The sequence below is a fragment of the Trichosurus vulpecula genome, chromosome 6 (assembly GCF_011100635.1).
Source record: "Trichosurus vulpecula isolate mTriVul1 chromosome 6, mTriVul1.pri, whole genome shotgun sequence".
NCBI classification, from domain to species: domain Eukaryota; kingdom Metazoa; phylum Chordata; class Mammalia; order Diprotodontia; family Phalangeridae; genus Trichosurus; species Trichosurus vulpecula.
The window spans coordinates 97,615,234-97,759,412 of record NC_050578.1 but is presented as its reverse complement, the minus strand read 5'-3'; the positions used below and the strand labels follow the sequence as shown (position 1 = coordinate 97,759,412).

Sequence of the window (144,179 nt, the reverse complement as noted above, 5' to 3'; positions counted from 1 at the left end):
AGAGGGAAGCAGAAGATTGGGAAAGGAATTTTACAACCAGTGTCCCTGATGAAGGCTTCATTTCCAAAATATACTGAGTGAAATGTATAAGAAAATAAGTCATTCCCCAACTGATAAATGGTCAAAGGATATGACCAGGTAGTTTACAGAGGAAGAAATTAAAAATATCTATAGTCATATGAAAAAATCCTCTAAATCACTATTGATTAGTAAAACACAAATCAAAACAACTCTGAGGTACCACATATCACCTGTCAGATTGACTAACATGACAAAAGAGGAAAATGATAAATGCTGGAGAAGATGTGGGAAAATTGGAACACTATTGCATTGTTAGTAGAGTTGTGAATTGATCCAACCATTCTGGAGAGAAACTTGGAACTATGCCCATAGGGCTATAAAAATGTGCATACCCTTTGACCCAGCAATACCACTTCTAGGGCTGAATCCCAAAGAGATCATACAAGTGGGAAAAGGACCCATATGTACAAAAATATTAACAAAGCTCTTTTTGTGGTGGCAAAGTATTGGAAATCAAGGGGATGCCCATCAATTGGGGAATGGATAAACAAATTGTGGTATATGAATGTACTGGAATAATATTGTGCTATAAAAAATGAGGAGCAGATGGACTTCATAATAACCTGGAAAGACTTATATGATCTCGTGGTGAGTGAGGGGAGCAGAACCAGGAGAATATTATACACAATTACAGACACATTGTATTTGTGATGACTAACTTTGATAGACTTGGCTCTTCTCAGCAATGTAAGGTTCTAAGACAACTCCAAAAGACTCATGATGGGAAAAAGCTATCCACATCCAGAGAAAGAATTATGGAGTCTGAATGCAGATTGAAGCAAACTATTTGCTCTCTCTTTTTTTTTTGTTTCTTCTTTCTCGTAGTTCATTCCTCTTTACAACTTGACTGTTGTGAAAATATGTTTAATGTGAAGATATACGTAAAACCTGTATTATATTAATTCTGTCTTTGAGGGGGGGCAAAAAGGGAGGGGTAAAATTTGGAACTCAAAAACTTGTGGAACTGAGTGTTGTAAACTAAAAATAAATAATTTAAAAGGAAAAAAAAGAAAAAAATGTCTTAATGAAGTTTGCAAGAAAATTAAATACCCCAAATGGGATGTTTTTAATAAATGGCTACTCAAAACTACCAAGCAAGAAGCCTTCTGTAACTTGGATAAAAGCTTAGATCCAATCATCTTGTACATGTGTCTATCTTATCATTTTTTTGTGTCTGTGTCTTTGCAAAAAGTAAAATGTCGGTGTCATGTTTGTGTTGCTTGTATATCCTGTTACCTTAAAAGATTTCCAAAAAATAAAATATAGCCAGCCAGAAAAACTACAAAGGGCTGTAGCTGAAGAGTTTAGAACAACTGGGAAAGGTTGATGAACTTAAATACTTGAAGCAATTGTCCCAGTGAGCAGGGCCAACTCCCATTTTAGGTTTTCTGTGGGAGAATGGGTTATTTAAAAAAAAAACTGCAAAAATGCAAAACCCTTTATTTTTCTGTCATTTCAGCTTTGGCCATGTTGGAATTACAGAAATAAAATCATATAATCAAAGTTTGGAGATTTAAGGAGATTATTATCAAGCAGTTTATTTTAAGGGAAAATAAGAATTAAATTCTATAAAATTTCAAATGGCATTTGAACTTCCTCTGAAGATTGATAGCTTCATTGTTTTACAGCAATGAAGGAAGGTAGCTAGTTTGAAAGTAATCCCAGAGTGAAGAAAAAAAAAATAGGTATTCGTTTTGCATCTTATAGTCGCCTCTTCTTAGATCTTCCTTGACCATGAAAAGAGAAAAGCTTGTTTAAACCAAAGACCTTCTGTAACCCTCCCCCAATTCAGAGACCTTCTCCCTCTTGTCCTCTTAACACTAATCATCTCAGATGAGGTTCCCAAATACTGGTGTTTAAAAAGTGCTGGAAAAAATGTAGGGACCGTTGAATTATGATGCAGTTACAGAAGTTTATTAGCTGTGTAATTTCAAGCAAGTTTTCTTATTTCTGTTTGCCCCAGTTTCCTAATCTGTAAAGAGAAAAACAATAAATGGTTGTTGTAAGGCTCAAAATGACATAGAAATTATAATGTGCTTAAAACAGTGACTGGCATATCCAAGCACTATATTATAATTATTTCTTTAATTGGATGTAATTGTTGTGAATCTAAATGGATATTAAAATGCCAAAGGTAGTAAGATTAATGATTTTTATATGGCATAATTTGGAAATGTAATTAACGGAATTCATGTCATCTGAAGTTTGTTTCATGTTCTAAATACATGATTTTTTTGTGTTATTATTGTACTTCTAAATTCTCATATTGTGAAACTTCAAGAGAATTGTAGAGAAATATTATTAGAAACACCTTCCCTTTTAATCTGGATGCTGTTACACATAAATTGGCTTTTTAAAAGGATGTGATAAAAATAGATATTTGAAAACTGTTAAATACTTAGTGAGATATATTTTGTTATAAGACAGATAATAATAAAAAGTTTACTAAGATAGCAAATTTTCATTTGAAAAATGTTGGCTATTATGAAAACATATACAGTGATTTTAAAATGTAGCTTCAATGTATTAATGAACTATTAACTATTAGGAAAACATCAAGAAAGATATTCAAGCCCTAAGTCAGTGAAATTTTGCTATTTAAGATAAAAATTCTTGGGACTGTGATTTATCATTTGTATCAGTAATTAAGGTGGGCTTTTAGCACTTATTTAATCAAGTGCCCTTGAAGAGTTTGGCCTTTGTTTCTTTGATTAAATTAGAAGTCTTTGATGACCTCCTTGCCTCAAGTGAAAGCCTAGTTTACATGGGTTTGAGCCATCAGGAGCTTTTAGGCCACGTGGGTTTAAGTCGCATGTTTGTGACGCTTCTAGGTCATGTGGGTGAGTCTCATGTTTATGACTCACCTTTGACCCTAAACAAGATATATAAACCCAGAGGTTGGTGGTCTCCCTTGGGGGTTCTCAGTCACTGGAAGAGTGGCATGTGACTCTGGGCAAGCCACTGCTAAGAGCTCCCTGGCTCGCAAACCGAGATGTTGATGCTTTCCTGGTAACTATGAATTGCGATTTGGTCTATTTATATTGTGTATGTTTGTAATTTGTTTGTATTTACTCTGAAGTTCAGGTTGCTAGCTTTTCCTCCTGAACTAAGTGAATATATTTCTATGTTGGATTAAGGTAAGATTGTTAACCCCTTAACATTGCTTTCCTTAGTAAAGCAGATCAAAGAACCTGTGCTGGAAGCTCTTGTTGCCGGTCTTGCTGGGTCTTATACCTCAACAGCTGCTGCTAGCCAAATTATTACTACACCATTGTTTTGAGTTTTGATTACAGATATAGTTGTCTGAATTGTCGTGAAATCAATAATAGAAAATGGCATGTGATGCAGTCTGGGAACTGTTAGAGGTGGATGTCTGTGCCTGGGAAATGGGAATGACCTTGGCATAGCCTAAGGTAGGATCCTCCTTTCTCTATTTAACTGTTATGCTATTTTCTTTCTGAAAAGGAAAATTCTCCACCTGGTTGATCTTGAGCCTTGCTGTTATAACTCTGGGACTATATGATTGGCTATCAGACATGGCTCATGCCTGGAACTGAATAGAGGTAAGGGAGTTTTTTCTCTTGCTAAGATATATTACACTATTATAATTATGTCCCTCCTTTTCCTTTTATACCAAATTTCTATAATCAAGAAGTAATAATTTTAAATCTATTAGATAATAGATTGATACTGGAATATCTCTGAATTACTAAAATAGGATGCAAGTATGAACATCTCAGAACTTGTGGTCAAATTATAATACAGGGATGATATTCTTCTAAGGGGGAAATGTTCGAACAAAGTAGTAAGACAAAGAAGTAATATAAAATTTTTCTAAATAAACAATAGTAAATTTTGAGAAAAGCAACAGGATTAGACTGTTTTCTCTAAGAACTATATGTATGTGTGTATGATTGGCTTCCAAACTTATCTATCATGAAAATTGAGGCTTTGAGTATTTTTTGGTAATAAGTTCTCAAAATTGGATTAAGGATTTTACACATAAATCATATTGATAATAGTATATAAAGTAAAATTCTTTTCTCATTTTTAAAAATATCAATCTGATAATTTCATAGTTACAGAAGAGGTTTATAGAAAAGCTCACTTTATGATTGGACCCTCATAAATTTTTAAAAGATTCTTATACAGGATTTAGGTAAAGATAGAGACAGCAAATGGTATATAAATTGAAATTCTCTAAAGTTTCAAGATTGGAGAACCAAATTTACCAAGTTGCACTAATTCTTGTTACCAGCAGAAGTATCCAGAAACCTCTAGGTTTGGAATCAGAGAAGCAGAGCACCCCTCAGTGCTGTTCTAAGAATAAAACCTATTGTCCAAGAAAAGATATCTAGGGACCAGACAACTACATGAGACATCTGAGACTCAAAATGTGCTGGTTAAATGGACATTGAGAATAGGTTACTAGAATACAAGGAGACTTGATGTTAGTTAACATTGGTTATACCTACCGTAATTCTCTGGTCTTCTGTCTCTAGTCTCAGCTTTTGAGACTCTAGTTTCTGATCTCAGTCTTGAGATCCTGGTTTATGTTTAAATTTTCTTGGTTACCTTGATGACATGTAAATCTCCCTTCTCAAAACCAGTCCATTGTGGGCCCTCTAAGTGGTTTTACCTGTAACTTGACTAATGAAATTATGATTAAGAATTTATGAAAAGTCTTATAGATTTGGCTCATAGTGGATTGAGGGGATTAAGACAGTGAGTGGTTAATAGTGAGAATTGAGTGAACCACATGCTGACTCCATCTTGTGACTCAATCCTGGAACTAACTTAGTACATATTCAATTATTGGTTTACTCCAACTTTTGTCTTGTGAGAAAACCTTATTGATTGTGGGAACCGGGAATAAAACTTATTGCATTGTTTAAACCTAGCCCTACATGACTGGGAAATTATACCATCTCCATGTGCTACTTAGCGACTCTTAACCAAGGACCTATGCTATGCTGAGTGGAAACTCAGACCCAAAGACTGGTGCAAAGAGTTTTCTCATAATTATGCATCTCAAGCAATCCATGGGTCTTATCAGAAAACTGACCCTGTACTTATCAATCAATCATTGTTTCTAAGGGCCCCTACCAGGTCCTTCTGACTACTTCCACCGTTGCCAAATTTGTGGGTATGTATTCCTGGATCATCCAAAGAAAGCCTTTGCTCCTGAGGGAATAGCAGAACCTTTGGGGACCTCAAGGTTCATTTAGTATGGACCTAGAAGCAGAAGACACCCAGACAAGACAGTTGTCCCAAGATTCCAAATGAGGGTTGAGTATATTGTCCTGGTTTTCTTTTTCATCCTTCCATTTATTATGTGCCCAACTACCAAGGCTCTGATTCACTATTGGGACTCTCTCAATGATATCTGGGACACTTCTCCAGTACAACCCCTCAAGGCCATCCCATCATTGCTAATGGGGAGGGGCTAATAAATTGTTAGATTTGCTACCTTAAGCCCTAAGCTCATTAATCTAAGCTCACAGCCATCTCTCAATTCAATATTTTGTCCTGGCCCAACTGGCCTCTCATGGCATCTTGGCTTATACCTGCCTCTCCTTTATTGGCCTGAAAGCAGGGGGTGGTGGTTCTTTCAGACCCCCTCTCTTTGGTCAAAAGGAGGAAATGTCAGGATCCAAGACCACCCCTTTATTTACTATTAGAAGACACCCTGTTTTCCAGAGCTAAGGCCCAGCAAGCAAGCTGTGCCCTCAGCTTGGTATAACAACAATCCTTTGCGCTCACCCTCTGGAGGAACAATGTGGCAACTAAATCACAGAACTGATGCTCCCTGAGCTCGGGCATGTACCAACAGGACCAGACACAAAGTCCTGCTATGAATGAAGTTTTTGTCACTAGATAATCTTGCCTCACTCTTACTGCTATGTCTCACTACTGTTGCTACACTGGACTGTTTGATTCTCTGTCTAGCCACAAATATGTAAATCAAGGTTTAGCTCCACTGCCTCAGGTCTCCTGTTAGAGCAGGCCCTGACACTTGTGTCTAATTTCTTTCCCCCAATGGAATAAAGCTTTTTGCTTATAAATGGTGTGAGCTCTTTGGTATTTTTGGAGTTAACAGTGGTTGCAGAACCTCTGTGACATTTGTTACTGGAGCTGACATCACCAAAGTAGAAATTCCTGGTCAGCCTCAGCAAATAACCCCCAAATGGGAGAGGTATGTTGCAGTGGATAGAACACTGGGCTTGGAGTCAGGAAGATCGGATTTCCAGTCTGGCCTTGGATGCTTACTAGCTTTCTAACCCCAGCAAGTCACAAAACCTCAGTTTCCTCATCTGTAAAATGGGGATAACAATGGCACCTATCTTCCAGGGCTGTCGTGAGGATTGAATCAAATGGAATAATAGTTGTATGTAAAGTGCTTAACACGGTCCTTGGCACCTAGCAAGCACTATATGAATGCTAGCTATTACTATTATTCCTTGCATGGCAAAGGCACCAAATTTATTGAAGTAGGAGAATTCAAGGGTCACCCTCAACACTCAGTTTCTTTTCGTCTTGTTAAGTCAATCTCCCAGGGTGATTTGCACGGATCATAAAGGACATGATTGGGGCAAAAAAGAATTTTCTCACATCAAGTCAAAGAGTAAGTAGACTTGTATTAGGGAGTGATAGCCAGGCAGGAGCAAAGAAGGTGCAAAGACAGACCTGATCTAAGCTTCTACTGGGTTTTGCAGACTAGCTTGCTAGTCACTTTTCTGGGGCTTTTTCTTTTTGGATTATTTTTTTTGGAGGGGGAAAGGCAGGGCAATTTTGGTTAAGTGACTTGCCTAAGGTCACACAGCTGGTAAGTGTGTCAAGCGTCTGAGGTCAGATTTGAACTCAGTTCTTCTTGATTCCAGAGCTGGTGCTCTACTCACTTTACCACCTAGCTGCCCCTCTGGGCTTGTTCTAAATAAGATGTGATAGCTGAAGTCTATGGCTAAAAGCCAAAGGATTCTTTCTGAGGGGAAAAGGCAAACTAGCAGTTTCAAATAGGTAGGGTTATAGGGCAGAGTCTCAGAGGAAATAATCCCAAAAACAATATCTCCCTGGAACTTTCATTTTGGGGAGGAACCCAGGCTGACCAACCTTCATTTGATTCCTGGCTTAACTTTTGACTTCTTGGACTTTGATGCCATGCCCCAACATGGATATCTTCTAACCCTCCGCTCCCACCGCACCCCCAACCTTCATCTCCCTTTTGTACATGATATTCAGCCATTAGATTGCTAGGAAGGTCCTTGAAAGCAGGCACTGTCTTTTTGCTTGTATTTGTATCCCACTTAGCACAGAGCCTGGAACAAAAGTAAGGGCTTAATAAATACTTCTTGCCTGCCTGTCTATTGTCTCAGAAAAAAAAAACTATCATAATAGACACTGCTTGAGAGGAAAGCAATCAGGATGATGAAGGGCCTCTCGATGCTATGTAAGGAATAGATGGAGGAACTGGAAATGCTAAGCCTCGCGAAGAGGAGACTTGATGGGATGCATAATATATCTGTCTCCAAGTATGTGAAGGGCTGTCTTATGGAAGTGCGCTTAGACTCTATTTGGCCCAATGGGTCAACTAGGAACAATAGATGTAAGTGGCAAGGGAGAGAATTAGGTTTGATGTAAGGAAAAGTTGTAAGCCATAGTTAATTACTAGAGAAAATTTGAGCAAGGCAGATAGCCCAGATTCATATAATATTCAGTAAGTCTGACAAATAAATGGATTATTCCAACAAGGTAGGTAAATACTGTCATTCCCTAGTGGGAGGCTTCTGTACAAAAAGCCCAGAGAAAATGCTCATGGCATTTGGGAAATATTAGTGTCTACAGATGGGAGGAACAGTCTATTGGCAATAGAATTTCAGTCTTATGTTTTTAATAAGTCAACTGTCAGCTGCAGAGAAGGGACTATGTACATTTTCATAACTGTTCACTCTGAAATAGATGTTTTCCTTTGTGACAAAAATGACTTTTTATGAAATTTTTGTTTCCTGCCACTTTCTGCATATGTTTTCTTCCATATCTTCCCTTTTATTTGTTCAGAAGTTTCTCAATTCAATAAGAGAGAATAAATCTTTTTTGCATTTAAATTCACTAAGTAAATTTTGAGTTTTACAGGAAGAGATCTGAGTCTTCCCAGCGCATGCCCAATCTGGCTCTGATGTTTTTGTTTTCATACCTTTATAGAAATCATAGGTAGTTAGGTGGCAGAGTGGATAGAGTGCGTGGCCTGGAGTCAGGAAGATATCTTTGTAAGTTCAAATCTGCTTCACACACTTACCAGCTGTGTGACCCTAGACAAGTCACTTAACCTTGGTGGCCTCAGTTCCCTCAACTATAAAATAAGCTAGAGAAGGAAATGGCAAACCACTCTAGTATTTTTGCCAAGAAAACCCCAAATGTGGTCACAAAGTGTTGGAAGTGACTAAAAGCTACTGAACAACAACAAAGATTGAAATCTGGAAGAAGAATCTAGTCTACGTTTTTTAACATGAAGAAAGTGAGGTCAAGAAATGGAGTGACTTATCCAAGGTCACATAAATAGTATCAGAGCCAGAATTTCAAAACACCCAAGTCCTCTGGCTTCCCATAGAGTGCTGTTTCTACTTTGCCATAATCCTTTCATCAGACTTCATTCAGCAAACATTTTTTCTATTAGCACATAAGGTACGGTAAGCTCACTCTTCCACCAAACTCAATTGCTTTTTTACAAATTTTACTTCAGCATTGATGTGGAATTTCCATGTTCTAATCTCATTCACCAAAAAAAAAATATTCCCCATTCCATCCTTAAAGGTATTAAATATTGAGAGGGTTAATGTCAACATCTGTTCATTGAATTTGTTCATATGTAATCTTTTAGGCAGCTTGGTGATGCAGTGGGTAGAGAGCTAGATCTGCAGTGAGGAAGATCTGAGTTCATATTGGGCCTCAAACTCTACTTGTTATATGACCCTGGGTAAGCCACTTAACTTTTGCCTGCTTCAGTGACCTCATTTGCAAAATTGGGATAAAAATACCACTCACCCCTTGGATTATTGTGAAAATATAAAGACAATATTTGTAAAGCATCTTGCAAAGCTTAAACCACTATAGAAATACCAATGTAAACAAAATTAGAAGGAAAGCAGAAAGCTGGGAAACAATCTTTACAGCAAGTGTCTCTGATGAAGGCTCATTGCTCAAATATATAGAAAAGTGAGTCAAATTTATAAGAAAACAATCCATTCCCCGATTGATAAAGGGTCAAAGGATATGAACAAGCTGTTTTCAGATGAAGAAATCAAAGCTATCTATAATTGTATGATAAAATGCTCTAAATCACTTTTGTTTTGAGAAATACAAATTAAAACAACTCTGAGGTACCGCTTCACACTTATCTGATTGGCTAATATGACAAAAAAGGAAAATGATAAATGCAGAGAGGATATGGGAAAATTGAGACATGAATGCACTGTTGGTGGAGTTGTGAACTGATCCAACTATTCTGGAGAGCAATTTGGAACTATGACCAAAGGGCAACAAAATTGTGCATATACTTTGATCTAGCAATAGCACTACTAAGTCTATATCCCAAAGAGATCATAAAAAGGGAAAAAGGACCCACATGTGCAAAAACATTTACAGCAACCCTTCTTGTCGTGGCAAAATATTGGAAATTGAGGGGATGTCCATCAATTGGGGAATGGCTGAACAAGCTGTGGAATATGAACATAATGGTATACTACTGTACAATAAGAAATGATGAACAGGCAGATTTCTTAAAATGGTGCTGTTACACCAGTACCAGATAGTTTTGATGATTACTGCGTTATAATATAGTTTGAGATTTGGTTTTGCTAGGCGACCTTTCTTTGTATTTTCCCTATTAATTCCCTTGATATTCTTGGCCTTTTGTTCCCCAGATGAATTTTGTTATTTTTTCTAGCTCTACAAAATGATCCTTTGATAGATATGGCACTGAATAAATAAATTAGTTCAGGTTAGAATTGCCACTTTTATGATATTGGCTTGGCCCACCCATGGGAAATTGTTATTTTTCCAACTGTTTAGAGCTGACTTAATTGTGTGAAAAGTGTTTTGTAATTGTGTTCATCTAGTTCCTGAGTTTCTCTTGGCAGGTACACTCCTAAGTATTTTATATTGTTTACAATTATTTTAAATGGAAATTCTCTTTCTACTCCCTGCTTCTGAGCTTTATTGGTCATATAAAGAAATACTGATGGTTTATGTGGGTTTATCTTATATCCTGAAACTTTGCTAAAGTTGTTAATTATTTTCTAGTTGACTCTCTAGGGTTCTGTAAGTATACCATCGTATCATCTGCAAAGAGTGATTGTTTTGTTTCCTCTTTGCCTATCCTAATTCCTTAGATTTCTTTTTCCTCTCTTAGTGTGATAGCTAACATTTCTAGTACTGTAGTGAATAATAGTGGTCATAATAGGCATCTTTGCTTCACTCCTGATCTTATTGTGAAGGGTTTTAGCTTATCCCCATTAGAGGTAATGCTTGCTGATGGTTTCGGATAGATACTGCTTACCATTTATTCCTATGCTCTCTAATGTTTTTTTTTAATAGGAATGGGTGCTGTACTTTGTATGTAACTGCTTTATGAAGTTTCCTCACATCAACCCCATGAATGGTATGTAGTGCATATATTATCCTCATTTGATGTGTGAGAAAATTGAGTCTAAGGACATTAAGTCACAAGGTCATACATACTGAATAAAAGAGTCAGAATACATACAAGATATTCTAACTCCAGTCCTGTACTGTCATCTTTACTATAAGGTCTCATGTAGTGAGGGAGATGGAATCTAATGGTTGAAATTGAGTTTTTTTCCTTTCTATCTCTTTTCCCCATTAGTGTGTATTGATCAAGAGTGGGCTGAAACACAAATGTAGGCAGGGTGGTGGCTTGAGTAGGGGTAGGGCAGTGGGAACAGCTGCATTTCCTTTCTTGTACTAAATCTCTAGAGCAACATAATGCTATGCTACATTCTGGAAGCAAAAAATAGCAATTTTATAACACAATACAACTTACGTTAGTGATCAGTCCTGTACAGTGTCAGTCTTTTTAGGAAGCTCAGGTGTATTTTCACTTATACATGGAAACACACAGAGGGTACATATTCCATCATATGGGGAGACCTATTCTGACCCTTCACTCTGGGAGAGTCACCATTGACCTGGTATGGATTATGTAGGACACTGATGAATCACAAAATCATAGCATTTAAGAGCTAAATGCTACATTAGCAATTAGGTAATGGAAACGTCTATTTTTTTATAGATGAGTATCCTAAGAACCATAAACTAAAATGACCCAAAATTACTTATTAATAACAGCTGCTATTTATATAAGACTTTAAGTTTTGTAAAGCACTTTGACATAGAGAGAAGGCAATTACCTCTGTATTACAGAGAAAGAAACTGGAGTGATACAAATAATAAATGTCAGAGGCAAGATGTAACTTTGATCTCCTGACTCTAAATCCAGGGCTCAATCTCCTCTGTCACTCTGCAAAGTCAAGAGGCAAGGCTAAGATCCCAGATCTCCTGGTTTCCAGATCAGTGAGATCTGTAGATTTCTTTACTTGGCATGGATGAAAATCATATTTTTCAACCATGGCCTCATGTTCAAAGAAACTCTATGATTTGAATCATTTAGAATGTAAATCATCCGCAGATATACTTTCTTATTTCTTTTTTTAATTTTAATATTTTTCCTTTTTAAATTTTGAGTTCCAAAATCTCTCTTTCCCTCCCACCCCTTCCCCACCCACTGAGAAGTCAATCAGTATGATATCAATTATACATGTGAAATCATGCAAAACATATTTCTGCATTAGCCATATTTTTTAAAAAAGCAAGAAGGATAAAGAGAAAATTATACTTCAATTTGCATTGAGAGTTCATCAGTTCTCTCTCAAGAGTTCTTCATGAGTCCTTTGGAATTGTTTTGGACCATTGTATTGATCAGAGTAGCCAATTCTTTCGCAATTGATCATCATTACAAAATTGCTGTTACAATGCACAATAATCTCCTAGTCTTTCTCACTTCATTTTGCATCCGTTCATATAGGAGTTACTAAGCATCCCCATCATCATTTCCTATAGCACAGTAGCATTCCCTCACAATCACATGCCACAATTTATTTAGCCTTTCCCCTACTGATTAGCATCCCCTTGATTTACAGTTCTTAGCCACCACAAAAAGAGCTGCTATAAATATTTTTACACATTAAAATTTTTTCCCTCTTCCTTTGATTTTTTTGAGATACAGACCTAGTAATGGTATTGTTGGGTCAAAGGGCATACACAATTTTATAGCTCTTTGGGCATAGTTCCAAATCACTCTCCAGAATGGTTGGACCAGTTCACTAGTCTACCAGAAGTTCTTTAGTGTAACTATTATTTCCTCATTCCCTCCAGAATTTATTGTTTTGGTAGGTTGAGGTGGTACCTCAGGATTCTTTTAAGTTGCATTTCTCTAGTCAATAGTGATCTAGAGCATTTTTATATGACTATAGAAAGCTTTGATTTTTTCTCCTGAAAACTGCCTGTTTATATCCTTTGATCATTTATCAATTAAGGAATGACTCTTTTTTAAACAATCAATTTGACTCAGTTCTACATTCAATATATATTTGAGAAATAAAGTCTTCATCAGAGAAACTTGCTGTAAATTTTTTTAATATTACTTCATTGTCTATGGTACCTTTTAGCAAAATGTAGTTTCCCTGATTATGTCTTTTAATTAGGTCTATTTTTGTTTTTGCTTTTGTCTGACATGATTGCTACTCCTACCTTTTTTAAATTTCAGCTGAAGCATATAAGATTCTGCTCCAGCCCTTTGTTTTGACTCTTTGTGTGCCTTTCTATTTTAAGTGTTTCCCTTGTAAATGACATATTGTTGGATTCTGAATTCCAATCCATTTTTCTATCTGCTTCTATTTTATGAGTAAGTTCATCTGATTCCCAATCATAGTTATGATTTCTAATTGTGTTTCCCTTCATCCCTGTTTCTTCTTCTCTTCCTCCTCTTCCTTCTCTTCTTCTTCCTCTTCCTCCTCCTTCTCCTCTTCCTCCTTCTCCTTCTTCTCCTCCTTCTTTTTCTCCTTCTCCTTCTCCTCCTTCTCCTTGTCCTCCTCCTCATTCTCCTCCTCCTCCTTCTCTGTCTCTTTTTATCCTGTCCTTACTCAAGTCTACTTTGCTTCTAACCACTGTCTCCCTTAATCTGCCCTCACTTTTATCATCCTCTTGCCTTTCTCTTATTACCTTCCCTTCTTATTTCCCTATTGATTAAGTTACATTTCTATATATGACTGAATGTGTGTGTATGCATGTATACATATATATGTATATATGTACATATATATGTGTATATATATGTATATATATATATGTGTATGTATATATATATTATATATATATGTATATAGTCCTCCTTCTTTAAACCAATTCTGACGAGTGAGGTTCAAGTGTTGCTCATCACCTCCCCGATTTTCCTCTCCATTGTAAAAGCTCTTCCTTGTGCTCCTCTTTTATGTGAGAAAATTTTCCCCATTTGTAGCCAGAATGGCCTTTGTTTCTTTGAATGACTCAGCTTACCTCATTGAGCCTCTGGACACTGTGGCTTGCTCTTCCGGGGCAGGAAGCCCAAAGAGCATTCCAGGAAGCAGACAACTTCCTGTGTGATGAGTCATGGGGCTGGCTGAGGGGAGGTGTTAACGGCTACGCTAGGGGGAGGGGCCAAGTCAAGAACCAATCGGCCCTGGTCGTGCAGGCGGTGCTTGATGATGTCAAAAACTCTATAAGAGGGGAGAGGACAGCTTGAAGATCCTCTTTTCCTTTTCCGGTTGGAGCCAGAGACAGTTACAGCGACAGTTACAGCGACAGTTACAGCTACAGTTACAGCCACAGCCACACCTGAAGCAGGAGCTGCCAGTAGCAGAGCTGACCTACGGGAGGAAGCTGAACAAAGACTTCAGGCCAGTGGGTAAGCTTATTACCATAGAGGGGGAAGCATGATTTTGCTTTACGCAATCATGCTTCTCTGTAGCCTCCTGGTTACTCTTTCAAGGCGTACTTATTGGGCCTGGAAGCTTTTGATTAATATATCAAAATGGGGTTGCTGGTTCATGGGTTGGTTACTGTGGAGCCTAAATAAATGTTTTGATTCTTCTGCCTTCTACTTTGAGAGTTTCTTATATCCGGCGGTTCCGAACCTTTCAGACATGTTTATGATCCTCTTTGAGATTATAAACTCTGCCCTCCTAATACACCATTCTATCTTTCCCCTTCTCCCAGTGCATCCCTCTTTCTTACCCTGTCAGTTTTCTTCTTTCTGTTTTTGAGATCATCCCAACATAATTGACTCACATGCATGCCCTCTGTCTGTGTATGCTCCTTTAAACTGTCCTAATAATGTTTAGGAATTACATATATCATTTTCTGATATAGGAATGTAAACAGCCTAACTTTATTGAGCCCCTTATGATTACTCTTTTATGTTTACCTTTTTAGGCTTCTCTTTAGTTTATGTTTGGATGTCAAGTTGTTTATTCAACTGTTTTCATCACCTGGTATTTTTACCAGAAATGTTTGAAAGTTGTCTGTTTAAATATCCATTTTCCCCCTTGAAGGATTACTCTCAGTTTTCTGAGTCAGTTATTCTTGGTTGTAATCCTAATTCCTTTGCCTTCTAGAATACCATATTCCAATCTATTGCAACCCCTCTACTCCTTTCACATTGATGTGGCTAAATCTTTTGTGATCCTGACTGTAATTCCATGATACTTGAATTGTTTCTTTCTGCCTGCTTGAAGTATTTTTCTCTTTGATCTCAGAGCTCTGGAATTTGGCTAAAATATTCCTGGGAGTTTTCATTTTGGGATCTTTTTCAGCAGATGATCAGTCAATGTCTATTTTCCCCCTCTGAATAAAAGCTATGTGGGCAGTTTTCCTTGATAATTTCTTGAAGTATGATGTCTAGGGTCCTTCTTAGATCATGACTTTCAGTTAGTCCAATAATTATTAAATTATCTCTCAACCTATTCTCCAGATCAGATATTTTCTCATACCCTATGAGATATTTCACATTTTCTTTTCTTTTTTTTTTCATTCCTTTGACTTTGTTTTATTTCTTTTTGATGTCTCATGGAGTCATTAATTTCCATTTACCTACTTCTAATTTTTAAGGAATTATTTTCTTAAATGAGATTTTCTACCTATTTTTCCATTTGGCCAATTCTACTTCTTAAGTACTTTCTCCAATGAATTGCTGTGTCTCTTTTACAACTAGTCCAATTTGGTTTTTTAAGGTGTTATTTTCTTCAATATTTTTGTGCCTCTTTTACCAAACTGTTAATTCTCTTTTCATAATTTTCTTATGTCACTCATTTCTTTTCCCAATTTTTCCTCTACCACTCTTATCTCTTTCTTTAACTCTTCCAGCAATTCCTTTGGGTTAGGGTCCAATTATAATTTTCTTTGAGGCTTTTTTGGTAGCTGTCTTCACATTGTTGTCTTCTTCTGAGTTTGTCTTACTCTTCTTCCACCATAGTAGCTTTCAAGGGCCAAATTAATTTTTTTGTCTGCTCATTTTTCCAGTCTATTTTTTACTTGGAACTCTACATTAAAACTAGGCGCTGCTCACCTCAGGGTAGGGAGGCACTTGTCCCAATTTTTTTCATGCAGCTCTGTTCAGAGTTAGCTCTGGGGGTCTGCAAGTTTTTGGTGCTTCCAAAGTGGTATGATTCTGGGAAAGATATGATCACTGCTCTTCTGGTCTGTGCTCTCATTTTTACCCAGGTAGCAACTCTCCTATGTATTTCACAATAAAAATTAAACCAGAGGTTAATTGGTAATTTCTAAAATTATTTATATTAAGAAAACAGTCCACATGAAATACTGATTTTTGGTGCCAAGAGCTTAGAAACTTGGCTCTTTCTCCCAAGGCACTGATTCATGCTAAACAGTAGCAATTACTAACTGGTGGAGGAAGAATTGTTTTCCAATGACAATGGGAAATATTTCAATTTCACGCTGTTTCACATTCATTATTTTAATCCTTTCAGCAATTCACAATTGCTGAACTTTTTAAAAATAAAAATTATCATTTTTTCCTGCAGAAAAATACCAAGTAACAAAGGCTAGAAAAGATTCTGAAAACAGAAAGAAGCAGGGTACCTAAATTCCATTTGGATAATGGCTTAGACCTTCTAACTCAGAGATTCTGTGATCCTGGATTAGGTTAGTTTCTTATGAGGATTTGCCCTATGGTAATCCTTCTTGTCCACAAATTGCTATTCCTAAAGCATAGATTTGACTCTGCCACTCCCCAGTTTAAAACTCCTAAATGACCCCTTCTAGCATAAAATGCAAAATCCTTGGCCCAGTATTTAAATCCGCAATCTGCCTCCCACTGATCTTTCCAGTCTTATTTCAGATATTTCTCTTTCATATGTTTCTTGTTCTACTCAAACTGCTATACTAGCTATTCCTTTTATAAGACATTCCATCTCTGACCTTTGTGTTTTTGTGTAGGCTGTCTGCTCCTTGCCCCTCCCCTCCCCTCCCCCTGCCCCATGTTTGGAATATACTCTCTTTTTACCTTGGTCTGTTAGAGTCCTTCCTTTCTTTCAAAGCACAAGTGACCTGAACCAACCTTTTATTGAGTGACCCCATCTGTGCTCATTTTACTTACATTTGACTCATTCCCTCAACTTCTCCACCTCCTCATCAGGTGCCTTCCTACTAGCTGGTAGGCAGTTGGATAGTGCAATTGATAGAGGCCTGGAGTCAGGAAGATCTGAATTCAAATTTTTCCTCAGACCCTAATTAGCTGTGTGACCTTGGACAAGTTGCTTAATCTCTGTTTGCCTCAGTTTCTTCATCTATAAAGTGGAGACCCTATGTCCCAGGGTTGTTGTATCAAATGAGATAAAACTTATAAAGCATTTAAAAATATTTGGAATATAGTTGATGTTATTTAAGTGCTATTATTCATATTTCTACAGAGAAACCTCCACACTGGGACCCCCTCTCCTGATTGATGAGTTCTTTGCTTGGACCATTATTTCAGGAGGGGCTCAAGGCATGCACACCTTTGTCTTGTCTAGACTCACTCTCAAGACTTCTCTGTCTCCTCTCCAATAACTTTGCCCCCATAGGCATACCATCTCCTGAACTTTCCAGATCCCCTCAATGTGTTGTTTTTCGTTTTAGATTATAAACTCCCTGAGAGTAGGGACTATCTTGCTTTCTAACATAATGGTGCATTGGCATTGGCCAATGAGAGCCTTGTCCTTACAACCATGTTCAAACTGTTGGCCTAATGCTATACTCCCAAGGACTCCAGAGTATTTCTACTCAATCCCCATGTGGACTTCCAAGCATGTGTTGTTATTATTTCTCTACTGGTTACCATGTGAAGGAGAGGAGCCTTTCAACCAACTGCTGAGTCAGAACTGAGAATGCTTACAAAAAGCCAGAACCAGATGATTTGAGGTCTTTTTTGCTCTGCAATCCAATGAGATTTGTTGGGGTTCTACCTCCTTCCCCTGAGCCCAGATTACCACCATTATCACATGGCCCTGCTCTTGCTTCTTTGTTGTGTCAGTTTGCTATTCTTAAGTGAAGGAAAATTGGACTAGATTGCAACCTTATGGGCTTTGAAAGGTCAGGAAAATGAAGCACTAGAGGTCTGTAAACTGGGATCCATGCCAGATTTGGCAGACACCTGAGTTTACAGAGAAATGAAGTCCCCATAATCCAGCTTGAGCTAGAACAGAAGTGTATTGAAGGCAGTCAAGAGGATATGATAGCAACTTGGCTATGTTACATTTGACAGTGACTTTGGTAGAATGAAGGCTTTGTCAAAGTGCTGTAAGTTTTATTACTCTCAATATCAATAAACATTTATTAAGCACCTACTATGTGCCCAGGCTGAGGATACAAAAAAAAAGCAAAAGACAATCCCTACCCTCGAGAAGCTCACTAAGGTGAAGACAACATGTGAACAAATATGTAACAAACAAGCTATATACAGGATAAATGGGAAATAATTAACAGAGAGAAGGTACTTAGAATTCAGAGAGGTTGAAAAAGGCTTACTGTAGAAGGCGGGATTTTAGTTGGGACTTAAAGGAAAGCAGGGAGGTCAGCAGTCAGAGCAGAAGAGGGAGAGTGTTCCAGGTACGAGGGACAGCCAGAGAGAATGCCCACAGCCAAGAGATGTGGTGTCTCGTTTGTGGAAAAGCCAGGGCATCAGTGTCACTGGATCATGGAGTATGTAGTATAGAATGAGGTATAAGAAGACTGGAAAAGTAAGAGTGGGCTAGGTTATAAGAGCTTTGAATGCTAGACAGAGCATTTTGTATTAGCTCCTGGAGTGTATAGGAAGCTACTGGAATTTACTAAGTAAGGGGTTCAGGGTGACATGATCTGTCCTGTATTTTAGGAAAATCACTTTAGTGACTGGAGAGTTTCAGCCCACTTTCCAGGTGTAACTTGGGTATGAGAAGAATACTAGTAGGTGTTGGGGAAGAAATGTTTGCATTTCCATTCTTGCTTTATGTTCGCAGTAAATATCCCTTCATTAATTCATGCTAATGGTTAAATGATTGTTCGGTCATTTTCAGTAATGTCTGACTTGTTACTCCATTTTTTTTAGCAAAGATACTAGAGGGAGTTTGCCACTGGCAGCCATTACTCTCTGTTTGGCAAATAAGTATTTGCTGACCAAGGTACTTATAGGCTTTTTTTTGTCTTCTTGTTAAGACAATTGATTTACATTTTAAACTTTTGTATGAAATTCTTGCAACTTGTCTTATGTGTTTTTTCTTCATCCATATTTTATAGAAAATGATAAAAATTACTCAGTGATAAGCATTTGATGGAAGACATAAAGGCTATGTCGTGAAGGAAATTGCTATGCTAAAATAATCTGCAGTAATTGTTATTTATATAATAATGATGATGACAGCTGGCATTTATGTTAGAATAATAGTTGACATTTGTAGAGAATTTCAAGTTCTGTATAAGAACTTTACAAAGTACTTTTCACATACTATAGCATTTGTTCTGTACTACAATCCTTCAAGACAGGTGCCACAACTATCATTTCCCTCATTTTAGAGATGAGGGAGCTACTGCTCGGAGAGCTTACAGGGCTTGATCACATGGCTAGTAAGTACTGGATAAGGGCTTTGAACTTAGGTCTCTCTTGACTCCAAGTAGAATGAGCCATAACTAGGTATTTTTGTACCCACTGCTAACCACACAGGAGGCAAATCGCATGCAACTTACCCTCAGGGGAGGGGGAGCTAGGACATTGTCCTATAAGAGAGAAATAGAAAACCCAAGATTCCAGTGCAAGACCACTGGTAAAGAGGCTTCTACTATATATGAAGGAAAGCCACTCCTTTATATGGTGGGATATGGGAAGGACTTAGTCTTACCATATTCTATTTTAATTGATTATTTTAAAGTAGGTGCCAAGCTCAAAATAAAAACTCCATCAGTTGAAAAAAAATTAAAAAAGAGTATCATTTGGTGGATCAGGTGTTTAGCCTCACCATATACTACTGTCCTTCATGCATGCTGTACTTCAGCCACTGTCGATTAATATCACTAGATCAATTCAGAAGACCTGAGCCCTAAAGTGGCTCTATAACCACAACTATGACAAATATATACTACTTATCCTGAGGTATTGCCTCCTCCAAAGACACCCTGCACAAGAGCACTTCAGGGAGGATATCACCATGTAAGACAGTGATAAAATCCTCAGCCAGAATCACTAGGCTTGGTTTTACTCTGCTATCACTCTACTTGGCAAATTCCCTGTTCAGTGAAAAAAGGCACATGTGTGATACTGTGGTACTTTTCCTCTTAGTTTCTGAGGGCTATTAAGCCATTTTTCAATATGTAGACCTAATGCAAGGATAGATTTCCTCTGTAGAATACATAGAATAGATGGGGTTTCCCAATGACTGTTAACTATTGCACAACTCTATATTAGAGGCAGAAAAGTAGGTTGATAGGGCTATCAGTTGAGGACCCAGAGTTATTATATTACTGATGGAAATTTGGGAGTTGGGTTGGGAATGGATATATTTCTGCTTATTCTTCTGATAAACATTACTTTTGTCCGTAATCACAAATCACTGATGTAATTCACTCCTAGACCACATAACTTAAGTACTCATTGATAAGTTCTGCAGATTAACATAATGCCCCCCCGCTTTTCCACCTTCTTACCTTTGCCCTATGCCTGGAACTCATTAACTCTAATCCCATTGCCCTGTTGAATTTCTATCAAATTAAAAGCCCAATTCAAGAATTCTGGGAGTCTTCCTGAATTCTCACCATTGATAATGACCTTTCCTTACTTAACTGTTATGTAGGATGTTGTACCTCTCATTTTCTATTCTAGTTATTCTGTTATACTGTTGAATTTAATTAGGTTGAAGGCTATGTTTTTTCTCAATTTTTATATCCTGAAGTACCAAACACAGGGTCCTACACCCTATAGAGAGTTATTACTTTTTTAAAAATATAAATTTATTTTCAGTTTGCAACATTCGTTTCCACAAGATTTTGAATTCCAAATTTTCTTCCCATCTCTCCCCTCCCCCCACACCAGGACAGCATGCATTTTGAGTTCCCCTTCCTCCAATCTGCCATCCCATCTATTACCTCCCTCCCACTTTTTATCTCCTTCCCTTCTATTTTCCTGTAGGGCAAGATAGATTTCTATATCACATTTCCTGTATATCTTATTTCCCAGTTGCATGTAAAAAAATTTTAACATTCATTTTTAAAGCCTTGAGTTCCACATTCCTTCCCTTCCTCCCTCCCCACCTGCCCTCATTGAGAAAGCAAGCAATTCAGTATAGGTTATACATGTGTAGTCATGCAAAACCCTTCCATAACAGTTATATTGTAAAAGACTAATTATATTACCCTCTATCTTGTCCCACCCTCCACTTAATCTATTCTCTCCTTTGACCTGTCCCTCCACAAGAGTATTAGCTTCTGATTGCCCCTTCTCCCAATCTGCCATTCCTTCTATTATCTCCCATCTCTTATCCTCTCCCGCGCCCCCCTCCCCTGCTTTCCTGTAGGGTAAGATAGATTTCCATACCCAATTGAGTGTGTATGTTATTGCCTCCTTAAGCCAAATCTGATGAGAGTAATGCTTACTTATTCCCTTTCACATCCCCCCTCTTCCTCTCTATTGTAAAAGCTCTTTCTTGCCTTTTTTATGTGAGATGGTTTACTACATTCTACCTCTCCCTTTCTCTTTTTCCCAGAACATTCCTTTCAACTCTTAATTTTATTTTGTAGGTATCATCCCTTCATATTCAGCTCACCCTGTGCCCTCTGTCTACATACACACACACACACACACACACACACACACACACACATATATATATATATATATATATACACATGTATACATACATACACATACACATACATATGCACACACACACATATTCCCTCTAACTGCCCTAATACTGAGAAAGGTCTCTTGAGTTATAATTATCATCTTTCCAAGTAGGAATGTACACAGTTCAACTTTAATAAGTCCCTTATGGCTTCTCTTTCCTGTTTACCTTTTCATGCTTCTCTTGATTCTTGTAATTGAAAGTCAAATTTTCTATTCTATTTCTATCCTTTTCAACAAGAATGCTTGGAAGTCATCTATTTCATCAAAATTCCATTTTCCCCCTGAAATATTGTACTTAGTTTTGCTGGGCAGGTGATTCTTGTTTTCAATCCTATCTCCTTTGACCTCTGAAATATCATATTCCAAGCCCTTGGATCCCTTACTGTAGAAGCTACTAAATCTTGAGTTATCCTGATTATGTTTCCACAATCATTGAATTGTTTCTTTTTGGCCTCTTGTAACATTTTCCCCTTGACCTGAGAACTCTGGAATTTGCCTACAATACTCTTAGGAGTTTTCCTTTTGGGATCTCTTTCAGGTGATAGATGGATTCTTTCCATTTCTATTTTACACTCTGGTTCTACACTATCGGGGCAGTTTTCCTTGATAATTTCTTGAAAGGTGATGTCTAGGCTCTTTTTTTCATCATGGTTTTCAGATAGTCCAGTAAGTTTTAAATAATCTCTCCTGGATTTATTTTCCAGGTCAGTTGTTTTTCCAATGAGATATTTCACATTGTCTTCTATTTTTTTCATTCTTTTGGTTTTGTTGTATAATTTCTTGATTTCTCATAAAGTCATTAGCTTCCATTTGCTCCATTCTAATTTTTAAGGAATTATTTTCATCAGTGAGCTTTTGGACCTCCTTTTGCATTTGGCCAATTCTGCTTTTCAAGGCATTCTTCTCCTCAGTGGTTTTTTGGACCTTTTTTGTCATTTGGGTTAGTCTATTTTTGAAGGTGTTATTCTCTTCAGCATTTGGGGGGGGGTCTCCTTTAGCACGCTGTTGACTCTTTTTTCATGATTTTCTTGTATCACTCTCATTTCTCTTCCCAATTTTCCCTCCACTTCTCTTATTTGATTTTAAAAATCCTTTTTGAGCTCTTCCATGGCCTGCTGCCATTTCATATTTTTTCTTGGAGGCTTTTGATATAGCAGCCTTGATCTTTTTGTCTTCCTCTGGCTGCATGCCTTGATCTTCCTCATCACTAAGTGTAAGAAAACATTTTTTCAACAAGAAAATAACCTTCTAGTCTGATTCTTTTCCCCCTGCTTGCTCATTTTCCAAGCCAATTATCTGCCTTTTGATCTCTTTGTTAAGTTGAGGGCATACTGCCCCAAGTTTCAGGTGTTTTGTGCAGCTGTTTTCAGAGGTATCTATAGGGACCTGTAAATTCTCAGTTCCTCCAAAGTGGTATGATCAAAAGAGAAGTGTCTACTCCTCTCCTCGCCTTCACTCTGGTCTGTGAGCAACCAGAAGCACTCTTTTCTGCCCTGGAACTGTGAGGAGGGTTCACTCTCCACAGCTGCTGCCAGCTCTGCCATGCCAGTGCTCCTCCTCACCCCAGGACCACCACCCAGGACTACAACCCAGATCAGCCTCTCTGTTCTCCCACCATCTGTAGGCCTAGAGTTCCAGAAGCAGCTGCAACTGCAGCAATGGCTGCCACTGCCTTGGGGCTGGAGCTGGGGCTGGACCACACTCTCCTCTCACACAGGTGAGAGAGTTTTCTCACTGACCTTCAAAGCTGTCTTTGGCATTTGAGGGTTGAGAAATCTGGAAACCACTGCAGCTGCCAGTGATTCAGTACTCTGAGGCCTGCTCCAATCTCGTCTGCACTGGCATAGCCCAGGCTGGGCTGAGCTCTGCTCTGAGCACAGTGCAATAGACCCTTCTTGTTGGCCTTCCAGATTGTCTTGGGCTGGAAATATGCTTCATTCTGTCATTTGTGGCTTTTGTTGCTCTAGAATTTGTTTAGTCATTTTTTACAAGTATTTCCAGGGGTTTGATGGGAGAGCTCAATCAGGTCCCTGCTTCTACTCCACCATCTTCGACTTACTAATTTTTTAAAAAAATTTAACTGTATGAGGATGAAATCTCAATGCCATTCCTTCTATTTGTTATTTCATATGCCATCTTTTAGTATATCAGCCCCATCTTTCTAAAAAAAAATTAAGGCAATAATTTATTTTTCTCTTAGACATCAGAGGGAGAGTTAGACTTTAGATTGGGCAAGTCACAGAGAATATCTAGGTCAACCCCTTTATTTTACCAAAAACTTTTATATGATTACTATTTTGTAGAATAGTTTGAAATAGGATGCTGGTTTTCCTCCTTCCTTCCCTCTTTTTTTCTATTATTTCCCTTAAGATTCTCAACTTGCAGATGAATTTTACTATTTTATCTAGTTCTATGTAGTAATCTCTTTATTAGTTTATTGGTATGGTACTGAATCTATGAATTAATTTATGTGGTATTGGTATTTTTGTTATATTTGTATAGCTTAACATGAGTAACTAGTTCCTCTCCAATTACTGAAGTATTTATTTTATTTATGAAGTATTTAGTGTTTATAGTTGTATTCATAAAACATCTGTGTGTCTTAATAAATACACTCTCAGATATTTTATACGCTCTGTAATTATTTAAATTGGATTTTTTTGTTTCTTCATGCTTGCTTTGTTGTTAATATAAAGACTAATGATTTATGTGGGCATATTTTATATGTGTCACTTCACCAAAGTTAAAACATTAGTATTCTATAGTTAAAAGTATTCATTCCCACTCTTTGCTTCCTCTTCTTTTCATTGAGTCTAGATATTGATCAATCGTTCTTGTATTTTCTCTCCTTTTGCTCCCCTTTTATACTCTAAACTCTGAAGATAAAATTTATTTAGTTTATATATTGAAGGAAGAATGAAGAACGATTTTTTCCCTGCCACCTCCCTCTTTTTTCTTTTTAATATTTAATTTATTTATGTTCAGTTTTCAACATTCATTTCCATTAGTTTTAACTTTTCTCCCTCTCCATCTTACCTCCCTCCCCAAGACAGCATGCAATTCGATATGGGCTCTACACATACATTCATATTAAACACATTCTTACATTAGTCATGTTGCATAGAAAAATTATAATGAATTATAAATATTATAATTATATTATATATTATAGTATATATTTTATATTTAATTTTAGTATTATTAAATTATAATGAATCATACATAATATAATGAATATAATGAATTATAATGAAACCATGAGAAAGAAAACAATTCAAATATCGTGGAACTATAGTCAGGATCATGCAGGATCTCTCAGCTTCTACATTAAATGACAGGAGAAATTGGAATATGATATTCCAAAGGGCAAAGGAGATGGGACTACAACCAAGGATCAACTACCCAGCAAGACTGAGCATAATTTTTCATGCAAAGAGATGGACATTCAACGAAATAAGGGAATTCCAGACCTTCCTGATGAAAAGGCCAGAACTCAACAGAAAATTCGATCTTCAAACACAAAACTCAAGAGAGACATAAAAAGGTAAACCGGGGGGAAACCCCCACAAACCTTACTAATCAATAAGGGCAAATTATTTATATCTTTATATAGGATTATATTATCTTATGTATGCTTCATATATATATGAAGCATACATATATGACATATATTTACACATATGTAAATATATGTCAATCTTGAGAATAGTACAGTTATTATGATAACTGAAAGGGATACACATAGATTGTGGATGTCTGTATAAAATAACTGATATAAGAATGAAAAACATAATTAAGAGATGTAAAGGGAGGGTTCTGGGAGAAGAGGTAAGGAGGTAGTAGAAAAGGGTAAATTACATCAAATGAAGAGGCACAAAAACACATTATAGTAGAGGGAAAGAAGGGAGGGAGAAGAGCAGTATTTGAGCTTTACTCTCATCAGATTTGGTTCAAGAAGGGAATAACATACCCTTATAAGTATAGAAATCTAACTTGTCCTACAGGCAATAGGAGGGGAAAGGGGGAAAAAGGGAGGGGGGTGGTCAGGAGGGAGGGAAGAAGTAGCAAGTGGAAAATGGAAAGATACAGGAGGGGAATCAAGAGGGAGGGGAAACTGAGGAAGGTGGTGGTCAAAAGCAAAACCTTGTAGAGGAGTGGAAGGGGAAAGAGAGAAAAAAAAGCATAAATGGGGGAAATAGGATGGAGAAAAAGACACAGATAGTAATCATAACTGTGAATGTGAATGGGATGAACTCTCCCATAAAACAGAAGCAGACAGCAGAATGGATTAAAAACCATAATCCTACAATACACTGTTTACAAGAAACACATTTGAAACAGGGGGATACACACAGGATAAGGGTAAAAGGATGGGGAAAAATATATTGCACTTCAGCTAAAGTAAAAAAGCAGGGGTAGCAATCCTAATCTCAGACAAAGCAAAAGTAAAGATAAATCTAATTAAAAGAATAAGGAAGGACACTACATCCTGCTAAAGGGCACCATAAACAATGAAGTAATATCATTATTTAACATATACACACCAAGTGGTATGGCATACAAATTCTTAGAGGAGAGGTTATGGGAGTTACAGGAAGAAATAGACAGCAAAACTATAATAATGGGAGACCTCAACCTCTCCCTCTCCGAACTAGATAAATCTAACCTCGAAATAAACAAGAAAGAAGCTAAGGAGGTGAACAGAATTTTAGAAAAGGTAGATATGATAGACCTCTGGAGAAAATTGAATGGGGATAAAAAGGAATATACTTTTTTCTCAGTGGTACATGGCACATACTCAAAATTTGACTATGTACTAGGGCATAAAAACCTCACAATGCAGTGCAGAAAGGCAGAAGTAGTCAAAGCATCCTTTTCAGATCATAATGCAATAAAAATTAGTTGTAATAAAGAACCACGGAAAAATGAGCTAAAATTAATTAGAAACTAAATAATCTAATTCTAAAGAATGAGTGGGCCAAAGAACGCATCATAGAAACAATTAATAACTACATTCAAGAAAATGACAATAATGAGACAACATACCAAAACTTATGGGATGCAGCAAAAGCAGTTCTTAGAGGAAGTTTTATATCTCTAAATGCTTACAGGAATAAAATAGAGAAAAAGGAGATCAATGAATTGGGAATGCAACTGAAAAAGCTAGAAAAAGAACAAATTGAAAATCCCCAATTAAATACCAAATTAGAAATACTGAAAATCAAAGGAGAGATTAATAAAATTGAAATTAAGAAATCTATTGAATTAATAAATAAAACAAAGAGCTGGTTTTATGAAAAAACCAATAAAATTGATAAAACTTTGGCCAATTTTATTTAAAAAAAGAAGAAAATCAAATAATCAAATTACCAGTATCAAAAATGAAAAGGATGAATTCTCCTCCAATGAAGAGGAAATTAAAACAATAATTAGGAATTATTTTGCCCAATTGTATGTCCATATATTTGACAACCTTAGGGATATGGATATCTACAAAAATACAAATTGCCCAGGTTAACAGAAGAGGAAGTAACATTCCTAAATAACCCTATCTCAGAAAAAGAATTGAGCAAGCCATCAATGAACTCCCTAGGAAAAAAATCTCCAGGGCCAGATGGTTTTACATGTGAATTTTATCAAACATTTAAAGAACAATTAATTCCTATACTTTATAGACTATTTGCGAAAATAGTTGAAGAAGGAGTCCTACCAAATTCTTTTTATGACACAAATATGGTACTAATACATAAGCCAGGAAGAGTCAAAACAGAGAAAGAAAATTATAGACCAATTTCCCTGATGAATATTGATGCAAAACTTTTAAATAAAATACTAGCAAAAAGATTGCAGCAACTTATCATGAGAATAATACACTACAACCAGGTAGGATTTATTCCAGGAATGTAAGGCTGGTTTAATACCAGAAAAACTATCAGCAGAATTGATCATATCAACAACAAAACTAAGCAGAAACCATATGATCATCTCAATAGATGCAGAAAAAGCCTTTGACAAAATACAACACCCAGTCCTATTAAAAACACTAGAAAGCATAGGAATAAATGGAGCCTTCCTTAAAATTATAAATAGCATCTATATAAAACCATCAAAAAGCATTATTTGTAATGGGGATAAGCTAGATGCATTCCCAATAAGATAAGGGGTGAAACAAGGATGTCTGTTATCACCCCTACTATTCAATTTGGTGCTAGAAATGTTAACTGCAGCAATAAGAGAAGAAAAAGAAATTGAAGGAATTAGAATAGGCAAGGAAGAAACTAAATTATCACTTTTGCAGATGATATGATGATTTACTTAGAGAATGCTAGAGAATCAAGTAAAAAACTACTTGAAATAATAAACAACTTTAGCAAAAGTTGCAGGATATAATATAAACCCACATAAATCCTTGGCATTCCTATACATTATTAGCAAAGCCCAACAGCAAGAGATAGAAAGAGAAATTCCATTCAAAGTGACTGCAGACACTATAAAATATTTGGGAGTCTACCTGCCAAGACAAACCCAGGACCCATGTGAACATAATTATGAAACACTTTTCATGCAAATAAAGTCAGATCTAAATAGATGGAAAAATATCAGTTGCTCATGGTTAGGCTGAGCTAATATAATAAAAATAACAATTTTACTTAAATTAATTTATCTATTAAGTGGCATACCAATCGAACTACCAAAAAATTATTTTACAGAGCTGGATAAAATAATAACAAAATTCACCTGGAAGAACAAGAGGTCTAGAATATCTAGGATATTAATGAAAAGAAATTCTAGGGAAGGTGGCCTAGCCATACCAGATATTAAACTGCACTATAAAGCAGCAGTCATCAAAACTACCTGGTACTGGCTAAGAAACAGAATGGTGGATCAGTTGAATAGGATAGGTTCACAAGATGCAGTGGTCAACAACTATAGCAATCGACTCTTTGATAAACCCAAAGAATCCAGCTTCTGGGCTAAGAATTCACTATTTCACAAAAACTGCTAGGAATATTGGAAAATGGTGGGGTAGAAACTGGGCATAGACCAATATCTTACACCATATACCAAAATAAAGTCAAAGTGGGTTCACAATTTAGGAATAAAGACTGATACTACAAGCAATTTGGGAGAGCAAGGAACAGTTTACCTATCAGATTTATGGAAAAGCAAAGAATTCATGACACAACAAGAGATAGAGAGCATTACAAAATGCAAAATAGATAATGTTGATTATGTTAAATTGAAATGTTTTGTATAAAAAAGCCAATGCAACAAAGATTAGGAGGGAAGCAGAAAATTGGGACAAAATCTTTACAACTATTGTCTCTGATAAAGGTCTCATCTCTAAAATATACAGGGAACTGAGCCAAATTTATAGGAATATAAGTCATTCTCCAATTGAGAAATGGTCAAAGGATTTGAATAGGCAGTTTTCAAAGGAAGAAATTAAAGATATCTACGGTCATATGAAGAAATGCTCTAAATCACTAGTGATTAGAGAAATGCAAATCAAAAGAACTCTTAGGTACCACATCTTTCCTGTCATATTGGCTAACATGACAAAACAGGAAAATGATAAATGCTGGAAAGGATGTGGGAAAATTGAAACATTGCTACATTGTTGGTGGAGTTGTGAACTGATTCAGCCATTCTGGAGAGCAATTTGGAACTATGCCCAAAGGGCTATAAAAACATTCATACCCTTTGACCCAGCAATACCACTTCTAGGGTTCTATCCCAAAGAGATCACACAAGCGGGAAAATGACCCATATGTACAAAAATATTTATAGAGGCTCTTTTTGTAGTAGCAAAGAATTGGAAATCAAGGGGATGCCCATCAATTGGGGAATGGCTGAACAAGTTGTGGTATATGAAGGTAATGGAATACTACTGTGTTATAATAAATGGTGATGATACGGACTTCATAATGACCTGGAAAAACCTACATGATATAATGCTGAGTGAGGGGAGCAGAACCAGGAGAACATTATACACAACCACAGATACATGGATTCTGTAATGACTAACTGTGACAGACTTCGCTCTTCTCAGCAGTACAAGGTACAAAGACAACTCCAAAGGACTCATGATGAGAAGAGCTATCTACATCCAGAGAAAGAACTATGGAGTCTGAATGCAGATTGAGGCACACTTTACCGTCACCTTTTTTTCCTGTTTTTTTCTCTTTCGTTTTGATCTTTGTTTTTTTTTTTTTTTTTAGGTTTTGTTTCTTCTTTCTCCTGATTCATTCCACTGGTGATAATTCCTCTTTACAACTTGACTATTGTGTAAATAAGTTCAATGTGAAGTTATACGTAGAAGATATATCAGATTCCATACCGTCTTGGAAGGGGTGGGGGCGGGGAAGAAAATCTGGAACTCAAAGTTATGTGGAACTGAGCATTGTAAACTAAAAATAAAAAAAAGAATCAAGCAAAAAAAAAAAGCAGATGCTCAAAAAAAAAGTTGTTTTTGCATGCAACTGAGAAATAAGGTATATAGGAAATGGGGCATAGAAATCTATCCTGCCCTACAAGAAAGTAAGGGGAAAGGGGATGGGAGGGAGTGGGGGTGTTAGAAGGGAGGGCTGACTGGGGAATGGGGCAATCAGAATATATGCCATCTTGGAGCTGGGGGGAGGGTAGTAATGGGGAGAAAATTTGTAACTCAAAATCTTGTGGAAATCAATGTTGAAAACTAAAATATTAAATAATAAAATAATTGTTTAAAAAACTTGGAGAGAAAGAATCCTATTGTCTTTCTATCACCTTACTTTGCACCAGAAGAGAGGTATGAGAGTAAAGATGAGGGAAAAATTAAGAATTGGTAGAAAGGTCTGTCAGCTCTCTTTTATGCCAGTACAAAGAGGTGATTTCTTTGACAAGCGTATCCTCTCTAGAGTTTTGTTCAACCAAATCATCTTGGAGAAAGCTCCAGGTATTGGGACCTATCCCTACAAGGTGGCTCCAAACCAGCTAACTCAGTTTGTGTTTATCTCAGAGACCTAATCAGGAGTAATGTTTGTCCTCTGAAATAAAAGCTATGAATATGCTTCTCTTCTATGGGGAGAAGTGCTTTCTAAAATTCCAGAGGTATTCATCCCATGCTCTAAGCTTATCATACCAAACTCATTAAGGGAATTCCCTTGATCCTCCTAGCAAGAGCTAGACTTCTCTTGTCCAAAATAGTTCCCTTTAATTAGATAAAACAGAATCTTTCTTTGTTGATTTCAGAATCATGGAATCTCAGACTTAGAGAGGACCTCAGAAATCGTTTATTCCAATCCTTATCTGAAGGGAGACACCTCTAAGCATCCCTAAAACGAGGTCATATAAGCTTTCTCTTGCATGTCTCTAGAGAAGACATCCTAAGGTTGCAGAAACATTTCTAACAGATGGATGGAGCTTTCTAATACAACAAAATCAATTGTGTAACTATTTAAGATCTTTTTAAAATCTCGTTTAGCCCTAGTGTACAAGATTGATGATATAAACAGAAGTATCAATCCTCAGTAGCATGAAGCTAAACAGAGAAATTAATAAAATTATTATGATATATAGACCAATGAAAAGCAAAATGAATTTATGTACTTGAGAACAGAAATCATGACTAGACCCCTATTTAGGATTTGATTTCTCCTAAGACTATTAGAAAACATTTTCAAAATGTCATTTAAATGGATGAGCTAACTTTAAACTCTGATGGAAAGAAATAAAGTGCAAATGTATTTATGATTAAGGACATTATTCCTAGTTAAATTTTTATCATTATATATTCTACATCCACAATTGAATTTAAGTACAGATTTAATTTACATAGCTTTCAACATGGAGAAAGTAGAAAATACTTCAAATAAATGTGAAGGCAAAATGAAAACTCTAGCTCATTTATGACAGATTATATTATGATAAGCAGTGTGTAACAGTGACTAAGTAGCTGGCTTTGGAGCCAGAGAGACCTTGGATAATGTCCAATCTCTAACAGAAAAAGATCAAAAATGAATATTTTTTAAAAGTATAAAAGTCAAACATAAAGAGATATGAGGACACCACCAACCAACCTTTCCATGGATGTGGGAGATCCACAGAAGTTGCACACCACACACATATTTAGATTTTTTCAATGCATTGATCTGTTGGGTTGTTTTTTTTTCCTTTTCCCCCTTTTTTGATCTTTAAAAAATACTAATTGTCATGGGATGGCTCTCAAGGAGGGGAATGGGGGAAAGGTAGTGGCAAAAACTATGATGGAGTGAAAAACAAAAGGTATCAATAAAAAATTTATTTTAAAAAAAGTTATGTCTCCCCAGGCATAAAAGAGGTTATAAATTGCTAGAAATAGTAGGTGGGTCAAAAGATCATCTCTAACAGTGTTGCTTGGTGGGATAGGCAACAATAAAATGGGACTGTAGAAGATAGGTTAAAACTGTTCATCTAGCTAGACACTCCTGGTATAAGTACCATAGAAGGTACTTCTAGTAGGCAAGCTCCCTATTCTTGGAGGTCAAAGACTTGGTAAACATTGTGATGAAGAGTGGGTTGCTGGGAGAATAATTGCTGATCCTTGTATACAGGCTGTTTGAAACTCACTAATTGTATGACTTTAATAAAGATTTTTTTTCATCTTTAAGGGGTAGGGGAGATGGGCATGTCTGAAAGAAGTTGGGAAACATTCAGTGTATAGGGAGAGACTGAATATTAGAAATAGATAAAAGATAATAGGGAATGGGACCAAGGGTACATGTGGAGGGGGTGGTTTTGGAAAAGAAAGTGGCCACCTCATTAGTATAGACTGGAGGAAAGGAGCAGTGAATGGCAGAAGCCAAGGGGTTTTGAAACAAAGAGGAGAGAAGAGGGATGCCAATTGATTCTATTTTCTTTGTAAAGAGACAAGTTCCTCATCTGAGGAGTTAAAGGAGGGGAAAGGTATGAGAAAATTGAGGGAAGAAGAAATTTAGAATCTGGAGTGAGATAGGGAATTGATTAGGGAATAATAAAAAGATTGCTTTACTGCAATGAAAGCTCAGTTGAGATTTGCTGTTATTCAGTATCCGACTCTTTGTAACCCCATTTGGGGTTTCTTGGCAAAGATACAGGAGTGGTTTGCCATTTCCTTCTCCAGCTCATTTTACAGACAAGGAATTGAAGCAAACAGGGTTAAGAGACTCGCACAGGGTCACACAGCTAGCAAGTGTCTGAGGCTGGATTTGAACTCAGGATGATGTCTTCCTGACTCCAGGCCCATCACTGTAGCCACTGCACCACCTAGCTGCCCCAGTTGAGATGAGATAATATAAATTTGTATTGTAGTAAATGAAGTCAGTTGAATGACTTTCTCTAGTTCCTTTTAGTAACATAGGAGTAGGAGCTGTGTAGGTAGATCGTGGGAGTAACCCAGACGTGGGATTTGGCAAGAGATGAGCAGAGATAGGAAAAGAAAGCAATAGACTTGAATGTAAACAATAGTGCAGAGCTGAGTTACTTAACCATAGTGTCATGATTAGGAGATGGAGAACAAGAAAAACATGAACAAAGTAGATGTGATGGCCTGAGTTAATGCTGAGGGTTAGAAGGATTAAAAGCCTTAATGAGGGCAAAGAATATTTTTGGGAGGAGTGAGACATATGAGAGTTGAAATGATGGGATTTAATAGTCAGATGGAGAAATGCCAATTTTTGATATTGATATCCAAAGTGTGGCCATCACTGTCCATGACTGCAGTAGAATGGAGGAGTAGTTGAGGGGACTGGGGACAGGGGACTGGGTGGGTAGAGTATTGGATGGGGCATCATTGTGAATGTTGAATAAATATGACCATATTACACAATTTGGTTAATACACATGATTAAAAAGATAATATCATGTCCTCAGGTGAAGTCTGTAAGACCTCATTATGTTATAGCACTGACTGTGGGCTCTCAAAGCTCATGGCAACTGAGTATGATCTCTGGAAGATCCCATCAAGGCATAAAGGCTCTCTGTCTCTTCTCTGTGGTCTGACCTAGCTAAATTCAGCGAGGCTTATCACCAAGTTAGCCTCTGGGTAAAGCTATTTTCACATAATCCTCAAGGACAATGTACTAGGTTAGGGAGAGGAATCTGTGTCGATGGTGGAGGCAAGAGCATAACAAAGGAATCACAACTCCTTCAAAGATGGAAATGAAATTAATAATTACACTGTTATATTCAACATAAGGGAAACTACAGCTCAATGGAGACTCTCAGAAACCAAAATTCCACCCCCACCAAAAAAATACTGGAAAGCTTAATGGTACTTATTCATATACCTTAAATTGGTCTTGGAGCCATTTCAATTGACTTTTTAAATAAATTCTTGGCAAGGAAGTCACCATCTTTGAATTATAATGGCATTTAATTTTTTCCTTTCTTTGAAAGGATAGCTAATGCTTATGCAAAATGTTCAGCCAAGTTACACATTTCAAAGACCTTGTCCCACCTGAGCATGTGTCACTCTCACTGATAATCGCTTAGAATCTCAGAGAGGCACATTAACAATCTCAGACTCATGGAGTCTGCACAAAATGATCCCTTGGTGGCCTGGCTCTAAATGCTTGCTCATCTCAAGAGGATTTCAGGGCTGGTAATAATCTAGTTCTGGGCATTTTCCACAATAAAAGGTACAAGGTACCCCTCATGCTCACCCACCCACACAAATACAAGACTTATTGGTTAAATAAAGCTCTGAGTCTGGGATTTTATTGGCATGGATCACTGCATACTTTCAGGGGTCATCACTCAAGCCCAAGAACAGATACCCAGAGGCAGTTGTTCTGACTACTAGTGTTGTTGTTCATTTTAGAGACCTTATCTATTTCCATTGACAAATGTAAAGGTAAGTGAACTAACTTCAAAACTTCAAGGTGAAACTTGGATTTGGAGTCTAAAGATCTGGCTTTGAACCTAGCTCCGCCATTCACTTCCTGTGTAACCTTGAGTGATTGACTTCAGTTTCCTCATCTGTAGAATAAGAGGTTTGGAATAGATTCACTTTGAGGCTCACATCTCCTCTAAATTTATATGACTCTCTTAAAGGGTTACAGTCATCACCAGTTTGCATACTTCTTCACTAGACACATTAAGACACCTTTATAAAAAAAATCCATCTTGAAGATGGCAGATGGAAAGCAAGGACTTGCCTAAAGCTCTCTCCCAGGACCCTCCAAACACCTATAAAAATGGCTCTGAACAAATTCTAGAACTGTAGAACCCACAAAATAGCAGAGGGAAGCAGGACTCCAGCCCAAGACAGCCGGGATGGTTGGTGGGTAAAATCTATCGCACCAGGCTGGAACTGGAGTGGAGCAGAGCCCAGCATGCATTGCACCTGGACCAACCAAACAGGGAGCTGGGCAGAACAGGCCTTAGCACCCTGAATCAGTGAGCTGTGGCACTTACCAGACCTCTCAACACACAAACACCAAAGACAACAGAGAAGGTTGGTGGGAAAAAACTGCTGGGACAGAGTGAAAGGAGTTCACGGTTCAGCCACCACCCCAAAGGCTGCAGAGGTGGTGCAGCTCTGAGGCTGCTTACAGAGCTACAGCTGTAGTTGCTTCCAGCCTCAAGCCCACCTGGTGGGAGGAATTAAGTGACAGATCAGAGCAAGACTGCCAAACCTGCGTAGATCTGAGTCCCAGTCCAGGTTGGCGGTTCTTGGTGGAGGAGGAGTGCTGGTGTGGCAGAGCTTGCTATGTAGAAATAGTTCTGAAAACAACAGGGCAGCCTCTCAAGCTTGGGACAAACTACTTTCTATTCTACAAGCATTCATATCCCGAAGAAAAGTTCAAGGGTCAAGTGGTTCCTTGGGAACATGGTCAAGCAATGAAAATGGACTCACATTCAGACTCAGACTTTGGAAACTTTCTTTGGTGACAAAGAAGACCAAAACATACAGCCAGAAGAAGTCAACAAAGTCAAAGAGCCTATATCAAAAGCCTCCAAGAAAAACATGAACTGGTCCCAGGCCATGGAAGAGCTCAAAAAGGATTTGGAAAAGCAAGTTAGAGAAGTAGAGGAAAAATTGGGAAGAGAAATGAGAAGGATGTGAGAAAACCATGAAAAACAAGTCAATGACTGGCTAAAGGAGACCCAAAAAATACTGAAGGAAATAACACCTTAAAAAATAGACTAACATAAATGGCAAAAGAGCTCCAAAAAGCCAATGAGGAGAAGAATGCCTTGAAAGGCAGAATTAGCCAGATGGAAAAGGAGGTCCAAAAGACCACTGAAGAAAATACTACCTTAAAAATTAGATTGGGGCAAGTGGAAGCTAGTGACTTTATGAGAAATCAAGATATTATAAAACAGAACCAAAGGAATGAAAAAGTGGAAGACAATGTGAAATATCTCATTGGAAAAACCACTGACCTGGAAAATAGATCGAGGAGAGATAATTTAAAAAGTATTGGACTACCTGAAAGCCATGATTAAAAAAAGAGCCTAGATATCATCTTTCAAGAAATTATCAAGGAGAACTGCCCTGATATTCTAGAGCCAGAGGGTAAAATAGAAATGGAAAGAATCCACTGATTGCCTCCTCAAAAAGACCCCCCAAAAAAAACTCCTAGGAATATTGTTGCCAAATTCCAGAGCTCCCAGATCAAGGAGACAAACTGCAAGCAGCCAGAAAGAAACAATTTGAGTATTGTGGGAACACAATCAGGATAACACAAGATCTAGCAGCTTCTCCATTAAGGGATCGAAGGGCTTGGAATATGATATTCTGGAGGTCAATGGAGCTAGGATTAAAACCAAGAATCAACTACCCAGCAAAACTGAATATCATGCTCCAAGGCAAAATATAGATTTTCGACAAAATAGAGGACTTTCAAGCTTTCTCAGTGAAAAGATCAGAGCTGAATAGAAAATTTGGCTGTCAAACACAAGAATCAAGAGAAGCATGAAAAGGTAAACAAGAAAGAGAAATCATAAGGTACTTACTAAAGTTGTACTGTTTTGTTTACATTCCTACATGGAAAGATGATGTGTGTAATTCATGACACCTCAGTATTCGGATAGCTGAAGGGAATATATATATATATATATATATATATATATACATATATATATATATATATATACACACACACACACATATATATTCACACACACACACACACACACACACACATATATATATATATATATATAGTTTAATTGAGTTTAGCATGAAGGGATGATATCCAAAAAAATAAAATAAAATTAAGGGATAAGAGAGGAACGTATTGAGAGAGGAAGAAAGGGAGAGATAGAATGGGGTGAATTATCTCACATAAAAGTGGCAAGAAAAAGCAGTTCTGTGGGAAGGGAAGAGGGGGCAGGTGAGGGGGAATAAGTGAATCTTGCTCTCATCAGAATTGACCTGAGGAGGGAATAACATACTCCCTCAATTGGGTATCTTACCCCACAGGAAAGAAGGAGGAATGAGATAAAAAATGGGGGATGATAGAAGGGAGGGCAGATAGGGGGAGGAGGTAATCAAAAGCAAACACTTTCAAAAAGGGACAGGGTCAAGAGAGAAAATTGAATAAAGGGGGATAGGATAGGAAGAAGCAAAATATAATTAGTCTTTCACAACATGAGTATTGTGGAAGGGTTTTACATAATGATACACATGTGGCCTATGTTGAATTGCTTGCCTACTTATGGAGGGTGGGTGGGGAGGGAAGAGAGGAGAGAATTTGGAACTCAAAGTTTTAAAAGCAGATTTTCAAAAAAAAGTTTTTGCATGCTACTAGGAAATAAGATATACAGGCAAAGGGGAATAGAAATCTATCTTGCCTTACAAGAAAGTAAGGGAAAAGGGGATGGGGGGAGTGTGATGACAGAAGGGAGGGCTGACGGGAACGGGGCAATAAGAATATATGCCATCTTGGAGTGGGGGGGGAGGGCAGTAATGGGGAGAAAATTTGTAATTCAAACTCTTGTGGAAATCAATGCGGAAAACTAAAAATATTTTTTAAAAAAATCCATCTTCTTGTGGTCTTCCTTCTGGTGATAAGCCTCTCCAACCTTACCTTTAATAAGTGACAGACATACAACAGGTTGTCCACTCTGTTCTCAAAGGTGGTTCAGCTTTCTAAAACCTGTGTAACCTGTGCTCCACTGCTGAAAAAAACTTCACAGGGTCCACATCCATGATTTATGGAAATATAGAAAAGATCTGTGATTTCTTCAGAGTGGGGTGTCCCCCTTCCTGGCAGATCACAACCTGTTTTCGACTTAATAGATTAGTCTAGAGGCAGCATGGTACTCACCGACTCTGGAGTCAAGGAACCTGGGTTCAAATCCCCCACACTACCTGTGTGACCTTCAGCAGTCACTTCATCTCCCTGGGGCTCATTTCCCCCATCTGCAAAATGAACGGGTTGGACTAAATGGTTTCTTAAGGTACTTCAAGCTCGAATTTGATGATCCAGTAAGTCCTTGGGAGTTGCCTGAGGCACATGGTGATTGTGGAGTGTTTCAACAATCCCGCTAGCAGCTGCTGTGGGGGTGAAAAACCAACACAAACCCAACAACAAGAACGCTGCTAGCATAGGTTCTTTTGATCTGCTTCACTAAGGAAAGCAATGTTAAGGGGCTGACAAGTTTACTTTAATCCAGTATACAAATACCATTCACTTAGTTCAGGTGAAAAAGCCAGCACCCTGAATTTCAGAGCAGATACAAATTACAAGGATCAACAGACAGACTTTGTCTGATTCAAATCCCAATACATAGTTACCAGAGTTTAACAAAGTCACAACATCTGGTTTACAAGCTGGAGGGCTCCTAGCTACAGCTGCCCAGAATCTCCACGTCAGCGAGTCACCGAGAGTGAGAGCCTTAAGCAAATGGCTCTGTCTTCCCTTTTTTATACAGTTTCAGATGTTATCAAACATCATCTGAGTGACCAGAACTTAGGCTCCTATGATTGGCTCTGGATTAGCACCTCCCCTTAGTACCCTGGGAGCTTCATACCCACATAGGCTCAGCACCTAGTGAAATACACTAAATTAATCAAAGGAAACAAAGGTCAAACTCTTCAAGGATCCCCAATACATGGAGTATCCGAGTTCACACAAGTGGTGGAGTCACAATTCAATCCCAGGTTGTCTGACTACATTTCCAGGGATCTTTCTCCTTCACACTGCTTCCTTTGATGTGAATATCGATTAAGATAATGCATATTTAGCACTCTTTAACCCTAAAATACTATATTGTAACCACTTCTGTAGTTTAGCTGTATCATCAAAGTTCTTACCAATTATGCATCTTATGTTAGGATCATAGGATTCAGAGATGGAAAAGATTTTTGAAATCATTCTAGTCCAATATTCTGTTTTTACAGATGAGGGAAATGAGGCTCAGAAAGATAAAGACACTTCAATTAAATAAGCATTTATTTATCCCTTCTCACCCCACACACAAACACACACAAACACACACACACACACACACACACACACACACACACACCCCTTCAAAAAGATCTAGAAAACATACTTGCTAGACTCCTAATTGGGACATGTGCGGGGAGCATTTACTGAGCATCTACTCTATGCCAGGCACTAAGGATACAAAGACAAAAGAAAAACATTACCTGATCCCATGGAGCTCACATTCCGCAGGAAGGATATGATATATACAAGTAAATACAAGGTAGTCTGAAGAGTGAGAAATCACTAACACCTCACGTGGCAAGCAGCATCTGAGTTGGACTTTGATGAAAATAAGAGAGTTAAGAAGAAAACTAAGACAGTTAAGGAAGAAATACAAACTAGGTATGACAAATACTTCATAAAATTTTGGAGATGGGTGATCGATTATTAATTTCAGGGAACAGAAAGGGGATAAATTTAACTGGAAGATAGAATTATGAAAGGGAATCACATGAAATAAGTCTGGAAAAGCAGCAGGAACTCAGATTGTGGGGGGCTTTAAATTGGACACGTTGTATTTTATCCTAAAGACAATATGGAAACATTGGAACTTCTAGATCAGGGGAGTGATGGGGTCATAGTTATCCAAGGTCCCACAGCTAGGAAGCTGGGTTCTCTAACTCCAAGTTCTCTCCAGTCTTTATTAAATAAAAATAAGTATTGATATCTTTTTTTGCTCATTGCCTTCATTTCTGAATGTCTTCTCTCCCTTCCTTAGACAGGGAGCAAAGAGTAAAAAAGGGAGATTAAAAAACAGTTCAGCAAAATTAATAAACACACTGATGAGTCTGACAGTAGGTATGTTTTAGACCCATAGTCCCCCATCTTTGCATGAAAGGCTTCTCACATATTTTGAAAACTTATTTACCCAGTCAGACCTACTTCAGGTGAGTGAGTGAATAAATGAATAAAAAAGCATTCATTAAGTGCATATTATGTACATAGCACTGTGCCAACCACTAAGGATACAAATAAAAATGTGAAGAAAGTTCTTATTCTCAAGGAGCTTACATTCAAATTGGGGAGAAAATACACGAAAAAAGGTTAGGCTGCAAGTGAAAGCAAAGGTCTCCTGGTCTTTTGGGTGCAGAGTAAAATAGATAGTAAAGTACCACCTTCGATGTCACGTCCACTGATAAAATCCTATTAGTTTCAAATGTTGAACCACTTGACCATGTCAAAGACTTTGGTGGTGCCAACTTTCTGCAGCACCCACAGAAGCATTTTCCAGGGCTCATATCAATGAGGATTCCTTTTCTGTTGAGTTCTTTGCTAATTAATTGGCTATATCCATGATTCAGGTTTCCTTGTTGAGACTAACCATTTAATGGTTACTTCTGTCACGGTATAAAACAGGCTTTGCTGTCTATAGGGTGCTTGTATGTGTGTGTGTGTGTGTGTGTGTGTGTGTGTGTGTGTGTGTGTGTGTGAGAGAGAGAGAGAGACAGAGAGAGACAGAGAGAGAGAGAGACAGAGACAGACAGAGAGACAGAGAGACAGAGACAGAGAGAGGAAGAGAGAGAGAGAGAGAGAGAGAGAGAGAGAGAGAGAGAGAGAGAGAGAGAGAGAGAGATTGAGAGAGAGAGATGCTGAGGCAGACAGTTTATTGCATCCAAGTGTGGAGGTTAAATGGTTCCAATAGTTCCTTGGTTTGCACTGGTGGTATGGACTCTTTTGTGTTAATTGGTGTGATTGAACTCATAATGAAAATTGGTCTTGTCAATTAACCATCCTTCCCTTAGTCACCTAAAGCAACTGGGACCTCTGCAGAGTAGAAAAAAGAGGTTATGGTGAGGAAAGAATTTAATGAAACCCACTATCATGCAAACTTCTTGCCTTTCAAAAACTACAAATTTTTTATTTTATTTTTTTAAATATATATATTTGATGCAGGCCATTACAATTTCCTAGACTCCTTGACAACCTTGATTTAAGGAAGAAAGTGAACTCCATGAGAGTTATTTACTTTTGTTAACTGATCTAGTTTGGTGAGGGCATTGGAGCATGTGAGCTCAGTATACCAAGGATGGAGCCACACTGTATTCACCCCTTATGCAGAGCATCCATTCCCCATCAAATATAGATTACGTGAAAGAATGGATTGTGTCAGTTTTCCCCCTTATCACGTACACATGAGTTTGGAATCCCACTAAGTTTTTTCAGCACGCCACATTTGACAAGAGGGACGATAGATTTAATGTTCACTTCAGTCTATAGGCTTTCCCAGAAAATAATGGTCCTCTTCTTCTACCTTTCATATATTTACATTAAAAATGAGGGTGTAGCTATTCAGAAAGTCCCAGGCAAATCTTTAACAAAACTGAAGTAGGCAGTTTATAATTGGCAAAAATTATACTATTAGCATCAGCTGATTGAGAAAAATACACAAAAATGAAAGGCTATTACGAATTGAGTAATTCTTTTAAACAAATTTGTATTTTATTTATCACAACAATATAGACTCTTTAATAAAAAATGATGCATAGTAGCACAGCTAATTCAATAAACCTGTTTGGATTGAAATCGATTAGAAATAATCTATCTCATTACTTTCTTAAACTATGTTCCGTAAAATCTGGCTATTTCATAGGCTGTAAATGAAGATACCACGAGAAAAGGTCTGTGCTGATAAAATTTCCCTCTCTTCAATTACTTAACTACATAAAAGAGAGATAGTGTATTGCATTGGATCTTGGGCCACCGTTGGAGTCAGAAAGACCAAGGTTCAAGTCTCTCCTCCAACATATTGACTATGTAACCCTGGGAATGTTATTTAATCTTAGAGTACACTGGCAGCACTCTAAAACTGTAGGTTGTAGATGAGGGGCAGATTTATTTGGTGGAAAGAATTTTCACACCAAGAATTCCCTTTGCTGACAAAAATCACAAATCTAAACTCTCTCACTCCATGACGTCACAGCTCCTGCCCCATACACCTTTCTTCTCAATGGTAAACTGACATCAGTGAGGGGTATGTCATCCTTCAGTACAAATCATCAATTCGTTATTTTTTATTCTGTACAATTCTCACCCATGGCTTTTGTATCAGTAAGGCGATAAACACAACATGAACGATAATTGTGAATATGCCTATGCAGTTCTGTATCGCAAAGTATACAAGACTTTCTGCATAGAAGGTAGAAGAAGTAAACCATTTATTCAGACACCAGAGAACCATATCCCATAACCAAATGTTTAACTCCCACAGCCAGTTAGTCCACTTCATCATAACAGCAAGGAACCCAAAACAGTCAAAACAGAATATCACAACATGGAGCCTCAACATACCAAAACCTCTCTGATCACCTGCCGGGGTCTTCTCCAAACAAACTCACAGTACAGCTAAGTCAACCTGTTCAGTTCTAACAATCATGAGGGCAGCCATTAGCATCCATAACATCTTTCTCTCTCTCTCTCTCTCTCTCTCTCTCTCTCTCTCTCTCTCTCTCTCTGCATTTTCTGTGACATAATTTCCTTTTCCTATCAGGAAGCTCCTCCCACCATGTAACTTAGGCTTCCTGTGACGTAAGCAGGTCACAGGAAGATCTTCAAATCTAATTGCCACTACAGCTTTTCATAAATCTCTCCAGAGAATGTATCAAACTTACTGGAGAGCTTCCTTTGGTTCCTTCATAGTTTGTGGATATTTTCTTTGTTTATAATTCTTTGGCCCTGCAAAATTACTATCATAAATATTTTTGTATATATGGGTTTTTACCTATTTTTTAATCTCCTTGGAGTATAGTCCTAGGAGTAGTATTGCTGGTCAAAGACTATGTAGAGTTCAATGACTTTGGGGCCACAGTTTCAAAGTGCTTTCCATAAGGGAGAGAGAAATCCACAGATCCACCAGCAGTGTACTGACATGTTTGCTTCCCCGCAAACCCTCCAACATTTGTCTTTTTTTCCCTTTATCAATCTGATGGATATGAGATATGAACACATTGTTATACATAAATTAATGGATTTTTATCAGTTTTTCCTTTATGACATGTCCCTCAAATATTTCCCCTTCTCTCCTCTGACACTGCCATCACCCTGGTACGGGCCCTCTTTGCCTCATACCTGATCTATTCCAATGGCCTGCTGGTTGGTCTTTCTGTGACAAGTACCTCCACACCCAAGTCCATTGTCCTGCATACCACTGTCAAAATGATCTTCCAGAAGTGGTAATGCTAGGTCAAAGGATATGAACATTTTGATAGCCCTTTGGGCAGAGCTCCAAATTGCTCTCCAGAATGGCTGGATCAGTTCACAACTCCACCAGCAATGCAACAGTGTTCCAATTTTCCCACATCCTCTCCAGCATTTATCATTTTCCTGTTTCATCATTTTAACTAGTCTGACAAGAGAGATGTACCTAAGAATTGTTCTGATTTGCATTTCTCTAATCAGTAGTGATTTAGAGCATTTTTTCGTATGCCTATAGATATCTTTAATTTTTTCCCTGAAAACTGCCTGTTCATATCCTTTGCCCATTTCTCAACTGAGGAATGACTTGTATTCCTATAAATTTGGCTCAGTTCCCTGTATATTTTAGATATGAGGCCTTTATCAGAGACACTGGTTGTAAAGGTTTTCTCCCAGTTTTCTGCTTTCCTTCTAATCTTTGTTGCATTGGCTTTTTTATACAAAAACTTTTCAATTTAACATAATCAAAATCATCCATTTTGCATTTTGTAATGCCGAGATCACACAGGTGGGAAAGGGACCCGTATATACAAAAAATATTTATAGCTGCTCTTTTTGTAGTAGCAAAGAATTGGAAATCAAGGGGATGCCCTTCAATTGGGGAATGGCTGAACAAATTGTGGTATATGAATGTAATGGAATACTATTGTGCTATAAGAAATGGGGAAGATACGCACTTTGTAATAACCTGGAAAAACCTACACGATATAATGCTGAGTGAACAGAGCAGAACCAGGACAACATTATACACAACCACAGATATATGGATTCTGTGATGACAAACTTTGATTGACTTGGCTCTTCTCAGCAATACAAGGTTCAAAGACAACTCCAAAGGACTCATGAGGGAGAAAGCTATCTACATCCAGAGAAAGAACTATGGAATCTGAATGCAGATTGAGGCAAACTATTTGCTCTCTTTTTTTCTTTTGTTTTTTTTTCTCTTTTGTTTTGGGGTTTTTTTTTTGGTTTTGCTTCTTCTTTCTCATAATTCATTCCATTGGTCATGGGGGAGGAGGCGGGAGGGAGAGGGAGAAAATCTGAAACTCAAAATCATGCGGAAATGAGTGTTGTAAACTAAAAATAAAAACCTTAATTAAAAAAATGATCTTCCAGAAGTGCAGGTCTATAGAGCAGTTAGGTGGATAGACTGCTTGGCTTGAGTCAGGAAGACCCGAGTTCAAATCTGACCGCAAATGCTTACTAGCTGTGTGATCCTGAGCAAGTCACTTAACTACTATATGTCTCAGTTTGCTCATCTGTAAAATGGGGATAATAATAGTGCTTACCTCTCAGGTTTTTGTGAGGATCAGATGAGACAATATTCGTAAAGTGCTCGGCACAGAGTAGACACGATATAAATAAAACTATCATCATCATCATCGCCTGACCATGTCACCTCCATATTCAATAAAGTAACTCCACCTCCAAGATGAAATATAAAATACTGTCTCACACACACACACACACACACACACACACACACACACGTACACACACACCTCTTACTCAATAGAGTGGCTCCCTATCACCTCCAAGATCAAATATAAAATCCTCCGGTTGGCATTCAAATCCCTTCATAACCTGGCCCTCCCTTAACTTTTCAGTCTCCTTACACTGTATAGCCCTATAATAGCTTCCTGTACCACTCCCCATTCTGCACCACATTAACACTGGACTCCGTGATTCATCAAACAAGAAACTCTATCTTCTTACTCCGGGCATTTTTACTGACTGTCCCTCATGCCAAGAATGTTCACTCTTCTTCTCTCTCCCTCCTGACTTCCTTGATTTCATTCAAGTGCCAGCTAAAATCTCACTTTTGTAACAACAGTGGGACTAGCGGCTGCTGTGAGGGCTTAAGAACAATAACACCAGCACACAGGAGGGCTGCTAGCCCAGGTTCTTTGATTTGCTTCTCTGAAAAAGGCTATACATACACAGATACCAGAGAGAGAAGCACCAACATCTGGGTTTGCAAAGCCAGGGGGCTCCTTAACAGCTACCCAGAGTCTCCGCACCAACACTCTTCCAACAAGTGAGCCCCAAACAAAATTCTAACCTCAGAGTATATACACAATTCTTCAGGAGCAGAACGCTTCACACCTCTTGAGGGTTTCACATCTCTTGTGTGGGCCTTCCTATGAACAAAGGCAAGACTCAATCAAAGGCACTTGGTTGCTTAAGTGCTGAGAAGCACTCCAAAAAAAAGTCCCCTTTGTTTGCCATTACGACCTTCTACAGGAAGTCTTTATAGATCCTCTTTCATCATAGGGTCCTCTGTTCATTATTTCCAATTTCTTCTGTGTATAGCTTATTATGCACATAGTTGTTTGCATGCTCTTTCCCCCTCGGAGTTCCTGGTGAGCAGGGACCATCTTTTTACCTTTCTTTATATTCCTAGCACTTAGTATATATTTCCTGACATATAGGTGGGCATTTAATAAATGGCTATTGGCTGATTGCATGAAGTGATAAAAGGGATGGTTTTAGAAAAATATGGGATGATTTATGTGAACTGATACAGAATAAAGTCAGCAGAACCAGAACACTTTACATAATAACATTATAAAGACAACTCTGAAATAATAATAATAATAATAATAATAATAAACAAGGAATGCTAGATAATTGACTTTGTATATTTATTACAATATTTTTGTTCTTTTTTCAATTAGGGTGGAGGAAGTAGGTGGGAGAGAAAATAAATGCTTGTTAGTGTTTTTAAAAAATGCTTCATATACATCAACCAGTGTTTCAGACAAGTTATTTTTCTGTTGTCTCCCATTCTTGCTACATGGCTGACCTATCTTCTATTCTAGTAATATGTGCCCTTGAGGGCACAGCTCACCTGTAGGTCATCATTGGTAACATGTTGCAGCCTCCTTAAACCAGTCCTGTATGTCTTCACATTGCCTTTTGGGTCACTCAGAGAGCTAAGATGGTGAAGGGGCTCACAGATTATGCTTGGCTGCAAAAGGAAGAACTAAGAGTAATTGGTAGAATTTACAAAGAGATACATTTTGACTTGAAGAATAGAAATATTTACTAATTAGAGTAATCCAAGAACTGGAGTTATTTTGGTCTTGGGAAGCAGTGGGTTTCTCCTGACTGGGATCTTCAAGCATAGGCTAGATCATCACTAATCAGGAATGTAATAGAGAGAATTTCTATTCAACTGTGGAATTGATTACAAGATTGCTGAGCTCCCTTCTAATTGAGAATCTGTGATTGCCAAGCTGATGGATTAGGACAGAAACTTTATTTAATTAGGACTTTCTGATCAAGGTCTTTGTTTTATTTACCTTTTTATCTCTCCCACAGCCTATCACACTGTGTAGCATACAGTAGGCACTTAATAGCTAAGAAGAATAAAAGAACTTGAAGTTTAAAAGAATCTCAGAGTCATTTGATCTAGTCCAATTTCTATTTGAAGCATGAACTAACGAAATTACCAAACAGCGGCCATCTTACCTTTTTTTTAATAAACTTCCAGCAGCAGGGAATACACTGCCTAAGATTTTTAATTGCTGAAGTTTCTCCTTATAGTTACCCTGATTAGTTTCCTTATGGTTTCCATACTCTGGGGATAATCAGAACAAGCTCAGGCCCTCTTGTAAATAAAATAGTCCCTCAGACACTTGAAAATGTTCTCTCTAAGCCTTTATCCAGAAACTCAACATACTCTGATTTTTCACCTTATTCTCCCATGTCATGTTTTCAAATGTTCACACTGTCTCAGTTAGCCTCCTCTTAATGTCTTTATTTGCCATTGGACCTCTTAGATTAAGATATCTAAAGTGAAATTTAGTGTTCCAGATCTGATCTGACAACCACCATATAGCAAAATTAACATGGTCTATGTTGCTATTAATGCAACCTAAGACTGGATTTAGTGAAAGTAAATGCAACTAAATTGTTTCTTCTACTAATATCCTCCTTTGATGGCTTACTATGGCATAGAGCTAGCCATTTGTTCTTGAAGGGTATTTAGCAGAGCACAGACTTTTACAGGATCTACTAAGCAAGGAAAATGTCAGATATTAATTTAATGATACACTATATGTCTACTACCCAAGAAATATCCACACTAATATAATAAATGTGAATCATTTCTTGGTTCACACTTCCAACCCCAACTTACAGTAGTAGATAGATTCCCCAGAGGACAGCTTGACTACGAACTCTCACAGCTCTTCTGACCTTTTTAAGCTCATAGAGTCATATCTTGGTCCATGCCATCTCCAGATGCTCACTCATCTAACATCATGAAAGAATAAATGCAAAACAATTTGTCATCATACATTCAGGGACATATGGCAGTTGAGTAGGGAGATAAAGCATTCAAAGCCTACCTCCCCACCTGGTGGCCCATAGTAACATTTTTGCTCACTTGAAAGCAGATAGTGCTAAAAGGTACCATAGACAATGGATTAATATCAATGCTAAACATGTATACATACACCAAATGGGACAGCATCTAAATTCTTAAAATATTAAATGAATTAAAGGGAGAAACAGGGAGTAAAACAATGGGGGAATTCAGTTTATCCCATTTCAGATCTAGATAAATGAAACCAAAAATTAGGAGAATAAATTTTAGGACCTGAATACAATTTTAGAAAAGTTAGATATGATAGATCTCTGGAAATTACTGAATAGGAATAGAAGGGAATGTATATATACATACATATATATACCATACATATATATATATATATATATATATATATATATATATATGTATATGTATGTATTTCTCACCTGTGCATGGCACGGTCATCAAATTTGACCAGGTATTAGAGTATAAAAGCTTCAGAAATTAATGAAGAAAAGCAGTATTAGATGAATCTTTTATAGACAATAATAAAATATGTGATAAAAGACCTTTAAAGCTAAGATTAAAAATTAATTTGAGACTAAATGACTTAATCTTTAAGAAGTGGGTCATAGAACGGTTGATATTGCCATTGACCAATTAGGAAGCATGATGCATGCTCATACTTGAATCACATCACCATGTGAAGTACTAAAGCACACATTTGAAATAGAACTTGATACATTAATTCAAGATTGGGGAAGATTAATAATAATAATAATATCAGATGGTCCATCTAGCCTCAATTTTCTGGCTCTGACAAGGGTAACAAATGTATATCTTAATGAAGAACGCATCCCCTTACCAATGGCCGGGTCTGTAAACTGTCCTCAGGTATTCTTCCACGAGCTATTGAGTATTCTGGAGGAGGAAGGTAGAATAAATGTGTGAGAGTCTAAAAGGACTCCTTCCCTTCAGATTCTTTGTCTCCTCCTCCTGCCCTCAGGCCCCTTCAGGGGGCTTGTGGTTATTATGATTTTCCAAATAAAAAATTGGGACAGTGATCTGACAATAGGTCCTCCACCCCCAGCTGATGAAGAGGATAGAATATTTTAAATTGGAACTTTTCACAGAAAATCAGTTCAATATGGAGGCCATACCTATGAGAAGCTTAATATTGAACAGTAGCATTAGCCAAAATAAAGATACTGTGAGGAGGTGGTGGGTTTCCAGGCACTGACTATCATGGCTCCTGTCTCGTTATATCCACGCCTCTCCCAAAGTGGAACAGCAAACAAATAACATACAGGTTCTTACTCCTACAGGTTATTACAGATCACTTCCTGTTCCTTAGGGTGATTGCACTGAAGCTCTTTGGTGTCAGTCACTGAGTCATGGCGGGAAAAATACTTAATTAGTGCTTTAGAGGCAGTTTGGCATGATGGATATAGATTGCGCTTCAAAGCCAAGAAGACGTGGGTTCAAGTGATCCTGGGAAAATCACTTAACTTCTCATTGCTCTAGAAAGTGCTCTTCTCTTACAGAGAAGGTGACACCCTACACTGGGAAGGAGGTATTTCCTCATATTTTCTTTACCGGTGAAATCCTGGGCCATGTCCGGTTGTCCTGATCTGTATCTGGCCACTGGACCCAGATGACTCCAGAGGAGAAAGTGCAGCTGGTGACCTTGCACAGCCCTCCCACACTTAAATCTAATTCCCTTGCAAGTCATAGCATCACCTTCCTGGTGTCATGGTCCTCTTTGAGAACAAAGGACAAACCAGAATTGAACTATTTATATGCCTGGATTCTCTTTTCTTGTTATTGCCCATGGACAGAGGGAGCCCTGTTATCACTTCTTTCCTCTGCGTGTGTGTGTGTGTTGTGTATAAAATGTTTATGCATTAGGTGTGCAATATAAGATAGACAGAGGAGGTATAGTCTTCTCTTTTCAAATAAGGAAACTAGGAGTCAGAGATGAGTAATGACTCACATTTATACTTTAAATTTTGTAGAGTATCAGGTGATTTGTGCTAGCGAGTTTCGGACCTGGCCTCAGGTTCTCTGACTTTAAGACCAGTATTCTTTTCACTAGGGTCCCCTAACTGCCCTTAAGCTACTGCCCATGACCTTGTAGCTTCACCTAGGCTAGACTGATTTCTCCTTTAAGCAACAGGAACTATCTCCAAGACCTGATTGGTCTGTAGGACCAATCCTACAGAGTGCAGGGGGCTCCACAGGCTTGACAAAATCTCTATTGCTACAGGAGTCAACAGATCTTTTAAACTGGCACGGTCACTGTGACAGATATGAAAGGAGGGGAAAGGAGAACTGTGTCCATCTCAATCAGTTACTGTATCCTAAATTAAATCTTTCAATCATTAGGTAAACCTTTAAAAATTAAAAACAACAATAATAACAAAAACCGGGGAAAAATGAAACTCTGAAAGGGACGAAGAAGGGTCACACTGATCTTTCTGTATGTGAATTCAGTCCTGACTTTGAAGCCAGTTAATTAGAATTTCTCCACAACCACATAGCACCAGACCCTCAATTACTCCTGCCCAAAAGCTGACTCCCTAAAGTGCCACATTTTGAATTACAATCATCAGGGAATATTGTGCATGCTCTGAGGACTAAGCCCTCATTGGCACCATCATACTTTTCTCAGCTGGGGTGTATTTTAAATATATCATCCATATCCAAAATTCCCCAGAAAAACCCTGTACAGTACCATGGAGGATCAAGCATTGTCTTTTCACATTCTCCCCCCTGCTCCCCCAAAGCTGCACAGGAAAGAGTTGAAACATTCGACATGGCATAAATTGTGGACGGTCTCACACGAACAGGTAGAAATCACTATTGCTCGCAAATAAAGTTACAGAGATTCAACAAACAAAGGACATTTCATAATGTTTATAAGAGATTATAGCTTGCCTAAAAGTTACAGAATGATGGTCCTGATGATTTCTAAGATCTTGCCTAACTCAACCTCAGTATAGAAAAGAAAAAAAAAGTCAAAGAAAATTAAGCTTTCTATTTGAGGAGGAAATCTGGTCCCTACAGAGCTTCCCAGAACATGTGGGTATCTCTCTATAGCAATTTAGGACATGAGGCCAATTAGAAGACAGCCCCTCACCATTACATAAGAAACTAAACTAGGGGTAGGGAGCCTGCAGTCTTGAGGCTACGTGTGGCTTCAAGGTTGCAGGTTCCCCACTCCAGAAGTAAACCAATTTGAGTTGGTGCACGTGAAGCAAGTTGGGTATCATGTGTTAAAATAGACTGGCACAAGATGGCCGGCTGGAAAGCAGGGACTTGTGTGAGCTCCCTGCCAGGACCCTCCAAACACCTATAAAAATGGCTCTGAACAAATTCCAGAACTGCAGAACCCACGAAATAGCAGAGGGAAGCAGGGCTCCAGCCCAGGACAGCCTGGATGTTTGCAGGGTAAGGTCTATCGCACAGACCAGGGAGTAGAGCAGAGCAGAGCCCAGAGTGGGCTGCATGGACCAACCAGATAGGGAGACAGGCAGAACCTAGCGCCCTGAATCAGTGAGCTGCAGCAGTTACCAGACTTCTCAACCCACAAACACCAAAGACAACAGAGAACGTTAGTGGGAAAAGCTGTGGGGACAGAGAGAAAGGAGTTCGTTTGGTCACCACCCCAGGGGCAGTGAAGGTGGTGCAGCTCTAACGACAAAACTACAGCTGCAGTTGCTTCCGCCCCAGGCTCACCTGGTGGGAGGAATTAAGCCGCGAATCTGAGCGAGAGTGCAGAGCCAGCTTAAGATCTGAGTCAGTTCCGAGTTGGCGGTTCTTGGGGGAGGAGTAGCACTGGTGTGGAAGAGCTTGCTGTGTAGAAATAGCTCTGAAAACAACAGCGCAGCCCCTCAAGCTTGGCACAAAGTACTCTGTACTCTACAAGCAGTCATACCCTGACAAAAAACTCAAGGGTCAAGTAAGTTGGCTGGGAACATGGCCAGGCAGTGAAAATGGACTCAGATTCAGACACAGACTTTGGAATCTTTCTTTGATGACAAAGAAGACCAAACCATATAGCCAGAAGAAGTCAACAAAGTCAAAGAGCCTACATCAAAAGCCTCTAAGTAAAACATGAACTGGTCTCAGGCCATGAAAGAGCTCAAAAAGGATTTGGAAAAGCAAGTTAGAGAAGTAGAGGAAAAATTGGGAAGAGAAATGAGAAGGATGTGAGAAAACCATGAAAAACAAGTCAATGACTGGCTAAAGGAGACCCAAAAAAATACTGAAGAAAATAACACCTTAAAAAACAGACTAACTCAAATGGCAAAAGAGCTCCAAAAAGCCAACGAGGAGAAGAATACCTTGAAAGGCAGAATTAGCCAAATGGAAAAGGAGGTCCAAAAGACTACTGAAGAAAAACTACCTTAAAAATTAGATTGGAGCAAGTGGACGCTAGTGACTTTATGAGAAATCAAGATATTATAAAACAGAACCAAAGGAATGTAAAAGTGGAAGACAATGTGAAATATCTCATTGGAAAAATCACTGACCTGGAAAATAGATCCAGCAGAAATAATTTAAAAATTATTGGACCACTTAAAAGCCATTATCAGAGCCTAGATATCATCTTTCAAGAAATTATCAAGGAGAACTGCCCTGATATTCTAGAGCCAGAGGATAAAATAGAAATTGAAAGAATCCACAGATCACCTCCTGAAAAAGACCCCCAAAAGAAAACTCCTAGAAATATTGTTGCCAAATCCCAGAGCTCCCAGATTAAGGAGAAAATACTGCAAGGAACCAGAAAGAAATAATTTGAGTATTGTGGAAACACAATCAGGATAACACAAAATCTAGCAGCTTCTCCATTAAGGGATCGAAGGGCTTAGAATATGATATTCCAGAGGTCAATGGAGCTAGGATTAAAACCAAGAATCACCTACCCAGCAAAACTGAGTATCATTCTCCAAGGCAAAATATGGATTTTCAATGAAATAGAGGACTTTCAAGCTTTCTCAGTGAAAAGACCAGAGCTGAATAGAAAATTTGACTTTCAAACACAAGAATCAAGAGAAGCATGAAAAGGTAATCAAGAAACAGAAATTGCAAGGGACTTACTAAAGTTGAACTGTTTTGTTTACATTCCTACATGGAAAGATGATGTGTATGATTCATGAGACTTCAGTATTAGGGTAACTGAAGGGAATATATGTATATATATAGTAGATATATGGATATACATATATATATATGTACACACACACACATATATATATATATATACATACATAGACAGAGGGCACAGGGTAACTTGAATATGAAGGGATGATATCTAAAAAAATAAAGTCAAATTAAGGGATGAAAGAGGAATATATTGAGAGAGGGAGAAAGGGAAAGATAGAATGGGGTAAATTATCTCACATAAAAGTGGCAAGAAAAAGCAGTTCTGTGAGAAGGGAAGAGGGGGCAGGTGAGGGGGAATGAGTGAATCTTGCTCTCATCAGAATTGACCTGAGGAGGGAATAACATACTCCCTCAATTGGGTATCTTACCCCACAGGAAAGAAGGAGGAATGAGATAAAAAATGGGGGATGATAGAAGGGAGGGCAGATAGGGGGAGGAGGTAATCAAAAGCAAACACTTTCAAAAAGGGACAGGGTCAGGGGAGAAAATTGAATAAAGGGGGATAGGATAGGAAGAAGCAAAATATAGTTAGTCTTTCACAACATGAGTATTGTGGAAGGGTTTTACATAATGATATGCATGTGGCCTATGTTGAATTGCTTGCCTTCTTAGGGAGGGTGGGTGGGGAGGGAAGAGGGAAGAGAATTTGGAACTCAAAGTTTTAAAAAGAGATGTTCAAAAAAAAGTTTTTGCATGCAACTAGGAAATAAGATGTACAGACAATGGGGCACAGAAATCTATCTTGCCCTACAAGAAAGTAAGGGAAAAGGGGATGGGGGAAGTGGGGTGACAGAAGTGAGGGCTGACTGGAGAATGTGGCAACCAGAATATATGCCATCTTGAGTGGGGGGAGGGTAGAAAGGGGGAGAAAATTTGTAATTCAAACTCTTGTGAAAAATCAGTGCTGAAAACTAAAAATATTAAATAAATAAAGAAAGAAATAATCCAGAAAAAAAAAAACCAACACATTGGCATCAAGGAATGATGATGATCCAGGAGTGTAGTGGGTCCTCTGCCTGTCTCAGTTTCTTTATCAGTAAAATGGGGATATAACAGCAGCTACCTCCCAGGGTTGTTATGAAGATAAAATATCTTATTTGTAAAGTGCTCTGCAAACTCTGAAGCTCTATAGAAATGTTATTTCTTATTATCATTATCATGATGTTGCTTCAATGATCATCTGGAGTCATAGAAGGTTTGAGCCATCAGACACTCAACAAACACTTATTAAGTGCTTACAATATACCAGCACTGTGCTAAGCAGGAACAAAGGGTTACCCTCAAGGAGATTACATTCTCATAGGGGAGACAGCATGTAAATAACTAGGTAGGTACCAGATAAATACAGAGTGGATGGAGGGCAATCTGAAGGGAAAGGCTTTAGCAGCTGCCAGGACCAGGAAATATATTTCCTGTAGTAAGTGAGATTTGAGCTGAATTCTGAAGGAAGCCAGAAAAACTAAGAGGCACAGGTGAGGGCATAGAACATTCTAGGCCAGGGAGAGCAGAAGAGAATATGAAATGATCATAGAAGAGCAAGTCATCCACTTTGCCAAGAATAGAAATTATGCATGCGAGAAGTGGTGCTGTAAAATAAGGCTAAAATGCATGGATTTTCTAAATGGTTCCTCCTTCCCCATCACCCTTTGCTTGGCCATTAGCAAGTTTGGTCTTTAGCTAGAGTATATGTGAAGACACACACGCTTTGTCCATGTGTGTGCTCATTATTATTTGAGGCTAATTCAGAGTTGTAACTGGGCCAAGGTTATCAGAACTCAGCTCCATTGACAGCACTTGCAATCCTTCAGCTATAACTCCATTTAGCAAGAATAAATAGTTAAACCATGAAGGTTGCCAGATCCTTCCTTCCTTCCTTCCTCCAGCCAGTGGTGGCTCAGGCCCACGTCTTCCCCAACAGGTTACATCTTTGAGGAAGTCCTGCCCAGTCCATTCTGTGCATAAAAATGCTTGGTGATAGATTCAGGCTTCTTTGTTTAGTTACTAAGTTTCTGAGAAATATGTTACATTTTGAAGATGAACAGATCAAAGAGGAAGAAACAATTGCTTGGCTAGGGAGTTTACGGAAGAGAGAGCTCTCTTCTTATCTACCATTTAGGCCTAAAAAGTAAACAAGGTCTGTGGATCAGTTGACAATGTTTTCCTCTGCCCTGCCCCAAAGGAAATTAAGTAGTCTCTTTTAATGATGTGCCAAGGGTGATTAATGAAGCTCTCTTTCCTCCTTCCACATAATTGCCTTAGGAAAAAAAAATCTCCCTTCGTATAATTTAAACATCTTTTCCCCCCAGCATTGCTGCTGGTTTCCTTAATCTCTTTTTGCATTTTGTTGTAATTTTCCATATCACACTGACATGTTCAGCTCAGGTTAAGTCCTTTGCTCTTCCCAGCCTCAGTCCTACCTTTACAAGTGCCTTTAGGACATTTTGAACTGGATATTCCATAGGCATTCCAAACTCAACGTATCCTAAAGAGGACTCATTATCTTATGCCCCAAATCCACTTACATTTCCAACTTCCTTATTTCTGTTTGAGGGCACCTCCACATTTCTAGTCTCTGAGGGAAGTATGGGAACGGAGTGAGCCACACTGACTCAATTTTGTGATTCAATTCTGGATCTGGCTTAGTGACCTTTCTATTCAATTATGGGTCTAGTCTAATTTCCGTCCTGTGAGAAAACTTTCTTCTCTTTAGTTAAGGGTGTCTAAGCAGCAGGACCTAGGTTATGCTGACCAGAAACACAATCAGATTCAAAGATTGATGCAAGGAGTTTTCTCACAACCTATATAGCTTATCCGAAAACTGGCCTAATACTAGTCAATCAGTTACTGTTTCCTTGTTTCTTTGATTGAATATAGACACTTGGGTGGCGGGGGTAATGGAACACCTCTCTTTTTGATTGCGGGGAATTGCACCTGTTTGCTCTCTTCCTCCCAACTCAGAAAGCCCCTAATCTTTCTTCCAATTAGAAGTGATTCCCTAAGCTTGTAGACTAGTTTAGATCTTGTTAATTATTTTTTTAATGCATAAAAATCTGTCTCCCCCTGTATTCGGGGTTTAGTGCCATGCTGAGGGGGCCTGGTCCCAATTTGTTATGCAATTGGCACACTTTGCTTAATAAATGAATATGCTTGGAAGCTTGAGCCTTTGTTTCCTCAGTTATTTCCTATTTTACTCATCACATCTCTCAGGTTTGCTATCTCATCGTCATCTTCAACTCCTCACCCAGCATGTACAATCAGTTGCCAAACCATATTCTGTTTCTATATCTCTTGCATCCACCCTCTTCTCAGGCCCTCATTACCTCTTACTAGACTATTGTTAGAACCTTTTCAATGGTCTCCTTTCCTGCTTTTCTCAACACTCAAATCCGTCTTCCACACAGGTACCAAAGCAATTGTTCTGAAGTACAGTTTGACCACACCAGTTATCTGGCCCAAGCTCCAGATGCACCTCCAGCAACAACTGCAAGCTCCTCTGATATCTAAATCTCTTTCCAAACTGGAGAGCTTCTAGCCTACCTGTGCAGTCTTATTGCACATCGTTGTCCTTCGCATAGAACTTGGGAAGATTCAAGCTATTCTCTTTGTTTCTCACATTTGGCATTCCATTTCCTGCCTCTGTGACTTTGCCCAGGCTATTACTCAAACAATATTTATTGAACACCTACTATTAGCCAGGAACTTTGCTAAGAGCTGTTGATATAAAAAGAGACAAAAGATAGCCCCTACCCCCAGGGAGCGTACAATCGAATGGGGAAGACAACATGCAAACAAATATATACAAAGAAGCTATACACAGGATAAATTAGAGATAATTAACAAAGAGAAAGCACTGGAATTAAGAGAAGTTGGGGAAGGCTTCCTATAGAAAGTGGGATTTTTTTGTTGGGACTTAAAGGAAGCCAGGAAGATCAGTAATCAGAGCAGAGGAGGGAGAGCATTCCAGGAATAGTAGACAGAATGTCTGGAGCCAAGAGATGAGGTGTCTTATTTGTGCAACAGCCAGGAGAAAAGTATCACTGATTCAAAGAGGGAGTAAGGTGTAAGAAGACTGGAAAGGTAAGAGGTGGTAGGTTATGAAGGGCTTTGAATGCCAAATAGAGCATTCTATATTTGCCTCTGTAGGCAATAGGAAGATACTGGAGTTTACTGAGCAGGGGTAGGGAGGGTGACATGATCTGACCTGTATTTTAGGAAAATCACATTAGTGGCTGAACAGACAACGGATTGGAGTGAGAAAAGACTTGTAGTGGGCAGACCCACCAAGCAGCTATTGCAACAACCTAGGCATGAACTTATGGGGGCTTGTAGCATAGTGGTGGCAGTGTCAGAAAGGAGAAGAGATGTTGCAATGGTGAAATCAGTAGGCCTCGGCAACAGCTTAGATATGGGGTAGGGGGTCAGGGTGGGGAGGAATGATAAGAGATAGTGAGGAATCCAGGATGAATCCTAGCTTGTAAGCCTGAGAGACTAGGAGGATGATATCCTCTGCTTTATCCTTCATTCTCTAAGAGGACCAAAATGACATCACAATGCTTGAGTCAAGATTCAGTGTGTCCAACTGTGGCTGATCAGGCTAATATGAGCTCAGAATGCTCTACCACAGGTCACGCAGAAATAGTCTGGGTAAACATTTGGGGTGGATACTCCAAACTTGTGCATCCTGCATTTCCTTAGAGCTGTGTCAGTTCTGCTTTGCTCATACGGCACAGCACCTTCTCTGATGTGGGCATGCCATGTTTAGTAGGCCTGTGCCAATGTCTCCCATGTCACACAGTCAATTCCAAAGTTCTTGAGGGAGACCTTGAGAGTGTTCTTGTATTGCTTCTTCTGACCTCCATGTGAACACTTGCCCTGTGTGAGTTCTCCATAAAAATAGTCTTTTTGGCAAGGGGACCTTTTGCATGTGAACAACATGGCCAGCCCATAAGAGTTGGGCTCTCTGAAGTAGGGTTTGAATGCTTGGCAGTTTAGTTCGAGTAAGGACCCTAGTGTCTGGTCCCTTATCCATCCAGGTGATATTCAGAATCTTCCCAAGACAATTCAAATGGAAGCGATTCAGTTTCCTGGCATGGCACTGGTAGGCTGTCCATGTTTCACAGGCCTACAACAATAAGTTCAGCACCACAGCTCTGAAGACCTTCAGTTGGGTAGTCAGTCTAATACCTCGTCTCTCCTATACTTTCGTCTGCAATGATGGGGAAGGTAGGAGGTGGGGAGGGGTTAGGAGAAAAAATAAGGAGTTCTGTTTCAGTGGAGATGTGAAATTGGAGATCAGCAGAGAGATTGTGGCATTAAGGCAAATTTGAGAATCATCAACATAGAGATGCTAATTAAATCTATGGGAGACAATGAGGTCATAAAGTGAAGTAGTATAGATGAGAAAGAGAAGAGGACCCAGGACAGATCCTTGAGGGTCACCCACAGTTAGAAAGTTGGCTTTGTAGAAGGATCAAGCAAAGGAGACAGAGAAGGAGTGGTCAGATAAGTGGGAAGAAAACCAAGACAGAGCAGGGTCCTGAAAACCTGAAGAGAAGAGAGTATCAAGGAGGAGAGAGTGATCCACAATGTCAAAGGCTCCAGAGAGGTCAAAGAGAATGAGGATTGAGAAAAGGCCATTGGATTTGGCAAGTAACAGGGTCATTAGTAACTTTGGAGAGAAGTGTTAGGGGAATCACAAGGTTGAGAGTCAGATTGTAAGGGATTAAGAACAGAGTGAGAGGAGAGACAATGGAAGCACCTATTCTAGATAACCATTTAGAGGAGTTTAGCTACAAAGAGCAGAAGAAATATAGGGTGATAATTCACTGGGGTGGAAGGATCAAGTGAGGGTTTTTTTTCAGGATGAGGGAGATGTGGGTAACAGGAAATGAGCCAGTAGAGAGGGAGAGATTGACAATAAAGGACAGGGTGGGAGATAACAGAAGGGCAACCCGTTGGAGGAGACCAGATGGAATGGAATCATTTGAACAAATAAAGGGGCTTAGCTTTGGTAAAGAATAAGGCCATTTAATTATATGAAACAGAGGTGAAGGAGGAGAAAGTGCAGTTTTGGTTTTCTTAATCAGTTCAAGCCTCACCTTCTACACAAAGTCTTTCCAATCCTCCTCCATTGCTAGTATCCCATCTATTTATATCCATTACAGATGTATTTGGCACGCACCCTTTGCCTTTTCTCATTTAACTACAAACTCCTTAGGGGACGAGGATTCTTTCATTTGTTCTTTGTATCCCCCATGTCTGGCACATAGTATGCAAAATAAATGCTTGTTGGTGGATGCATTGAAATGTCACATCTTACAAGACTTCTTCATGTCACCCAATTACTTCGCATTTATTTTGCAAATTTTTGCATCTACTTGTTTGTGTAAACTCTGTATAGATCCCTTACCTTCCCCCCACCACCCAACAAACCCTTCTGAGGTCAGGGCCTGTCTGGTTGTTGACTTTATATCCCAACATCCTATTGAACGATTAGCACTTCAGACTATAGCTGTTTAATAAATGCTGGTTGAATTGGATTACATTCTAGTTGGAAGTGTTCCAGCTATTCCATTGGAACATTTTGGTTTATTGGGAAGACCTCAGTGGTATATTGGGAACAGAGGTTCAATTTTAAAGTACTTAAGTTTAAATGTACCCTCAAACAAACATGTTTTCCTAGTAATCATGAAATTAAATTCTAGGTTCTGGAAAAAAAATTAGATAAAGCTCTTTTATCCTTTTTCCCTCCCTTCCTCTTTCCCTTTCTCTTTTTTCCTCCCTTTCCCCTCCCCTTCCCTTCCCTCCCCTCCCCCTTCCCCTCCCCTCTCTTTCCTCTCCCCTCTTCTCCCCTTCCCCTCCCCTCCCTTTCCCCTCCCCTCTTCTCCCCTTCCCCTCCCCTCCCCTCCACTCCCTCCCTTTCCTTTCTTCCCTTCCTGTAACAACCTCCCGACCCCACCAAGCAGCTGGGGAAACCCCAAACCCTTTAGGCACCCAGTCAGAGTAACAATTGGAGTAATATAAAGCCCCTTTCCAATTATCGGGGAGTTTTAATATCAATTAATTCACCCAGCCCTCTTCACCCCACCTCCCCCATGAATTAGCAGCAGTTCCTGTCCAGTCTTTTTGCTCCCTTCCCCTAATGCCTGGTCCTGCTGAGCCCAGATAAAACCCCACTTTGCTTTACTTTGGGATACCCCATTCTCTCTGGGGCCCCAGGGAGCTCAATCCCACCTGTTTCCACCATCTTGCATGACTGCCTTTCATATTGCAAATATATTCCCTCAATAGAGACTGCTTGGCTCACTGTCTGATGTGCTTTGTGTTTCCTTACACTGGGACTTTGGCATCATGAATCTTCCTATCTCTTTGACACCACCCTCCCTCCTTCCCTCCTTCTTTCATTTAATAATGTGTGTCAGATACTTCCTCTCTGTTGAGAACTACGCTAGACACTAGGGCATGTGCAAACTTTGGGTAAGAAATTACTTCTACCCTCACAGAGCTTATAGTCTGGTAGACAAACACAGATGGCTGTAACAGACAACATAACATGCTAAGTGTTTCAGAGTGAGAGAGGGACAAAGCAGAGGTGTGAGGTCCAAGAGGGCAAGGCATTACTTGGATCAGGAAGTTTAATATGTGGTATTTGGATTTGACTTTAAAGGATATTCAGCAATTTAGGTGAGGAAAAAAGTAGAGGAAAGGGAGGAGAAAGGTCATTCCAAGTATAGGGGACTGTAATGTGTTCCCAGCTCCAGTGTGAACCAAGGCATGGGGATAGAATAGGCAACTCAGGAATAAAGGGTAGGCCAGTATTCTATTAGTAGTGTGAATATGCTGGAGTTGGTCTCAGTCAACCACACCGACTTAGTAAAGATGTAGACTGGGTCTGAATATGCCAGAACCAAGGGGTTTACTTTCTTGATAACACCCATGACTTTCTAAGGAAACTTCAAAGGCGCGTGTATGTGGCCCAAGTATATGTAGTCCTTAGCCTACAGAGTCCTAGCCTTTGCTATGGAAATATTTTTTTCTAATGTTTCCTTTACTATGACTGGAATACATTGATTACTTGGGATTCATTGACCCATTACAGTAGGAAATGCTACATTGTCAGTCCTCTTAGTCACTTCTGCATGAGGACCCATTAGTCCATGGGGAAAAGTCTGAGGCATGATTACTGATGAGGTCAGGTTTAGGTATTTTTAGGTCTTCAGTGACTTTTTCCTGACCCCATATACTTTTCTTAAATATAGTCGTTTCATTTGATTTCTTATACACTGCACCAGATCTGCCCTTCTCTCTTGAGGATATACCACCTTTATGTGTTCATCTGCTCAATAATTATAACAGAACACCATTCGACTTTCTCAGGCTGTCCAGTGCTAGGGTATTTCTTACATTGGGCTTTTGTGTGACCTTTGGTTCTATGATCCTTTGTTTCCAGGAATGGAGTGGTTTAAGCCACCATTTCTATTTCCCATCAGGATTTCAGTGAGCTCCTCTCTCAGAATCTGGGTTGAACACTGATACTCTCTCATCTTGCTTTCATGTGTTATATATGGAGACACCCTGGAACCAATCAAATTTGTTTACTTTGAGGCATACCTCAGTCTTTATGATTTGCGTATATCTCTCTCTGCAATAGCTGGTTGTATCCAGTTCATGTCTGGCCCCTACAATGACAGGTGCATCTTTAATCACATGGTGTCCATTGAACCAATGGTCACTTATAAACTTGATACAGACAGCCTCCACTTCTGTCCTTCACTATTCTTTTGAGTATATAAAGCAGTCTGTTCACATGATGACAAAGCACAAAGGGTCCAAACACAGGCTTACTGAGGTCTTTGCTCTGTTGAATGGAGTCTTTAATTTTGGCAAATATCTCAGCACAATAACCTTATGCTCTGTTGACTTCAGAGAGTATGAGAACAAGTGTTGGGCCTCTTAAAACTTTTCCATCGGCTGCTGTATTTTGTGACTTAGTCCTCAGCCACTACTACATCCTTCAGTATGGCTGATGCAGGACTCTCAGATGGATATGGGTCCTCACATGAGAAGCTTCCTAGCTTGGAATAGTGAGGTCCACTCACCGAGACTTCTGGAGATCTGTTAGCAGCTTTGGTTGCTCCTGATCCAGCAGATGTCTCTCCAGTAAGGCCCAGTGATGTTGGTTGTCTTTAATCCACCTCTGACAAAAAAGATTTTGACTCTAGTGAGCTATCTCCTTGTCCTCAAATGGAGGCCTGGTGATTAATTTTCGGGTATTCACCCTCAATGTTATCTCATTAGGAAATTTAGAATAATTTAGAATAATCTATTTCTTCAGCTAGAAGGAGTAACTAGGTGACACAGGTGGATAGAGCACCAGGCCTAGATTCAAGAAGACTCATCTTTGTAGGTTCAAATCTGGCTTCAGACATTTACTAGTTGTGTGACCCTGGGCAAGTCACTTAACCCTGTTTTCTCAGTTCCCTCATTTGTAAATGGACAGGAGAAGGAAATGGCACACTTGCTAAGAAAACCCCAAATGGGGTCACAAAGAGTCAGACATGACTGACACGACAGAAAAACGACAACAAAAACTTACAGAAAGCAAACACAGTTTAATCTGATTCTTTGTATCATTTCTAATCACTTCGCCTCAAATACATATGGTATTGTAAACTCTCAGCTCTAAAAGTGCAAGGGCCATCTAGCCCAACCTCATCCAGTTTTACATATGGGGAAACTGAGGTCCAGGGACTTCCCCAAGGCCATACGAATAGTAACAAGTAGGATTTGAACCCAGATGCAAAGCTAGTGTTCTTTCCCTCATACTGCTAGCCAAGGTGGTTTCTATGTCCTCTAAATTGCATCATGAAGGACTCTATTTACTAACTTATTTATGTGGCTGCAGGTGAATTGCTATGCACCATGGTTGTATAGGCTTCATATCTGTTTTACTTTTTTTACCCACTGCTCAAACATTATAACAATAAATATTTCAGGGATACCTTGACACACCGTGGCCCAACAGTTTTTTAAAAATAACCTTTCCTTAAACCATACGCTCATCAGAAAATCTCCATGTCCCCTCTGCTACATATAACTTACGGTCTTATTCTGAGGAGAGTAACCAAATCGATGCTATCATTGCTCCTGGAAAGAGTCTGAGGCAGGAGGGGGAGTGAGAATTTATATAACGCCTCCTATGTGCCAGGTACTGTGTTAAACACAAGTTTGATCACCAACAACCCTGAAAGCTAGGTGGTATTATTATTATCTAATCACAGCCTGAAAACAAACAAAATAAACACTCAAGGAAAATTTCTCCAATGGATCTAAGTAGGGTATCCAAATGGTGACGCTCAGATAAGTTCTGCAATATAGCATCCTTCTGTGTGACACTCCTCTCACCCGGGAATCCCCAGAAAACACCCCCAGGTTCTAGGCATTTGAGAGGTCACAACCTTCTCTAAAGCATAGCTCATAAACCCTCACCAACGTGTACATTTTTTTTTGCTATTTAGCCAAAGGGCCAAGTTTAAATCAAATACATTTAATGAAATCATATGACTATAATCATATATCATAAAACTAGCAACAGAAAATCTCTCCCCATCACCTACATCCAACCTCCTAATCTTGCGCTCCCTGACAAACAAGTACATAATGTCGGGGCACATGTATACAGATCAAACATAGGGCATACTTAGGGAAGACGTGCAAGGTTTTAAAGTAGCCTGAATAGGGTGTGAGACCCAGGACCACTCTTGTTAGGAAGGGAATCTGAGTTACCCTAGCATACTTCTATGTTTGTTAACATCTCTGACTACCCCTTCTGTTAGTCATCTTGTCTCTGGGCTGGTTTTAGTTCTCTGGGTAAAGTAAGCATTTACATCTTTAAGTTATAATATTATTTTAGTACGTACCATCATTGGTGACAAAATTACACCCCCAGTTAGTGCCTGCTTTGCCAAGTCTTGGACCTTACGTACTTATAATGTTAGTTGGCTTTTTAATTTCCTCAATGATAAAATGAAGGGGTTGAATGAGATGATTCTAAAAGTCAATTGTAAATTTTTGAGCAGACAAATAAAGACCACTCCCCTCTCAGGTACTGCACAGCATTTTGTGGGATGTCATTTGGCCGGTTCTGAGGATGATCCCACAGAATTAATGCAGTCATCCACCAGGAAAATAGACCCTGCCCAGAGGGTGCATGAAGCCCTCTGCCCTGCTGCAAGCCTCCCCTCTCCCCCATGTCTCCTCCACTACATATAGCTTATGCTCCCATTTGGAGGACCATAATCAAATTAATAAATGCTACTATTGTTACTGGAAAGGGTATGAGTGAGGAAAGGGAGGGAGTAGGAATTTATGTGGTGCCAACTATATGCCAATCACTATACTAAACACTACAAATATCTCATTTGATTCTCAACAACCCTGAGAACCAGGTGCTATTATTTCCATTTTGCATACGAGGAAACTGAGGCACATAGAGGTTAAGGGACTTGTCCATCACACAGCTAATAAGCTTCTGAGGCTGGATTTGAACTTGGGTCTTCCTGACTCCAGCATCTGCTCCCCATCCACTTCACCACCAGCCCCTGGGTCTGAGGCATATCTCACATCATGAGTTATGACACATTACTTAGGCTCCAGTACCTGTGATTTCTCATAAAAGTTCTACATTATGGCCACCATTCCCCAAACGTGTTGTGTCTCAGTATTAGAATGAAAGCTCCTTCAAGGAAGGGACTGTCTCAATTTTATCTTTATTATCTTCAGTAGATGCTGAATAAATGCTTTTCCATTTGTTCATTCACTCACTTGTTCCCCTCCCCCTTTCTTCTTTTCCCATGTGGAAATTATGCTCCTTCTAGGTCACTGCCACACAATGTTTTGAGGGTTTGTTCATTTGATCTATAACAGACTGCACGGAGCAGTGGATGGAGTGGTGGATATGGACTCAGGAAGACCCGTATTCAAATCTTTCCCTTGCCACTTCCTAACTAGGTGATCCAGGTCGAGTCACTTAACCACTGAATCTTAGTTCCTTTATCTATAAAATGGGGGGTTGTGAAGAAAATACTTCAAAAACTTTAAAGCACCATAAACATGTGAATTTATCATTAATAACAACTAGACCCAATTAGGGAGGAAGGTTTGGGATTTTGCCCAGAGGGCTTCAAAAATAGGATAAGTGTATGCTTTGAATGTGGGTTTTAGATGCACAGAAAGTCCGAGACCCTTTTCCTCCTTATGTTCTTTCATCTAATCATAACACTCTGGGTAAAACCTAAATGAAGAAACTTGGCAGGGAAGGACTCTCTGAACCTATTTTTTTTCTAGACTCTCGAAACATTCTAATCCCTTTGGTATCTAAGGATTATGGTGTAACTGTCTTTGGGCTCCTGCAGGCACTCCATAGCTGTCGATATCTTTAGGGAAGTGGAAAAGGACATGGGAAGAAAGGCATGTCCCCAAGAAAGCTTCCCCAACTTTAATGAATGTAGCAACTGAAAATACTCGATTCACTATATTCCATACCCCTCCCCAACTTTTTGACTGAAGAAAACTGAGAGATGGAAGACACCTTTCATAGTTCAATAATTCATAGTCCCAATCAAGAGGAAATGGAAAAAGAAATCTTTCCTCCCATTTTGAGGATAATGAACTTAGCCTAATGTGTCTATACCAGTGCTTAAATACCACAATAACAGGCGCCATGTAAATAGAATGATATCCAGAAACAGAGATCAGTTTGTGTTAGCAATCTGATTACTCCCCAGACTAGCCAAGGTTAACAGCTCATTTATGAATATTAGGATCTACAGTTTCAGTGAGGGCTGTTGTTGCAATGATAAAGGTTTCTAGATATTGGGATTTAGCATCCTTCAGTGCTGGAGGAATAGCTCAAAGTTCTTTGTTTCATGCTGTGAATTTCATACTAAGCGCAGCAGATAGGCAGGCAGTGCTAGGCTGAAGTCACCTGAGCCCAAGGCTTTCGTCGATTCTTGTCCTTTACCTGCTTTCATGATCTGCCCTGGGCTCATTGCTTTGGGGTTGCTTGTCTCCTCTATAAGAGAACTGAGCTCCTCATGGCTTTCATTCCTCCCCCACCTCATATTCCTGAGGAACATTTCTTCTGGCTTTTAACTTCTGGCTTTTCCCCAGTAAGGGAGGTGGAGAAACCAGAAGAAAAGGTTCTCAATACAAATTTGAATCAGGCGTGGAATAGGTAGTTTTATTCTCATTCAGAGAAGAGAATCATAAAATGATTACAATCGGTTCATAGGCTAATATTCAAGAAATTGACAAACAGCTTCTTGGGAAGAGTTGTGCTTTGGGTAGTTTATATTTCACCTTCACTGAATACAGTGAGTGCCTTAAGTGGGCTCTTTCTTTCCAGTCTTCTTTATCTCCCTGAGGCTACTCTTTCCCTCTCAGATGGTCCTTCCTAATCATATATCTCTCCAATGAGAACCACTATGATGCTTCTCTTGAACAGTCATCCACTGGAAACATTGCATCCTACTCATGCAAACCATGAGCCTCTTCACTGATCCATTTGGGTGGCTGACAGTTTTAATTCTTTGGAGACAGTGGTACTCCATGACTCATGGCAATGGAAGAAGACTGATGGAAAAGGGGCCGGGTTTGAAGTCAAATGGCCCGGGTTCAGATGCCAGTTTTGCTACTTATTGCCTGCATGACCATAGCCAAGTCACTTCTCTGGGTCTCAGTTTCCTATAAAATGAGATTACATTAGATGGTCCAGTGTAGCCTATGATCTCAAAATGAAGAGTGTTTTAGGGAGAGACTTGGGCAGTAAACAATTTCTAGAGGTAATCCGGTTCATACATCTTCTCTTTAATTATAGATATATATGAGCATACATAGTATGAAAAATATATGTATATACACACATATATGCATATGCTGATAGACATGCTATATAGGTTAGTAATGCAACTGCATGCAGTAGTCCAGAAAATGCACGTTCTTTATCTGTTTGAATAGTTGGCACAAATTCTTTTGGAGTGGTTACGGGTGTTCGGAGTAAGTAGTAGTATTACGCAGTATTCTGATACTCAATGCAATGAGCATGATAGCATCCACATACAGGAAGATCTAGAGAACTGCACCAGTCTTTTGAATACTAGAAGAGATTTTTTTGCTCCTTCTCCAGGTCTAGTTTTTCTTCAGATGATCCTTATTATATGCCATGATCCTAGTTCTTGTAGGATCCACTTCAATTTGTTTAGATCCTTCCTAAAACATGATGCTCAGAACTGAATGTGATACTTAATATACTCCTTAATCAGGGCAGAATACAATGGGATGATCACCTTTTTCATTCTAGATATTATTCCTGTATGAATACAGTCTAAGCTTGCATTCATGAAAGAGTCTTCTTTATCAACATGTTGATCTATATTGAGTATGAAATCCATGAATACAACTGAATCATTTCTCCTTAGAGAAAGGGGGCAGTTGAAGCATGATGTCAAAGTCTAGAGAATGAGTAATGACTGGTTTGAGCTATTCCCCAAAACAGAGGTTCTAGGAAGAACTCATCAATGGGAGAAGCCTCCAGTGTAGGGAGGTGACAGCTGGCGTGTAGTGGTAAAGTCTGGAAAATGAGAATATTTCTCCAAAATGTCGGATTTGGAAAGAATTCATTAGTGGGTAAAAGGGACAGAGAGGGGAGGAAGCTGGGTAATGGTGGTAAATTCCAGAGAATGAGGGATGGCTGGGCTGGGCTCTACCTCAAAATGGAGGTTCAAGAAAAGACCTCATCAATGAACAAAAGGGTCTACGGGGGTCAGAGAAAGAGGCAGATGGGTAATGGTGACAGAATCCAGGGAAAGAAGTATCTAATACCCCCTAGGTATGGTGAGAAAGGCTTCCTATATTATTAAATAACCTCTTCCTTCATTGGATCTGCAAATCTATATTCTCATGCCTTGGAACACAACTACTAGACTTCTCTTGAAGATCTATCTCCTCTTTTGACAGGAAGAGCTTCATAACAATTATATGGTTACAGGGAATCAAGGCTTAAGATGAAATTATTTTGACTATTTTGAGGAATACAACAGTCCATAGGTAATGAATTCTGAAAACATATCCACTGTGCTTTGGATCTTGCCTCTTGTACCAAGAATTATACTGGTTCTGTTGCTTCTAGTAGTATGTACCTGTTGTTGTTCAGTCGTGTCCAACTCTATGACCCCATTTGGGATTTTATTCACAAAGATATCAGAGTGCTTTGCCACTTCCTTCACCAGATCATTTTACAGATGAGGAAACTGAGGCAAACAGGGTTAAGTGACTTACATAAGCTTGTAAGTGTCTGAGGCTGGATTTGAACTCAGCACAATGAGACTTCCTGATTCTAGGCCCAGTGCTCTATACACTGTGACACCTAGCTGCCCTTGGATCTGTGTATGGGGTTTTCTTGGCAAAGACATGGAGTGGTTTGGCATTTCCTTCTCCAGTGGATTAAGGCAAACAGAGCTTAAATGACTTGTTCAAGGTCACAAAGTTAGTGTCTAAGGCTGGATTTGAACTTGGGTCTTTCTGACTCTAGGTCTAGTGCTCTATCCATCAAGTCACCTCACTTCCTGATATGTATTAGATACATGAAGGTGCGCACGTTATGTAAACCCTATATGGAAAAAAATTATACACAATTAGGCAATGAAGGACCACTTTAAATAAGTATTCACAATAGGATTACTTTAAATATCAAGGTCCTCTAGGACATTTAAAATTACACAATATGCAGGTAAATTTTCAGGGACACATTTATTACACAAAGAGTTTATTTACCTAAAGAAGTTAAATATAAACCTTAATTCTAAACATTTCTTTAAAGAAGAATTTTTTTGCATGTAGTACATGTATAGTCAATATTATTACACAATGTAGTAAAATATCCTTTGGTGATTGCTTTTAATAAATTAAGCATCAGAGTAAATCAATAACACTAAAATAAGATGCATTTTTTAACACCCATCTTCCACTAAAAACCCATCAATATACCTTAACATCTCTCCTAAACACTAGGGGGAGGGGAGAACTAATCAATATGATAATTCTACAGCTTTTGTCTAATTCATATACATTTTAATAACTGAATCGTAGAACTTCAGACCTGGAAGAGACCACAAGAAAAATCTTCAAATATTAGCATATGAATAACCTTCTACATTCTTTTCTCTTTAATATAACATCTATAAAAAGATGGGTTTAAAACATTATATTTGTGGAAAATTGAAGCAAAAAATAGGTCATGACCTCTGTACATATTCATGCTAGGGTTATAGCAAGGGGTTCTGGGGTTCTAATTTAGGGGTCATTTCTATGAACCGCCATGCTTTCCATTCCCCTCACAACAAACCCCCTTTGACATTTTCTATCCCAGGACAAATCCTTCCCTGTCCTCCAAAAGGAAGCAAAACCTCAGTCCTTGGCCTCCTACTCTAAATGGTAGTGAAAACCAAGTAAAGGAAAGTTAATTTAATTCTAGAGTAGGAATCTGCACACCTAGGTACAAGTATGAGTCAGGTAACTGTTGAAGGGAAAAAGCCGTCACTAGTAATACTGCACTGAACAGCACCTACATGGAACTGGAGGTCCATATAAAATATTATTGAAAAGATGGCAGAAATCTGGATCCTTAGCTTCATGTTTTGCCGTATCTTTGGCTAGGGGAAAAATAGGCTCAATGTAATTCAAGTGTCTGGGGAAAATACCTTATATTTTAGAAATGAAATAAAAATATGGCCCCAAACTTTTAAGATATCAGGAGGTTTTTTTTTCCCTGTCACAGTTATTTTCCTGAAGGAAAGCTCATTAAAACCCAAAGTGTCATATTGAGATGCTTTATGTATGTATGCATTCGTTATCCCTCTATTGGTGCTTATGGAACCCTGGAAATGTTTGATAGTTTATGTAGTTTCTCAGTATTAATGTTTCCATTCATCCATTATTATGCCTTCTGTGTTAATGTATAGCTTCTAGTAATTTTGTCATAACCCTTTTATTAAAAGTTACTTTAGTAATTTATTTTCAAGGTAAGCAGTCTTATGATAAAAATAAGCTTTTAGAAACATACATGTTTAACTGGAATATTTGAACAAAAACTTGCCTCATTAGTGAGAGAAGATTCATCAAATGCCACTCATTTCCATGAAGCCTTTCCTGATCACCCCAGTTAGAAGGGGGCTCAAAGACCTGACCTGAACTGATAGCATTATTTATTCACCTCTTACAGCAAATATACATTTTCATTTTAAGTTCCTTGGAGATAGGGGCCACATCTCATTTATCTTTGTATCCCCCATAGAATCTAGGCAACTGCCTTACCCATAGTAGACACTCAAGTGCTTGCAGCTTGTTGGAGAAAAAAATCTAATAAGCAAATTGTTTCTATAGCTGAGTTTTCAAAAAGAACTGTCACTTCATAAATAACGTGAAAAGGTCCTAAGGCTAAAAAATAAAATTTTAGATTTTATTTTCTTTTGGGGATTCGAGAGAAAATACTAGCTCTGTGTGTTTTTCCCCAAACTTGGCTTACTTCTAACTGTGGGGAAGAATGCTGCTCTACTACCTGTATACTTCAAGCACAGGTTACTTTTAAATGAGAATGAGTTGTCAGCTACATAATGGAAGTGAGTTCTAAGGGTATAGACTCCCCTGTTCCCCCCACACATAAGATTTCCTCTAATCACAGAAAAATACTTAAGAAAAATGAACTTTTCCTTCTATAAAGTTAAGCCCTGTCCCCCATAGGCTGTCAGCTTCTGGGCAGTATAGCCTTTACAGATGGGAAGGGAAAGTGGCAATTCTCTATTCCAGATGTGCAGTGATACCGCAGTATCTATCTTTAGAGCCCTTTATGATTGTGTCTTCCTCATAGAAAAAGTGGTCAAAAGAGGTTCATTCAAATCAGTTCAACTTAATTCAAAAGTCCATTTAAGCACTTATGTGCAAAGCACTATGCTAGGTGCTGGGGGTATAAATATAAAAAACCATTTCTGCTCTCAAGGAGCTTATATTGTACTTAGGGAATACAAAATACAGCTAAGTAAATAGAAAAGAATTTCTCCAGGGAGGGAATAAAGCACTAACAACTGGGGAAGAGGAAGGGTTTAGCAAAGTCCTAGGTAGGTGGCAGAGTTAGGCCTAAAAGGAACTAAGGTTTCCAGGAGGTGGAGCTGGGGAACAGAAACCATTCCGCATGTGTATCAAAAAGCAAGGAAGAGGTGGAACATCATGGGGGAAGAGCAGTCAGATCAGTCTGTCCGGAATAGACAATGTGTGAATGGGGAATATGAAACCAGTTTGGAAAGAGTGACACCTAATGTTCCCCTTCTCAGTCCGGCTCTAGCCTAACCAGGGGGCCTTCTATTTCATCCTACACATGCTAGAAAGCTGCTGAAGTGACTGTGGCAGGGAAGTGAACTGTGCTTCAGGAGTATCAATTTGGAAGTTCTATAGAGGATGGATTGAAAAGGGAAGAGATGGGATGCAGGAAGGCCAATTGGGAGGCTATCTGCAGTAATTTAGGTGGGAGTTGGTGAGGGCCGGAATTAGGACAGAGAACAGATGAGAAAGGCTGTGGAGGTAGAATTGACATTTTGCAAATGAGGGAGAGTGAAAAACTTGAGGATGATTTTCAGCCTAAAAACCTGGGTAACTGGAGGGATGGTGGTACCCTTGACAGAAAAAGGGAAGTTAATAAATAATGAGGCCAAGCAACTGAAAATATACACATTTAATATTAAGTACGGGGAGTTCACAAAACTCTGAGGAAGATTATGCAAATCTTTAATGTTAACTCCACAATGTCACTGCAATCATGAAATCTCACAGACAAAAAGAAAGCCTTACAGCCCCAAACAGAACATACTGCTAGCACTGAAACCAAATCACACTGGCACCATTGAACAACTTGCTAGGTTCTGGTTACTTGTTGATCTTTTCACAATTCAGTGATATCCTTCAGATGATATATTGATAAAGCACTTTCACCAGATGCAGGATTACTCTAGTTTAGAGTTAAAAAGAAGTTTTCCTCCTTAAAACATACTGTTGATTCCCGTAACAGTGCTACTGACTTTGCAAACATTTCACAGGTTCTGTGGAATGAATTAAATCATTAGTGTAGCCATAAACTCCTAGATGACAGTCTGAAGGATGAATAATGTTTTTAATCTGCAGTGTTAATCTGCAGAAGGCTAGCCCGAGAGCAACTTTTAGCCTACTATGTTGTGAAACACTGTTGTGTAAAAGTCTGAATAAAATTGATACTATTTGAAATCCTAACTTCATTCAACTAATGATAACAACTACATTGGATGGGTACAACATCACCTTAAAAACCACCAATTTCTTCATGGCGAATTTCTTTGGACAGCTAAACCTGCTCTTTGGCTGTGAGAGTCCAAATACTTTCTATAAGGCTGATTCAATACCAAAATCTTGCCATACTTCACAATTTTCCTATTACTTTTCTATGTTGGTGAATGTCTTTGGACAGCTAAACCTGCTCTTTGGCTGTGAGAGTCCAAATACTTTTTATAAGGCTGTTTCAATACCAAAATCTTGCCATACTTTACAATTTTCCTATTACTTTCTATGTATTCCATTCTGAGTACACATATTTCATCTGTTTCATCTGTAGCTCAGTTAGTAAAAAAAGACCAAAACAAAACAAAAAAACCCCATGGTGCTGATGAATCCAAAGGGTTGTATGCAGGGGAGGATGGTTCTATTGCCAACTCCCGCACACTTGTCCTTGGCCACTTAGCTTTCAAATGTATGCCCTCAGTCACAAGGAGGACCAGGCAAGGTGGCACAAGAACTGCCACTGTCAAATTACTGCCTTCTTGGAAAATATTAATGGCGCTGTCTTTGAACTCCTGTGGAATTTTTTGACAAATGAATAAAGACAATACTATAGTATTATTGAGCACTTAGTCCCTCTGGGGTAATTATGGAACAAGAAGGAAAGTGAGTTTGGAAGGAAGAAGAGGGGTTTTAAAAAACTGCTTGTGAGTGTCACTTGAACCCAGAACAGAGGTGATAAAGTGCACTTATTTTTAAAAACTGCAAGTTTGTTTTGGGGTAATAAGTGGAAATAGCAAGATGATTCTTTAAAGAGAAGATCTGAGGATTATTAGTAGTTTGATAGAGCAACAGTCTCCACTTACCAAAAAGTGACTTGGCATACTTCCAAAATTCTTCAGTGCAACTATAATAGCTTTAAGATAAAAGAAATGCTACACATATTTTCCAGTGAACAAATATGAAAAAATATACCTGAAAGTACTATCAATTCACATATTTAAAAAGCACCTTGATAATCATAGTACCTTGAGGGTTTGCAAAATAAAATGATTATGTTTCATAAAGGGATCAGAGATATACATATTCACCAACACTAAAGTCATCTAATTGTGGAGAATTTAAAGGGCATGATAGAAATTTTTTTTGTCTAAATGGGAATAATCTACAGCTTGGCTTTTGAGGCAACCTGCTTATCTATAGCCTATATAGTGCTTTCATCATTAAACTCCAAACAACTTTTTATATTACAGCAGTCTTCTGGAATTGCAATTTAAATAGAATTTCCATCCTAAAAATAAAATATACAAAGTGTGTTCACAAAGCTTTTTTTTTAAATTGGTTACTGTTAAATAAGGACTGGACAGGATTGGAAGTAGAATTCTTAAATATTTGCTGGTGCAAGTTTTCTTGGAGAACTCCACTGAGGAAATGATTCAGATGCATAAAGAACAAGATGTTTCTTTTGTTTTTTCTCATGTTTTTGTTTTTTTTCTTTCTTCTCCTAAAAATAAAACAGAAGGCTGTAACTATTCTATAATGCTAATAGTAATAATAATCACACTTATAAAGTGCTTTACAATTTCAAATTACTTTATCCATGTTAATCTCTGTTGACCTACACAACAACTTTGGGAGGTACATAATGCGGGTATTAATATTTTCGTTTTAAGATGAGGAAGCAGAGGCTCAGAGATGTTCAATGATGTGCAAGTCCTTCCAACTAATAAGCAGTAGAGCCAGGACGCAAACTCAGGTTGGCAAAATACATGGAAGTGATGAATACAATGAATACATGAATACTGATGAACTGTGAAGCTTAGTTTACTGCTCTATACACTAACAAAATGGAATATCACTAATTAGCAGGGATTTGGGATATATAATATGTGTAGGTAATTTTTTGTCAATAAAGTTTACCAACTAATAAAAGTTTTAAATTTACCTTTTATTCCAGGTAGGGAGGAAGGAAAGGTCAAAAAGAAAAACTACATTATAATTCTGGACCTAGAAGTCCAGTCGCATGGGGACATGGTGGTAACAATTTTGTCAAATAAAACTATATACAAGACACACAATAAGATATCTGAATGAAGAAAAAACATCAAGTGGGTAAATATCATAGATTGCCATTTGATACATATACAAAAGAGCATTTTTTCAGAAGAAATCAAATTTTAAAAAGAAATCTTTATGTAATATAAGATATATAGGTATGAAAAATAAATGTTTTTATTTTGATTTTCCCTATATCCTTATGTCCACATATCCTCTAAAACTTCTATTTTTCTTTTTCATTTGATTAAATTATATATATATATACACATATATAAAACTATATAGTAACATATATTATATATCTATACCAATATATATTTTTCCCTATCCTTTTATTTCTATATTTGATTTCATTTAGACAAAATGCTGTTGCCTGCCTATTTGTTTATGATGTGAAAAAATTCTTATTATCCAAACATGCTGCCAATGCCAATCAAATTAACTATCCTTTTAACTATAATGTGATTCTAAAACAACGATCTCACCAGTACTTGGTAAGCTAGATAGTACCCTAGTGTTTGAAAGAGCTAATCTACTTCCTTAGGCACCTAATTTATTATCAAGAAATGACAGATTCAGGAGAGGAAACAAGTCTGCTACACAGCTGGAACCAGACAGAACAAAACTGTGTATATACATTAAAAGGTGGTTATGAAGATTAAATATATGATTTTAAAATGCTAATTAATTACAGTTCCCTGAGGACATCTGTGACACAGTCTGTCAGCCAATTCAACTCAACCAATATTTTTGATGTGCCTGCTACAGGGCAGAGCACTTGTCACTTGTTAAGAAAGCAGTTTCAGCAGGGAAGTGGGATCAAAGGCCCAACTGTAAAGAAATGATAAACAGGCTGTGTGAAAATAGAGGCGGGGAGGGTAAATAACTATGTACTGGGCAATGAAATAGAGGGTGGATGTTGAATGATAGCTTGGCAGGGTCAACACAGGTTTTAAAATTATTATGAACAATAACCCAAACATTTTTGAAGGCAGTGGGGACGCAGAGAAGAAATACACAGAAGAGCAGTGAGTTATGGTATAGCGAAGAGCCTAGAACATAGGGAAACAGACCGATGAGGCTAAAGAATAACAGCAAGGTGAAACAAATAGGCAGATCTCATTAGATTATGTCATCTGCCCTTGTGTCCTGTGTGCTGTCTGCTAAATAAATTAAATCTTGTCTTCCTGTGAGGCCAGCAAGCCTCATGCACTGGAGAGCAGAAGCAAGTACCCTGTATAAAAGGTTATGTGTTGTGAGTGCTTTCCTTTTCTATATTTTATCTCTCAAAAGGGCTTTACACCATCCCCAATTATTTCTTCCTCTGCTGGAGTCTCTGACAAAAGGATGACCCTTCTTTCCACGGCCAGCCCCTCTAATTGTGTCCCTGGTTCTGTGTTCCCTCGGAAGCTGCCCTTTTGATTATCTATTTGCTCTCTCCTCTTCAATCTCTTACTCCTAGGGAGTGCAGCATAATAGACCACTGGACCTGGATTGAAGGAAACCTTAGTCTGTTCTTAGGAAGACCTCAGCGCAGATACCTATCAGCAGTGTAACTAACCAAGTGAATTAACTTCTATGAGCATTAGTTTCTTCATCTGAAAAATGGTGATAATACAGCACCTACTTAAGATAATGCATACAAAACTTTCCCAAATTTCCAAGAGTTATGTAAATAGCTAATAATATTAATTATCATTATTTCATTCTCATCTTTTTTGCTGAGGTTCAAATTGAAATGGTCCTTACACAAGTTACCATCCTGATATTTCTTTATATTCAGTGTTCTGCAGAGTACTGACCCGGGTGGATGAAATAAATGCTGTCTGTAACTGCATTAGGATGCAATAGCTTATCTTCTCTACGCTCACTGCAAGCATCCTCGGTGCTGATCCAGTAGCAGACAGGACAAGGATAACCACATCCTTAAAACATTTCATTCCATGTAGTTTGAACATTTAGTATGGCAGAATCTATTAACCTTTTTTTACGAATCAATTATTAAGTCCAGTACAACAGTTAGGTAAATGATAATAGTTTAGTACCTGTACACTTTATTGGTTGTATGTACAGAATATTCTCACTTGTATAATGGAGATTTATCATCTAACCATCCATAAAAGAATTTCTGATGCATAAATCTAGACACCAGGTCATGTCTTGCTGGTATTTATTTGGTAGGTGCAAAGATTTTATAGTTTTCAGTGATTGTGTTACAGGATTTCCCACTGTTTCCTTAGATAATTTACTGGGCTGTAAGCTCATCTTCTGGATACTCAGTGATGGCATCACAAGAACTACCTTGGTTGCAGACAGAATAACCACAATGATATATACCTTGTCTTCTTCATACATAGTTTTGACTTCTCCTACTAGTCTCTATATTTTCTCAGCTTTTCATTTACTGTCATTTGAATATTATGAACATTCTGCATAGTGACATCTATTAAAAACCACTTTTAAGCTTTTATCAATGCTATCTCTGAGTGGTTGTGGTCAATGGTCTTGTCTATAATATTTCAGATCAAGTTGTTTACTAGTTGAGTTCTCAATGACGTAGTCAGGTTGACATGGTTTCTGCATTTCCTTGCATAGTTTGCATTAAGTACAGGCAAACTTTCCATAATTCCTGGTGGTAATGGCCTAGTCCTGAATTGCTATCACAAACTTCTGTTTATGTAAACAAAAATGAATAATCGAGTCAACTGAAATGCTGGAGTAGGTCAGAAAATACCAGGCTCTCCAAATTTCCCCCCAAAACAAGACAGAACATTACGTCAAAGAGAATGCAGAGTGGCAGAAATAAATAAAAGCTGAGTGTAAGGCAGTTTTCCTTCTAGGACAACATGAGAGTATCTTAGGAAAGAGTGAAGGGCAAACACCTCTAGGAAGACTCTGTTGAATCAACAAACAACAAGCCTCAGGGGCAGCCTCACAGCAGAAATTTTCACCTTACAGATAGTGTGGGGGTCAGACAACTGAGTAGAAGAAGAGTGAAGGACCCTATGGTATCTTGTGATGCCACACCCAGCAGCAGTAATCAGACGTGGTCCTGGGCTGTTGCTGTGAGTGAGGAAGAAGAGTGAGTACATGTCCAGGAGCAGAGGAGAAGGGACCTTGCTGCTTGTGGGCACTTGCAGGAGAGCAGACTCCCTGGTTTCAGTTCAAGGGCAGAGGAATGAACTGAGGTTTGCAGCCAGGAGGGACTGCAGGGAACAATAACATTTGTGGAACATCATGGTTGGAGCCCTAGCCAAGTTAGGGGTGGAGAGGAATGCCCAAAATGGCCTGGATAGAGCTCAGAAAATAACAGTAAGCAGGAAAATAATAATAAATAATAAAATGCACTTGGAAGAACAAAAGGTCAAGAATTTCAAAGAAACTAATGAAAAAAATGTAAAGGAAGGAGATTTAGCAGTACGAGATCTTAAACTATATTATAAGGTAGTAATTATCAAAATTATCTGGTACTGGTTAAGAAATAGAAAGGTAGATCAGTGGAACAGAGTAGACATAATACAAAGCAGTAAATGATTATAGTAAGCTTCTTTTTCACAAATGTAAAGGTTCACATTTTTGGGATAAGAATTCACTATTTGGTAAAAATTGTTGGGAAAGCTGCAAAGCAGTCTGGCAGAAACTGGGCATACAGCAATTATCTTAAACCATTTACCAAGACAAGGTCAAAATGGATACATGACCTAGAAATAAAGGAAGGATATCACAAGCAAAAGAGAACATATTGCTTATTAGACAGGGATGGAAAATAACTTATGTATAAACAAGAGAAAGAGAGTATGTGAGATGTGAAAATAGATAATTTTTCATTCATTAAAAAGTTGTACAAAAAAAACAATGCAGACAAGATTCTCAGGAAAGCAGCAAATCCAGAAAAAAAATTTAGACAGTCTCTCAGATAAAGGTCTGATTTCTCAAATACGTAAAGGACTTTGTCAATTTCATAAGAATGTGAGTCATTCTCCAATTGATAAATGGTCAAAGGCTATGAACAAGCAGTTTTTTGATGAAGAAATCAAAACTACATATAGTCATATAAAAATGCTAAATCATTATTATTAGAGAAATGTAAATTAAAACAACTTTGAGATATTATCTTACACCTATTAGAGTGGCTAAAATGACAGCTGCTCTTCAATTGGGGCATGGCTAAACAAGTTGTGGTATATGATTATGATGGAATATTACTGTGCTATAAGAAACAATGAGCCGGTTGGGTTTAGAAAAACATAAAAAGACTTGTGTGAAATAACGAAAAGTGACAAGAGCAGTAACAAGTGAATGACGTACAAAGTAAAAGACATTTTGTCCAAAGAACGACTGTGAATGACTGGTTCATCTTGAGTATCATAAATTTACTCAAACCAACTACAAAGGACCTATGAAGGAAGATGCTATCCACCTCCAGAAAAAGAACTGATAAATGGAAGTATTTAAGGATAAGAGTAAAAAAAATAAAAACTCCACAGCAGAGAACAAAAGAAAACTTAGAAGGAAGCATCGAGAAGCAGGGTAGCTTTGAGAACAATGTGTAATATTTATTACATAGTTTAAAAAAAAGGAAACAGTCTGAAATGGAAATCCATGGTTTTATATTGAATCCTCTCTTTATGGTGTGCTGTGTACAAGGTAATGCTTTTTTTCTTTTTGTATTTAAGTTCAAAATGAATAAAAAATCAAAAGGAAAACAAAATAACCCAGCCACTTGTTTGACAGATGTCAGGCTACTGGCTGAGTTTATGTGGATATTATAAGAAGGGGACTTTCTGACTCTGCACTTTGTTTCACAAGCTCTGCCTGAGGTTCAACAACTTTCAGTGATAGTTAACAAATACAGTGTGGCATATACGGTATTGTCAGTTTTCATTATTGTTTGGAAAAGTAATATATGCTCATTCCAAAAGTATTTCTGTAAGATTTTAACTTTTTTATCATGTGCTCTCAGAAATTCTATTAATCTTTTTCTTCCATTTTGACAAAGAAGTGTTAGTCTTTCTATGGCTGGCTTGAAGGTGATGAGTGCCGTGTTTTGGTGACATTGTATGTGTTTTTGTGTTGATACTTTTTAGATCTCTTGTCCATTTTACTGTTCTTGACTACTTACTACCTGTGTGATCCTGAATAAACTACTTCATCTTTTACTTCTATATGCAGCAAGGTGGTGGCAGCAGAGCGCAGGGTCTGGAGTCAGGAAGACCTGAATTCAAATGTGCCCTAAAATACTTCCTAGCCATGCAACTCTGGGCAAGTCAGCTAACTTCTGCCTGTCTATGAAACAGGAATAATAATGATAGCATCCACCCCTCAGGGTTGTTGTGAGGATAAAATGGGATCTCTGCAAAACAAAGTGCTACATGTGAAAATGGTAGCTATTATTATTGTTATATTGATACAACCTAATGCTTTTCTACAGGTCAATACCTTCCTCAAGACACTTCTGCCATGTAGGCATTTGCCACCTGTCCTAAAGAGCATTACTTGATAGTTCTACCCACCTCCTGTCATGTTACAGTGATGACAACTGTAGCATATGCTGCTGTGTACAAGAGCTGAAATACTTTTTACATTTATTGAAGTTTGTTCTAAGTGAAGAGTTTTCAAAAGATATCTCTTCTTAACATTAAAAACAAAAAACTATCTTCCCAAAATACCCTGATATATCATCCCCAAATGAAAATAAGTATTTAAACTCCCTACATTTTTATTGCATAGTGATATCTCCAGCTGCTTTTATGCAAGATTTGGCATAATACAGCACAATAAAAAAGTATTTGCTTCCACCATCTGGTCATTTTCAAGAGAACAATGAGTGATGAAAATAGCAAGAGTATATAATTACAAATAGATCTTTTGAAGGTGATGGATGAACTAATCAAACGGTTACCTAAGAAAAACAATATAGTAGAGTAGAAAAGGTAAGGGATTAGCATTCCAAAGGTCTGTATCTGCATCTCAGCTCTAGTTACTTTCAGCATAACCCTGGGAAAGTTACTAATCTCTTCTGGATCTCATCCACAAAACAAGATGCTGTCTACAGTCCCTTTCATATGCTATTATCAAATTACTCAATAATCTTTCGAGGACTACTGATTCTGGATTTCATCTACATTTCTATAATAACTTCTATACATTTACTGGTACCTTCTCATATTCTCTACCTTCTAACTGGGAACATTCCCCAAAACTCTGCCATTGGTCCTCTGCTCTGTTTTCTACACCACAGATTTCCTGAGGTGAATTCCTGAATTCTCACAGTTGCTATCATCTTATGCAGATGACTCCTAAATCCATCAATCAACAAACATTTAATAAACACCTACTACTTACCAGGTACTGTGCTAAGCACTGGTGATAACAAAGAGAGGCAAAAGAGAACCCTTGCCCTCAAGGAGCTCAAAATCTAATAGGGGAGACAACAAACAAATACATACAAACAAGCTATATACAGGATAAATAGGAAGTAATCGAGAAAAGGAAAGCACTAGAATTAAGATAGCTGGGGAAGGCTTCTTATAGAGAAGGTAGGATTTTAGCTGGGATGTAAAGGAAGCCAGAGAGGTCAGAGTGGAGGACAGTGAATGTTCCAGGCATGGGGGCAACCAGAGAAAATACCTGGAGCCAAGGGTTGGAGTGTTTTGTTTGTGGAAGCAGCCTGGAGGCTGGTGTCATAGGTTCAAATACTACATGATGGGGAGTAAGGTATAAGACCGGAAAGATAGGAGGACAGGCTCTGAATCTCAAATACAGCATTTTGTACTAGATTCTGGAAATGATGGGGAACGACTGAAGTGTATTGAGTGGGGATGGGAAGTGACATGGTTGGACCTGTGCTTCAGGAAAATCACTTTAGCAGCTGAATGGAGGGTGGACCGGAGAAAGGAGAGACTCGAGGCAGGCAGATCCACCAGCAAGCTCTTGCAATAATCTAAGTATGAGGTGATAGGGCCTGAACCAGAGTGCCAGCAGTGTCAGAAGAGAGAAAGAAGTGTACACGAGAGATACTGCAAAGGTGAAATGGACAGGCCTTGATAACACAATAGATATGGAGGGTGAGAGATAGTGAGGAGTCCAGAACGATTCCTAAGTTCTTGGGATGGTGTGATCTCGATAAGGATTCAGCAAAGGAAATTGAGGAATGGTCAGGAGGATAACCCAGGAGTGAGGTCCTAAAAACCTAGAGGGGAGAGAGTGATTAGCAGGGTCAAGGCTGCAGAGAGGCTGAGAAGAATGAAGACTGGATGCAACAACTAAGAGGTCTGGTAACTTTGGAGGAAGCACTTTTGGTGGAATGGCAAGGCCAGAAGCCAGGAAGAAAGGGGTTAAGAACAGAGTGAGAGAAGAAGCAGTGGAGGCACCTACTGTAGATAGCCTTTGCAAGGAGTTTAGTTACAGAGGGGAGAAGAGATAGAGGATACTAGTTAGCAGAAATGGAAGGATCAAATGAAAGTTCTTTTGGGTGGGAGGGAATGGGCATATTTATAGGCAGCAGGGAATGAGCTAGTATACAGGAAAAGCCTAAAATAACCAACAGAGGGAGCAATATGTTGGAAGAGATGGGATGAAATGAGATCACTTGAGCAGGCAGAGGGGCTGACCTTGGTAAAGAGTAAGGCCAACTCATCATGTGAGACAGGGGTGATGGAGGAGATAGTGGTAGAAGGTGTAGGGATAATATGAGGTGGGGAAGAGGGGAGGAGAGGGGTTTCATGGAAAATGGCCTCAATTTTTTCTGAGGCAGGATTCTCAGCTTGGGTGCAGGGATGGGAAGCCATAAGAGATTTGAAAAGGGATGAAAAGGTTTGGTAGAGCTCCTGTGGATAAATGGGGTAGTGATTAATAAAGCAGATATAAAAGAACTACTTACATTCTCTATTCACAAATTCTTATGTGCAGTCTATATGAATGTATAAATGTAATTGATTTTAAGGGAAGGAAGGCACCAGCACTGTGGGGATGAGGAAAGGCCTACTGAATATGGCAGCTCTTAACTGAAGTAAGCTAGGGAGTGCATTCAGTTGGTCCATGTAAGCAAGATGAGCATGGCATGTTAGGAACACTAAGAAGGTCAGTTTTCCTGGGCAATATAAAGCATGAAAAGAGAGGAAAATTTAGGAAGGCTAGAAAGATAGATGTGGGGCCGATTATGAAGCTCTTTAAGTGTCAAACCGAGGAATTCATATTTAATCCTCAAGGGAGCAGTTGGACTTTAGTGAGTAAGGAATGGCTTTAGATCTGTGCTTTAGAAAAAAAACTACTTTGGAAACTGTATGAAGCACGTATGGAATGGGGAGATATTTGAGGCAGGGAGACCAATTAGGAGAAATAGAATTTGGAATATAAACTGAAATAAAATTTGGGTGAGCCTGAGTAAGAGTGGTAGCTGAGTGAGAAGAGAGTAGGGGACAAATGCAAGACATGTAAAGAAATAAGATTAGGCAACTGCCTGGGTACATGGTAGGAATGAGACTGGGGAACTGAGGGAGGACAGCCTCGGTGGTGTGATCCTGGCACCTGGAGGGATGGTGACATCCTGGACCCTTCCTTCAATACCATCTCTCCTTTTCCAGCACAATCCCCTCACAAACACAACAGCAGCTGCTGCCTTTGTCCTTGCGCTCCTGCCATTCGCTAAATCTACTGTTTCCTTTTCTTTCCTCCAAGCTTACCCCAATCCTATCTATCACTCAAGGGCCAGTTTAAATCCCCACTATTCTGTGAAGACTTTTTCTAACTATCTGATGCAGGAATGCAAAGATGAACAGGAAATAAGACTTGCCCTGCAGGAGCTTACAATCTAGTAATTAACTCAACAGCTATACATGAGATATCTACTAGGTATAAGGCACTGTGCTCAGTGCTAATAGGGACATGGTCATCTATGGTATGAGTGCTAAAAGCTTCAGGAATTCAGAAGGAATAAACATCTCTGGTTAGGACAGGGCAGCTAGGTGGCACAGTAGATCGAGTACCCCGCCTGGTGTCAGGAGGACTTGTCTTTCGGAGTTCAAATCTGGTCTCAGGCACTTCCTCGCTGTGTGACCCTGGGAAAGTCACTTCACCCTGTTTGCCTCAGCTTCCTCAACTGTAAAATGAGCTGGAGGAGGAAATGTATCTTTGCCACGAAAACCCTAAAGTGACCACGAAGAGTCAGATATGATTGAAAAATGACTCAACAACAACAACAATGGTTGGGATGATGAGAGACAACAGCTTCACAAAAGAGGACACAACGGCTGTACGGAAATCTGATCAGGAGGGGCGGTGGGAGTCCTGAAGGGAGCACGGACAAGGGCACCCACCGGCAGAGTGAGGCACAAAGGAGGCTGGAGGGACAGTGGACAGACCGGTTCAGCAGGAATATAGGGATCTTTGATCAGAGCAGTGGGAGATTCACCTCAAAAGGGTTTATTTTTCTGGAGTACACAAAGGGCTTTGAATCCTAAACTAAGCAGTTTATGATTTATACCTCAAAGACAAACGGGAAGCCACTGCAGATTTTGAGCAGGGTAGTATCAGTTACCTTTTTGGAATATGCATTTAAAGGTTTAGATAAAAAATTGACAGAGGAAGAACATTTAGGTGAAGAATGAGGAAACTGTTGATGGGATTTTAAAACTGATTAGATTTAGCAATAAGCAATTTTGCATTAAATTTTACAATGACTCTGTGGTCTTGAAGCTAAGTGACTGAGAAGATGGTTGCTACTATTCAAGGAAATAGAAAAGATGTTTCATTTTAGACATATTTAGACTGACGTGATGGGAAATCCAGGAAGAAACGGGGACTAAAGCACCCTACTCTATTAATTATTCTTACCTTCCCACAAATCTTCAATCTTCTCTCTATAGGTTCTTTCCCCCCTACATACAACTATGCAAAAGTGTTGTTTATCCTAAAACATTCTTCCCTAAATTCATCAAGCTAACATCATCTTCCTTCACACTGAACTGCCTTACAGCATTCTAGGTACAATTCCTCACAGCCCAGTCACTTGTCAATCCCTTGCAATTTGGCTTCTATCATTAACACTCCTATTCTAGCACTCAACTGGAATTGCTGTCTTCAAGGTTAACAAACTTCCAAGTCGAAAATCCAATGGCTTTTTCTCTATATTTATCCATCACCATGCACCACCTGATACACCAAATCCATGCACCATGTGATGCTACAGATCACAATTTTTACTTGAAACTGTTTCATTGGTTTCAGTTCCCATGAACTTTCCTGCTCTAACTCCAGATGAGAAGATTTAATGTTCCATTAGGGTTAATATTATTGCTAATAGTAAAAGGAATCAAAGATTGGATTTGCAGTCAAATAAGCTGAATTCAAATCCTGCCTTTGGTTTACTTTTATGTGCCCATGAGCATGGCACTTCCCTACTCTTACCTTATAAAATAACAGACAGTCTCTAAGATCTCTTCCAGCTCTAAATATTCTTTACTACTACTATTTTTTGAATAATCTCTTTCTCTTTTTCCTATCTCCTCAACGTAAGTTTTTTATGTTGCTATTATTGGTGGTTCTTTTTTTCACATTCACTCCTTATGCCACTAAAAAAAACCCTCTCTCCTATTCCTTCGGTTTCAACATTTGTGTCGATTACTCCAAAATCCGTATCCTTAGCTCCAACCTCTTTTTCTGAGCTTGTCTAACATCTACTTTTGCTTCCTGGATATCTTGTGTCCTTGACTCAACATATGCTAGGCTTGGACATACCTTTCCCCTCAGTCTCTCCACTTCAGATTTCCTGAGTTTCTCTTAATATTATTACCACTGCCATCATCTTGATCACTCAGGCTCAAAACCTTGGAGTAGTCTTTGACTTGTTGTTCTAGCTTCTCGATTACCAAATGGTACAAGTTCCTTAGGCTGGTACACAAAGAAGGCCTTCATCTGTCTCCTTTCGTACCTTTCCTACTTTCCAAACAAAATGGACTCCCTTTGTGGACTTTACCTTTGCTCATTCTAGTCTTTCAACCTGAATTCAGTTCTCTCTATTTATGTCCAAAGCCTACTTATCTTTTAAGCCCTAGCTCAAGTGTAAGCTCTCTATGATCATGCCTGTCCTGGGTCCAAAAACCATAACATACCTTATTCATCTTTGTACTCCCCATGGGACCTAAGATAACTGCTTGTATGTTTTAACATAATCCACATGGGTTTCTTTTCTCCTTCTCAAATTTTTTGAGAATATTTACCCTGGATGGCTGTTTTTGGCTCCAATACCCTCTAGCCTATAATCATATTATCTTTGTAGATATCTCAGTCCCTACCCTCCCTCCTAGGTAGAATGTAAGTTCATGTAAGGCAGACAGCATATCATATGAAACCATACACCCACCCCACCCTAGAACTGTGCACAAACATAGTTAAGTGCTTAATAAATGTAGAAATGAAGAGGGAAATACTTGTTAAGTAAAACTGCATATTCCAAAATACCAATTACGATGCTATAAAAACATAAGACCTATTAATAAATTCACTTGCTTATTAACTTGACATGATACATGCTCATTACAAATGATAAGCTGAAAAATGTGCTTATTAAAAAAACAAAACAGAAGTGCATTAAAGAATACATACCAACCACCTTTCATATTCATTAATAGCCAATTTATCTTTATCTTCTTTTTCAACTCTTTTTATTTCTTGCTTTTTTCTTTCATTTATTTTCTCTTTCATCTTCTGCCTGATGAGAAAGTCTTTTTGCTCATGCCTATTATTACAGAATAAAAGAATGAAATATTACAAGAATACAAGAATTTCCAAAGTACATTTTCCCTTGCTTTTTTTTACCTTGTCATATATTTGCAGAGTACATATATGTGTGTGTGTGTGTGTGTGTGTGTGTGTGTGTGCATATACATATGTATACATACAAACATATCTGTATATATACATACCCATATGCATATATAGACATACGTTTAATGAAGTTGTTTGAAATCAAGAATTTATAACAAAACCTATTAAATTTTGAAATGGTAATAACTCATCATTTTAATTATGCTTTAAGAGTTATAAAATGTTTTCTTCAAAACGCCACTCTGGGCATTAGGTACTACAAGAATAACTAAAAGCTTCAGCTTACAGATGGAAAAATGTAAGCCTATGAGAGATTAACTAGTTTGACCAAAACCAGACAGAGAGCAAACCTCTCAGCCAGGATTCATACCAAGTGTGCCTAATTCTAAATGTAGTGCTCTTGTCACAGGATGATACTATGTCTATTTATTTCCTAGAAGTTTTAAAACAATCTTTTCATCGACTGCTTTAAAAATTAGTGCTGGGGGGCAGAGCCAAGATGGCAGCTGGAAAGCAGCCCTGGGAATGGCTGGAAAGCAGCTGTGGGGACAGAGGAGGTGGCGTGGTGGTGGCTGCTTCCAGAGTCCCTGGCCCAAACAGTGGGAGGAATCAAAGGGCAGATCAGACTGGGAGTGCAGGGAGCATTTTGCTGGCACAGAGGCAGGTTTTCTTGCTTTGCCCTGCTTGGATCTGGGACGTGGTCCTGATTGGTGGTTCTTGGGGGAGGAAGAAAACTACTGTGGCAGACCTTGTGGTGATGGTGGAGTAGAAGTAGCTCTGAAAACAGCAGCGCAGCCCCTAAAGCTAGGGACAAAGTACTCACTACTCCACAAGCAGTCATACCATGACAAAAAGCTCAAAGGTCAAGTAGTTATCTCGGAACATGAACAGGCAGCAAAAACGGACTCAGATTCAGATTCACTTTGGAATCTTTCTTTGCTGACAAAGAAGACCACAAAATACAGCCAGAAGAAGTCAACCAAGTCAAAGAGCCTATATCAAAAGCCTCTAAGAAAAATATGAATTGGTCTCAGGCCATGCAAGAGCTCAAAAAGGATTTGGAAAAGCAAGTAAGAGAAGTAGAGGAAAAACTGGGAAGAGAAATGAGAATGATGCAAGAAAATCATGAAAAACAAGTCAATGACTTGCTAAAGGAGACCCTAAAAAATACTGAAGAAAATAACACCTTAAAAAATAGGCTGGGGCGGGGTGGAGCCAAGATGGCAGCTGGAAAGCAGGGACTTGCCTAGGGGTCTCCCCCAGGCCCCTCCAAACGCTGATAAAAAATGGCTCTGAACAAATTCTAGAACTGCAGAAACCATGAAATAGCAGAGGGAAGCCAGGCTCCAGCCCAGGATAGCCCAGATGGTTGCTGGGTGAGGCCTATCATGCACATAGCTGGGAGCGGAGTGGAGAAGAGTCCAGCATGGGCTGTGCCCAGCCCAACCAGACCGGGAGCCAAGTGGAACAGGCCCTAGCACTCTGAGTAAGTGAGCTGTGGTGGTTACCAGACTTCTCAACCCACAAACACCAAGGACAACAGAGAAGGTTGGTAGGGAAAAGCGGTGGGGACAGACTGAAAGGAGTTCACGGTTTGGCCACCCTCCCGGGGGCAGCAGGGGTGGTGCACCTACAGAACTACAGCTGCAGTTGCTTCTGGCCCCAGGCCCACTTGGTGGGAGGAATTAAATGGTAGATGTGAGCAGAAGTACAGAGCCAGCTTAAGATATGAGGCAGGTCCGGGTTGCTGGTTCTTGGGGGGGGAGGAGCGCTGGTGTGGCAGAGCTTGCTGTATAGAAATAGCTCTGAAAACAACAACACATCACCTCAAGCTTGGAACAAAGGACTCTTTACTCTGCAAGCAGTCACACCCCGTCGAAAAACTCAAGAGTCAAGTAGTTGGTTGGGCACATGGCCAGGCAGCGAAAACAGACTCAGATTCAGACTCAGACTTTGGAATCTTTCTTTGGTGACAAAGAAGACCAAAATATATAGCCAGAAGAAATCAACAAAGTCAAAGAGCCTACATCAAAAGCCTCCAAGAAAAGTATTAATTAGTCTCAGGCCATGGAAGAGCTCAAAAAGGATTTGGAAAATCAAGTTAGAGAAGTAGAGGAAAAACTGGGAAGAGAAATGAGAGTGATATGAGAAAAACATGAAAAACATGTCAATGACTTGCTAAAGGAGACCCCCCAAAATACTGAAGGAAACAATACCTTAAAAAATAGACTAACTCGAATGGCAAAAGAGTTCCAAAAAGCCAATGAGGGGAAGAATGCCTTGAAAGGCAGAATTAGACAAATGGAAAAGGAGGTCCAAAAGACCACTGAAGAAAATACTACCTTAAAAATTAGATTAGAGCAAGTGGAAGCTAGTGACTTGATGAGAAATCAAGATATTATAAAACAGAACCAAAGGAATGAAAAAGTGGAAGACAATGTGAAATATCTCATTGGAAAAACCACTGACCTGGAAAATAGATCCAGGAGAGATAATTTAAAAATTATTGGACCACTTAAAAACCATGATCAAAAAAAAATCCTAGATATCATCTTTGAAGAAATTATCAAGGAAAACTGCCCTGATATTCTAGAACCAGAGAGTCAAAGAGAAATTAAAGAATCCACCAATCGCCTGCTGAAAAAGATTCCAAAAAGAAAACTCCTAGGAATATTGTCGCTAAATTCCAGAGCTCCCAGATCAAGGAGAAAATACTGCAAGCAGCCAGATAGAAACAATTTGAGTATTGTGGAAACACAATCAGGATAACACAAGATCTAGCAGCTTCTACATTAAGGGATCAAAGGGCTTGGAATATGATATTCCAGAGGTCAATGGAGCTAGGATTAAAACCAAGAATCACTCAGCAAAACTGAGTATCATGCTCCAGGGCAAAATATGGATTTTCAATAAAATAGAGGACTTTCAAGCTTTCTCAATGAAAAGACCAGAGCTGAATAGAAAATCTTACTTTCAAATACAAGAATCAAGAGAAGCATTAAAAGGTAAATAAGAAAGAGAAATCACAAGGGACTTACTAAAGTTGAACTGTTTTGTTTACATTCTTACCAGGAAAGATGATGTTTGTAATTCATGAGACCTTTCTCAGTAGTAGGGTAGTTGAAGGGAATATATACATATGTGTGTGTGTGTGTGTGTGTGTGTGTATGATTATATACACACATACACACACACATATATATATATATATATATACACACAAAAAAGACAGAGGGCACAAGGTGAGTTGAATATGAAAGGATGATATCTAAAAAATAAAATAAAATTAAGGGGAGAGAGAGGAATATATTGAGAGATGGAGAAAGGGAGAGATAGAATTGGGTAAATTATTTCACATAAAAATGGCAAGAAAAAGCAGTTCTGTTGGAAGGGAAGAAGGGGCAGAATATGGGGAATGAATGAATCTTGCTCTCTTCGGATCTGACTTGAGGAGGGACTAACTTACACACTCAATGGGGTATCTTACCCAAAGTAGGGGAAAGGTGATAAGAAAGGGGGGAGGATAGAAGTGAGTGCAGATTGGGGGAGGAGGTAATCAAAAGCAAACACTTTTGAAAAGGGACATGGTCAAGGGAGAATACTGAATAAAGGGTGACAGCATAGGATGGAGGGAAATATAGTTAGTCTTTCACAACATGATTACTGTGGAAGTGTTTTGCATATCATGCATATGATACACGTGTGGCCTATGTTGAACTGCTTGCCTTCTTAGGGAGGGTGGGTGGAGAGGGAAGAGGGGAGAGAATTTGTAACTGAAAGTTCTAAAAGCGGATGCTCAAAAAAAAAGTTGCTTTTGCATGTAACTAGGAAATAAGATACACAGACAAGGGGGTATAGAAATCTATCTTGCCCTACAAGTAAGTAAGGGGAAAGGGGAGAAGTGGGGTGACAGAAGGGAGGGCTGACTGGGGAACAGGGCAATCAGAACATAGGCCATCTTGGAGTCGGGTGAGAGGGAAGAAATGGGGAGAAAACTTGTTAACTCAAAATCTTGTGGAAATCAATGTTGAAAACAATTCCTTTGATTAAAAAACAATAAATAAATACATGAATAAATAAATAAAATGAAAAAAACTATCTTTTCATCAATGAGCCCCTCTGATGACACACTGTGGCATGGGGATAGCACAAATTCTTGAAAGCTACAACAGAAGGGAAGGTCTTTTATATGAGCAGTACAGAAGAAAGACCCTGTAGAAGTCAGAGGACTTGAGTTTGAATTTCAGCTCTGCTACTTGTTACCTGTTTGACTTGAGGTAAGTCACTTGACCAAATTTCCTCCTCCTTTATCAAATGAAAGGGCTGTAATTAAAAGATCCCAGAGTTCCCTTGCAACTCTCTGTATGGTTTTATGTATATGATCTTTGAGAAGTGCAATGTAAGAAGATTCTTACTAGACAGGCTTTAGTGTGATTCATTTTTTGGTGCTGGTTACCCTTGTAGGTCATCTACCAAGTGATAAAGAGGGGCTGGAATCCACATCAATGGAGGAAGTACTCTCAAATGAAAAAATCACAGATTCTTGAAATATTAAAGTATTTTAAAACTATTAAAAGACTTAATCATTGACTTTACCATTTTTCAACAGCTGACAAATTGTCTTTTATCTTTTCAGCATAATATTCTTCTTCTCTCTTTTTCTTTGCTCTTTCATATTCTCTCTCCTTTTTGTGTTTTTCTTTAAGGTATTCCAACTTTTTCTCTTTCCATTTTTCAAAAGCCTAAAGAAATCAGAAATATTTCCTTACTCCTTGAACATGACAATAGCTTACTTTTTCCTATTCTTCATTTTCCAAAATGTATTCTATGTCCTAAAATACAATTGTGGTGTGATAACAAGTTTTAATCATTAATTCTGATAATGTCCAACTAAAATTGAATCTCATGAAAGCTAATCAAATTTTTTCATTACCCTTTGTGCTTCTCCCTTCTTCTCAGCATTCTCCTCTTCAATTTGTCTCATTTTTTTCTCCTCAAGTTTCTTTTTTGCAGCCCTTTTCTTTGCTTCCTTTTCTTTCATGGCTTTCCATGCTTCAAAAGATGCTGATGCTTCCTCTCTCTTGGCTCCTTTCTTTTTTTGGGAGAGGGAAAGACAAAGGGAGAGAGGAGGAGAGGAAGTGACTGGGGTGAGATAAATGTATACATTTTATATAGCTTTTATCATTTGTTACACTTAGATTTTTTTAAAAAATAAGGAATGTAAAATGACTATGGCAAGTCAATTATTAAAGAAGTGATTTGTATGTTTTATAGTTCGACACACCTCTTAACAGCATAAATGTTCCAGAGACGACATTGCACTTGATCTCAATTATGGGAGCCCTGAACTTCTGTTGAAATAAATAGTAAGTAGAATGCTAAATAATACTGGAAAATGTTGAAATAAAAATAAAAGAGGTCAGTGGGTATAGTCTGTGACAATGGCATTATACTTATATACATGTGTATAATGGGAGTGGGAAGAGGAAAAGCATTATGTGAAACCTTACTGCTAAGGCGGTGACTAGGAAGTCCAGGAGACTAAGCTATATGGACACAATGATGGACACATTTACCTTCATATGAGATTAAGATGCCCCATTTGCTGTGACATACTGGGAGTATTATTTTTAGGTTGGTATTATAATATTTATTAAAATAATGCTATGGGTTAATAGAAGCAGGAAAGAACCAAAGAATTAAAATGTAAGCTATGTAAAATCCCAACTAAAACCCGAATGTGTCTAATGTATTCATTCAGTAGCTAACTAAAAGCCCAAGAAAGACAACACTCTCAATATAATAAAGTACTACAAAACAATTGGCAATTTTCAGTTATCAAAACTGTGGGTTTTGTATTTTGTATCTTTTTCTCAATCAGGAAAAAAATTCTTTTTGAATGTTATATAACATACATATAAAACAAGATAGAAAAATACAGTATAAACTTGTAACGATGGCTATAAACACATTATCTTACATATTTCTCATAGGCAATAGGTTGGTTATGTTACATACATAGCATGAAACTACTAAGATAATAAAGAATAGAGAAAATACATGTCAGCTGTACGGTAGCACACAAGTGACACTCATACTGGGAGTATTTTAATGTCATGTTCATCACAACTGGATGAATGCTAAGGTATTGGTCTAATAATTATTGTGTAAATCAGGCACAAAACAGGCTCCAAATAAAAGAGGATGATTAAAATTTGTGTGACACGGTACAGATTTTGAGCTATGGTCTGTGGAGTGTTCAAATGAAAGCCATTTTCTAGGAAGTATCTTCATACAACATGGTATTTAGGACCAAGTATATTTTCCCAGTTCAGCTATGTCATTCTACCTATGAGACTTAAGTAAGACATAATCTAACACAATTATAGGAAGATTTATATAAAGTTCCCTGGACTGATTCTGCTCCAGAATGTCCTGTATGTGTTCTCAGATTTTACCTAGCTTTTACCCTATGCTACTACTCTTTGCTTGGGCCCTAGCTTCTCATACCCTGACTCCTGGTGCTGGTCCTTTGCCACTCATATTGGAGTGGCACTGAGCAGTGGTTGCCTGACCCAATGATGTCCACACTTCTGATTTATACTTCCTAACTTCCTTTCTGTGTCCTACCATGGTAGCTCCCTTCCCTGATCTTATCTCTTAATGACTTTTGTCCTAATTCCAGATTACTTTCTTTGTTCTGATCAGCAATTTCTTTGAGTGTCTTCAAACTCTAGTCTTGTCACTTCAGTCCTAAGCTTCGCTCAACCTTGACCTTGACCTGGCTTCTAGCTGCTCACCTCAGCCTGGAAATTCCCTATACAAACTCCTCACCCTGATCTCTCAGACAGACCTTGGTTACTCTAGTTCTAACTTCATGCCTGTCTAAATGTTCTTCTGCTACTTAATGGTCTTGACTCTAAATAGAAAAAAGATGCAAGACTTATCAACCTGCTATATTACAGTTGACTTATTGAAGCTTATTGAAGCACCTAACAACCGTTTGAATGTTGTGCTTGCTCAGGTGCTCTCCTCCGTTAAGGCTTATATTCCATGAAAGGAAGGGAATAATGTGGACCTTTCTAGAGTTGAACTTTGTATCTGGAGTACCTTGGAAAGCCAATCAGTTTGAAGCTATTTTCAGTGTGCTAGTCTTCTAGAAGGGCAGCTAGATGGCACAGTACATAGAGAGCTCGGAACAGGAAGACTCACCTTCCTGAGTTCAAATCTGGCCTTAGACACTTACTAGCTGTGAGACCCTGGGTAAGTCACTTAACCCTGTCTGCGTCAGTTTCCTCATATGTAAAATGAGCTGGAGAAGGAAGTGACAAACCACTCCAGTATCTCTGCTAAGAAAACCCCAAATGAGGTCACAAAGAGACACAACTGAAAATGACTAAAAACAAAAGTCTTCCAGAACAACTATACTGGAGCACATGAAACAAGAACCCGTAGATGTGGATTAAAACCTCTAAAGTAACTGGACTAGATTTGTCTTTTCGAGGGCAACTCTATGAAATACTGAACTCTGCTGTTTTTACAACTTTAAGCATAGTTAAAGAGGTGGTCCAAAAGGCCCTGAGATACACTAATAAAACAAATACCAAAATTCAATCATGTAATTTGCCTTTGGTGATACACCTCCACATAAGCCTTACAATGAACTGGAACAAGTTTTTATTAAATGATGGAAAGTTAAAGTGGCTGATTTTACTCTTAGAACTAATACTGCCAAAGTTAACATCATGGCACAGCTATTCAACACATCTCTAAGCATAAATGTAGAAAATAGTGCCTTTATCCATAACTTATGCTAAAAATTGGATATTTTTCACAAGTTCACTTAATCATTATAATTAAAATTTACATTTACATTATTTCTTTCATTATACATTTCTCCAGATACCTGTTCATTCTGTATTCTTAAATTTTCAGCTTCATACTTTTTAATCCGTTGAAGTTCTTGAAAACATAAATTTTTCTTTACAAGCCAATCCTATAAAAGCAAGGGGAAAAAAAACTATGTGATTCAAAATTTCCCAAAAGAACATGGCTTTTTAAAATCTTAGTTAATATTTTTCCCAATGTTTTAACATTCTTTTTTTTTCTTCAAATTTTGAGTTCCAAATTCTCTCCCTCCCTGCATTAAGAAGGCAACAATTTGACATAGGTTATACATGTATAGTCATGCAAAACACATTTCCATGCAGCTCATTCTGTGAAAAAAACCACAGGAAAAAAAAAAACAAGAAAAATAAAGAAAGTAAAGAAAAAGTATCTTTGAATTGCATTCAGGCTCTACCAGTTCTTTCTCTGGAAATGGACAGCACCTTTCATCATAAGTCCTACAGAATTATCTTGGTTCATAGTTGAGAATAGCTAATTTATTCAAAGTAGATCATCATACAATATTGATGTTAGTATGTATAATGTTCTCCTGGTTCTGCTCATTTCACTTTTCCTCAGTTCATCTAAGTGTTTCCATGTTTTTCTGAGACCATCCTGCTCATCATTTCTTAAACACAATAGTATTCCATCACGATCATATAAAACAACTTGTTTAGCCATTTCCCAATTGATGGATATCCCCTCAATTTCCAATTCTTTACCACCACTAAAAGAGCTACTATAACTATTTTCGTACACATAGGTCCTTTTCCTTTTTTGTTTTTTTATCTCTTTGAGATAAGGATGTAATACTAATATTGCTGAATCAAAGGACATGCATGGTTTTATATCTGTTTGGGCATAGTTCCAAACTATGGTTTGGAATGGTTCTAACAGTACGCTACTGTTTTAATTTTCCCACATCCCCACCAATATTTATCATTTCCTTTTATGTCATATTAGACAATCCGACTGGTGTGAGGTAGTAGCTCAGTTGTTTTAATTTTCATTTCTTTCATTAACAGTGATTTAGAGCATTTTTTTCATATGACTATTGATAGCTTTGATTATTGTGTCTGAAAACTTCCTATTCATTACACTTTCACCATTTATCAATTGAGGAATTGCTATTTCTATAAATTAGACTCAGTTTTCTACATGTTTGGGAAATGAAGTCTTTATCAGAGAAACTCACTATAATGATTACCAACTATGTGTTTCCCTCCATCCTATTTTCCCCATTTATCTCTCTCTCTCTCTCTCTCTCCCCCCCCCCCCCCCTCTCTGTCTGTCTCTCCTTTTATCCTGTCTATTCTCAAAAGTGATTTGCTTCTGACTTTTACCTCCCCCAAACTGCCCTCCCTTCTATCACCTCTTCTCCTCCCATCTCGTTCCCTTCCCAACTTTCCTGTATGGTGAGACAGATTTCTACATCCAACTGAGTGTGATAATTATTCCCTCTATGAGCCAATTCCAGTAAGAGTAAGGTTTATATGCTCCCCTCCCCATTTTCCCCTCCACTGTAAAATCTTTCGGGCCTTTTTTATGTTAGATAATTTATCCCATTCTGCCTCTCTTTTTCCCTTTCTTCCAGTGTATTCTTCATCATCCCTTAATTTTATTTTTTAGATAATCACACCATCACATGCAACTCACACCTCTGCTTTCTAAGTATCCTTCTTCTGACTGCCCTAATAATGAGAAAGCTTTTAGGTGTTATAAATATCATTTTCCCATGCAGGAATATAAACAGTTTAACCTTATTGAATCCCTTATGATATCTCTTTCCTGTTTACCTTTCTATGCTTCTTTTGCACTTCGTATTTGAAAGTCAAATTTTCTATTCGTCTCTGGTCTTTTCATCAGGAATTCTTGAAAGTACTCTATTTCACTGAATGTCCATTTCTTCCCCTGAAGGACTATACTCAGTTTTGCTGGGTAGGGGATTTTTGGTTGTAATCCTAGCTTTTTTATCCTCTGAAATATCATATTCCAAGCCCTCCAATTCTTTAATGTAGAAGCTACTAAATCTTGTGTTACCTTGACTGTGGCTCCATGATATTGGAACTGCTTCTTTTTGGATGCTTGCAGTATATTCTCCTTGATATAGGAGGTTGGGAATTTGGCTATAATATTCCTGGGAGTTTTCATTTGGGGATTTCTTCTGGGAGGTGATCAGTGGACTTTTTCAATTTCTATTCTCTCCTCTGGTTCTAGAATTTCAGGGCAATTTTCCTTGATAATTTCTTGAAAGATGACGTCTAGGCTCTTTTTGATCATGACTTTGAGGTAGTCCCACAATTGTTAAATTCTCTCTCCTGGATCTATTTTCCAGCTCAGCTGTTTTTCCAATAATGAGACACTTCACATTTTCTTCTTTTTCACTCTTTTGCTTTGTTCGTTTCTTGGTGTCTCATAAAGTCATTTCTTTCCACTTGTCCAATTCTAACTTTTAAGGAATTATTTTCTTCAGTGAGTTTTTGTACCTCCTTTTCTACTTAGCCAATTCTACTTTTTAAGTTCTCTTCAGTGAATTTTTGTTTATCTTTTTCCTTTTGGCCAATTTTGCTTTTTAAGGCATTCTTCTCTTCCCTGGATTTTTGTGCCTCTTTTACCATTTGGCCTATTCTATTTTTTAAAGTGTTGTTTTCTTCAGTATTTTTTTTGTGCCTCCACCAAGCTGTTGACTCTTTTTTCATGATTTTCTTGCATCACTTTCATTTCTCTTCCCATTTCCTCCTCTATTTCTCTTTACTTGATTTAAAAAATCCTTTTGAGCTCTTCTATGACCTGAGACCAAGTCATACTTTTCATTGAGGCTTTGGATGAAGGAATTTTGACTTTGTTGTCGTCTTCTTACTGTGTTTTGATCTTCACTGTCACCATAGTTACTTTCTATGATCAGAATTTTTGCTTTTGTTTGCTCATTTTCCAGGCTATTTCTTAACTTTTATCTCTATGCTAAAGTGGGGTTATGCTTCCCAAGTGGAGGGGGAACTGTCCCAAGCTTCGGGTTTTTTTTTTTGGTGCACCTGTTTTCAGAGGTAATTCTGGGGACCTGCATTTTTCTGGCTCTTCCCAAGGTGGTACGATCTAGGGAGGGGTGTGTTTATTACTCTCCTCTACTGTGCACTGGTTTGTGACTGGCCACAGGTACTCTTTTCAACCCTGGAACTGTGAACAGGGTCTCTATTCCCCTGTGGCTACAAGCTCTGCTGTGCTAGTGCTCCTCTTTGCACTGGGACCAAGAACCAGGACAGTGACCCAGATCCAAGTATAGGTAATAGAACAGAGTCCTGCCCCTGGAATGAGCAAAGGGACCCCTGTAAGTCTCCTTCTGACATGTTGTCCAATCCCTTTACCATCTGTGGGCTGAGAAGCCTGGAAACTGTCACTGCTGCCACTGATTTAATCATCCCAAGGCCCGCTCCTGCTCTGCTGGGGCTTGGTCTGTGCTGGCACAGCCTGTGCTGAACGGTGCTCCTCTCTCTAGTGCAACAGACTTGTCCTGCCAACATTCTAAGTTGTCTTGGGCTGAAAAATGGTTTCATTCTGTCTTCTTGTGGGTTCTTCCACTCTAGAATTTGTTGATAGTCATTATTTAAAGGTGCTTGGTGGGGTTTGGGGAAGAACCCAGGCAAGTACCTGCCTTTACTCCACCAGCTTGGCTCCACCTCGAACATGGTTTTGCAACCAGTATATTTGAGTTTTTAGCATTTTAATCTTTCACATATGCAGAACCAACTGTTTAAATATTCCATATTTATTGATTCTAATTACACCTGAAAGCATGGCAGTCAGTGGTTTCTACATTCTATAATGTCACTTCAAACAAATAGACCCCTTGTAGGAGGAAAAGAAAAAGATGACACTAATTCACCTCAAGGTAGATGTTAAGTCTATATCAGAGGTTCTAAACCTGGGAATCCATGGATCAATTATACAGTGTCTATGACCTTGAATGGAAAAATAATTACCTCTTTATTTCAATATAATTAGTTTCATTTGTAATCCTATGTATTTAAAAATATTATTCTAAGAAAGGATGGACAGGTTTTACTAGACTGTCAAAGGAGTTCACAACACAAAAAGATTAACAACCCTACTCTGTGTAATTTATTTAGTGTAATGTTTTAGCTAGTGCTATCAAAATGGTATATTTTCATATATACATATATATGTAAATGTCTTTCTTCCTTATAAATAGGAGGAATACAGTGTCAATTTATATTTAAATGAATTGTAACACACTTCTATCTCTGAAATCCCAATGATTCCTTAAAATGTGGAAAGCTCTACACCAAAAAGGGACAAATTCCTTGTTTAGAATTGATGACTATCTTTGAAGCTTCATTTTTCCACGAAAAATGAGTGAAATTTTAATTTAGGATACAATGTTGGAAAAGCTATATGTACACTCTTTGTTGACAGAAATTTTGAAGTAGAGACACATGCAGACTGTATATGACAATAATCCATTCCTTTATTATTAAAATGTAATGTATATTGTGCATTTTTTGGCTCATTTTCTTGAGACTTCCTCCTTCCTCTGCCCATTTAAAGTCGCTCTAAAAAAATAATCATTTCAATTTGCCATGCAGCTAGTGAATAGTCTGGTTGCTTACCAAGTGTGAATGGAAATCTTTTCTGAAAAAAAAAATTGACACATACGTCCTTGCCAAGTTAATTTTTTCTTTTAAAAAACTAAATATTCTAAGTATTATCATTACTGTTATCTTACCTGATAAACAGCAACTCGTATGGAATCAGCTTTGTCAAGCTCTAAACTCTGTTTCTGTGCAGGTTTCTGGTCCAAGATCTTTAAAGTCCCCAGGTACTGGGAAGATACAGTTGTAGGCAGAGGTTTTGTCCTAGAAGGAGATTTTTCTAAGAATTTAAAAGTCACCAATTTTAAAAGATCCAAATGGATCAAGATAAAACTATATAATTTTAGTTTGTAGAATGTCATAATTTGCATCTATTATAGTCAGTGAAAATCAAATGTCTTCTATAAAGATGGCCTAATTATGATAAAATTGGTACTTTCTTAAGGTAGTGTTATTTGGATCATGCAATCAAAATTTAGATTTACTAAATAAACAAAACAGAATTTGGGCAAGGTAGGGATTTCCTAATTAGAAGACTTCCAATTTAGCAGAATTTGGGGATTTAGCACATCTTGTCCAGTACTTTCTCTTTTTAAATTATTTCCAAATTCATCCTGTATATAGCTTGCTTTGCATATATTTGTCTGCATATTGTTTCTCCCTGTAGTGTTAATACAATTTGACGATCTTCCCCACCCCTTAACAGGCTTATGTGACCTGCTTTGAACCTGAGTCACATGAGCCTGAGTCACGAGGGTTGTGATGCCCTCTGGCCCTGAAGAAGGGTATATATATACTCTGAGGTTAGCATTTTGCTTTGGGGCTCATTCATTTTAAGAGTATTCCCGTGATTTAGCCAGAGAAGACTCTGGGCAGCCGTTAAGAAGCCCCCCGAAAAACCCAGATGCTAGTGCTTTTCTCTCTAGTGTGTATTTGTGTATGTGTGTATTTGCTTTTGGTCAGTGTAACAATAATGCACTCTAAAACAAAAGACAACAAAAAGTCCCACTTTGCTTGCCATTGCAGTCAGACAGTTGGAAGCCCTGTCTATTGGTCTTTGCTATTTGTATTTGCTCTGTTTATGTAATTTCTGCTTGTAATTTCTGTTTCTATTTCTCTGAAGGTCAGGGAGCTGACTTTTCCCCTGAATTAAGTGAATTATATATACATATACATACATATATATGTATGTTTGATTATATGTACATATATGTGTGTATACATATGTGTGTGTGTATATATATATATATATATATATATATATACACACATGTTCGATTACAGTAAGATTGTTGACTCCTTTAAAGTTGTTTTCCTTTAGAGAAGCAGATTGAAGAACCTGCGCCAGCAGCCCTCCTGTGTGCTGGTGTTATTGGTCTTATAGCCCCACAGCAACTACAAATAGCATCCTTGTTACATCCCCATCAGGTTTGAGGACAGGCACTGTCTTTTCTTTTGCCCGTTTGTATCTCCAGCACTTAGCACAGTACCTGGCACGTAGCAGGTGCATAGTAAATGTTGATTGACTAATTGACTGAGCTATTTATGTCATGACAATGTGTAATCACATTGGCTAGATCTGACAAATGAATAAATTATTCATTTGGATATTAGGTCAAAATATTTTTGTATTATTGTAATGAATTGTTGAGAATAGTACGTCAGAGTAGATATTAAAAGTGCTGGGTTTCAAGTTGGGAAGACTTGGATTCACATCCCACCTCTGACACTTACTAGCTAAAAGGCCCTGGGCAAGTCACTTACCCTTTCTATGTGCCTCAAACAACTCCTGAGAATGTATCTACAAAGACACAGATTTGTGTCAGTGGAGAGCATTCCCACATCATGTGGTCTCCCTGCTGACAAAATAACAGATCCTTTGTAGTTTCTCATAATATATGAACTTGGTGGGTGAGGAAGGTGGAAGCAGAGAGGAGAACTGGGAGAGTTCTACTTATGACATCTTTAAGAAGATAAAATGGTTAGCATTCCTTTGCTAATACTGATAATTTTTCGTGATTTATTTATGCATTTTTGAATGATTTATAAAATGTCAATTTGTGCAAACAGCCCCATATAGGGGTGTAGACTTTTGCTATTCTGATTATTTTAACTTATGATCTCATTCCTATGGCAACTGGATGACAGAAATTTTTGTAGATGAGATCTTTATTGAGATATAGTTGTACTTTACACACACATAGCAAAACAAGTTATGATGAATGTTAAGGAGACCAAGATAACTGGATATGTGCTGAAACTTTTGTTGCACTCGTAGTCATTAAAGGTTTAAGGGCCTTTATCCTCTTAACTTACCATTGGAATCTTTGGGGAGGGGAGAAGAGGGAGAAGGGAATGTATTTTTATTCTGAATTCATCAGGCCTATTTACTATAGGATATTCAACCAGGAGAACAAAAGACTGTTCACAACCTGTAAGAAGTTGATAACTATAGCATATTGGGAAAAGATATAGCTTGTTACAACAAAATGAACAGTGAATACAAAGTTGTGTAATCGCTAAACATAAAAGAAAATCTTCTGGTCTGGGGAAAGGAAAAGGAAAAGGAAAACACTTTCTTCATCTGCAGGATAAGGATGCTACCTCTATAAAAGTCTTTTCCTGCTCTAAATTCTAAGATGGCATGGAATATAACTGCAAGAGACAATCCTGGAGCACATGAAGTGCTATAAAATCACTCTCAGGACCAGAATACCAAGAAGGTACTTTAGTAACCATGAAAATGTTTTCCTCACTTTCTACTGGGATATGGTTTTCTATGGGAACATATCTCTGATTTTATAATGAAAGTCAATGAGATAATCATGTTTCCCTCACAAAAATAAAATATATAATCAACTTTGCTAGAATGCCAATGTATAAATGAGATATTTGCATTTTTATTACCTGCTTGATTTTGTTCTTTTAGATGTTTTCTTCATATTCTTATCTTCATTTTTTTTCTTTTAAATAGAAAAAATATTATTGTACAGGCAGCTACATAATTATTTCACAATTATGATTAGAAATCAGAAGAAAATTATTTATAATCTCGCAAATATAAGAGAAATGTGTAAGTTAATTTTTTTCTACCTACTGGCTCAAATTCACCTAACTATATCCTCCATGAGCTTTTCTTTCTGCCACTGCCAAACTCTACCCTCTAAAAACACTCCTAAAGCTCTAACAAATCCCCAAGTGGTTTTTACTTTAGGAGATCTCGAGGCTTAAGTGGATCGATGAGGTCCTGGAAATAAGATAGCAGTATAGGGGAATTAGTGTTCATCTCCCTTAGCTGCAAGTAGCAATAGCTTACCATCTAGGGTAAAACCCTGGCTAGTGACCACAAGAAGACTTGGGCTAAATGCTGCTTGAAAGGTGTTATCCTTTGTTTTCTGCTAACAAGAAGTACCTCTGCAGTGTCTGAAATGAGGGACTTATCTCTATACAAATAAATGTCAAGCTTCTATTTTTAGGTTAGGTAACTGGTACACTTGGCTAAGTATAGCCTTTCTTTATTCTGAAGGTATTATTGTATGCATTATTAGTGTTAGAATGATACCAATTATATATCATGATAATGACAACTGTAAATGACCTTAGACTTTACATAGCATTTGGTTTACATTTCTCTTCTGTATTAGTTATTTGTCTACATGTCTTCAACTCATGACATTTCTTCACTCCACCTTAGCCAAACACACTCTTGATCTTACTACCTATTACGGGTGGTTCACTTACATGATCAAAAACTCTCCTAATGTTTTAAGTCTTCCCCCAAATCTATTCTTCTTTCTGTGACATTTAAAACCTTTACCACACTCAAAATTTTCTACAGGTCATCTGGCCACTGCTCTGGCTTCACTTTGTTCCCTTCCCAATCTCTAGCCAGTCCCAATCTCTTTAACCAGTTCATCTGCACACTTTAATCTCAACTTCCTTGTTCCCTTGTCCTATTGATGGTCATATGCCTTGCCAAACTCCAACCCTGTATTACTCCCTAAAGCTTCTTTGTTTCTATATAGGAGCTGCTGAACATAACAATTTATATTTCTAGCCTCAACTGCCTGTCCCCACCCCCTTCCAATTCTACAATCTCTTCATATCTTCCTGACCACATACTTCTTCCACACCCTCAGATGAGGCCCTCACCTTATATTTCACTGAAAAACTAGAGACAATCTGCCATGACCTCCTTCTTTTCTCCTTATCTCACAATCCCCTTTGAGGTCATCCCTCATCCTCTCCTCCTTTATCCAATCTCTGAGGATTAAATAACCTTTCTGCTTCCCAAGGCCAACTGCTCTGTATATATCCTTAATCCCATCTCCTTCAGTCTTCTCTAGTAGATTCCCTCTCCCCCCATTCATCCCACCCCTCCAGCCTTCAATTTTTCCCTATCAGTACTGGCTCTTTCCTTACTTACAAATAGTACCAAGTCTCCTCCATCCTTGAAAATCCCTCACTAGCCTCTATCACCACACCTCAGGCTACTATCATCTTGACTGCTCCCTCTATATTTCTTTGTTATATCACCATCTATATCTTGCTCTGTAACTGTAGATGCTCCCCAAGGCTCTTTCCTGAGCCCTCTTCTCTCCCTACAAGTTCTGATTAGTCTCTAATATACTCTCCTTGACAATACAAGCTCCTTGAGGGAAGAGATGTTTTTGCTTTCTTCTTTTTATCTCCACTGCTTAGTATAGTGCCTGGAACATAGCAAGTATGTGATAAATACTTACTGATTGACTCATCTGCTCCCATTAGTTTAATTGTGACCTCTACACAGATGACTCCCAGATCTACAGTTGTGTGCTAATTATTTGGAACAAGAAATAATTTTAATTATGGTTTCATTTTGTGACAGCAATAGTCATGTGTTAGTGCTTCTACGGACATTAGGCTGACTTGGAAAATCTGACCCTGACCTGGTCTTCCCACCTTTAGATGGTTCTGTAAGTTGAGCAACTGGATTTCAAACCATACACACTTGTTGCATTACTCTTTTGTTGTATTTTTTAATTCTATGTTTTTAACTTTCTTCCAAGTTAAATTATATAAATGTTGTAGCTCTTAAAGAGCACACTTCAATGATTATTAGGCATATTGAAGCAATTGTGGATATGGGGAGGTAAAGCATTTCAAAGATCATTCCAGTCCATAATGAAAACAGCATCTGTTGCACCAAACCACAAAGTGCAGATGAAAATGAAAATCAATACCAAGAACAGAGAAATTATTGCTGCAAATCTACTTAATCCTCAGAATGAAAGACCTTCTGAGCAATCTAGTAGCTGAAAAGAGGGTTCTTAAATCTGGGGTCCATAACTTTTTAAACTATTTAATAAATGTATTTCAGTACAATTTATATCCTTTATAATGTTACATTTTATTTTATAAATTTATACTTCTAACCTCAACTGCCTGTCCCCACCCCCTCCCAAATCTAGTCTCTTCATATCTCCCTGACCACATACCTCTTCCATACCCTCAGATGAAAACCTCACTTTATATTTCACTGAAAAAACAGAGACAATCGGCCATGAACTCCTTCTTCTCTCCTTATCTCAGAACCCTCTTTGAGGTCATCCCTCATCCTCTCCTCCTTTATCCAATATTTGAGGATTATGTAACCTTTCTCCTTCCCAAGGAGAAATCAAATGTATGAAATTTAAAAACTTCATTCTGACTGCCAGAGGAGTCCATGACACAGGAAAGATTAAGAAGCCCTTAAGTTATACTCCAGAGTGGTTGTTTATCTCTTCTATGGCTCTCAAATAATGTGGAAATATTTGTTCTCTTCCCTCCACTCACAGAGTTACCCTTTTTAGCTGAGTCCCTTATCACCCCTCACTTGTACTCCCTCAGGAGTTTCCTATTCGATCTCCCTGCTTCAAGTCTCTCTTTTCCAATCTATGCTCCGTAGGAGCTGCCGAAACGATTTCTTTAAAATATGAGACTAAGTTACCCCTCTACTTAGTAAACTCTGACAACTCTCTATTGCCTGGAGATCAAATTTAAATTTCTATGTTTGACTTTTAAAACCCTTTATAACCTGGCCCCTACCTACCTTCCTATTTCATTACTCATTTCTCCCATTCATAAATCTACCCTCCAATTGTGAGAAATGGGAGGAGTTTTGTTTCCACAGAACTAAAGGTGTGCTTCCCTGCCCTCCCCCACCCCAGCTTTAGCAGAGACCAGGCCTCAAGGTCGGTCAGGTGAGAGGTCAGAGGCTTGTACATGCCTGCTTTTTGAGAAGGCAGTCTGGGGAATGAGAGAGGCCAAACCCACTTGAACCAGTTCAAGCTTATCTCCGGTCTGGTCTTGGTCAAGAATCCAGGCTTACTGATTTGCATAATTCGCATACGTTAAAGAGGGAAAGTAGGGGAAGTAAAAGAATATAGTTTAATCCTAAACTAAGACAAGAAACATCTAATTAACTTCATTTTTGCTTCTGTATCCTTATTATCCTATCTATATAAACTGTATAACCTAGGAAAACTATGTAAAAAAATAAAGATTGTAAACTAACCGTAACTCTAGCAGGAGTGGAGGGAATGGTTACCCCTGTTCCTGCAGCTGTATCAGTGTGAGTGTTCCTGTGAGCACTACACCTGATTTCTCGACGAGTGTAATAAAACGCCTTCCTCTGCCCACTCTGCTCTTGAGTTCTTTGGGTGTGAATGGGCAAATCACATGGATTTTTCTTAGGTTGAGTGAAGGGAAGTAATAGGCAGTGGAAGCTTGCCAGGCTTACTCCCGGATCTTGCCTTGGGGTGTCCTGTAATCCCCACTGCGGTGTTAAGAGGGCTACCACTCTGGATTCCCTTGGGGAACCCTGTGGTCTGCACAGCCTTCTTAAGGGGACATCACTTGGGACTTCCGGCCCTGTCTCGGGAGCCTTGTGATCTTACTGCCATCTTAAGGGGCCATCACTTGGGTCCTCCTTAGGGTCTGACCCCTAGGAGGCCCTGTGATCCCCACAGATTAAGGGGGGGCTACCACTTGGTCTTCCTCTGGGAGTCCTGTGGTCTGTACAGCCTTCCCTAGGGATTATCACAGGGTTCTTCCTCAGGACTTTGGCCCTGCCTAGGAAGTCCAATGATCCCCAAAGCCACGTGTTCTCACAATCTGGGGAAGTCCAGTGATCCCCAAAACCACATTTCTCACACCAATCAACTGGCCTTCTTCTTGTTCCTCACACACATTTTCATATCCCACCTCTGGACCTTTCACACTGGCTGTCTCTCGGCCCTGGAATTCACTCCCTCTTTATCTTTTCTAGGTCTTAAAATCCCCAGGTTTCTTCAAAACTCAGCACAAGCACACTCATCTACATGAAGTTTTTCTTGATCCCTTAGCTTCTAGTATTCCTCATTACATTGTATTTATTTTCTGTATATTTTGAATATATTTATATATGTATATGTTGTGTCATCTAAGAGAATATAAGCTCCCTGAGATCAGGGACTGTTTCATTTTTGTCTCTGTCCCCAGTACCTATGTGTCTGGCACATAGTAGACAAAACTGGTCATATTCCCTCTGCTACCTTGTAAGAACCATAAAGGTAGAGTCCCAATACCATTTTTCTTTCCCTCTTCCCTAGCATCTAAGATAGCGCTCTGTAATGAGTTGACAGGCTCACAGGTTTAGAGCTGGAGGGAATTTTCTCCTGTCTAACTCCTTTCACTTTACAGATCAGGAAAGGCAGGACCCGAATGGATAAGTGCCTTGCCCCAGGTCACAAAAGCAGTAAACTGCATAACTGGAATTCAAAGTTAGGTCCTTTGTAAATCCCATGTCCATTCCACTGTATACATAGTGCTTAATATTTGTGGAGTTGAATGCTCCAGATACTATATAAAACCTATAAAACACTGGTTCAGAAATTTAAAGCAAATTGTCAAATAGGAATATATTACTATCCTGAACTTATGAGGATTCATTCACTCATTAAACATTCAGGCTTCTCCAAAAAAAAAGGAGAGAGAGAAAGAACAAGAGCAGTAGTCTTTGACCCTCTCTCCTGCTGCTGTTGTATCAGAGGCCAAGGCTGAAAGGAGCTAAGCCATTCCCCTCGGGACTTCCTGGGACCCTCAGGCCTCATCCACTGTTCAGCTTGGCGATGCTGCAGTTTCTCCAACCTCCCAACAGGACTATTAGAGGTCATTCTTGTGAGAAGTTAAACTATAGGACTGTACACACTGAGATTATTTTCTGCCCTAGCCCCCAAGAGTACTCTTCCTCTATTTCCTTTTCCACCTCTTTCTCTGAAAACTACACTCTAATCACCATTAACATGGCTTCTGGGGGTGTGCTAATGGATTGCATTACTGTTCCACTCCCTATCTTTGTGACTTTCCAGAATATAATTCATTTTCCTGGCCACAATTGCTCTATACAAGGTGTCCCAAAAGACTTGGTGCACTTTTAAGTTATTAAAAGTTTAAAGTATACATAGTTTTCTCCATTAGAATGTAAGTTCTTTGAGGCCAAGAAATATATTGCTTTTATGTTTTCATCCCCAGGGCTTGGCACAGTGCTTGGAAAGTAGCAGACATTTAATAAATATTTTTATTAAGTCATTCACTGACCTAAGGAAACCAAAATACTGCACTTGGAAGACAGGAAAACTTAAGGTATCATATATAAAGGGAGATGACCACATGGTACAAACTCTGTATTAAATTGCTGGGCAAATGAAATGCATGAGAAAACAATGTATGGTCAAATTAGTCACCTTCTTAGAAGAGGTGGGTCTTGAAGTCTTGAGCAGGCCCTTGAGAGAAATGTGGGATTCAGAATTGTAAACAGAAGGGACAAGCAAATAGGAGATCAGGGAGAGGGAAAAGCAAGGAAAATTAAAAATTGGGATGAATTTAAGAAGCTTTTGATCCTAAATCTATAAATTAACTTTCCATCAAAACTATCAATTGAAAATTGTATAGTAACTATAAAAAATCTCAAATATGTGAAATTTAGATATCTGGCAACCTCAGTTATTTAGAATACAGTGGAAATCGGGACAGCTAGGTGGCATGGTAAGTAGAGCACTGGCCCTGGAGTCAGGAGGACCTGAGTTCAAATCCAGCCTCAGACACTTGACACATGTACTAGCTGTGTGACCTTGGGCAAGTCACTTAACCCCAATTGCCCTGCCAAAAACAAAACAAAACAAAACAAAAAAAAATAATACAGCGGAAATCTAGGAATTAAGCAATAAAAGCCCATGAGGAGCCAAAATAGATACCATAAACATGGGCTATGTACTTTACTCATAAAAGTCTACCCAGCCCCACCCCCAACTCAGAGTCTATTTACTCACATATAATTCTAATCAGCAACTAAGCTCTAAGCTCTTATATAAATGTTATATCGCCTCAGCACCTAGCACCTAGCTCTGCATACACCTGGTGCTCAGAAAGTTTGTAGGCTATAAAGCTAGGCTATCTGGTTGCAAGGTCCAAAGCAAATGCAAAGGGTGAGAGGAGGTGCTATGGGCAGGTACAATGAAATGAGGAGAAATAGCTCAAAGCCTGATTATAAGGAAAGAAACTCTGCCCCTCCAAAAACACACACACACACAAAATGCAAAAGTGCACACAAGAATTGGTGGCACTCTGGACTTTTCCACCTCTTATCCAGCTGCATTCTCACCCAAGGGATGCCTCTACTCCTGAAATCTCCTCTTTCTATTGTTGAGTTCCTGCCTGGAACCCTTAACTTGAGGAAGCCCATCTGAGTTCAATGCTCTCCCAACTCTGCTTCAGGCTATTCATATTCCACACCTCTACCCAGGTCCCTCCTGTGATTGGTGCATTCCTGCCTGGAACCTTCATTTGAGGAAATGCCTGTGCCATGCTTGCTTTCCCAGATCTGATCCAGACACTCTAGACACTTTTACTTCCATTCCAGCTACGTTCTTCACTCTCCAGATGCCTTTGCCTTCGTGCCCCCCTCCTCTGATTGGTGAATTCCTGCCTGGAAACTTCAATCGAGGAAGTGCCCAGACCATCCATGCTCACTGCTCTCCTGGGTCTGATCCACACTGTAGACTTTTCCACCTCTACCCCTGCTACCTTCTCACCTCGAGACGCCTCCTTGCTGTGGTTTCCTCCTTGACTGATGAGTTTCTCCCTAAAGCCTTCATTTAGGGAAATTCTCAGGCCAGCCATGTTCACTCAGCTCTCATCAAGAGTATCCAGGCTTTTCTAACTCTATACCAGCTGCCCTCTCCTGCTGGACATGCTTCTGTCCTGTGGCTCCCTCTTCTAATTGATGACTTGCTTCCTGGCATTTACATTTGAGGAAATGCCAAAGTCAGCCATGCTCACTGTACTTCCAGCTCTGCACCAGATTCTCTATTCCGCCTCAGTCCCAGCTGATTTCTGTCTCTGGAGATACCTCTAACCCTGTGGTGTACTACTTTTGACTGGTGAATTCCTTCCTGGAACCTTCATTTAGGTTAGCCCTGTTCCTCCTGTCTCTGAACTTTTACACTCTCCCCTTTTTTTCAGGTCTTTCTTCCACCTGTTCCGTGCCCTTTTATATACTGTTTTCTCCAATTAGAATGAAAGCACCTTAAGAACAATGACTTTCTTTTCTTTTTTTTGCTTGTATTTAATTCCTAGTGCTTACTTAGTACAGTGCCTGGCATACAGTAAGCACTTAATAAATGCTCTATCTATCTGGGGACAAATAGCTCCACATAACTCAAAAGGCCCCAGCAGTATCCATTTATCATAGTACATTTCAAGAACTGTTTTTCATAAGGATGAAACAATCAAGAAAAGGTTAAAACATATTCACTATATTCTGTTTTAGAAGTTGGGGAAGTATGTAATACATATTTAAAATATTTTGATCCAAAACAATTAAAATAATAATTGTGTTATTTAAAGTGGCAAAATCTCAACTGTCTTAAGAACTCAGAATGAGGTTACCAAGATAGCTGAAATTTTATTCATTAAGATCTACTAAATATCAATATTTGCTAGTAACCACTATGAATATATTCTAATGAAATGATATACATGATAAATGATAGCACATGAAGACATACAACAATTATATGCAATAATTTTCAAATTCAGATTTAATGATATTATTCAAATTACTTTAAAAAGTAATTTATCCTTTCAGAACAAAATTTTTATTTTTAAAACTGCTTTATTTTACCTACATGTCCAGAATGAAAATTTTAAAGCATTAAAATAGCAATTTATCAATGGTTATCCTAGTCATTAAATCAGTTAGGACACTTCCAAATGTGTTTAAGTAATTTATAAAGTAGAAGCTTCTAAGTAAATTATTTTTCCAACTGTGAACTACTTCTGGCATATTTTGTATCTCAAAGTTTTTTTTTTTAACAAAACATCAGTTTATATGTCATTCTTCATAAATCTTAATCAATATGAACATCCCACTGGATTTAGTAAACTCTTCCAGGAAGCATCTTTAAACTCTTAGCTGTTTCCTGTCTCAACTTGGTCCTCACTTAGCATTTTGTCCACACCTTTCTAAGGCATTTAGTATTTATTAGTTTGCATATATGGTAAGACTCACTAAAGTCTTCTTTATATTCCTCATTGTGTATGAAGGTGACCCTGAGTTTTCAAAGACCAAATCAAAGGAGAACAAATTCTAACAATCCTATATAGATGGAAAAAGTTCCGAGTAGAGGAATGATAATAAACAAATCCGTGATCTGAGGACTATCCTAAGTTCTGAAAGGGTCTTCACCAGGTTGGATTAGGAATAAAAAACATACTGAAATTAGAGCAACTCTTCTGTTCTGCATCAGAGAAAGGAGTACCCAGACCAATGAAATTATAGAATCTTAAAAGAGTCAAGCATAGATAATTTGTTTAGATGTTATATCTTCCTACTATTAACCTATAAAGTTCCATGAGGGCAGGCAATGTGACTTATCTAAACTTTTCTCTTCACAGTATTTGGTGAATATATACATTTGCTAAATTGAATTGAATAGTAATAATCACATTCCATAAAACCACAACTAGGTGAAATTTCCATAGGCACTTCAGGAGTATACAATCGGAGACTAAAACAAAACAAAAAAACAAACTTTTTAAAAGTTTTAAAAAGAAAAACTGAATGAAATGATTTTTAAAAAATACCTTAAGGGATGCATCTGCAGTGACAGATTTTCTATCCTCATCCACAAACACTTGTAATTCCATGTTTTTTTTAAGCTCATCGATGGTTTCTTGACTTTCTTCTGCTTTCTCCAAAGTATTACTCACCATTAGTTCTTCTGCAGGGGAACACTTATTATTACTGTCTTCTGATTTCATAATATTATGGTTTTCATCTACTGTTTTTTCTTGATCTATATTGAGAAAGAAAAACAGGACTGAAAATAAATTATGAACCAATAATTTGGGCAACAAATTAATTTGCCTTCTTTTACTTAAGACCATCATTTTATCCTTTTTGACTTGCAAAATAGACTAGAATAACTATGGTATTAAGCTTAGGTAGTTTTTAAAAGTAATCTATAAAAGAATGCCAATTGAAAATTAATATCTAATACACCAAATGGATAGGAGGAAATATCTTCGGTTTCTAATAATTCTGTCTGTAAGAGATCTAGCAAATCTTTGGAGGCTCCTTGGTAGTGTTCTATGAACAGTGGTGAAAGAGCACAAAAGTAGATCAGTGCCTCCTGCCACCAGGATCTGTGGGTTCAAACCCTACTAGGCTTTCCTTTTTTCCCTATGTGGATCTCTCTCCTTAAGTCCCAGGGTCTACTCTCAAGTTTAGTTATCTCTTTTACTATTTAAAGGTGATCATATTTATTTGGAGTCAATGTCTGCTGTCAGCTATAGACTTGAGAACGACAGGTCTTAGCTATCAAGGCTCAAAAGTTTTCATTGTTTTCTGGAGGGGATCAATTTTAACTAAACAGTTTGGTCTTGAACCCCATATTAAAGAATGGCACCAAGACAAGAACCTAGCACTTAAGCAAGTAAACAGAATGTCAGCAATGGTCATATCTTTAAGTCTAAATGTTATGCAAATAAATCATAACCAGTCAAAGCAATATGAGTGATGTTTCCAAAATGAAAGCAAGGTTTTCTGTATGTCATTATGGCAAAAAGATGACAGGAGGAAAGAGATAAATTATAATAATTTTCCTTCTTCCAGCCCAGCCCTCACAGTCACAATATAAAGAGATACCTCTTGTGGAAAAGAGGTCGGCCATCCCCATGAATTATTTGCTAACCAATTTCTACTTATGGGGCAGGCAAGCCAACCTAGCTGAAGCAACAGAATACCCTCAGGTGGAGACAGAAGCAAACATATCAAACCACCACCGCCACTTTATCTTCCATTGGACCCTTATGGAGAAGGCCTAGAACCCCAAACCCAAGAGCTGTGGGCACAGCAGTATTCCCCAAAACTACTAGACTGGTTTTGAGCCCAGCCTCCACAGCTATCACTGAAAGGAGAAATCACTGTGGTAAAGGTAGGCCTTCTCCATCACCTCTTGCAACAACTACTGACCAAATACTATCAATAAAGCATCAACAGGCAGATAGACACAAGAGCCCTGGGGGTGGTAACACCCCACCCCACCCCCATGTCTGACAATCAGCCCTGATTCCAGTCAATTCTCACAGCTATTGTCTGGGGAGATGGATCCTATGAAGAAGAGGCCAGTTATCTCCACCAACTAATAACATCCCAAAGCAGGAGGACACGGGGAAGAGGGAGGGGGAGGGGAGAGGAGGCAGCACATACCAGGCAAGTCAAACCATTATCATCACCACTGCTCCTCAGATCCTGATGGAGACAGTCTAGGACCCTGAACTCAAGAGCTTTAGGACTAACAATGCTTGTAGCCCAGTGTCAAATGGTTCTGATAATGTTAATGTATTCCTCCAAGCTTCAAGGCTCATCTTGTTCTTTGTTGTTGTGAAAGTATTTCAAACTCTCTTAAATATTCAACTCTGAATAGGAAAATCCTGCGTCTCAACTTACTGACGCAGAGACCAAGTGACCAAGTGTGAGGTTAAGCTGTCTCAGTCACATAGAAAAATTATGAATGAAACTAGAACCTACAATTACACAATATTCTGAGAAAAAATGCTATCTATTAGTGATCTGAAACAAAACTATGACCTAACAAAATTAATTTTTGTATCATTTCAGCAAATATTTCTTTGTACTTGTGTAGCTCATTAATTGAAAAGAAGCATTTTAAAGTTTTAATGATAAATATGAAGTACTGCTTTAGAACATATAAAATAAAAAGATGAAAAAAAAGGAATACCTTTTTTAGAAGATCTTTCTGCTGGTACAGGGAAAAGGTAGTCTCCAAGATTTTCAGCATTTGATAGCTGGTAAGGAATTGCTAATGATGTTTGTGGGCTTGTTAACCAAGGACCCTTAAAAAATGATATTTCAGGGTTAAGTTTAATTTTTAATCTAATACACTAGAAGAGTTGAGTCTAGTTTGTGATTATTTCATCCCCAAACAATTATCATAACAGGCCAAGTTCTTTGATTTTCTTTATACTTTCTTTTAAAAAAATAAGCCGTTGCTTTAAAACTTTTTTATACTATACCATATCCCCCTTAATATTTTCCCTTTATCTTTTTTGTAACAAAGAAAAACATTTAAGCAATGTTGACTGGTAAAGCAATTATATCTGACAGTATATACCAAATTCTACCTCCACCTCTCTAGTGACAGGGGGAAAGGTAGGTTTCTTTACTAATTCACCAGAACTATCATTATAGAATTTATGTTTTCCCTCAGTGTTATCATTTACATTATTGTAATCAGTGTATGTTGTATTCTTGGTTCTGCTTTTTCATTCTATATCACTTCATGTAAGTATCCCTAGGTTTCTCTGAATTTCTCATATTTGTCATTTTGGATAGCAACATAATATTCAATTATATTCACATATTACAATTTATTCAGCCATTTCCCAAAGGATGACCACACATTTCGCTTCCAGGTTTTTGCTACCACAGAAAGTATTTGTATTTAAGCCATTTCCTTCTGTCGATGACCCTCTTGGGGTATGTGAGCAACTACAGGATTATTAAGTCAATGGTTATGAACAGTTTAATGAATTTTCTCACATAATTTCAAATTAATTTCCAGAACTGCTGGGCCAACTCAAAGTTCTACCAATACTTCACTGGTGTGCCTGTTTTCCCACGACCCTTCCAAATCAGACTTTGTTTTTTATTATTGCAAATTTTATAGCCATGAGATGAAAACATTTGCATTTCTGTTATTAGCAATTTGAAGGAATATTTCATGCGATTGTTAAACATGTGCAATTCTTTTTTGAAAAATGTTGTCTCGTTATGTATTTCTTTGGTTTTAAAATCACATTCATTTGCAAATATATCTATCCCTCTCTCTGAACCCTTGTAACAAAGATTTTAAAAAGGAAATTAAAAGTCCTGCAAAACTAAATAATGTTAATTGACTGAGAGTATATGTAATATGTCCCACCCATACAGTTCTCTCCTATACACTTCAACGAGAAGAAAGGACATTTTCTTAACTTCTCATGTGGCCAGTCTTTCTCAACATAATTGCAGAGATGTTTCACCCTGTTGTTCGTCTATTTACCTTGTTGTAAACATTATGTATACTGGGTTTTTTTGTGGTTCTGGTTATTTCTGCTTACTGCTTATTTGTATAAGTCTTCCCAGGCTTCTCTGACTTCCTTACAGTCACTGTTTCTTACACACAGTAACATTACATTAAATTCAAGTACCATGATTTATTTAATGATTTTCCAAATCAATGGGAATCAGAATTTTATCACATATATTCACTGCAAAGATATTTTTCCCGACCAACAGTATTTCCTTATTTTAGCTGTACCGCCTTTATTAGGGGAAAAAAAAACTTTTAAACATCATGTAGTCAAGATTGTCTACTTTTTTTTTACTGTCTTTATCCCTTGTTTGGTAAAGAATTCTCCCCCCTTTCTCTCCCTGCTCTTCCGCCTCATCTTGCCCCAGCTAGAGCTGAGTGAAAGATACTGATTAACGTATTCCTCCAATTAAAAAAAAAACAGGCACTTTGTAGCTTACTGTGTTATATGGTGTAAAAGTCAGAATACCTGGGGGTTCAAATTTTGGCCCCGCCACTTACCGGATGTGTGAACTCAGGCAAGTCACGTCTCTGGCCCTCAGTATTTTCATCTGTATCTTTAGGGGATAGATTAAAGAGCTCCTACAATCCCTTCCATCTCTAGATCTATGACCTTCAATCCGTGTTGGACTAACTTAAGATGATGTCTGTCACAATGCCTTCCAGTTTTTCCAAGTAGTTCTTGGGGAAGAGTCCTTTCCCTGAGTTTGTTACTAGTTTTCTCAATCACTGGAATGCTGCAGTCACTTATTCCTGGGTTTTGCTCATCTAGTCTGTTCCACTGATTTACTTTTCTATTTTTTTCACTAGTACCAATTAGTTTTGGTACTAATTATTGCTTTTTTATAAATCAAGAATGACATAATTTCTGAAACAAAACAGTGAAAATGTATATTTCTTTATATACCACAAAACCGTTACAAAAATTAATCATTGTTAGAGCACAAAGTAATCATGAACACATAAAAGTAGAATAAGTACATCCTTTATAGATCACAAAGCAATAAAACTAGTAAGCAACGCAGGAGACATTTGTGTAAGATACAAACTTAAGTGGAGATTGAGTAATGATACTCCTAACACTGAAGGCATCAAAGAACAAATCAGAAACAATTTGTAACTGTGTAAAAAAGAATGACAGCAATGAAATATACCAGAATTTTTTGGGTGAATCTAAGGCAGTTCGCAGAGGGAAAATTATATAGCTCTGAAAACATATTTTTAACAAAATAGAGAGCATTAATGAACACAGTACGCAATTAAAAAAACTAAAAATAACTAGAAAGCGAAAAGAGAAATTGACAAAAATGAAAAGCAAAAAGCCTACAAAAATGATAAGCAAAACCCAGAATTATTTTATAACAATCTAATGAAAGCAGATAAACCATTAGCTAATTATTCGATTAAAAGAAAGGAACATCAAATCACCAAAAACAAAAATGAACCAGCTGGAATTCACAATGGACAATGAAAATAAAAAGAATCATTACAAAATTATATGCCAGAAAAATTGAGAACTGAAAGGATATGATTACCTATAAAACTATAAAATTCCAAAATTAGCAAAAACAAAACATAGAGATCTTTAAAAACAAAGAGAGAGAAGCTGAACAAATAACAAACGAACTATAAAAACAATGCAGGGGCTGGAGGGTGAGTCCAGACAGATTTCCAAGTGAACTATTCTATTTGTTGCTGTTGTTGCTGGTCTTTCATTCATGAAGGGGACCATGACATCAGGAAGGTGATGTCATGACTTTGCAAGTGAAGTGTATTTAAGTGAGGGGGGGCTATGCAAAGTCACAAGCCTCACTTTTTCTTCCGAAGCCATCCGGGTCCAGTGCCAAGACAGAGAGCAGGATGACTACAGACAGCCCTGGATGCAGTGGGAGACTATGGCCTTTTTAAACTAAGGTCTTCCTCAGGATATCTATCTAATTTATTAGTTCATTCCATTTAATGTAAGACAATATAGACTTTAAGTTCCTTAAGGGCAGAACACATGTCTTATACATTGTTATGTCCCTCACAGTAGCACAGACATAGAATATGTTCAATGGACATTTGATAAAAATGAATGAGAAGAGCACCAGTACTCATTTTCCCAAAAGAAACCTGTATGATGGAACTACCTCATTTTTAGCTTATATAATATTACACGTCCATGTCCTTTCATTGTCATTATTAACGTAGACAACTGATAAATCTCACAAAATTCAAATAATGATGATCAGATACAAGGGCTTATATTCAAGAACAAGACTCAATATTTCAGATACAATAGTTACCTCAGAATTGGGGCTTTCAGAGAGCGTTCTTTGCTCATTTTCTAACATTTTGCCACTCAGCCTCATCAGAGATGAAGGTGCAGAATGTGAAGATTGTATTTTGGCAAAACCAGGGTTATCTTCCTCTTCTGGTACATCTTTATCACCCACATGGCTGGTCTTTCTTAAGATGCCTCTTAGCCGAGGTAAAGGTAATTTAACATTAGTATCTTTTTCAAGGTTGCTGATGTCTTCTGTTAAGAAATAAAATACTTCAATTTGAGTACACAAACTTTAAATAGTAGAGTTCAGTATCAGTGATGCACTGTTCCAGGTGAAAAAATTAATTACCTCAACTAATCGTCTGGACACTAGATATCCAAAAATATCTGGGTTTTCTCAAGACAAGTATGCTCAGTTCATCTACCAATGATTCTCATATAGTAAGAGTTTTAGGTCCTTTTGCCTTGTAGCAGCCCTCACCTGGACAGGATATTTCACTACCTCTCCTATACCATAGTGAACAGAATTGGACCCAATTCTTTTAGGGAAAACATTATCTGACTTCCAAACAATGAACTTAAAAATGAGATACTGGACACAATCAGTGGAAAATGTGACAACTGTCTGTAAAATGCAAATTCATCTTAAACTCATATTCTAATATTATATTTTTTTAAAAATCTAATCTATACAGAAGATCTATTTTTGTTAAAAATTTTTTGGTAAGACCACCACTAACTATTCAGAAGAACAGAAGACAACTGCATTTTAGGGAGCAGCAAAAATGAGTCCATTAGTGATGACCATCTTAGAAATTATTACCAATTTTATAAAGTGACTTGTTTGATCAAGTTTAATTTCCTGAAGGGGGGACAATTTTTCCAAACCAAAATCAGATTTTTGTTTAGTTTGTTAAGAAAGCAGAGAAAAAAGATTTCAGTTGACAACGAAATTTTTTGCAATGCTACGATATGTGTATGTGTATGTGTATATATATATATATACACACGTACATACACACATTTGGACACAAGCACACACACATACCCCTGTCATTTATAAGGCTGTTTTCTCTATAGTTAAAAGTAAAAGTGTTAGCATGAAACAGTGAGTCAGCCTTGAAATCACCCCTGATACATACTGGCTATGTGTCCATGGACAGGTCACTTAACCTCTTGGGGTCTCAGGAGACTGTAAGACACACTGTAAGTTCCCGAACAATTACAGACAAGAAGCCTATTTCAATCAATGGAGAGAATTGTTTTTAAAAAGTTCTCTACATTAATGAGATCACAAGACTGGACAAAATATATGTGTGTTCATTTGTTTCATGGCATAATGAACTGCATTATGAATGCTGTATAGTTCCACTGTACTTTGTTCCTGATATTTGAAACATTATGTTCACTTCTGGTAATATATCTTGGGACAATGGCAATCTGAAGAGGAGAGCAAGGATGGTGAAAGGTCTCAGACCATGTTACATGAAGAACAACTGAAAGAAGCACAAGTGTATATTCTGGAAAAAGTTGGGAAAAATAGGTATCTGTCTTCAATTAACCAGGGTTAATCCATGGAAAAGGGATTAGTAGTACAAAGGGTAGGAACTGCAGAAATGGAGAGACTCACTACAATGACTCATTCTTATATTACTCTGACACTTACTAGCTATATCTGGCTCTGGGTAAGTAATTTCTTCCCTTTGACTCTCCACTTCTCTCATTCACAAAATGGGGATAATAATATTTACACAACCCATTTCTAATGGTGCTGTGAGAAAGTAATTTGTAAACTTTGAAGCATGAAATGAAATGCTGATTAATGTTATTATACTTAAGATCTTTCCCTAACGGTGCAATGTCCCATGGTAACAAATGTTTTATTGATTTAATTAATATCTCTTAGGAAAAACCTACATAACATGATATCTCTAGTGTGTGACCCCTTAATTCTCATTTTCTAACATTAAAGTACTTGACTTATGTAATCTATGATGTAAGTAGAAAAAGATTATTAGTTCTTTTCCTTAAACATCAAGTACTAATTACTCAAGCTCCCACAAACTATCTCAAACATATCTCACCTCTCAAATAATAAAACCAATTTAGTGGAATAAAAAAAAAATAAACATGGAGCAGCTGGGTGGCACAGTGTATAGAACACTAGCCCTGGAGTCAGGAGGACCTGGGTTCAAATTTGACCTCAGACACTTGACACTTAGTAGAAGTGTGACCTTGGGCAATTCACTTAATCCCAATTGCCTTGGGATTGCCTCCCTGGGGGGAGGGGGGGTAAGTAAATAAACATGAAAGAGGAAAGGAGACAGGGGCATATAGTATTATTCACTCCCACTGAATTCAAAACATTTTTCCTTACTGGCTAATATTCTATAACGAATAGGCGTAAATTCTTTCACCTTTCCTCCTACAACATAGGACTAAAACTTTTTGACATTTGCTACTTCTAATAGAAATTTCATTACAAAAAGGAAGAGCTGCTCCACTAAATTTTTTTGTGGGTTGGGGAAGGGGGAAGAGGGTAAAGATCTATGGTTTTATCAGTGTAGAGAAGCAAGAAAAACTCCCTCCACCAATACAGACTGTCTAGAATTGACATCATCTGTGAGTAAGGGTCACAATGTGGATCTGACTGACTCCAAGGCGTACTCTTTCCACTGCTGCCAGGCTGCCTCTGTGATAATCACGATAAGAGAATTTAATTACAGTACAAAATAAAAGTTTATGTTGTACAATTAAGTAAGTAAAAATCATTTAAGCTTAAATTTACAATTTTTAAGTTTATTTCAAACATAATTAATATGCCATTCTTACTCCACATTAAAAATTATAGTACTGCTACTTAAAACTTGCTGCCATCTTGTGGTTAAAAAAATAATCTTAAACAACTCTATCCATGGCCAAATCTTAAATTCTATAATGTAAGTTCTTTGGTTTGTTAATTATTTTCAACAAGTATTTAATCCTTGACTAGCTATACCCTACCATGGAGCATACCCCCAAACCAGGCCTAGACAACCTGCAGCCCATGGCCACTTATGGCCCTTAAGCCGCTTGCAGTCCCACCAAAGGATTTTGGGCTGCCTGTGAAAAATGTAGAGGAAAACATCCTTTGTATGTAGCAGAAATCATTTGGCAGGCCGCAAGTGGCCCATGGGCCACAGGTTGTGCAAGCCTGCTCTAAGCTATCTATTATACAGTAATTTTGTATAACTAAAATTAATTAGGAATGAATTAAATAATTGTAGACTATAGACTCTTTAGAGCGCTCAAAGGGTCAGGAGGGTAAACAGAAACAAAGGTGGTAGGTAGATGGCCAAAAGAAGGAAAGGTAAACCAAATTGAGAAATTTAAAATTATTTCCTGAAATATAGTTTTGTTGGGATTTTTTTGTTGGTGGGTTTTTGTTTTGGGTTTTTTTTTTGCTGCTGCTGCTGCAATCTTCTCAACCTCATCAGGTTCCCTAACTACAAATCAGAAGTCTAAAATACTTTTGTTGTATTGTGCTTTGTTTTCAACAAAAAGAATTGGGAAAGGGGAGATGTTATTCAAAAAGTGTGAATTTTTTAAAAGACATAATTCTTGGCTTTAATCAGAGCAGATGAAGATATGCCATAAGGTGACTGTGAGCAGTAGGGGACAAAAGCCTCAGCACTTTAGGGAGCGAAAAAGGTAACAAAAGCAGAGCCTTCTGTTCCACTTTCCACCACTGAATTCATCCCACTCTATTCATTCAATAAAATGACTGAACTTTTCTTAAGAAAAAAAATAAAGTTCCCTCTAGTATTCAACTCTTACCTGTAAGTACCTTCTTTTGTGTTCTTAAAAAAAATGATGCATTCAATTCATGATTTTCTTCTCAATTTTTCAATAGTTTTTCATTCTCATTGTTAACAAAATAGTTCAGGCCTTACAACACTTAAGAGAACACAAGACTACAAGTTTCCTAAATGCGTCTTCCTACCCCATTTCTCTGCCCTCCAAACCACCTCAGAAAAGGCCACCAGACTTTTTTTCTAAAACATTGGGTCGATGCTATGTTAATCAGGACTACCAAAATTCTCAACTGACTTTTAAGGTCTTCTGCAATCTGGTCCTACATGTCTGTACAACTCACTTCCCAATTCTCCCCAGTATGTTTCATATTCTACTCCAAAAGGATTTGTTTCCTTACTGTCATGGAATAGGGGAAGAGGAAGAGAAGGCAATAAGCATTTATATAGTGCCTACACATGCACTGTGGTAAGTGTTTTCTAAATATTAATATTCTATTGAATTCTATTAATCTTCACAACAACACTATTATCCTAATTTTGCAGTAGAGGAAACTGAGATAAGACAGAGTTTAAGTAACGTAGCCAGTATACATCTGAAGCTAGATTTGATCTTGGGTCTTCCTGCCTCCAGGTCCAGCATCCTATCAATCTAGCTGTGCCTGTCTGTAGATTGGTCACTCTCTCTCTCTCTATGTATGTGTATATATTTATACTACATATGTACATATATGTATATATGTATGTATGCACTTACACTATATATGTACATATGTGTGAATATATGTATGTGTATATATTTACACTATATAGGTATATGTTTACACTATATATACACACACCCACCCACACATACGTGTCCACACACACACACACCCACACACACACACACACCCCCATATATACACACACACAGGCACATACATATCCTAAACTCAAGTTCTCCTTTTTCAATCCTACCCATCTCACAAAAATCATAAGGCATCACAGACCATGGCCTGGCAGAGACCTCAAAGACCATCTAATCCAATTCCATCATTTTACAGGTCAGGACTGAATAGCTTCAAGTTCTTTTCATGCATGAAGTTTTCCTTGACTACTCACTCATTCTCCATGGGCTGGCATTTCTTTGATCTATTATTATACAGTCCATACCACACAATTGAGCTCTGATTTCCACTTATTCTAGTCTTATTTCCACAACTGCATTAAAAGCTTTTTTGAAGGCAGAGTCTATGAAGGAATGAATTAAAAAACATTTATTAAGTTCTTTTGTCAGTCACTATTCTAGGATCTGGGAGTATAAATACAAAAATGAGACATCTTCTGTCTTCAAGGAGCTTAAATTCTAACACGGAGAGATCATACACACAAACACACATAAACACAGAAATGCTGATCATAGAATGGATTGTCATGAAAAACAAGAAGGCAAACGCTATGAAGAACATCATCTGAAACTCTCAGACATCTGGCTAACCCCCACCTTTTTGCCTTTGCTATCTGGCCCACTTATTTCAATGACTGCAAAACAGACACACACACACACACACATTCTCTCTCTCTCTCTCTCTCTTTGGTCTATTTTTTTTTTTTTTTGCTGCTCCTTCTTTGCATCCTAATTCTCTGCTCTGGTTCCTGCACTGAAGGGTGCCTCCAATGCCTCATCACAGGGTAAATGTGACCCTGAGTTCTTGTAGATCATCCAGAGCACAAGTCTGGAGGTCCTTCATGTATATGCTGTGTAACTGTCTCTATTATCTGAGGAACAGACTGGCTAAGCTTGGAGATGTTTATGACTAGAATATTGGCCATTAGATGATAAATGTTTTTACCCAAAGGCATAAAGGAGTTGCAATGTGAATCAACAAAGGGATATTCATGCTGACAAAATGACAAATCTTTAAGCTGAAATGTTAAGTTAGCAATAGCAACTGAATGAGGTACCTGATGATACAAATTTGACTAGCCTAGGCGTAGATTTTGTTTTCATTTCTTCCTGTTCAATTTCATGATCTTTTATTTGAGGCTTCAATGAATTAATTTCAAATTCTTCTAAAGTATCTGGTCCTGCTTCTTCTTCTGTTTTGATGGGAAATATAACTAAATGTTTTGTCACATTGCTATTTGTTGTCTTCGTTTTCAAAAAAGTCATTTTTGGAGAATCCTTTTCTTCATCATCTGACACATAAAAATCATTAGTTGACTTTTCATCTGTTGATGTGTCAGAAAAACCTCCCAAAGAACCTGATAAACAGGAAAGAACTTCAATGCTTATGCTGCAATTAAAAAAAAGTCCATGGTAACAAGACATTAGCTTCAAAAGTAAACAAGGTTCAGTGACTAGAAAATGTTGGCAATCAATAGCATTGAAGCAAGTTAAATTTTGTGGTGCTCAGCTGTCTTATGCCAGTTCCACAATTCATGAAAGGGTTTATTACAGTGGTGGTGTCAAACTCAAATAGAAATGGGTAACTAATCTGTAAATAAGGATCTTCGCAGCTATATATTAACTTAGTTTTAAAACATTATCTTACCTATGGCTTATTATTAGTTTTACTTATTTTGTTAAATACTTCCCAATTACATTTTAATCTGGTCCAGCTGCTTTCAGGAGTGTTATGGGCCTTATGCACCCACTGGTTGTGAGTTTGATATCTTTATATTACGGGATCACTAAAAATAGTGATCTCCCATAGTACATTTAAAATAGTTTTCAATTCTTAAAAATTAAAGTCACAAACAATTTTATTGGGTAAAGCCAGGTGTGTATAAATAACAAAACAAACTTGAAAAATTACAACCAGCATTTATTTCGCCGGCCTGACCATTTTTACCTTTTCTACAAAAATTAATGGGCTAAATTTAGTTCAAAAGACTCGAGGGTTATCACCTCAAATGTGGAAATATATATTTACCTTTCAGAAATTGTTTTCCCGCAGCTTGAGAGGATTACAACATTGAACAGATGAACTCTCAGCTGCCTCTTAGCCCTCCAGCCTGAGAACAAACGTCTTTCTCTACATTCCTCCCCCTCCCCCCACCATATATCTAAGCAGTCATTAAGACATCAAAGAAAACCAGAAGCAGGTCTTTAGGAAAATGTTAGGTACAAGGCTATGTTGCCCAGTTAGACTGGAATAACTCTATGTCTGTAATTTAGATTCTTGCAGCTTGGATGGAGAGGAAGGAGACTATTTTTTTTCTATAGCATACCAACATCATCACTGTCAAAATCATCTGAGTAATCTTCACTTTGTTGTAGAGCTGTGCGAGATGAAACTGCTTTCTTTAATTCATCCTGAAATGATATAATTCAGTAAGTTTCCTTTCAAATATGAAGGTCTCATATCTAGATACCATCTCATAAAACAATTTGTTCTGAACAAAAGATGCTTTTCCAATAAATTTCTACTAGCTTGGGCTTGAAGCTAGAACCAACTTGCTCTAAAATACATCTCAGCAGGAAATCTGAGTTTCTGTCTTTCTGTTACAGATATGGACTTGATGGATATTGTGCATTTAAAGGCTTAGTCCACAGATGCAGTGAACTACATGGGAGAAAACTTTAAAAATCACTAGATATAAGGAACAAGTCCTTAAGCCTTATGTAAAAAAGGTATTTAGAAACCTGATATTTAATTCATTAATATTTTAAAGGTTTATAGTTAGACATAATATTACAGCCCAAATCATCAACTAATACCTACAAAAATAGATGAAAAATTTCTTAACTCAAATATGGATGCTCCTCCATATAAATACCATTCATGATCACAACTTCACACCACCTTGAAGGTAACCAAAATTGAGATGCAGCTTTGTAAGCATTTCTGTGTTGGAATATCGGGAGTTCCATACAGATGAATAATTTACTTCAACTAAAGCATTCTGTAGCTCAAGACATTCTACACTACACACCTCAACCCCAATTCATTCATATAAAGTTCCTTCCTCTACAATAGTTTCCCTCTTATTTCTGCTTATGCCCTTTTGCATCATCTTGCTATCAATCAGCTCTTGAAACCTTTCCTAAAACTCCTGTTTTGGGTTATGTGCAGAGTGGGAGTGTATTTGGACCTGCTTTCCTCTGCAGGTTAACTTTTCCTTATCTTCTGATAGTAGCTGTAAGTCCTATCATCTTCTTCCAAGGTTTCTTTCATAACCACCCTGGTCCTAGCTAACTCTAGTCAACCCCCTAGTACTGTCACACTCCCTACCATGCAAATGTTGAGGAGGTAATGACGTAACAGTCCTTGATGCTGCTAAGCCACAAGCTTTTTTATCAGCTTTATGTCCTCAAAGAACCTGAGCCAGGTCTCAGCTAGCCAAACCTTATAGCCTTGTGCTGAAACACTCCCTGCCAAAGTCTATGCGGGGTAATATTGTCGCTTTCTCTTTGTTTCACATATAAATTTAATAAACATTTAAAATAACTCAATTTATTTTTACCTGAAAAGTAGTTCTTTTAGTGACTTTTGGACTCTTGGTATAGGCCAAAATAGTGCTACCCAATTCATCAGACATGGTGATTTTGTTATAGGTTAGATATAGTTGTTAAATTCTTTTCCTTCTTTAAGTTTTCACAATGGCCAGTATTGAGAATGTTGATTCAATCTATGTTGGGAAATTAAAATATAGGGAGATAAGAGCAAAATCATATCTGACATGTTTTGTTAGTTCAGTTGATACATACGTTAGGTATAAATTTCATCTGAATATTTGGAACACACCTACATTTGACCATCTTTTGATTTTTCTGGTCTGGATTTATGATTTTATAGGTAGAGGAAAGTCCTACTTTTGGAATTCCTAGTGGGGAATATCTCCTCCATCAATGTGGATCAATTACTGAATCTGTAACTTAAAGGTCTTAGAGAATTGCCTGGCACTCTGTGAGGTTAAGGGATTTGTCCGGAGGGGCATAGCTAGAGGCTGGAACGAAACAAAATCTTCCTAATGCCAAAGCTAGATGTCCACCCACTATGTAATGTTGCCTCCCTTTGACATAATTAAAAATAATAAAATGATATTTTAATAATATATCTACGATATTCTTACAGAGGCTTAAATATAATTTTAAAAAAGCCAACTCTAATTCTTTTGAAAAGGAGGTGTGGACTAAAGGACTAGATTTGTTTAAGAGATCTAAAATTTGCTCCTCTATTACATCTAAAATGATCCCCTTTCTAATTCATGCCCCACAATAGAATACAGAAATAATAAAATCACTGAACTTTACCTACAGCAGAATTTGTAACTACAAAACAGTATTTCTTTCCTTACACTCTTAACTGTCAAAGACTGGCATAAAAATTTTTATGTGAAATATTTAATTCTAGGGCTACACAAAAGGCAATGTTCCTCACCTCACCCCTAGGTCCTGGGAAAGAAAAAATACCACCTTTAAGATATTATTTTTTTTTCTAAAATCCTCCATTCTATTTCATATCATTTATGAAATGTGTTGGACAAAAGATGTAAAGTGTAAGGGGTCTGCAGGTAGACAGGAGCAGAAAAGTAACTTTTAATAGAAAGTTTACTTGTCCTTCCCATTAAACATAGTGGAATGATGAGAGCACTGGACCTGGCTGTCAGAACACCTAAATTCCAGTTTCAGCTTTGTAACTTACTATCTTAGAGAAAATCACTCAAGCTCTCTGAGTGGCACTGTCTCTTTCTGTAAAATGAGGAAACTGCACTAGTCTTCGAAGTCCTTTTCAGTTCACTTTATAGGATTTACTATAAAGAGTTAATAATCATTTTACTTATCTTGGCCAGCTTTTCCTCTTTGAACTAAATTATCTCTGCTACCTTCTGGTGCTTAAAACTCCATTACTCTAAAACCTGGCTTCTAATTCTAGCTCTGTCATTTACTAGCCATGACTTCTGGCAAGTGTGACTTCCCCTCTCTGGTCTTGAGTTTCCTCACATAAAATGGTATTTGGAGTAGCTCTCCAAAGTTCCTTCCAGCTCTGAATACCTTCAAGATCCCAAGCTCATAGACTTGCAAGGATCACGTTGGTCCTTTATTCCAATGTATTACTTCATCATATAACATCTTTGACAAGCATTCATCCACTTCCACTTGACGACAACGAGATGACAACTACTACTACGCTACTACCTCCAGGAAAAAATGCTCATTATGCCTAACTCTTTACTGTACTAATAGCCCTACTGGGCACCCTCCTCATGGGGTCCACGATCTCTATTACTGGCTGCTACTAAAGGACTTAGCAGTCATTTCTACTCTTCAGAACCCCAAATTTCTTCCTTGGATAAAGTGAGAAAGTTGCACTAGATGATCTCCAAGGTCCCTTCAGTGTCAAAAACCCTATTTATCATCCTCTGACTTGGAGTTAGACATCACTTCACCTCTCTGAGCCTTCATTTCCTTATCCATAAAAGGAAGGGGTTGTTCTATATGATGTCTAAGGTCCCTTCCAGCACTGAATCTATGACTCTATAATCTTATGCCTTGGAGTTTGAAATCACTTGACTTTCTGGGCCTCAGTAAAGAAAAAGATTGGCATAACTACCCTACTGGATTTTAAATCAAGAAGAAATGTTTTCCACTCCCTCATTGAGCCACTTACTATGTGAAGCTCAGAAAGCCATTCAGCTTCTCTGAAACTCAGTTCCCTCATCTATAAAATGGGGTAAATAAAAGCACCTACCTCACAAGGTGGTTGTAAAGTCCATATGATATAATAATGTAAAATGCTTGCAAATGTTAAGGTACAATACAAATGTAAGTTACTAAACTTGTCATGTTCTAACTAATCTCTTTTGTGGAAAAAATGCTGCATTTGGAATCAGAGGAACCAGATTCAAATCAGAGGTTGGATGTCTATTTGTTACAGATGACGTGGAGAGAATTCTTGTTCAGGTACTGCATGGAACAGACAGTGTTAAAGATTCTTCCCACTCTGAGAGTAAGAGATTTTGGATCCTGGCTCTAATTATTACTACCTGTATGATCTTGAAATCATTTGAATTTTCTGATCACCAGTTTTCTTCACTGATAAAAAAAACCAGAGGGTTGAAGTAAGGTAAACTCTGAAGGCCCTTCCAGTTCTAAATGTATGAACTGATGAACTTCTGAATCTAAGACTGAAATCTGATGGACTTCTGAAGCTAAGACTGAAATCTGAGGAACTTCTGAATCCAAGACTGAAAATTTGACGGACTTCTGAAGCTAAGGCTGAAATCTGATGGACTTCTGAAGCTAAGACTGAAATCTGAGGAACTTCTGAATCCAAGACTGAAAATCTGAGGGACTTCTGAAGCTAAGACTGAAATCTGATGGACTTCTGAATTCAAGACTGAAATCTATTGAACTTCTGGATCTAAGACTGAATCTAGCTGGTTTGGGGGCCTGTCCTACCTGACTCTGTGACCTTAGCGAAGTCCCTTCCTGTCTGTGGATTTCATAGGATATCAGACTTAGAGCTCAAAGGGCCTTAACATAATAGCCTAATCTGCACCCCTCATTTTACAGGTAAAGGAACTGAACCCCAGGGAGACTGTCTAAACCAAATTCACAAGGACGGTGGTAGGATTTGAACTCAGGTTCTCTGATTACAAAAGCAGTGCTCCTTCCAACTTATGATGCCGCCCCCCACCCTTTCTTCCTCTGTGCTGGACTGGATGATGTCCAAGATCCTGGTCTGCTCTAAAGGTCTCACAATAACAATGAAAATAGGGGAAAGGCATCGAATGGATACAGTACCAGGTCAGGCCCCTGGAGCCAAGAGAGAGCTTTAAGTCCCAGCTCCCGTACTTTTGGGGGGGAAGGGGGGCCCTGGACCTTCAGTGCCTCAGGCAATTCTACTGAATGGTCAAGCAGGGCTACCATGCACTGCTAAGGGGAGTTTCTTCGTTGGAGTTCCTTCTATTTAGGAAGTCACAGGCCCAGGGAAGGAGAGCACACATTTCTGTGACGCTTCTATTTGATCCTCACATCAAACCTTGTGAGATCAGTGTACTTAAATTTTCTATTAGAGGCAACTGAGGCTCCCAAGCTCTGTCCTGTGGTATGTGGTCTACAACTCCGGTGCTCCAGAGGCTAGTCCCTCACCCCGGTCCCCGTCCATCCAATCACCAGGAGCTCACGGTTATCGAGCGCTTCCAGGTTGGCGGAGCACTCGGCATCTCTGCCGGGAACGGGACCCGGGAATCCTCCCTCCTCCCGCCCCGGAGCTGCTGCGGGCACGCTCGCAGCTCGTGCCCCGGCCCCGACGTCCCCGGCGGCCGCAAGCACGCGGGGAGCCAGCCCCTCCGCCCCAGCCATCCCGCGAGGCCGGGGTCCCGGGCCGCGTACCCACTCCCGTGGTGGCTCCCCGGTCTGACTGAGGTCCGGGAGTGGTGGGTGGGTGAGGCCCTGAGTCCGCGTGAGGGACTGAGGGAGGTCGTCTCCTCTCCCCACAGCCTTGGTCAACGCTGGCCTTGGCCTTGCGGCCGATGCTGGACTGGGGTCTCCCCGCAGCGTGGAGGCGGGAAAGGGGCGGGAGTTAGCTTGTTGCTCCAGCAACGGGCCGCTGGCGGAGGAAGTGAACGCACAACGGACCTCGCGCGCACACCCCATCCCCGCCCCTCCACCTCCTCAATACTCCCGCCCACCAGATAGCTCTTTGTTACCCCGGGTCGTTGCCAGGGAAACAGCGTTGACGTAGGAAGTGATGTCACGGTAGCTGATCCTGGCTGGGAGGGAATCAGCTTCTGCCTGCTTTCGGCTTCCTAGTTCAGAGTCCGTCTTGCAGACGCAAGCCCCGCCTCCTCGCCTCAGTTGGGAGGGGGGAGGGGAGAGGGAGAAGGGGCGGTGCTAAATCCTGCAGGTGGGAGGCTCGGAGGAGGTGGCCCGAGGAAGGTGGAGAATGGGTCCGCACGTGTGTCTGAGGGTTGTTGGGGTGAGAACGCCACGAAGTTGTCCCAATCTACCAGGAGGAACGTCTAAAGTTCCGGAATGTTAGAAGGGAGAAACACGCAGGTCAGCGAGTCCAGCCACCTCAGGCGTTACATACCAGGGGGAAACCGAAGCCAGCATGAGGAAGTGACACAGCCCATGCCCGAAGGCGGGTCTCGTCTGCAGAATCTCAGAGGTGGAGGGGATTTCGGGGATTATCTGGTCCAAACAGGACGGTAGCAAGAATCTATTCTACAGCATAATAATAATATTCCGAACATCTGTATCATTATCATCATAGGATGACAGCAAAAATCTATTCTACAGCATTTTAATAAAAATGGCAAAAATATAAAATTTATATGTATATATATATAATGGCAAAAAATAATAATAGATGGAAGCAAGAATCTATTCTACATCACTACCATAATAAGATGACAGCAAGAATCTATTCCACAGAATTTTAATAATAATAATAGATGGAAGCAAGAATTTATTCTACGTCATTATCATAATAATAGGATAACAGCAAGAATCTATTCTATAGCATGATGATGATGATGATGATGACGCTGATGATGATGACTAACATTTATGCGCTTCACGGTTTGCAAAACGTTCCACAAATATAAGCATTGCCTTTTAATCTGTCAACAACCCTGGAAGGTCAGTGCTACTATTTTCCCCATTTCACAGGTGAGGAAACTGAAGCAAAGGTTAAGTGACTTGCTCAGGGTTATACATCTGGCAGATGTCTGAGGTTGGATTTGAACTGGATTTGACTCCTGACTCCCAAGTCCAGGGCTCTACCATCGGGTTCACTGCACCACTTCCTTAGGCTTTAAAAAAATTTTTTTTTGGGGGGGTTGTTTTTGTTTGTTTTTTAAAGACAGAAAACGCTACCTCCCAGGAAAGCCCCTTCCATTTTCAGATGGTTAAATTTTTTCCCCCTTACATCAAATCTGTCTCCCTCTTTGCCGCTTCCACCTATGGCTTCCTAATTCTCTCCTTTTCAGACAAACAAAACAAACCTCATCCCTTTTCTAAAACCTCGTGACAGTGGAATACTTGAAGGCATCTAAGTCTCCTGTAAATCTTCTAGTCTCCGGGATAAATAATCCCAATTGCTACCAAAATTAGCATGATCTCCAATCCCTTCACCACCCTGCTTTTTTGCATTCTTCCACGCACAATCCTGGAGCTGAAAAGTACTTTTAGATCTCATTTTTTCCAATTTTCTCATTTTCTATTTGAGAGAACCGAGATCCATAGAGGCGACATGATTTCTCAAACTCTCATACATAGTAGGTGATAGACCCTAATCTCAAACCCGGCTCTCTTGATTCCACACAAAACCTCGGACGACTTTCTCAGTTTTCCTTATGTATAAAATAACTGTTATTGTGCTAAGACGGAGAAGATGGTAAAATGAGGTTAATGAATTTGCTTACTGCCACCCAGTGGGTAAGGCTGGATTAAAATACAGTAAGTTTGTACCTATGACTCCCGAAGCTTCCCCATCCAGCTCAGAGTAACCAACAGTAATATCCCCAAACCCCTTTTCCCAGCATGGGGGAGTTCTAATATCACCTAGTCATCATTTCCTCAAGTCTTCAGCTTGCCTCATCTCTCATAAATCAGGACCAGTCCCCAGATCCAGGCTCCCTGCTTTCTTCCCCCAATCTTTGGACCCACCAAACTTTACTCATGATTTTGTGAACCAGTTCCACCCAGGGACTCCAGTTCCATTAATTTCCCTGATTTCTTGTTAAGTTGTTTTAGTCAAGTCCAACGCTTCATGACCTCATTTGGGGTTTCCTTGGCAAAGATTCTGTAGTAGTTTGCCCTTTCCTTCTCCAGTTCATTTTACAGATGAGGAAACTGAGGCAAACAAGGTTAAGTGACTTGCCCAGAGGCACACAGTTATTGTCTGAGGTCAGATTTAGACTCAGATCTTCCTGATTCCAGTGTGCCTTCTTTATTCCCTAATTTTAGTGTTATTTTGTTTATATGCTTTATCTGTTTCTATATTATCTGTTAGAAAATAAACTCTTTTGAGGGTAGAGACTCTCTTACTTTTTAAAATTTGTATCTGAGTGCCTATTACAGTGCCAAGAATTGTTCATTGATTTATTTGTTAAATGAGATAGTAATATGGCTCTTCCTGTCCCATATTTATTGTTAGAATCAGAGGTATTATATGGGAAATGTTTTGAAAAGTGTGAGATCCTATAAAAATACCAAGTATCAAACATCTATCAATGACATTTTCATACATGAAACCAAGGATGGCTCTGAAAAAGATTTTGAGGCTTCTGGAATTTAATTGACCCACTAATGTTACCTTTAACTACCTGTTTAAAACTAAACTATCGGCTTAAAACTACCTGTTTAAAGGTAGTTTAACTATCTGTTTTAAAAAAAAAACTGTTAAAATTATATTTAAAAAATAATAAAAATTATGTAAAAAATATAATATAAAAACTATTTCCTGTATAATCCAGAAAAGGATTATATAAGTCATATGTACCTTAGTGTGAATTGAAATTTTGGCATTGTTAAAGAAATTGCATGCAGACACTGGCTAGTAGCATTTTTTTTTTCAAAGACCAAGCCTTTGTGATATGATTCATGGAGAAAAACTAGCAATTGGTGATTAACCTATGGAAAGCCAAGTAATACTTGTTGATAAAAACAAAACAGCTTTCCACATTATCCAGCTCCCTTCCCGCCCCCCCTCCATCTTGTTCTAGGCTGAGCAATCATCAATAATTAAATCAATATGATCCTACTACCATCATTCCTGTAAAGGGCACGTCAACTAACTGCCTTATGGATTAAATCACTCTCCCTCCTATTCTCCAGATACGCCCTTCCTTGACCAGCATTCCCATATATTTGTTGTCTCCTCCATTATATCTTTGAGGATAGCTAGGAACTATATTTTGTATTTGTCTCCCTAGTGGTTAGCACAGTGCCTGGCATAGTAAACACTTTAATAATTTTTTTTTCATTCATGTTAAAACCCTATTACTCTTTTAAATTTGGTCTAGTCTATCGACGATGAAATCAGTTGCCCCCTGGACCTTTCCTTAGAGGAATTTTTCCCCTCCTAGACTTTTAGGTGGCACAGTAGATTAACAGTGCTGTAGTCAAGTTGACCTGAGCTCAAATTTCGCTTCAGACACTTACTAGTGTGTGACTGCCTCAGTTTCCTCAGCTGTAAGATGGGGATGATAATAGTACCAACCTCTCAGAATTGTTGTGTGGGTCAAATGAGATATTTGTAACATGTTTAGTACAGTGCCTAGCACATAGTGAATGCTCCTTCCCTTCCCTTCTGTAAAGCTCTAGAATTTCCTTAAAAACTTTATGACGGGGATACTTAAATCCCACAAGGTGGCAGCAAAGGATTTACAACCTGATCCATAGACCTGAATGTAACTACTTCACTGGTCATTTCCTTCTCACCCATTCTACCAGCCATTTAATATTTAAGCTTCACTTGAAAGACAGAATCGCATATGAATTATTTGTTATGGTTTTAAAAATTAGAACGGCTTTTCCTTGACAGGAGAATGCTGTACTCATATATATTACCCATATCTGAACACTTTAAAAGGTCACCAGCTTTCTTAATATTTATACAACCAAGATCCCAACAAGCCAATTAGGCTCAATGTGTTTCAAACACGTTATTGATTTAGTCATTCTGAGAGTTAAAAGGATACTTTGCTTTATTAATGAGAAGGATTACACAGACACATACACATGTATGTATATATGACCACTCAGGGTATCCAGGAATACTCTAATTCTAAAAGGAGAAAAGAGAGAAAAAAGCATTTATACAGTACTTATTATGTGCCAGACACCGGGCTAAGCACTTTTTTAAACAAATATTATGTCATTTAATCCTCAGGACAACTCTGTGAGACAGGTGCCATTATTATCCCCCAAAACATACAAGTAAAATATTCTTTTTATCTAGTATTTTATATTAGGTCAGAAAGTTCTATGTGTGTCTATAAAATATACTGATGAGGGTAAAATAAATCAAGACTGAAATGAGTATTTTCAAAGATGTCATCTGTATTTAGAAGTGCTACTAGCAGAAAAGGACCATTTGAATCCATTTGAGGAAACATATTTGGTGACAAGCATAACAATTCAGTGTAATTAATTGCTGCAGAGACATGCAACAAGGTGGGATGAGTGGTGAAACATTGCTAAATTGGAACAGTTAGAATCAATGAACTTGTCCATTCAGATTCTATTTCGGTCATTTTGTAGAAACATATTAAAGAACAATTTTGTATTTTATTATGATAGTTTTCCTATTAGGAATATTTCTCTTAAAATTATCTTTTGTCAGTTCCTGAGTACAACATGATGTTTTCCTTGCATAGACTGAATCCAGATGTCAAACGTTTATTTTTATAACAGCAATTCACTGCAACATTGCCAATTTTTCTTCTATCTGGGATAAAGATATCCCTTAATAAAAAGCTTAGACCGACTCACAGTAATCCTTCTTTTCCTGAATTGCACATCTATATAATCTCTCTCTTCCTGTACTTTTCTTTATTCTTTTATTCAAGCCATCAAAATTATTCCTTAAAACAACAGCAGCAGCAAAAGCAGCATATCTATTGAAAGTGAGGGAAGATGTTTTATGAGTTACCATGGCCAAAGAATTCATTACCAGTGACCAGCTTGTTGTTAGCCAGACTAGTTTGCAGAAAGCAGAAATAATTCTGTTGTTAAGCTGGTCGTGTAGCAAGAGCAAAGGGTAAGTAATGTACAGCTGTCACACTCCACTGCTATTCACAATACATGAAAAGAACTATAGACAGAAATCCCTTCCCCCATCACACATTAAATGGACCCCCTGAGGAGGACTGAAGGTAGGGCTTGGATGAATGCTGCTCAAAGGGCAGATGTTGTGATTGCTACTAATGGTAGTGCCCACATTGATGAAATCCTAGATCCATGAAGTATCAAAGAGGAATGTCCCAGATTAAATTTGATGATTGGCTGTCAATGCATAATTTTCATCTCTAGTACCCTTTCGAGTTTTCTATAAACATTCTCATTTTTTAGATAGGAAAACTGAAGCCCACTCAGGTTAAAAAGCTTATTAGCAGTCACATTGTAGTCTGACTAAATCCCATGTTCTTTCTACTACAAATGTTTAGAAGTCTACTGAAACTTAAAGAAATAGGTGCCTAAGGTTCCATCCTGGGCCCTTTCTTCTGTCTCTTTTTCTCTGTCTCCCTCATAAAGAATATATTACAGAATTTTATAATATAATGATAAAGCCGCAAGGATCAGACCAATTTAACTTCTGAAACAGGGTCCCAGGAAAAATGCATCTATGAGATTTACAAAAGCGATGAAAAATAAAGGAAATTCTTTAAACTCTTTATTTCTAAGCAAAAAGGAGACATAGGCTTTGTAGCTAGGAGAAGCTCTAAAGATGATGTAATCCAGAGGGAGGAACCAACATGGTAGGAGGCAAAATGGTGAGCTCCTTTCCACAAACTCTTCCAGACCTAGAAAATGCACCAGACCAAATCCTGATGGGTGAAATCCAGAAAAAGCCATAGCTCGGCTCAGCATAGGGAGATAGAGAGGGAGATATGTGGGCATTGGGATTAGAGTCTGGCCAAGAGCATACCACATGCTAAGCATTGGTAGTACCCAGGGGGAGGCTAGGTATCAGGGTAAAAAGTCCAGATCCAGACCAAGCTACCCCCAGATCCACACTGGGGCACTGTGATGACAGGTGTCACTAGCAGTTTTGTCACCCATGGCCAAGTTCTGGGTCACAGATCCGGACTAAGGTGAGAAGGGGACCTATGCATAGTGTGGCATTTCAGCAGCAGCAATGTTGCCTAGACCCCAGGTAAAGAACGGGGTCTCATTTCCAGCATTTAACCCAAAGAAATAACGAGGGGGAGAGTCTCAGACCAAAGGAGTCTACAATTTTGCCACTTTAAGCCAACAGAGCTTTCCAGCTGTGTCATGGGGGCAGACTGCAGCAAGTATCTACTCTTATAAGACCTAAAGTCATGTCTAAACCTAAACCAGGGTGGGGTGGGGGTATCAAACAGATTTTGCCCTGCCTGGACCAGACTTTGGGAGCATTGAAACGTTGTTCAGTTACCCAGCTTGTTCCTGAAGTCCTGAAATAATGCAATACCCAATACCCCAAGAGAGCAACAACATACCTTCCCACTATTATCTATGGCAATTGAGCTAATGATAGCCCCATCTTGTGAAGAAATTCTCTCCTCACTCCCATCCATCCTCTCCTCAGCTACCAAAAGCAGCAATGACCCCAGACCACACTTTCCCATCATTATCTCTGGCAGTTGGTTTTTCCAATGTGATAGTTCACATTGTCTTCCATTTTTTCATTACTTTGGTTCTGTTCCACTTGCTCCAATCTAATTTTGAAGGTAGTATTTTCTTCAGTGGTCTTTTGAACCTCCTTTTCCATTTGGCTAATTCTGCCTTTCAAGGCATTCTTCTCCTCATTGGCTTTTTGGAGCTCTTTTGCCATTTGAGTTAGTCTATTTTAAGGTATTATTTTATTCAGTATTTTTTGGGTCTCCTTTAGCAAGTCATTGACTTGTTTTTTATGGTTTTCTTGCATAACTCTCATTTCTCTTCCCAATTTTTCCTGTCCTTCTCTTACTTGCTTTTCTAAATCCTTTTTGAGCTCTTCCATGGCCTGAGACTAATTAATATTTTTCTTGGAGGCTTTTGATGTAGGCTCTTTGACTTTGTTGAATTCTTCTGGCTGTATATTTTGGTCTTCTTTGTCACCAAAAAAAATTCCAAAGTCTGAGTCTGAATCTGAGTCCATTTTCATTGCCTGGCCATGTTCCCAGCCAACTACTTGAACTTTGAGCTTTTTGTCAGGATATGACTGCTCATAGAGTAGAGAGTACTTTGTCCCAAGCTTTAGGGGCTGCGCTGCTGTTTTCAGATCTACTTCTACACAGCAAGCTCTGCCACACCAGCACTCCTTTTCCCACAAGAACCGCCAAGCAGGATTGCGGCCCAGATCCAGGCAGGGCAAAGCAGGCTTTGCACTCCCCCTCTAATCCCCCGCTTAATTTCTCCCACCAGGTGGGCCTGGGGCCACAATCAATTGCAGCTGTAGGTCTGGAAGCAGCCTCAGAGTTGCACCACCTCTGCCACTGCAGGGGTGGTGGCCCACCATGAACTCCTTTCACTCAGTCCCAGCAGCTTTTCCTACTAACTTGCTCTCTTGTCTTTGGCATTTTTGGGTTGAGAAGTCTGGTAACTGCCACAGCTCACTGACTCAGGGTGCTACGCCTGTTCCACCTGGCTCCCAGTCTGGTTGGTTTTGGTGTGGCCCATGCTGGGCTCTGCTCTGCTCCGCTCCCATCTCTGTGCGATAGACCCTTACCAGAGACCATCCAGGCTGTACTGTGCTGGAACCCTGCTTCCCTTTGCTATTTCATGGGTTCTGCAGCTCTAGAATTTGTTCAGAGCCATTTTTATAGGTGTTTGGAGGGACCTGGGGGAGAGTTTAAGCAAGTCCCTGCTTTCCAGCTGACATCTTGGCTCTGCCCCCCCCATCTGTGCCTTATTCTTGAACTGCTGGAACTGAGGTTGGGGAAGTAGGAGAGGGGGATTGGGGAGAAAGAGATCAACCTTATTCAGATTCAAAAGAGGAACAAATGATAGCTTGAATATAGGGTCATAATATTTTAACATTAAATTGGGTGTTGGGGTGTGTGTGTGTGTGTGTGTCTGTGAGAGAGGGGGGGGGAGAGAGAGAGGGGGAGAGAGAGAGAGAGAGTGTGTGTGAGAGAGAGAGAGAGAGAGAGAGAGAGAGAGAGAGAAAGAGAGAGAGACTGAGAGAACAGTTCAGAAACTCTGGCTTTAAAAACCAAAAAACGCCCACAAAAACCTTTGGTTTTTAAGAGTACTCTTCTTTCCCTTAACACTTCCCACCTCTCCCAACCACTACCAATCACTTCCTTGTAACAAAAGAAAGACATTTAAACAAAGTCAATTGACGTAGTAACCATGTCTGGCAATGTATATTCAGTTTTACCTCTAGTCACCACCCCTCCAACCAGAAGAGGATGGGAATATTTCCTTATTGGGTCTGTGGGGCCAAGAATATTTATTACAAATTACCCAAATTTGACTTCTTTTAGTTTTGTCATTTATATTATGCCTAAGCTGCTGTAAAGCTTTACAATAAGACGTGTGTGTTGTTCCTGTGATCCCGCTCTCTTCAGTATGGATCACTTTATAAAAGTCTTCCTGTGTTTCCCTGAATTTCCAATATTTGTCATTCTTGCAGCACAATACTATTCTAATACATTTGTAGAAGTATGCTGCCCCATGAAGGGTCATCTAACTACTGGTCGTGGAAAGGTATTGATAGACATCTCTGCAATCTTGCAGACCTCTCTCCAAGGGAGATTTTGCTTCCTGTTTTAAAGGGAGCGGGAGTCATAAGTCAGGCCACTTAGTTTTCCTATGGGGGAGGAGGGGAGGGGTACAAAACTTTATACCTATCTGCTCCCCTAAAACATTACCAGTATAGGGGAATATTTTTTAAGGTTCAGATTACTTTCCCTGTCACCATCTCTTAAAGGGAAAGAGGTAGTCAGTCAGTGAGTAAACATTTATTAAGTCCTAATGGTACCAGTCAATATACAAAGTGCTAAGAATACAAATACAGGCTATATGTATACATATATATATATGTGTGTGTATGTAGGTATGTATACACACATGTGTGATATAACACATACACATACACACACATATATGTATATGCCCTTAGGGAGCTTAACTTCTAATGAGGAAGACAAAAACAGAAAGAGGGTGATAAAGATAATGGAGGCGGGGGAGATGACAGAGAAGTCTGAAGTGATGCCTGGTGAAAAACTAAGGCATTTCTAGTCTGAGCATCTTCCTTAATGAAGACTCTGGGAAGAGCCATCAAATTAGAGGGAGGGGCAACAGGGGAAAATGTGAATTCAGGGTTTAAGGGATCTTACACATTGAAGAGGTTTCTAAGACGTGGCAGAGACATCCAAAGTACAGCCTGTTGAGAAATGAAGACCCCAAGCTTACATCCATGAGCTTGATTCCTTCCCATCCAGTGCTAATTACACAAAAGACCATCACAAATAGTCAATAGCAACCCTGGCACTAGATGGATTTACAAGGAAAGTTTATAAAACGTGTAAAGAAAAATGAATCCCAATATTACAAAAGTTGTAAAAAAGAAGGGAAGAAAATGACCAACAAAATATGATCTTATTATATAATATCATACAAATATAGTCTCATTATATAAAGTAAGGAGAGTCAAAACAGAAAAAGAAAACTATAGACTAATGTCCTTAATGAATATCAATGCAAATTTTTTTAAATAAAATATTAGCAAGGCAACTTCAGCAACATATCACAAAGATAACACACTACAAATAGGTTGCATTTATACTAGGAATGCAGAGATGATTCAATGTTAGGAAAACTATAGGTGTAATTGAACATATTAATAATAAAAACAACAAAAATCACATGAAGAAATACAGGAAAGATTTTGCAGAGTGAGGTGAAGAGAACCGAGAGGACAATTGTAACAATGTAACAACATTGTAAAGACAAATAGCTTTGAACGACTTAAGAACGTTGATCAGTGCAATGACTACAGCTAACTATAATTCCAGAAGACTCATAATGCAACATTCTGCTCACCTTCTGCAAGAAAAATTAAAGACTTAATGTGCAGATTGAGACTTTTGGGGTAAATTGACAAGTTGGAATATGTTTCACTCAACTATATACATTTGTTGTTGCTATTGAGTCATTTCAGTTATGTCTGACTCTCCATGAAACCATTTTGGGGTCTTCTTGACAAAGATACTGGAGTGGTTTGCCATTTCCTTCTCCAGTTCATTTAACAGATGAGGAAACTGAGGCAAACAGGATTAAATGATTTACCAGGGTCACACAGACAGTAAGTGTCTGAGGACAGATTTGAAAATGAGTCCTCCTGATTCCAAGTGCTTTTTCCACTGCATCACCTAGTTGCCCTCTATGTATTTGTTACAAGGGTTTTATTTTTCAATTAGAGATAAAGGGTAGGAGGGAGAAAAGGTGGGTTTTCATTAATTGAATTTTAAAATAGTGAGTAGTGAGTAACCCATTTACCCAAACAGCAAACAAAAGTCAAAGAAGTTACATAAGTTATACAGATAAAAATATACCAAAAAAATCAGAGTGAATGAACTGACCCACTGAGAGTAAGATGTATGTCACAGGAGGGGTGGCGATGGAGAAAAGGAGAGGGAGAGAGACGCTACTCTCATCCAAGGGGAAATTTCTGAAAATCAGGGCCACGTTGAGGAACTGAATTGCCCTACATGTTTGTCTTGCAAAGTCTATTTGTTATTCTATCTGTCTCTGTTTCTCTTCCCTGGCCCCCCTACCCCCCACCCTGCCACAGCAGTCAGTCCCACAAAGAGTTTGTAACCATGCTTACCCTCTCTAGAAAGAGGAAAATGTGAAAAATATCTCTACTCTCCAAAGGCAACTAACTATGCCCTTCATGCAGGCACTAAGTAAATTTTTTTCCTCCAATCTGAAATCATATCCAGGAAGCAACATACAAAATGTTCCTAGCTAGTCAAGGTTACACATTCATAGGCCATGATTTATTCAGCTACCCTGCATTCATTAGCTATTACTTCCACTTTTTTTGCTGCCATGCTAACATGAACATTTTGAGATATATGTGTACATGTGTATAATGATTATAGGTATTATTTACATAGTGCTTTACAACTTCCAAAACACATTATATACACACACACACACACACACATATACATAATCTCATTTTATCCTCACAACAACCCTGGCAGTGGTGCAATGCTGATTAGGGAGAGAAAGATGGAAGCCCTAGCAAGTGTTTTGTGGTGGGAGTTTGGACTATAGAGTCTGGGTAGTTTATGCTTGATTCCAGCAGCCATGATTACTGCTTAGGAAAAACAAAATCTGATGGGAATGACTGGAAAGGAATGAAGTTGTTACTGTTCTTGCCGCCTTGAGATCAATTAAAAGACATTGAAGCTTTAACTTTCTTCTCTCTTCCCACTTTGCCTGAAGCTCAGAAGTATTTTCTATATGATTTTACTATTTACTCTGTTTCTAATTTTTGATTTGTTTCATGACAAACTTTGATTGATCAGAACTTCTCTGCAATGAATATTAATTATACATATCAGGATTGCAATGGTCAAAACTTGTCAATAGCTTGTGGTATGGGGATAAAAACAAAACTTTTCTGTTGGACTGCTAGAGATATCATGAAAAGAAATTCGTCTACTAGCATAACGCTGCTCCCCCCTCCACTTGGGACTGAGTTGAACAAGAGAATCTTGCAGTTTTAAATTTTTTTCTTTTATTATTATTTCTTTAAAATTTGGCTTATCGGGCAGCTAGGTGGCGCAGTCAGTAGAGCACCGGCCCTGGAGTCAGGAGGACCTGAGTTCAAATCCGGCCTCAGACACTTGACACATGTACTAGCTGTGTGACCTTGGGCAAGTCACTTAACCCCAATTGCCCTGCCCAAAAAAAAAAAAAAAGCAAAAAAAAAATTTTGGCTTATTTTATTTTCAATTATGCATTCTCTTGATTCTTCTAGCCTTCTTCCAACCAATGGGAAGTCAAGAAATAAGATACCCATTACACACACACACATACACACACACACATATAATCATGCAAAACATATTTCCACATTAGTTATTATAGAAGACTTAGAGGAAGCATGTAACTTAGGACTATTTACCCCTAGGCTGTGGAATAATGAGGCTCAGAGATTCTTAAGCCCTCTCTCCATACTGCTTATAAACCTATGGCAAATATGTAGCAGTAATTGCCTGGTCTTATGTAGATTAACATTTTAATTTATAAATGACATACTTGATATGATTATCAAATTTATAGATGACACAAGCTAACATTTATGAACCAAGGGATAGGGGAGGAGAGAGGGAGGCAGAGTCAGGAGGCAGAGACAAAGGAGCAGGGAGAAGCAATGGCCATTTCTGTTTTTATTTTTTGTATATACATTTATGTCCATCTCACTGAATAAGCCTAAGATTTTAAAATTGAACTGTCTAGATTTTGTCATATCTTAGGTTATAACATTTACTCATGAGGGGTTACCCATTAAAGATGTGTTTGAGTGTAGAAATAATTCTTCCAGGATTCCATCTTTTGCTAATCTGACAGAAGGAAAAAGGAAGGCCAAAGAGAATGAAGAAAAAGGAACATATAAAATGTATAAGAAAGGCTCTTAGGTTAATTTTTGACCCTCTAAACTGCTTTATTTCTTCAGGTTCTACCACATCTCATCCAGCTGTGAGCACTTGATTTGCCCTATCAAACCAGTCACCCGAGCTCCTGCCTGTGACCCTGTATCAGGAGGGCCGAGTTTATAATCTCAAAGAGGATCATAAACATGTCTGAAAGGTTCGGAACCGCCGGATATAAGAAACTCTCAAAGTAGAAGGCAGAAGAATCAAAACATTTATTTAGGCTCCACAGTAACCAACCCATGAACCAGAAGCCCCATTTTGATATGTTGATCATAATCTTCCAGGCCCAATAAGTACGCCTTGAAAGAGTAACCAGGAGGCTACAGAGAAGCATGATTGCGTAAAGCAAAATCATGCTTCCCCCTCGATGGTAATAAGATTACCCACTGGCCTGAAGTCTTTGTTCAGCTTCCTCCCGTAGGTCAGCTCTGCTGCTGGCAGCTCCTGCTTCAGCTGTGGCTGAACTTGTGGCTGTAACTGACGTAACTGTCGTAACTGCCTCTGTAACTGCCTCTGGCTCCAACTGTCGCTGTAACTGTCGCTGTAATGGCCTGAAGTCTTTGTTCAGCTTTCTCCCGTAGGTTAGCTCTGCTACTGGCAGCTCCTGCTTCAGCTGTGGCTGTAACTGACGTAACTGTCGTAACTGCCTCTGTAACTGTCGTTGTAACTGTCGCTGGCTCCAACCGGAAAAGGAAGAGAGAGATCTTCAAGCTGTCCTCTCCCCTCTTATAGGGTTTTTGACATCATCAAGCTCCGCCCAAATGACCAGGGCCGATTGGTTCCTGAGTTGGCCCCTCCCCCTAGCATAGACATTAACACCTCCCCTCAGCCAGCCCCATGACTCATCACACAGGAAGTTCTGGTCCTGCCCCAGAAGAGCAAGCCCCAGCGTCCAGGGAAGCTCAATGAGGTAAACTGAGTCATTCAAAGAAAACAAAAGCCATTCTGGTTACAGACCCGCCCCCACGCACACACCCACATGCAGGGTCTGCCTTCCACAGGGAACATTTAGTTGCAGTGAACCCACCCTATTCCTTGCTTCTTCTCTCCTACCCTCCCCTATCTTGATCTACTTCCTCAGGACTTTCCTCTCTACTTTCTTTAAAAATATTTTATGGATAAATTTTGCTTTGACACAGAATAAGCCCCTGAATACTACTTCCCTCTAAAAATGTTAAGCAAAACTGGTTTGCAGAATAATTGGAATCGATTGAGCACATCACCTTTAGTAGGCAAAGCCACAGTTATTAGGTTGTTCCTGAGGCTACCAATTTTGCATATGTCTAGGTTTGACCTGGTACACATATATAGTATACCTTTGGTTTATGCTCATGCAACCCTTGAAAAGCATAGGTGGAAAAGTTGTCATAACGATGGACTATATCAGAGACCCTAAAACAATCAACTGACACTCTGAGATAACATGTAAACCTCAGAAACAAGCTTCATCATTAGCTGCTCAGGCTTTGTCAGAGTTTAAACTATAGATAGGTCCACGGGAAACCTCATTCCTATAGCCTGAGATAAAGATTTTGGGGAAGCAAAAGGGCAAAATTGAAAGTGAAGCTGTTAGCCAGACACCATATGCCATATACATAGTAGGTGCCCAATAAGTATTAGGGGAATGAACAAATAAAAGAATGGGAGGTAATTAGGTAGAGGAAAAGAAACACCATTGTGTTCTGTGGAGTTGAGAGAATATCGGTATTTTATTGTCATATTGTCTTATTCCTTTAAAATGGATGCCATTAATATACAATTGATAGACAGTCCTATTTGTGGCTTTCTGTCTGTGACAGTTTGCTGTTGACAGCACAGACTAGGAGAATGAAGTCTGACAGAGCTCTACCGGGAGCCCTAGTTCCAGGAAAACCTCATGCCCATCCAAGGGGAAAAATGAATCAGGGTTAGATCTAACAAAGGAACTAGTCCACTGACTGCAGCTACTATTTTTACACTTAAAGGCTGTTGATGTGGCAACTAAGAGGTATCTTTCAGAGAAAAGGCAATACTTGAAGCTTCAGTGTTTACATTTCTAGGTGATCAAGGAATGTCCAAAAACAATGATTGGAATACACTAAAGTGCTCTTAGATTTTTTAAAAAACAGAACAACCTTAACAAGGAACCAGAGTTCAAATGAAATAAGTACTTTGTGAATCTTAGAGTGGGATATTATGACATTTAAAAAGTTTGAGAGACATAATTTCTGGGTAATTTATCATGCCAACATTACTAATACTGGGTCATCAAAGGATGGTCATTTGGCTATCTCTTTGACCGATGACCCCTCATGTTGGTGGGCTCACAATTTATATGCCCTTGGGAAAGTAGGTGTTCCTGAGGGTGGCAATCAGCTCTGACTGGTTAACGATGAGAGAATGAACATTACAATGAGGGTCTTGGGGTATATGACTTGGATCACCCAAATCTTGGTCAAAGAGACTCATCAATTTCCATGTCACCCCTCCTACAAAAGAGAGGATCCACATTTTCCCAACCAGTCTGAGGAAACACAATGAACAGGAATGCATCCATGAGCCTAAACTTAGAATTTCTTTTACTGTCTTTGACTGAACCTCAGCCATCCTGGCTGGGTGAGTCTTTGAGAGATTTCCCACACTGGTTGATTTCTGGAAGAGTAAGTAGAAAAGGAGAAAAAACGATGGTACTGATTCATTAATTAGTTGTTAATACAAGAGAGAAATAATCATTTCTCACAAATGTCAGTTATTGTTATCGTCGTT

The 144,179-nt window shown here is 38.5% G+C and overlaps 1 protein-coding gene across 1 annotated transcript; it reads right to left on the bottom strand.

The window, feature by feature from the left end:
* Window positions 1-71,378: 71,378 nt before the first annotated feature.
* Window positions 71,379-128,769, bottom strand: MAP9 (microtubule associated protein 9). The gene is made up of 14 exons (XM_036764385.1): window positions 128,455-128,769; window positions 124,581-124,745; window positions 123,345-123,429; window positions 122,076-122,375; window positions 116,357-116,589; window positions 112,716-112,830; window positions 110,557-110,768; window positions 101,320-101,375; window positions 98,547-98,676; window positions 93,825-93,914; window positions 90,852-91,010; window positions 90,515-90,660; window positions 85,697-85,829; window positions 71,379-73,538 (listed from the first exon to the last, which is right to left on the bottom strand). Exons 2-14 carry the CDS (start codon window positions 124,653-124,655, stop codon window positions 73,419-73,421), a joined length of 1,854 nt encoding a protein of 617 aa, XP_036620280.1. The 5' UTR covers window positions 124,656-124,745; window positions 128,455-128,769; the 3' UTR covers window positions 71,379-73,418.
* Between the last annotated feature and the right edge of the window lie 15,410 nt (window positions 128,770-144,179).

What these genes read in the sequence shown, in the direction of transcription:
- MAP9 (XM_036764385.1), bottom strand. Translation starts at nt 124,655, where the DNA reads ATGTCTGATGAATTGGGTAGCACTATTTTGGCCTATACCAAGAGTCCA. An exon ending in CTGCAGATGCATCCCTTAAG is followed by an intron (nt 101,376 to 110,556) that starts GTATTTTTTAAA and finishes TCTATTTAAAAG; the next exon opens with AAAAAAAATGAAGATAAGAA. An exon ending in TACGAGTTGCTGTTTATCAG is followed by an intron (nt 93,915 to 98,546) that starts GTAAGATAACAG and finishes TTGCTTTTATAG; the next exon opens with GATTGGCTTGTAAAGAAAAA.